Below are 142,580 nucleotides of genomic sequence, written 5' to 3'. Positions count from 1 at the left end.
TCATCACTGAGCACTGCAGCATTGTTTTTCTTTATTTTCTGATACTAGATTGTTTTCCCTTCAATGGAGGAGATTGACTGTGCAGCGATGGAAAGCACAGGTTGGTTATTGCAGTTTCATCCTGAATGCTCTAGTTCATTGTCTCTGGTCTCTGTAATTAAACTTTGATAACAGCTTTTCCCACATTGTTCCCAAATTTCAGAATTTACGTCAGAGTCCCAGCCTTTGAATTTAAATGCTGCTTTCATGGAGGAGTCTCTTTTTGAGGGAGAAAAGGGTGAGCTACCATCACAATGTGTTTTTTCCCTTTCTATTGTCCTTTTTCCCCATGTCTTCAATCCTCTCTTCTCTCTCTCTCTGGTCATTTTCCTACTGATTAGTTTACCATGCTAATTTACAGAATAAATAATGGGGTTAAAACAGGTTAAGTTATTATTTCAGCTGTAGTGGAGAGTGGGACAAGTTGAGCCACCCCATGTTGCTAGCAATCCCTAAGAAAAATTGAGCATGTGACCAAATATTTAGGAGCAAGGCATAATTAAATGATGCCTTGCTAAGTATTTGGTCACATGCTCAATTTTTTCCTAACCCCTAACCCTGTGAAAGTAAGAACCAAATGAAATTATAAGATATTTATGTCCCAAAAAACGTTTTTCACTCTGGAAAATGAATTCAGTTGATCACAAGTTTCATAAGAATTGTGTTTAGACCAAAGGAGATAATTATACATTTATTTCATACCTGAGTTGTGGTATCTATGAGCTACAACATGGGGTAGTAAACGTTGCATGAAAGTGCACCATTTTAGCTGGGGACCAATAAAGTCGAGACTTTAGTCTTTTTGGACACACTATAATTTCAAAACAGTTATGTTTACACTCATTCTGTTTGTTTGTAGGGATGCACAACATCCTGAAATATATGCAGATATATTAGTTAGAAATAAAACTGTTTTGATGTAGTGATCCTGAATATGAAATGTGACTCATCTTACCCCACTCTACCCTAATACTGTAGACCTTTCCTCAGAGTCTGAGGTTAAACCCAGTCCAGCCTCCACCGTGGATGTCCTGGATGGGCCGGCCTCACTGCCAGAGGAGAAGCAGCCTGAAGCAGATGTTGAAGCTCCGGCTCCGGTCAGATCCAGCAGCCGCAGGAAAAAGGTTTTTTGTTTTTTGTTTTTTATTCCACATTACATGGATGGGTCAGTGGTCATCTAAGATGTATTTTAAGCCACACCCTGTTCCACATAGATTTGGTTTGTTAGTGAGGAAATTAATTCTGTTGTCTACAGAAACTCATACTATGAAATTTACATTTTATGCAACAAAACTTATGTCTGTGTTAGCAGCCAGAACCAGAGTGTGAATCCATGGGTGACGCTCCGGCCCGCTCCAGCAGCCGAAAGAGAAAGGTCTGTTCTTCACACAAACTGCTCTCTGCTTGATCTCACTTGCACAATTCTCCGTGTACCTGACAAGATTGTCTTTCTCAATAATTTAGGGGTCATAACATTCTGCTATCTAATCTACTGTTTAATTCCACCGGTTCTGAACTTAATCAGATCCAACGATATCCTCTGTCTGTGAGTGAGACAGAGTGGCACAGACATCCTCAATGTAACACATCCCGGTGCCAATTCTTTGCTCCCCCAGCAACCAGAGGAGAGTGAACCTGCGAAGAGGTCGACACGCTCCGCTGCCAAGTCAGCCGCCGGGAAGATGAAGGTGAGTCGGTGGAGTCTGCTCGTTTGATTTCTCTTTACACCACTTCACCTAGGGATCTGCAGACCTGTCTTTGTGGGAGGTAGGCAGGAGCTGATGGCTGTACAATCTGACCACACTTTACTTTGCTAGAGTTGAGTATCTGTGTGGATATGTGATATGTAAGGGATAATGTATAATTCGGAGGTTGTTATGGAGAAATAAACCCCGACAGGTTGTATGGAACCCCGACGCGAAGCGGAGGGGTTTCATTCAACATGAAGGGGTTTATTTCTCCATAACAACCGACCAACTGTACATTATCCCGCTTATTACACGGTTTACGAGTGAAATAATTAATTTGAAACATAATGTTGATCAAAATACGACTTTCATCGATTTAAAATTGCATTTAGCGAATCTGCAAGACCGGTCACTTCCGCTGTTTTGCCGAGCCTCCTCCCGTTCGTGCATTTGAAGCCTTTGATAATCAATCAGTGGATCGATAGATTACCATACACGTGTTACAGTGTGTGTATTGTGTGTAGTCGTATCTGTCATAAACAAGAGATTAACTTTACTGTTTACGGGGTGCGTTTGTGTCGCGGAGCCGCGGTGCCACCGAGACGAGAGGAGAGCAGTGACACCGGGTCAGAGGCTCTGATGCAGGTCTGGTTTCCAGCAGCGGTGTGGAAGGAGCCTCCACTCTCCTTGTAGCAAGTTACCAGTCATTTATCTAACATCGCTATTAGTCCGAAGCTGTTTAATGACGGTAAAAATGAAACACAAGGTAAATATATCCTGCATAGTTTCTCTTTTCTGTGCTGCGCTGATCAGAGCGGCTTCCCTAGCAACGGTCTGTTATACATGACGACGGTCCGTTATACAGAAATAACAGACCGCAGAACGCAGCGCTGGACCAATCAGAGAGCAGCATTCAATAGAGCCGTGTAATAAGATATGATATACATCACCACAGATTTGTCATTTATCGCTCAGCACATGTTGATAAAATGAAAGGAATTTAGTCAAGTAAATCATAAAGCCAAGTGGTGCATGAGTCAGCCTACACATGTAGTCAAGTTAAAGGATATGATTGCTGTTATTTTGCGTTGTGTTGTGCGTGTTGACTTTCACCCCGAGTGGCTCTCGCTGAGAGCGCTCACTGGGATGTCGACGTTCAAACACGGGTCACAAACAAACTTGGATGGATAGACTGACGGAATTAACATTGACATTCTCCGCCACAGTCTGATGGTCCCTCTACAGCTTCAACATGAACTGGAAAATGGAAATATTTTACTGTTTCAAATGGTTAAACTTTTATTTCACTGTGAGAACTCTGTGACGCACATTAATCACATTAATAGTCTCGTTCACCAGACCTTTCTCCAGAAAAGAGAGGTCTGGCTTGTTGTAGTAGTAGCTCATGGAAGAACATCTCAGTAAATCTTGCAAAGCCACTGGGAGCTACTACTACTACTACAAGGCTAAAAACAGAGTAGACAATTGGTGAATTATTGATTTTGGGTGAAGTATCCCTTTAACTCTGTGGCACAGAAGAAGAGGATGAATCATACATGCAGTATAACCCTTGGTAGTGCGATACATTCATTCCTGGGTGTAGTGTTTTTATGGTATTCTCTGACAATAATAAAACTGGGGAGTATCACCAGACTAGTGTTTTGGAAGTCGGTTCAGACAAGATTAATCTGTGGCCGTTCATCGCTGACAGTACATTCCCCAATGCATCGAACCTGCTATTTGAAGGCAGTCTGCAGCCTGGATAACTGTTGCTATCTTGACTGTGGCTCACATTACAACAGTCAATTTACTGAGCTTGTAGTGTCTGCCTCTTCTAACAGCTTTTGTAGTTTGTTTGTTTTTTTCCCTACACACAGACTCCATCCGGGCTGTGTATCCGTCTAAATGAATTCCTATTAACCTTCCAACTTTGGTTTGGATGCAGAGCAGATGAAATTTAATTAAAAGCAATGGTGTCACTGAGGTGGGGCTTTGATTATTAAAGGGCAAATTAAAATGTAACATGCAATATTTAAGTCACCCTCACTCCTCCAGAGAAATACATCCCTTAAGGGACATAAAATTGAATCTACTATTGTTAATAATGTGATATATCATAAATATAGTTCATAATAACCTAGTCAGAATGTAAGGGAGTGTGCTTTCTCCTCAGATGCCTTCACCTGCGATGGTTAAAATCCTCCAATCAAATAATTCTCGGCTTGTGACAACAGAGCTTTTACCATAACCCACAAGAATTTACTAATATACTCTATAAATATAACACAATAACTTTGCACTTGTTGAGGATGATGAGAATCAGTCGACAGGATGCACAAGAAACCTGAGTCATCTTCCATCATATGCAAAGTGGATACTGGTAGTCGCCAGCTAATAAAACATTGTGAGTAGAGAGAGTAGGCTCCTGCTCATGATGCAGATTGTTTCCACAGGTGACCTCGGCAGCAGCACGTCGGTGGAACAGGGACGTGGACCGCTCCCTGTATGGTTTCCGGGTATACGCCTCCAAGATCCCAGTGCTGAGTCCCATCACAGAGAGGCTCTGTCTCATGAGTCAGTCTCCAGCTGTGCAGCAGAGTCCCTCCACCAGCTGCACAGGACACGAAGGCAATTAACAGTTCACTATGGATTTAACTTATTTGTGTTTTGGAGGGAAAATCATTGTGATCTACAACTATTTACAATGGTTCATAATGTAGTCATACGGTAAATATGTCTGTTTTTATTTTTCCCAACAGCCTCAAATCCAGAGACCCACTTGAACCCCGAGATGGATGAAGACACACAAGCGACGGGTGACCTCACTGTGACACATGCCTTGGAAAATCCTTTAGTCACATCTCTGAACTCCAGCACAGAGAACACCACAGGGAAAGGCAGGAGGCCTCCGCCAAAGCAGAGGGTCAGAGGGAGAAAACTGAAAAGGAAGGTCAGTGTTGCTCACTGTGACAAGTTGAGCGAGGAGTCTGAAGACCAGACCGAAGGAAAATCAGAGGAGCACTGTGAAGACCAAACCACTGAAAGCCTTGAGGCGTCAGGAGAAACCCCCGTCACCCACACCGCACCCGAACAGGGAGCTGTCATTGAACCTGATGCACCAACCTCTGCCAATAGACTCGGCACAGACTCAGAATCAGGATGTCACGCTGGGCTAAAGGCCTGCTCACCTTCAAGGGAAGAACTCGACTACACTTTGAATCGGCCAGCAGAAGTAACAGGAAGAAAAGCCAAGCAGGCCAGGAGGAGCTCCGCCAACGGCCCAGCCCTACAGCAGCAGGGGGAGCAGCAGACGGAGGAGCACCCAAAGAGCCACGAGGTGGAGGAGAGTGCACAGGGGGACGGAGCAGCCGGCCACGAAGACAACAGCAGGCTGAGCTCTGGCTGCCAGGAAGAGGAGGGAACAGCTAATTTGGATCTGGCCCCTTGGCAATCTGACTTTAATTTTGAAGATGTGTTCAAACCTGTCACCACTAGAGGGCAGCGGTCGGTTCGCCGCAGCCTGAGGAACCAGAGCGAAGCTGGCAGCAGCAGCATCAGTGCAGGACTCGCCTGGATGCCTTGGATCTCCCCCAACTCCGGTAAGGATGCCCGCAGGAAAACCCGGGGCCGACGCCTCAGTGCTGTCTCCTCCGTCCCCGAGGAGACACAGGATGATGCTTCATGAGACTTGAAATTGATCACATGGGACACTGTTCATCTGAGTGAACTGAGATTAAAGGGACATAACTGATGTGTTCATGACACCGGCATACATACCTAATCACCCTGTTTTCTTTAAGATTAAACGGAATACTTTTTCATCGATGGGCTGATTTTTTAACATTATCTAAAACCCTTATTGTTTTTGTTCTGTCTGAATTATTAGGGCTGACCAGCAATTTGTTGCCAGATTCCCACCAGTAACCAAGCCTAGTCGATACACACTGAGAGCCCAGTCATGTCCGTTGACCACCTCCTAATCAATATCCAACCACTCAGCTGGTAATCACAGTGCATCTTCAGTCTCCCTCTCCAAAGTCACTGAATCGAGCATCGCCGAATCAATATCTGCTCATTGTGGATAGATGAAGACGGCTGGGGGAGGGGAGGGAGAATGTGCCCCACACACACAAATCACATTAATAGGATTCTGTTTATTTGAGGAAGCTGGAGTGTTTTTTTTGTTTGTTTGTTTTCTTTCAGTGGTGGAGACGGTTGACACGCAGAGAAATGATACAAGTTGTTGTTGCCTCCAAGCTTTTAAAAGTAGGAATAATGGTACCGTAGTCAAATTGGAAATTGTCTTACACATTGACTCAAATTGAGATGATGTTCTTGGTGAGTTTCCTGAAATGTGAAATTGTACCTTGCTAGACTGATGAAATAAATACTTTGGTTGCCAGCCATCATACCAAAACTGTGTTCATTTAAATAGATGATTAAGACTCATTCATTAGGAGCTCATCCACATAATAAAACAGCCGCTATCTCCACAAAATGTGATGTTCCAGCTGTGTGGTCACTTCACTTCCAGTTAGAGCAGCTTTCCTCTCACATTAACCGGGACCTTTAGCCATAACCGAATGAATTGCTGCATAAATTACAATTCTGATTTTCATTTCCAGCACAGCCAAATGTCTGGGAGTAAATTGACCTCTAACCTCAGATTCCACCAGTTACAGATTCAAATCAGCTCCTCTTTACTGGCTCCATCCATCTGTCAGGGAGGAACGAAGAGAGCGGTAACAAATTGAGTTTCAGATTCAGTTCACATAGGAAAATTGGCTTCCAGAATGATGCATGGCTGTAATCTATCCATCACTGGGTAATTGACTCCCTCCTTTTACATCAAGTCAGAGTTAACTTGGCTGAAGGACACCAGAGGTTTGTGACTCCTACTGCGTGTGCGCGCCAAGGTCTCGTTTGTATTCCCATGGAAGACGGATGGACAGAATCACAAAGCCAGCAATGCAGTGTGGGGTGTTGACGCAGTGGGGCCACGCTGCCATCTGGTGGTAGCGCGTGGGAGCTGCACGTAAAAGCAGCTATTCACCCAACAACTTAATCAATTACGAGGAGAAGAACAACTGATGTTATCACACAAAGAGGGAATAATTAAGTAGATGCACATTCATTTGCGTGAAAAGGGTTTCTTGTGTGCTTTCTGAGCCCTTTAGGTTTGTGTGTGTGTGTGTGTCTTCCCCCACCCCCCAACTCCATCACTGCTCGTGTTGTGGCTGTGCTCCTTCCCTTGTCTTGATTTTAAAACTTAATTGGGAACATCTTAAGTGTGCAGCCAAACTGCTGCACCTCAATACAAGTGGGTGTGGGGTGTGTTTTCTGAGTGTGAGGGGGCGGGAGGAGGAGGGGGGAGAGAGAGAGAGTGTGTGTGTGTGTGTGTGTATTAGGGGTGTGAGGCCGAGTCCCCTGTCCCTGGCAGACGGGCATAGTGAAGACGGCTTAACACAAGAACAATGGGGTCCTTTGACCAAAACGACGCCCCCAAGACATGTGGCCTCCTATCACCGTGGCAACCCCCCATGGGATAGGGAGCGGGCTGACAGCTGGAGAGGAGGACTTTACAAAAATGGAGTCCATTTCTTTCCACTGAAGCTCCCCAGCTCTATATCTTTCCCCTCTTCTCCCTGTCGTCCTCTGCTCCAGGCCCTTATGAATGTGACTTACGTCTCATTTTACAGCTTCATGTGATTGACTTTATGGACTTGACTCACCATCGACAATTCAAACTCCTCCCAATAAAAAAAAAAAAAAACTTTAAAAAACATCCCAACAGACAGCAGCAAATCAAGTCTTTATGGGCTGTCAGTAATAAGAGAGCATTGATCTCATTGACAAATATCGGCCTGAGCCTCAAGATTTCACACTCACTGTACACTTGATTTTACGCCTAATTTTGAAACGGATGAGCACTTTCTGTACCGACACAAAGAGGCATACTAAGTTATTTGTACTTTCCAGATTTAGAGACTTTCGTCTTTCAATTAGTTAATTAGTATCTGAATGGCATTAAGTTGTCCCGCTGCCTCGGTCCTTTCTGTGCTCTGTGCTGTGAGCCCTCCATTATTGATGCTGAGAGTTGCACTCTGTAAAGCCCGGCACAGCTCTCCCATGGAGCTGAAGACAGCAGGAGGAGGGCAACCAAACAAAGGCAGGACAACAACAAGAGACCCTCTAGCTGCTCTCACTCTGGTTCACTGTGCCACTGCGTCTCTGCAGGCTTCAAATGCCACCTTTTTGTTTTTCCATGGGTGTCATATCACTGCAGCTGCCAGTTGTTTTCTCCATAGATTCATCTGCACATTGTTAGGGCACTTAACTTATTCAATCAAATATCATTGTTTTTGTCCAACCAACAGTTAAACATCATTAACAGATCATTTTAATCAGCTTTAATCATGTAGATCAGCTAAAGCAGGAATGAACCAGTTAGGTTATTCTTTAATTATCAGAGTTGTTTTCTCTCTTACACCACAACATATCAGATGTCTTTATATAGTTTTCCAGCCAGTTAAATCATTAACATTTCCATTGTAGGTGCATTTCTCTCTCAGTAAACATCTTTGTAATGATTTATCCAACTTTACAGCAGCAGAAAGCGCTTTAAATAAATGCTCTTCAACTGCTTGAAGTGCTCTTAAAAGCTGATCTTCACTAAATGTGTTAGTGTGTGACCATGAAATTGTGGTACAGTGGTTAACACTGTAAGCTTCTGTGTTTGAACCCTGGTTCAGTGTGGAGTATGTTGATAGACTGCGGTGACCTGTCCTACAGCAGGTGGTATCAGCTCCCTGCAACACTCAAAGGATGGATGGATGTTTATTTATAGAATTATTGTAAGTCTTTACCTCTGTTACTTTGGTTGATTTTAGATAGAAGATAAGAACTTACCAGACCTCTGTAGCAGCTCGTGTCTACTTCATAACACATCTCTGACCTAATGTCAGTCAGCTATTGCATCGTGGCAAACATCAGTGACAGGTTTTGATAAAGAAGAAGGATGTGTTTAATAAAAAAGAGAGAGAAAGAAAAAGAAGTCAGGATCTGTGGTTCTGATGCATCAATTTTGATCCTTTCCCCGTCTGTCAAGTCAAAGACACAACACTCTGTGAAGTCACAGAGGGGGGAAGGATCAAATCACTCAGATTAAAGGAAGAGCCAACAAGTGCTGCTCCACTCGAAGCTTCAGCACTTCTTGGCAAAGATTCTGCAAAACATCTGGAAATCTACTGAGGAGGATCCATGTATTCCTTTCCCAGGAAGAATTATTTAATTGAGCTATAAATAAAGAAGAGAAGAGAATAAGAAAATTCTGTGGAACTCCTTTGTGCTGTCACTGTCTCCTGTATCTGTAAACAGACGCATGAGGCCAGAGGAAGACAAGGAGACAACGAGCAACATCCTGTTTGTGTCAGGAAGCAACAGGATTTATGGTATATTGGATTTTTCTTTTTACACTAAGACTAACGGCACTGCTGGTGTTCTGGCTAACAATGCTACAGCTTTGAGGGGATGCTTATTAGCTTGACCACGACCCTAATTATTTATGAAAATTGTGAGCTTATTGTATCAAAGTAATATGATAATTGTATTATATAGTAATTGGATGATGGTATTAAATCTGTTGGGTTCCACTGAACAGTTTGAAAAGAGCAATTTTGACAGATCCATTTAGGCCTAGAATTTTAAAAAAAAATACTCACACCATATGTTTGAAGGTGCAGTCAGAGAGAAGGTTGTCTCTGAGGGACTGAAGGACAAAGGGCAGATGACTGTCAGTGGAACAGAGGACACACACATCTGCCCAGCATACCTGTACAAATCTCCACAAGGCCTGGGCATGTCTGAACTCGACTCACTCCTCACTGACACAATGTGAAAACCCTGGTGTTGAGATGAGGAAAGGCTTAGAGGTAAAGTCTTCTTCCCACAGGTTTACTCATCCCAGAACCAGACAGTGATCATTCACTGCAGCATGAATGTGGAATGAAAATGCATCTTTAATCAATTTTTTTGAATGAAAAGGTTCTGATGATGATGATGGTGATGATATTTCCTGTGCACATGTGGAATTCAATTCAATCTGAGACCACCATGATTTAATGCATCATCATGTTTACAGCTTTTTGTCTTGAAAATTGAATTTGTGGGCAGATGTGTTTTTTCCCCTCAATTTACCATCACAAATTCTATTATTACTTATTATCATTTATTTCCATAGACACACCAGTCCATGATAAGAAACCAGCGCATCCTCATCAGAGACGTCCTGTGGGGTTTGAATCTCGGAATTCATGTGAGTTTCCTCCACATTCCAGAAACATGCATTCCCTCTGGGCATGGATATGAGCTCTCTGTTTTTGTCTGTGTTGTGTAACTGTACTGTAGCTGTGGACTGGTGACCTGTCCAGGGTGTTCTCCCTCTTCTCTGCCTGTTGCAAGCTGGGAAATGTTCCAGGCCCACTCCCTTCAGAGGAAAAAATATACTTTTTAAAAAAAAAAAAAAAAAAAAAAAAAAAGAGAGAGCAAACCCTGCAGACCTACATCATAAATGCTCAATGGTATCAAAATCTTGTCTACCTGAGACTCCCTAGTCCTGGGCAGAGGAGTCAGTGGAGCAGACATCAACACTGTGTCCAGGGGAAACAGGCCGTCTGGAAGACTAGAGCAGTTTCTGGAGGAAGTCTCTCAAGAGAAGCTCTATCTTCAACTCTGTGTTCTGCTCTGTGAGCATCAAGCTGAAGGCCGGTGAAGGAAGTTACTACTTGTTCTGCAAAGGGCCCTCAGAGGATCGGCTTAAAACTGCTTCAGACTCTGTTCTGGTAAAGAAAAAAATCGATTGCATTCATAAATCAGGGATTTTCACAAAACATTTACTGTGTAATTTAAAGAGCCACAATACACTACTAAATATGCTGAATATCCTTTAGACACCCCAACAGCTATGCAATGAAGTTGTCAGTCTGTCAGTTTCCCCACAGCTTGCTCACATTCCTGACTGAATATCTCAACTGTTGGGTGGATTTGGAACGATCATACAGCGTCCCCAGAGGATGAAAACCACTGACTTTGGTGATCCCCTGCACCAACACTGAAAATCCACAACAGACTTTTGGATTGACTATGAAACTATGTGTGCACTTTCCTGCGCTCCCCAGGATCAACTTATTCCCCTGACTTTTACTCTATAGCCTAACCTGCAGGTTGAAATACTGACCTGCCTCAGCTGTAGCCCATACAGTGCTTTTTAGCATGTATTAGCATGCTAAACCATCTAGCAAGGTAAAATACTACACTCCAGGATAGCCATTTACCAACTTAGCACACATCTATATTTAACATAAATGTAATCCCAAAGCCAATCAATGTAAGGACAGAATTTGTGGAGAAAAAAAAGGTCAACCAAAGATTATTCTATTCATGGAAGCTAGGGACTTTTCATATTGAGGGCTCGCTGAGTTGTTTTTGAGGCAAATGCAAAGACTGAAAAACTGCCCTCAATCTGTTATTATCTCATAACGTGGTGAATGTGCAGGTCACAACTTGTCCATGAGAGCGTTTTGGAGGGGGGGGCAATCGCCATTCCGACATCCCACCAGTCCGACATAGGTTTCTAATTGTCTAAATGGCAACACTTAATTTTCTATCAAATGTCCCATCATTCTGACAATTTTTTCCTCCTATGGTCGGGATGACGTTTTCTTTTTCTTTTTTTAAACATCCTGCCCTTCCAACAATTCCTTTAATAGTGTATTTTTTCCCCAAAAGATTTTGCACTGGTTGGGCTTAGGCAATGAAGAAAGGAGTTGGTTAAGTTTAGTAAAAAGACCAGGTAGAGGCTAGACAGGCAGATTGTCTGCGCTCTGCTGCCTAATTACGAACAACCATGTGGGTATTCCTCTATCAGCATGCCATAAAGAAGGGAGTCACCTGTTGAGTAACACACCTTTCCTTAAAGCCTTGTCGGAATGGTGGGACGTTTGCATGTTGGAATAGCGGTGTGACGGAATGGTGGTATGTCTAAATGGTGGGATGTCGGAATGACAGCATGTAACCGTTTTGGAGTTGTTGGATTGTGTATTTGATGAGTTTGATGAGGGAAACCAAGAAATCCCATTAGCCTCCGTATAGTGTAGCTCTGAGCAGCTTGCGGCTCTGCTCTGCCATTTTAAGAACAGCTTGCACCGACAATTAAAGGTAACAAACCTACCTACTAAACTATAGGGATTATGGCAATGGGCAATTTGCCAAAACGTTGAACTATCCCTTTAATCAGCTGTAATTATTATATTGAATTACTAATGACATCTACTGTATGTGTTAATTGTATTGTTATATTCATACTATTCTTACTGTTCTTTAGTGTTTTTATGTGTTTGATTGTGACAGCGGTAAACCCAATTGCCACTCGGGGACAATAAAGATTTTGAATTCATTTCAATTCAATTCAATTCCATTCATATTGTATACAGTGGATTCAGTCAAGTCAATGTTAAGAGTCCACATTTTTTTTCTTGGTCAGTGAAAAGGTAATTCCTGGAACTGGTCCTCAAAGCAGGTAGAGAGCAGAATCAGTAACACCATGTTATCCCCAGTGGGAGCAGTGGAAATGAGAGCAGAACGACAATGGTCACACAGTAGCTCATGTTTTTGCTATTTTTATATAATGGAGAGGCTGTTAGTCACAGTGGGTGGAGGTCCATCATGAGCTTTCCCATAGGTGTTCATTTGAGCTGCTGGTGGCTTTGTGGACAACGCCATGAGTTCCACCGTTTTCAAACCTGTGTATCTGCTTTTATGATGTCCACTTTTATTAGTTTTAATTAGGCTTCACTTTAATTAGGAATTCACTTCCAGGGTGCTTTCTCACTTGATGACTTCTTAGCTCTGACACCAAGGCCTCCCACTGCATCAAAGCTTAGGTGATATCAAATGAGTCTGTTAAATGAGTAAATTATATTAATGATAATAGAATAAATTTAAAGTCCAGTGACTTTCCCCTGAGGCGTTTGAGCACAAAAACAGTGCTCTCATGCAGTGTGCAGACAGACTTTAACACACCCAGATGTTTACACACAGGACAGAATCCTATGTTACAATAATCAGTGCACAACTAGCCTGCCAAAATCAGAAACACTTTATCCACCATGCATGTATAAAATCCATGCAAACAGTTTCCTGGCAGAATCTGGGAGGCTGCAATAAAAAACCCAGTTATACCAGAAGCACAACTGTTTAACTATTTGCACTTAACTCTCTATGACTTCTGTGTATTAATCTACTGACTAAAGCCCTCTGTGAGCCAAAGTGACCTGATCAAGATCTGCAGCGGCTGGCTTGCTCCTCTGTGAGAAATGGGCTAGGCTGACATGTGTCAGCCATGATAAATGAGCAGGTGTTTGGGTTGGTGTTAAGTAAATGGAGTCATTATTGATGACCTCAGTGCTCCCTGTGTGTTGCCAGTATCAATGATGACTTCCAGGCCCTCGCTTTAGTAAAAGGGGATGTTGTGATTCTGTGGGTCAGAGAAGGACTCGGTGCCTCGGGGCCAGACTGGAGTGTCTGCCGTTGCAGGGTTAAGTTGAATTACTTGGACTGATGACCTCAAAGAGAGGGAAGTTCACTGGCAGTGGCAGTGGGGCTCTGTGGCAGACTCTGTATGGACTGGCTGTGACTTGCTGCTGTCATGACGATTTGAGCAGTAGGTTACATTTATATATTTTTTTTTTAATAACTGGAGAGACGTCGGTGTCACTGAGTTGTTAGCCTACACAACTTTGGTCCAGATCGATGAATCTCAACAACTATCAGATGGATTTCTGCTGCATTCAGTAGAAATCTTAATGTGGCTCAGATGATATATTATCATGAGGTCTGTGATTCCCTGACTTGATGTAGATTTTTTTTCCATTTATCTGGTATGTGCCTCAAACATGAGTGGCTGATAATTTTTCAGGAACCCTGTGGGTCATGGGATTCCCGTGAGATGGAAGTCAATTTCACTATTAATCACTGGATTGGGACATGACATGGAAAAAGAAGTCTGTAGGAGCAGGCAGGTCTGGAATCATAATTACAATAGCTCCATGTAGCTCTAACCTGAATGAATGCAGTTTTTCTTATTTCAGTGGTTAGCTCCAATGCCTCTCAGCAGCCCATAACATAACGTAACATAACATAACATAACATAACATAACGTAGCATAACGTAATGTAACATAACGTAACATAACATAAAAAACAGATATCATGATTTGATTGGCCACCTGTGCAGAGTAATTTAAATTACATTTCCTCTAGCTCTCTTTGTTAATTTGTTGTTTCATGTCCCAACCAAATTTCTTGAAAGCCCATCCCATAATTCAAAACATTCCAGAAAAGCCTGTCTGGCTGCTGTCTTCACAATGTTCATTCATTCATAAACAAATAGAGGTGGGTGGACCACCAACTGACAATCAACTGTTAGGAAAACAAAACATATCAAAATGCTGGCATGTGTATTGGTATATTGTTCTGTTACAGTGTCTGATATTTCAGCCTGTAAAATTTCAAATTGTAGGCTACACACCAGTGTTTTAAGACACACTGCACAAGACAATCAGTTTAATCAGAAATCAATTAAAATATTCCCCCCCTTAGGATTTACGTCAGACTATAAAGTGGTTTATATGTGTCCTCATTCAGAAGTGGGCAGAAAATCTGATTTGACGTGTGTTTAGCCAACACTCCGCCCCTGTAGTTGCCTGTTTCCAGGCAGGAAATGTGCATGAGAGAAACCTGGATGGATGAGACATGATATAATCATCACTCTCTTGCAGCAGTTTCTGTTGTCTCTCTCCGTATGAAAAACACAGCAAGCCCTCTGTCACTGTCACCTGGGCTAGATACTGTTATCCAAATGGAGTGAAGGTATTTATCACTTTCAGTATGATACATATAAGCATGTCACATCGTTACATGTGTCTCTGGGTAATCTGTGATTTTAATTTACATCAATATCATTACATAACGTGCTCCATCTGTTGCCTCTTTCTAGTGCAGGGGAAGACAAACATGCATATCTTTACACAGACAAGAATCTAATTATTCAATTAGGAACCGTATTGAATGAATAACTGATTCACCACAGTTTACATAATAACAACGCCGATCATTACTGCCTCTGTAATGCAATTTAGGACGGCCGTGGAGGGCTCATCACTCATGGGAATGTACACTTTTTTGCCCCCATTACGCTGCAGTAATCTGAAAATGGTATCATTAATATAAATGACTGCGACCTGAACGGCTTTTAATATGTATTGCATGGCTCATATTGATGAAATCAAAGGAATCACGCATCATTTATGTTCACCCACCCATTAACCAACATATTCTTTCTGACATCAATCGCACTCCTGACTCTTAATGGAGCTGATGTTCTGATGTGAGAAAATCTTGTTCAGTAAGTTAGTGAGCACTTGGTTAAAAAGAAAGACGGGGGAGCATGGAGGTGGGGAGGGTGTAGGAGAACTAGACAAAGCTTGCGGAGCTCCAGAGGTTAACCCCCTCCGCCCCCCACCCCAAACACCAGGCCCACAGGAATGTGTGCGTGTGTGAGAGTCCTGTAGGCTGCATTGTTGTCTGTGGTGCATCCTGCTCTGCAAACACTACAGAGCTGGCTGCTATACTCCAAAGCCTGGACTTGGGAAGGAGCCTGTAATGTGGGAGGTCTGGATACCAAACAGCTAAACAAGGCACCATGTGATATAGTTGCTTTTTGTTGTGTGAAAGCAAAAAAAAAAAAACCCTAACCCTCTGCAGTTGTTTAGACACAGATGACTTTTTCTATAAAAAAAATACTTGGATATTACTAAACCAAGAAACCTCCAGAACAAATGGTGATAGGGCATGACCATGTCTTTTAATTATCCCCCTTCCCATCTTATTATGGTAATTCCCTTTTTTTGTATCAAGCATGGTGTTCTGAGCGTACACACACACACACACACACACACATACACACTGCTTTCTTCACTGTCTGAACTTGTCTGGTTTGTTGGTGGTTTTCGACCTACAGTTACAGCTGTTACTGTGGAGTATAACCAGCAGAATGAGGTTGCCAAACAGAGCACTGAATAGAAAAGCAAAGAAATAGCTTCTGTTGAGATGTGTTCAGGACTATGAAGTAAGTAGGGATGTATTAAATCCAGGAAAAGAAGAAAGAGACTTGCCGGTAACCCAGATCCCTACGATCCAAAGTGAAAAAAGATTGTTTATTCAGCTTTGTCCTTTTGAAGGTTAATTCTAACATCTGGGAATTACACATTCACTTTCTTGCTGGGAATAACATGAGAAGATCAATATTACTCTCATGTTTGTGCATTAAAGATGAAAGCTTCAGCTAACTTAATTTGGCAGTAAAATTGGAAACAGTCGAAGGGAGAGGAAAATCCTCTTTCGGCCTCTGAAGATTACTAATTGATCATAAATAATAATAGACAACACAATCTAAAGTGCAAAAAACAGTCTGTACTTTGTTCAAGTCAAGTCAGCATTTATTTGTATAGCACATTTAAAACGACAGCAGTCGACCAAAGTGCTGCACATGGAAGGGTAGACAGTTGATACAACAATGATAATAAGAATAAGTTAGTACAGCAGCAGCAATAATAGGTTGGTAATACATCAATAGTAAGTAATAAAAGAAAAAAAAAGTCAATTTACCAACAGTAACAGGTGCCACAGGGGCCTGGGCTTGGTCCTTGTCTATTAGAAAGGTCATTTTTAGATCTATTCAATAACTTTAAAATGAAACGATATCTATAAAAAGTATCTGTTGCACATAGATGAATCTGTAGATAAAAAAAAGCCAAGTATGCAAACTGCGACAGTCATTTTTATGCAGATGATGTGCTTTTATTACAACTTTAGTAATAGTGTTCATTCTGCTTTTGCCAAACCAAACACACAAGGATTTTTCTTGACAGCAGACTGTGATTCAGTTCCCCTTCAGCATTTTACCCAAACCTTCAAATCAAAGGCACTTTCTGTATAGAATTATTTTCAGGAAATGGGTTTATTTTCCGTTTCGCCAAGGGTAAGATCAACACGTCTTGGAACCAGCAGGTGGTCACCTTGGTTTAGCATAAAGACTGGAAACAGCCTGGCTCTGTCCAACGGTAAAGGAAATCTACCTATAGTGTTCCCTTTAGATATGTCAATGTTTTTCTATTCAATGTTTTTAATGACTATTGTTGTTTTATTGCTTAGTTTCTTGTTCTCATGTCTCTCTTGAATCTCCATCTCAGTGACAGCTTCTATGGCTCCCTTTGGAGTAAATTAGGAAATATATATATGTGTATTGGGTTTTGCTGCTTCAACACTATCTATTACAGTGACTTTCTCCCCCCTCTGCTGTGCTTAACATTGTTAAAGTCAGAGCTATTTGTGCATGTTAATGGCCTTGTCAGAGGGCCCTGCTTGAAATGTACACACACACTCACAACGACTGTTAACCACAACAGGACAATTGATTTGTCAAAGAGAATAATTCTCCACGTCCCCCCCCCATCTCTCTCCACTGTAACCGGCTCACGAGTGTGCTCGGCGGCCCTCTTAAGCACTCCTCCTGGGTTCAAGTGAAGGAGCTGGTGTTTTCAGGGAGATTCCAGACGGCAGGAGTTGGAGGGAGCACGAGAGGTGTCTGGCTTGACTTTCAGCTCGGCGGCGCCCACAAGCTGCACTTCACCTTCCAGCTGCTCTCTGTCCCTTTGGATTCAAGGCAGGGGAGGGAGCTGGGGCCTACAGGGAGGGAGGGAGGGAGGAAAAGAGGGAGGGGGGTATGGGTGGTGTGGGTGTGGGTGTGGGTGAGGGTTACGGGACGGGTGGGGGCATGCTCTTGGGTGGACAGGCCCTGGAAATTTCCGTTGTATGTTTCAGCTCTTTTTCAGGATGGGAGGGGTTTAGAGTTTGAGTTTGAGTTTGGGTTGTGGTGGTGGAGGTGGGTGGGTGAGTGGGTGGGGGGGGCGGTGGTTGGGTTGGGGTTTGGGGACTTGGCAAGAAGCCAGCCACAGCAGGAAGCTTGCTAGTTTCACACGGACAAAAAAAGCAGCCTTGGACAGTGCCTGGCTATCTGAGCGGCAGCACTCCAGTTATCACCCAAAAAAAACAGGAACTCAGAAATGTGTGTGTGTGTGTGTGCGCGCGGGTGGTGGCACAGATTGACTGAAGCCTACACTCACAGCTGCACTCAAGAGTCGTATCTCCTTACTTTATGTTGACAAAAGTAAAAGGCATCAGCCAGAGAGGATGCATTTATCCTTTCAGATGAGTCACTTCCAGACTTCCTTTTGATAATGCCCAATTCTTCAAGTCTTCAGCAGTTCACCCTAAATACACCTGACTGCTCCTCCACACACGAGTAGTCACGGCTGTCACGGGTTGATAATAAATTAGTCATGTGTCAAGTGCCTATGTTTACTTGGAAATGTCGCCTCAGTTGGACTCTATATGTAAACATCCTCATTTACTGAACCTAAACAGGCAATCAATCAGATTCTATTTTAAGCACGGTCGACAATAGGGGATCTGACATGAAACCACAGAAGGATTTAGAATAAAAACAAGAGCAAGAGAAACTTTTTTTTAGAAGCTGTGTGGAAATTGGCCAAAGCACAATTAGACATCTAGTGACAAAAGGCAACTGCAACAAAACAAGCATGGTAATTGTAGCATGAAAAGTTTTTTTAGATGGAGAGGGATGCCGTGAGTTTATTTGACTTGGCTCGGGTCCAGCTTATAAACCGGAGGCAGGGGAAAAGTGGAGCAGAGCGGGAGCCAGCAGGCCCGACAGCAGGCCTGGAGAGCAGGAGGAGCTGTGCATCAGGTGGACGGGATGTGTGTGTGTGTGTGTGTGTGTGTGTGTGTGTGTGTGTGTGTGTGTGTGTGTGTGTGTGTGTGTGTGTGTTTATGTCTGTGTGTCGGAGAGGGGAGGGCAGCAGCAGCGGGGCAGGTGGACACTGGTGCAGCTTGCTGGGGGCTCTGGGCCCCTAGCAGGTGGATGCACAGAGAGCAGAAATTAAAAAAGAGGGATTAAGAGGATGAAAGGAAGCTAAGGATTACTCGTCTCCTTTTGTCCACTGATATAAGCCAAGGGTCTCATACCAAAACATCCATTTGTGGGTAGGGGTAATTTATTACATGGTGCTAATTGTTCACTTTTTTCCAATCATTCTAAAGATCAGAAACTATAAAAATAAAGAATGTCTACAAAAAAGAGGCAAAATATTGTGAGAGATTTCTTTTGTTGGAGTTTAGCCGTGGTAAGTGAAGTGTACACAACATAAATGTTAATTTTGTGTTTGCAAATACCTAGTTTCATGTTCAATTAAGTCAATCAATTGCGTAGTCTGTCAAAAAAACTAAAATAATTCTATCATAATGCAATTTTTCAGGATCTAATGGTGACTTTTCATGATTGCTTTTTTTTCATCTCACCTAGATTCTGAAGAAATCTAATTCAAGAGAAGAAAATCTCACATTTTAAAAGCTGCAGTCAGAGAAGTGTTACCACTTGAACATTTGGACATCATTTTCACTTACCCAGACAAGGTTGATACCTCTCACACTTCTCTGTGCACACAAAGAGTGGAAAAAGACAGCTAACTTGGCTCTGTCTCAACCTAATAAAATCTACTTACCACCTCTTAACCTGACTAAGTAACGTGTTTTATTGCAAATAAGGGTAATTCTCAAAATCTGTTCTCAGAATGGTTCCCCATTTCCATTCTACAATTTAACAATTAATCATTAATTGTCTGCTTTTGTAGTTTTCCTTACTCAAGAATACTTTTAGGGTGTCTTTTCCACATGGTTATTATATTGTTCAGAATTGGGTATGCTGTAATAGTTAGTCCAGAATCAGTTGTAACTTTTTGTTGAGATAACTCTAAAGATTTATGTAAATTAGATTTAGTGAATTTAACCTCCTCTGTGCCCTCACTCCTGCAATTAGTGTAGATTACTGTAGAAGCTCAAATGGAATAAGTAAAACTCTTAAACTTGACCCTCTGACTCCATTTATCTGACTGAAAATCAATATGATCTTATCAAAATTACTGTGAAATGACTCCCCAAGCGTCCACCCACACGCCCCACCCCGATTAGTTTGTTTCTATTGTTGTGTATTGGTGAACACGGCCTCTGCTGTGGATCATGGCACACGACATTATTTATTCATGGCCGGGAACGATAGATGTGGTGCAGGCTTCTCCTGAGTATTGTCCATCTGTTAGCCGGCCTACTGTACACACTAATGTAATATGTGAGTCCTCAGGAGGCGTACTAATAGCTGTTCATGTGTTAATGCTTCACACTATTTATCTGTGTAATAACACCACCATTAATTAAAATTAGTGCCTTGTCGTTGGAATGTGATTTATCTGTCCCTGAAGAAGTGCAAGATAAACAGGGAGTAAAGTGTGACCTTCCCAGTTTTATTTGATCACCACTGCGCAGCTCAACATCTCATAAGACACCTCTAACATGGGAAAACCTGAGGTCTAATTGCTCCCTATAAGACACTCTATAATCTGTCTCTGAGGACTGCTGTACACGTCATTTTACACAAAGCTGCAGATAATTTAATTTCCACCCAGGGAGCTTTCAGCATTAGCCTGTAATAGAAAAGGAAGATTGCTGCCAGATTTCCAACACAAGCGCCTCTGTATCACTATGATCATGAAATTGTAGCAACATAATCAGTTTTCCTATATTGATTGTTTTTTTTTAATGAATCATTTAAAAAAAAAAGAAAAAAAAAAGACTGTATTTAAGTTATTCAAACTTCCCATAGGCAGATTCTTTATATTGTAGATACTTTTCTTCTGAGGCATGATTGATTGACTCTCACTTTTTATGCTGTAGTTTTTAATGCTCTATAATGCATTTGGACTAAAAGCACCCATCACTTGTGCATATTCAGTGCAAATTACTTTCAAATTGAGCAAACTGCAGCTTCAAATGCAGAATGAGAGTGACACCTTTGCATTATGTTGCCTCCATCTGTCACCAGATGCTGTGATTTATGTCGCTCCGAGAGCTGTAAAAGCCCCCTCCTTCCCACAAACATAAATTATAAAGAAAAGGTGTTAGACTCAGCCGTCTTTTAATGAAATGTAACAAAGTGGGTCTGCTGCAGACAGTTTACATAATCATTTCCTATGGTGGAAAGATAATTCTCTGTTTCACAGTTGGATGAGCAGTGCATCAGTAGACTACTCTGCATAGACAGATAATAACATGCTCTATCATGTACTGTAATACTCCGGATAGCTACACACTGCAACATCTGATCATCTCCGGGGACTGGATCTATGTGGCTTGCCTCCCATCTTCAGTGAAAAAAAACAACAAAAAACACACAGCTGCTACAATAGACTGCAGTGTGGAGGGGTGTCTCACTTTGATCTTTAAATACCCTCTAACGTTAAGGCATGCTCATTGGCTTTGATTTTTTTTTCTTTTTTTTTTTTACAACTGTGGGGAAAAATGCATACGCTCCCTTGAATCTCCCTCTATTTAGCTGTAGTGCAGCAGAGAATGCGAGAGAGCACATATCCTCCCTTTTTATTTTTTCTCCTCCAACACCACCACCATCTGTCCCTTTCTTCCATTTCATGTCCTCAAGCAATATCCACACCCCTCTCATAGCAACAGCACGCCGCCGCCGCCCCCCGCGCCTTGCAGTGAATTTTTCTTCCCCTGGATCTTCGCCTCGCACCATGCAGACGGTCCCTTGGCCCTGCCTGACGGTTCAGTGTTCCCCCCTCCCCCACCAACCGTGCTCCTGTTTCACTCAAAGATGGCGTCGGCTCTAGAGCCCCTGGTCTCTGGCTGCATTTTTAAGGCTTGTTGTTGTCTCCGTTTCGCACGGTTTTGGCACCTTCTCCTCGGCGGCTCGACACGAAATTCCGGTGAGTAGCAGCGGAAGCCGGATGGGGGGATGTGAGATTTTACACACGGCCCGCTTTACCCGAGCTTCCCTTTGGAAACCAGAACCGGACCAGCTCGGGCTTTCTGGGGGAACCGCGAGAGGTAGAGGAAGAGAGGGGTACGGAGGGATGATGATCGCGGAGGTGGGTGGGGGGTACGGAGGAGGGGGGAGCCGAGGCCTAGCTACTCCGCTCTAGCGGCCTTGTCTTCCCCGTACCGCAGGCTGTAGCGTTACGTGGGAGGGCGGTTGGTCGAGGGAGGAAGTCAGCGAAGTGGGGACCGATAGTAGAGGCGCCTCCGAGCGGACACAGACTCCTCGCCCGTACCGAAGCCTGTGAGGGACGCCGCGGAGCATGTAATACTGCGGAATCCGCCGCTACCATACCTACATTTTCGCACTTGCCCGCTAGCCGAGATGGCCGTCTGCAAGTTGCATTGTGCCTTTTACAAGGCCGCGTTCTCACGTTAATATCTGAATGTCATTCAGAGTGATATTATTCACTGTGTTTGCTGCGGTGGGACGGGTTGTATGGTCTGAAATGTCGGGCGGAGGGGGGAATTGTTGTCCATTTGTGCGGGAGCGCTGGCTAACGTCTCGTTTCGTGCTGTTTACGTTTCGGGTTAGCGAGTAACGTTAGTAACATAATCGTAACGTTAGCTCGTCGGCTAGCGCCTAACGCTAGCCTGCTAAACAACAGCAGTTAGCGGGAAGGCTTGTTGTCAGACACTTAGCAGCCTCATATCATATCAGTGAGGGTAAACAACACCGCGGGAAGCAGTTTGTCAATGCGGCAATTAACTTGCCTTTGATTTTTGCTAGCGTCCAGGCTAATGTTTGCTAACAGTCTGTGTTTTGACTGCATCATGTTTACGTTAGCAACCCTACTAGCTCTGTAGTGAACTTGGTACTACAGTTTTTAGGATGGTGTTGTTTATACCCCTTTTCTCTTCCTTATTCACACGTTTAAATGATATATCTGTGCAACTTCCAGCATTTACTAGCAGTTGTAGTCATGCTTGTTTGTTGACAGTATGTGTGTCATAACTGGTTGTGGTTTTGGCAGTGGTGTGGATCTAATAAGAGAAACATTGGTTGTATAAAATTAATAGTTAACATATCCCAGTATCATGTGTGCTCCTTGGCTCAGTGTCTAATTCTGGTAATAGTGTGTGTCCAAACTTCAGGTTGCTTTCTAAGAGCAGTCATGGCTTTATTTATATCAGTGTGAGGGCACTGTGCCTGTGTTGTGAACCAGTCTGTGCGCTCTCTAAGGTTGTCTGCACCTCACTCAAACTTATCATCCTTGTAAAGTCTAAATTTAGTTGCTTTCTCCTTTGCTTCCTCATTCAAAGGAGTTGTCTTTCTAACCTCTTTCTCTGTGTGTTTTCTCTTTCTCTGCAGGGTTTGTCAGCTACTGAAGTGCAATAGGCATGAAGGTGATCAGCCCTGGCTGCTCCCTGGGGTGAGATATCTGTTCCGTCCCAGACCTGAGAAGCCCGGAAAGACGACGAGAGAGAACAAGTGAAGACAAAGGAGTGTGGATGCAGAGAAAAGCCTCATCGTGTGGAATGTTATAATCAGTCCACGTTCCACCTATTTACTGTATTTCCCTCACCTGTATGGTTGAAACACTAATTTCATGTGCTGGATCTGATTTCACATCTCACATTGCGAGCTGGATAGTTTTCCAACAGTAGGAAGCTGACTGGAAAGATTTTATTGTCCATGTGTAGGTGTTTTGCGATAACTAAAGTTGGAAACACTGTAATTTTTTTAGAAGATCTTCGCAGCCCCACTGTGTTGCACTGTGGAGTTTAAGTTGCTAGTAGACCTGTTACTTCCTCCGCTCCCCCTGCTTCTTGCCAGGGACCATCACCTGGCTGGGAGTGGGTGGTGGGTGGGTGGACCTGATTTTACTGGGTGGAGGTCTGGCGCTGGGGGTTTGTGCTATGGTTAGCTGCTCCCTTCCGTGCTGCTCATACTCAGCTTCTGAGGGACTCTCCGTGCGACCCCAGGACAAGGGATAGTAAGCAGGCAGAGGGAAAAGAGGAAGTGGAGGCGGCGGCGCTACGGCGCAGGCCAGGTATTTCCTTGGCTTACAGTCCCTATTTTTCGTGTGCGGTCACTGCGGCGAGGCCCTCGGGCCCCCGCGCTCGCCCAGGCAGTAGCCATGGTGAAACTGGCGAACCCCACGTACACGCAATGGATCCTAGAGGCCATCAAGAAGGTGAAGAAGCAGAAGCAGCGGCCATCAGAGGAGCGCATTTGCAATGCAGTTTCCATGTCTCATGGTCTGGACCGGAAAACCATTCTGGAACAGTTAGAGCTCAGTGTCAAGGATGGTACAATCCTTAAGGTCACCAACAAAGGCCTAAACTCCTACAAGGACCCTGATAACCCCGGGCGCTTGGCTCTTCCCAAACCCAAAAGTGGTGGCAGCTCTGGAGGAGGCGAAAGAGGAGGAGGCGGGGGCAGCAGCAGCAGTGGCGGCGGAAGCGGCGGCGGCGGCAGCAGCTCTCACTCTCATTCTCATTCTCATTCCGGGAAGAAATCGGGACTTGACTGGAACAAGCTGATCAAGCGGGCACTGGAGGGGCTCCACGAGCCCGGTGGCTCCAGCTTAAAGAACATTGAGCGCTTTCTCAAGTGCCAGGCCGATGTGGCGGCCTACTTGTCGGGCAGCGGCTCCATGGGGCCCGGCCTCTTCCACCAGCAGCTGAGGGTGGCCCTGAAAAGGGCAGTGGCCCATGGACGTGTGGCTAAGCAGGGTCCGCTGTTCCAGCTCATCAGCCGCAGCAGCTCCCAGGACGACGGGACCGGGACGGTGTCTCTGGAATCGCTGCCACCTGTTCGGTTGCTGCCCCACGAGAAAGACAAGGTAACGTATACAGGCATGCATCATTAACAAACAGTTACAACTGTGTGCATACACCTAAAACCTGCACACACAGACATAATACATCAAATATTAAACATCAACAAACGACATTTATCATGTGTATTACTGCTGTTTTCACGTGGATGTGACATTTACCTCTCGAATGTTCTTGATCACTGTTTGCTGGCACAGTCAGCAATGTGGTTAGCAAAGATACGGTGCACATTGAAAATGACAAATAGGATGTAAAGTACTTTTGTCTTTTGGCATCAGATGCGTCTGATAAGATCACGGATATCCTGTTGAAAAAACAAATGTGACTGACTTGTAATTGTGTCAACAAATCTGAAGTGCCCTCAAGTTAAAACATTTCAGAGCAACAGAGCGAAAGCGAGTGTGATTTGTGAAAACAGAAAAAAAAACACTTAAAGTTGTTGCAGAATTATTTAACTCTATCAATTGGAAAAACTGTCATTTTTCTGCTTGTTCACATTGGTTCTGGCTGACAGGGCTGTGATTTCCTATAATACGGCGAGGCCCTTCAGTGTGAGACTATCAGTTGTGAGGGTTCATACAGCATGCTGTAGTAGTTCAGTTATTTAAGCGGTGGCCAGCAGGACTGCGAGCATCCTTCCACAAACCGGTGTTTGTATCTTTTTGTTTAAAACACTTTTCAATATCTGTTTGGAAGGTGAAGGTTACCGGCGGGTCAGAAACATGTGAGCCAGACGTCACTGAACCCAGCCGCTCAGCGTCACACTGCTACCTGCTAAGCAGCAGAAGCCCAGGTGTGTGTTTACGTCTGCGAGGGTCCAGGCTAGGAACTCCAGAGTCCCGCTGGGTGGGCGGCTGGTGGGCCAGTTTTCAGCAGCAAGAGGAGGTCAAGGGAGAGAGTCACATGGCTCCCAGCCTCCTGCAGGGAGTGTGGACCAGCTGCAGGGCTGCTCCCTGTCAGGAGCTGTCAGGAGATGGGTGGAAGGAAGGAAGAAAGAAAGAAAGAAAGAAATAAAAAGGAGAGGGAAGGGGGAGGAGCACAGACAGGCGCGAGGGAGAGGTGGTCTGTAGTGCTGCCAGAGGAAGAGGCCGGGATGACGCAAGCTTCAGGCTTCTGTAACCAGAAAGACGGAGAGAGGCAGAAACACAGAGGGAGAAGAGAGTGAGCGAGACAGAAAGAGTTGGAGAGAGAGAGAGGGAGAGGCAGACATGCAGGCGACAGAGGAGAGCGGGAACACACCCACTTTTGTAACCTGATCAGAGAGAGCAGCCGCCTGCTAACCTCAGCTTGTAAGGGCCAGGGACATGTACACACACATACACACACATGCAAAGAAAAGACAGACAAACTCATTGCATTCAGACTCAAAACCCACTATGGTACACATGCCATAAATCTTTGATTTTACATCCCATACAGCCATGCAAACATGCACTCTAACAGCCAACAAGTAAACAAACCAGTCATATCACTGTAGTGGCCCATCATCAGCTAGTTGCATGCCATACTGGTCCTAAACACTGTTTTGACTGGCTCCTGGCTTTAGCTGGCCCCCGTGTGGGTGTGTACGTGTCAGTGTAGCCACAAAAGCCTCTGGTAAGGATGACCATACACACACACACACACACCCTCACCCTCACACACACACAGGATTAGCCTAGAGAGCAGGCTGTAGTCACATGGGGTCTGCCTAGCACAGTGACCTGCTTGGCTGCAGATGGTCCACCTCTTAAGACAAACAGAGATCAACCACTTCCTTCTCTTTGACTCAGCTGCTGATTAGCTCGCTTCTCAAAATAAATCACATGAAAACACTGAGAAATGCATGCACGCCTTGATATGAAAGCGCTGCTTCCTTTTAGGTTAATGAATGTGTTATATTATTTTACAGTGCACCAGGGAGCTCTTATCACATCTGTAAATTCAAAGTAATTACTGGAGGGAAAGTGAATTTTTAACATAAGTGATTCTCTTGAAAACGTCTCACTCACATATGAACACGATCGGCCGTCAGTCTGACATCACGTATGCAACGTGTGAAAAGGCGTAGGGGAACTTGTGCGGTTTCGTTGGTGCGTCGCCTCTCAGAGGTTAGTTATGTCATGAAGACAGTGCTGCAGCAGCGTAGAAGATGACATTTGTATGTGGCATTCACACAAGCCCCTTGTTGCCTTGATATCTCTCTCCAGAGGAATCAACCTTATTGCTGCTCGGTCGTGTGTTTTGTGTTGGACTGTTGGTGTGTTCTTGGTGTACAGCGGGGAAAATAGGTATCGAACCCGTCAACGTTTTCCTCAGCAAATATATTTCTGATCGGGCTATTGACATGAAACTTTCACCAGATGTCTGTAACAACCAAAGTAATCCACATATACAAAAAAATCAAAACACATATGTCCATAAATGTAGTAAATGTGTAATAAAGTGAAATGACACAGGGAATAAGTGTTAAACATGTGAAGAAAAGGAGGAAGTGCAAATTGGAATGGAAAGACAAGAACCCAGCTGGAATCTGTCAGTATTTAGGAAGTAATCCTTTTCCCTATCAGTGCAAATTAAAGAAGAACTATGCAAGAATTTACCTTAATTAAACAGCTTTGGCGTAATTGTGATGGTTAAATTACTTCACATGGGGAGAACTGAGGCTCTCTGCCTTCCACCTAGCGTCTCTTGACTGAAAACCAGCCTCCGACCCGCTGTCCCAGCTCTCGTCTCGGCGGCACCATGAAACAAACACTCTCCGTAATCAGTAAAGTCTTGTTTATGACAGATAAGACTACACAATATACACACTGTAAAATATCATATTATGCCATCCACAGCTCCATGGATTGCCGGCTCTGTTAAAAACAAATGCACATGGCCGGGAGGAGGGTTAGCAAAACAGTGAAAAGGCGACTGGGCTTGCATAGTTCCCCTTTAACAGTAGTTGAGTGATAATAACTAATAAAAAGGTTTCTCAATACCAAGGTGTCACACAAGCAGCATCTCATGATGCTCTCTGAAGACCGTCACAAGCTTATGTTGAAAAACAGACCGACAGCATTGGTTACAAAAGTGTTTTTAAACCGACAACGACCAGGTGCTCCTCAGTTAAAAGAAGAGTCCAGGAGCACTCAGAGAGAGCTTTAGACAGACCTGGAATCAGCAGGTACAGTTGTTGTAATGCACTCAACCTCCATGACCATGTACAACTGTTGACGCGTTCAATACCACTTTTCCCCCGTCGTACATGTTAATGTTACTCTGCTCCTGTGCGAGTGGTTTGTACCTTTAAGGAGAAACAGCACTGAGAAGGTTTGCACGATCACTCAACTGTTTCACTGCCCTACCACTGGACTGGTGCATCATCGACGTGCACAATCGCTCTGCTTGATCGTTAACGGTTACAATTTCTCAAGAAAAGGGGGAGAGAGTGTAGAGAGTGGAGGTGGAGGGTGGGGGTGGGAGGGGAGGAATCAAAACAAACGGATAAGCACAGGCTCTGACCCCGTTTGAAGGGAGATTTGTGTACTCAACGCACTGATGTTTGTGTCGGAGCACTCCATTCAGACGGGATCCCAGACCCTATTTTCGGTCTCCCTGCGTCCCCCCCCCCTCACCCTAATAGGGTGCCATTGCCAGGTCATGAAGGGGGAGGAGAATGGGGGAGCGAAGTCAACCAGGGGTCATGGATATAGATGGCAAACCTCATTGCCTCCCTGAGCACCCGTTAGCGGTATGAGGCTACAGCCATTAGGTGGGATGGGCCCGACGCTGAGCCTTTGTGTGTATATCCGTCTCGGTATATAGTTTTGTGTGTGTGTGTGTGATGTTCATCCTGTCATAATACGCAAGAGCAATCTCCCTGCCCTGCGGTTGCCCCCTCCCCAACAGCTGGAGCGGGGTGAACCAGAGTTCTCGATGTCGACGTGCAGTGTCATGGCGAGGACGTGTGAAAAGGGACTCGTGGTCAACACACACACACACACACAGAGCCACATTCCCACTCCCACATCCACTGTGTTGTGACTTTTCCCTCCAAAACATCCCACTGACCCCTTTAACCAGTTTGGCTAATGTTAGCATCCTGCACCTAATGGTTCCTTTGCTGGTAGTGGTTGTAGAGCCGCTACATTAGGCACTGCTTATTATGAGCCGTAATGGAGATATTTATCCACTGTAATTCATTCCTCTCTTCCCCGTACGGGATCGACCCCCACCTGTCTTCCTAACATCGCGCACATTACCTCTCTGTGTTTGCTCAAGGTGAAGACATCATGTATCGTCACTCGGAGCGCCATGAATACAAAATGCCCCCAGACATTGATTATATGTCTTGGGCGCAACCTGTCTCTTCATCTGTTTTTCTATCCACCTCGCTTGTCTCTCCCCCCGCCGTCTCCCCCTCGTTCTGCTCTGTGTTCTGCAGCCACGGGAGAGGGTTTTTACGTTTCCCCTACATGGATAGGAACATCGCCAGGGTTATAGCGCCGCACCACAGGAATGCTGGGAAAATGATGGCGTTTGGGTGCCATGAAATGGTCTCCTATTGTTGGCTTTTCTTGAATATCAGATTTTGGACCGATCCATTTTTTTTTCAAGGAGGTGGCGAAAGTTGTAGAAAATCCATCCTTCATTTCTGTGACAACCGTCTATTGTTTGCATTTCACCGGCACCGTGGCCTCAGGCGACCCATTATTAGAGCCTGACGTTTAAAAAAAAAGGCTGGCTCCACTCTCTGACACCAGTTTAAACTTCAAGCTGTGCTGCGACCACAGACTCAGTTCCTGTTTGACACTTAGCGGTGCACACTAGCGGAGAAATGGAAAAACTGATGCACAGTTATTCATTTAAAGCATCAGTTCAAACAAGTTGGAAAATAACTTCCACAATTAGTTGATGAGCAGAGCGGTTGATAGTCAAATAATTGTTTAGTCATCATCAGTTAATCTGCAGATTAATGGAAGTAGTCATTGATTATCATTACTCTCCCTTTAGACACAGTTTCTTACTCTCTGTTGCTTTGGTTCACAGCCATGTGGCTACATTATAGTTGTATTGCTTATCATATATCTGCTGCCGCTTAAACAAATGTATCAAAACAAAATGTGACAGGCACTGACAGCAAAGTGTTTTTGGAGAAACAGTGTCCCCGTCACTCAAGATAATCCACAGACCTCACTGTTAACCAGAGCTGCACGATATGCACAAGACATCATGTTGCCATTACATGGGCAGATATTGCCGTCGCGATGTATGTTTGTGATTTCAGTTGGAACTCATGATGTTGTTTTTTGTTGGGTCTTGTAAACATGTCCCTTCATGTCTTGAGAATATGATTTGTTGGAACAAGCGTCTTCGTAGCAAAACACAACACTCACAGCACTAACAATGCACCAGCACCACAGTAGTTATGACACATTTTATCAGAAAATAACAATTCAGCTCCTGCCTTTTAAATACTGCACTTGGCCATATTGCAATTTGATTCCATTGTGTTTAATTGTGCAGCCACGCTGTCGACCTCTCATTCTGACTACTTCCTGTCAATGTCAACAAAACTGTCTGCTCAGCAGGTAGGACTGGTTTAAGCAAATTACGATTTTGATTTTGGGTTCCATGCGATCCTAAAACTTATGTAATGAAAGAAAAGTGATTACTTTGTCATTTTCCTAGACTATTTGTGTCTTATTCTGAATGATAGACACATGCGCGATTCCGCCTCTGAAGCCTGCACTGCACTCACTCAGTCAATGCTGTGAGTCCACTTGTGTGGTGACGGCCGGTGTTTAAAAGTCAGCACAAGTGAAGATGGCAGAGAGAGAGCAGTGTTGTTTAGTCGACCACCGCTCAGGCCGAATGAACTGACAATAGAAAAAAAGAAGAAACTCACAACAACAATAGTTGCGTTTCCATCCACCTTTTTTTATTCGCATTTTCAAAAATTGCCAATAAATACAGGGTTCCTACAAGTTTCTTAAAGTTAAATTTAAGACTATTTAATACCTTTTTAAGACCATTTATACATGAAATTAAGACTTTAGTCGGCCTGTTTTACAGCCATATCGGCAAAGAAGAAAAATGAAATTCTTGAATTTCACAGTGTGCGTTTATTTGAAAAACAGTTCACAGTAACCGTGCAAATGAACAGGGGGTCTTCATAAATGAAGTCTGCAGTGACGTATCTAGCTTGTGTTCAGATTATTTATACCCTCCTGATTGCGGTGCGGTCGAAATGATTACCGTAGTTCCGCCTCTCTGTATTTACATTATTTTTTATTAAATATTCGCGATTGACAAATAAAAACTTAAAAATAGAGAGAAGTTACAAACAGCACAATTTTTAAGACCCAAATATAAAAATTCAAGACTTTTTCAAGACTTTTTAAGGTATTATTTTCAAATTTGAAATTCAATGCTTTTAAGACTTTTTAAGACCCCGCGGGAACCCTGTAAATACTTGGATGGAAACGCCAGAAATTCGAAAAAAGGCGGTAAATGCGCACAAAAGTTTTTACACTTTGGGGGGGTGGATTTGTCAGCGTATCGATTAAATGAAAATGCGACTTTTTGTTATGGAAACAGATTATGCGAATTGAGCCAGAGTTTGTGGGTGAAGTGCTGCTGGACTTCACCCAGCGACGTTCAAAGAAATGGAGAACGACGCCCCGGTCTCCCAGCTCTCGTCTCTGCACACCGCAACACAAACGCGCTCCGTAACCCATAATCTTCTGTTTATGACGGTTAAGACTACACAAACACACACGCCGTAACATCGTTATGTAATGTAACGTTATCCACCGCTTCATTTATTGATTTTTCGCCGGCTTTGTTGTAAACAGATGCACATGGTCGAGAGGAGCCTAACTAAAACAGCGGAAAAGCGAGCGGACTTGGACAGTTCCCGACTGTCTTTCTGTGTAAATATCTCGTTACAACATGAAAACCTGCGGCTTATATTCAAGTGCGGCCTATATGTACAGTATTTTCTTTTAAAATTTAGCTGGTGCGGCTTATACAGGTGCGTCTATAGTCCGGAAAGTACGTAAATTGTCCATGATGTTGAGTGTCAGCTGAGTGTCAACTGTTGGATACATTCACGGCGCACTCCTCCTAATCGCAAAACACTAATGAATGGAAACGGTCATAAATTCGCATTTGCTTTTTGCGCATTTTCACAAAATCCGCTCTTAAATTCGATACATTTGGATGGAAACCCAGCTATTGCTTTTCCTCTGTTTTGCTAACCGTCCTCCTGGACATGTGCATTTGTTTACAACGAAGCTGGCGAGAAATCAATCAATAGAGCTGTAGATGATGTTATATATCATATACAATGTTACGATGTGCATATGTGTGTAGTTTCATCTGTCATAAACAAGAGGTTACGGGTTATGGGGCAAGTTTGAGACAAGAGCTGGGACACTGGGGTGGCGGCTTTGATCTCACAAGGCTGATTTTCAGCCAAGAGACGCATGTGGAAGACAGAGAGCCTCCATTCTCCCTCGCACACTGTTACAATTTATTTAACCTTCACAATTACTCCAAAGCTGTTTAATTAAGTTAAAAATGTAGCATAGTTATAAGCTACAAATCCTGCATACCCCCCCCCCCCCCCCCCCCCTCCTCCATATACATACATTCGTGATTTCAATATTGACCAAACTAATCGTGATTATGATTTTTGCCGTAATCGCCCAGCCCTACCAGCAGGTCACATGCTAAACATGTATAGGACAATGTTTTCCAGTGTTACCTCTTTGAAGCCTTAGTGCTGAGCGGTCATCATCATGTCTATCAGCGACTTTGACCTATGAGAAGCACAGGAGCAAGCAGCAGCAGACGGAGCTGGCCACCAGTCTATAGAAACAGCATTAACAGCGGCGTCAGCGCCCAGGGGGGGAGCAGTTACCTCAAGCTCCACCACCGACTCTGATGTGAATGGCATTTGGCACGGGAAGCGCAGCGGTGTGAGGCCTCGCGTATGGCTAACCTCACCGCCCCACAAATAGAGCCAATGTGTTGAGCAGCTGTGGAAGTGACGGCTGGAGCGCGGCCAGCCCCCTTGCTCCGTTTGATGCAGTGATTTAGCTTTGTGCTCCCTGGCTAACCTCGATCTTAATGGAGGGTGATGCCTGGCTGAACGGAGGACACGCTGGCACAACGCGAGGTCCCTCCTCTGCCTCTCGTATAGATGCCACCCAATCATTTGAGAAGTTAACTCCCAAAGCGTTCGATGGGATTTCAGGTTTAAAATGTCACACACACACTCGTGTTATCTGTGATCCGACGCCAGCTGAGTGTTCTCTTCCGTGTGTGTTTGTGTGTGCTCCTCATTGAAAGTGAAACAATGGCACGTCAAGGTGCAACTTGTGAAAGGAACCCGCGCGCGCGCGTATGTGTGTTTGCGTGTTGTCGCCGCTTGCACGGCATGTCCTGTAACAGTGATCAATGAGTTTGTGTTTGGAGGTGGTGGTGGTGGTGGGGGGGTGGCCATAAGGGAAGTGCGATGGGGTTGCTGAGATCGGGCTCCCATGTTAATGAGATCCTTGACTTGAGACGAGACAAGGACAGCAGTAACGCTTTTCCCTCTTTCTGCTGCTTTCTCCCAATGCCTTTTATCCTTCCTCCCCTCCTCCTCCTCCTCCATTTCTGCTTCTCCTTTTGTCCTTCCTCCTTTGTTCTCTCCTTCCTGTCTCACTCTCCTGTCCTCTGTCTTTGGATAACAGAAGTCAGTATATAAAGGGGGAAACCAGGCTACACCAAGTTGTTTTTCTATAACCCATTATGTCTCTGTATGAGGCCTCAGACAAAGCTACATGTTGCCTCAAGTATTAATTTCAACTCTTTGGAAACTAAACGCAGGCAAACAGTGCGACGCTAGGCTACAGGATGTGTGTGTGTTTGACCGTGTCGTGCTTAAAGGGATAGTTCAACATTTTGGCAAATTGGCATTGCCATAATCCCTATAGTCATAGCAGTAGGTTTGTTACATTTAGTTGTCGGTGCAAGCTATTTTTAGAACGGCGGAGCAGAGCCGCGAGCTACTCAGAGCTATGCTACGGAGGCTAATGGGATTTCTTGGTTTCCCTCATCAAACTCATCAAATACACAATCCAACAACTCCACAACGCTCTGGTGGACAAGTTGAGACCTGCACATTCACCACGCTATGAGATAATAACGGAACGTTATGAGTTCTTTTAGAGGTAAATTCATGCAAAACAGCTGATGTGTGGTTCCTGTCGAGGGCAGTCTCTGCATTTCCCTCTAAAACAACTCCGTCTTGTAACGTTCCGTTATTATCTCATAGCGTGGTGAATGTGCAGGTCACAACTTGTCCACCAGCGTTGTGGAGTTGTTGGATTGTGTATTTGATGAGTTTGATGAGGGAAACCAAGAAATCCCATGAGCCTCCGTAGAGTAGCTCTGAGCAGCTCGCGGCTCTGCTCCGCCGTTCTAAAAATAGCTTCCAACGACAATTAAAGGTAACGAACCTACTCCTAAACTATAGGGATTATGGCAATGAGCCAATTTGCCAAAATGTTGAACTATCCCTTTAAGTGATGCATAGGTGGGTGTGTCGGCTACGTCGCACCAGGTTCCCCTCACCTGTGTTAAGGCGTGTTTTCAGGTGGCATGTCGAGTCCACCCAGTTAACACAGCCGGTTGCCAACAGTTGTCATGAGGCGTGTCTTTGCGGTTCAGTAACACAATAACACAATTGGATCTTCCTTTTATGTTGTGAAAAGAAGATCACATGCCAAAACATTAACACACATTCGAAGTCCAATGTCAGCCACGATGACGCTGAGCTCAAACAAGTCGGTCGACGACGTGAGAGATTTCTAGAGCGCTGGCGTGTGTGTGTGGTGTTAGAGCAGCCGAGGCAGCCTGCTCCGGCCGAGGCGGGAAAGACTGAAACAAGGAGGGAAACCGGCTCTCAGGAGGAATTTGAGGATTGTGTTTCACCGTTCCAATATCCCTGTCACGGAGGAGGATTAGCTTTTGGTTTTTTTAGTATCTGTTGGGGATTAATTTACAGTGGCAGCCAGTAACTGAAGCTCCACTGTAACGTGCATCTCTATACCAGGTGTCCGTGTGTGTGTGTGTGTGAGAAAGGTAATGCTCGCTCACTCGCTCACTCTGAGCTCGTGTTTACTCGAGCGCTCTCAGGGCAAGCGGGAGCTGTTGACCTCCTCCGGCGAGGAACGGGTTAAGCGTCAGGAATGATTGAGGTGTTGGTCGCACGCAGGCTGCTCTGAGGTCTGCTGCTGCAGATTTTCTCTCTTTCTTTATGCTTTCCATTTCCTTCGCTCTTTTGCCCTCCATTATTTTTGTCAGCGCTCTGCTTTTTTTTTCATATTCCTCTCGTCTTTTCTCTCTGTCTTGGCGCCGACTAACTTCATTCCTCCCTCACCGTCTTGGTGTGTTTTTTCAGTCAAATCCGGCTGTTTTAATTACGCATTCACCATTGTTAATGACTTTAACCTGTGAACCGGTCTGAGAAACAGAGAACTGGTAAAGTCTTTCTCTCTCAGTAGCCTGCATGTCTCTGCTTATCTAACTCTCTCTCTCTTTACCGCTCTTTCTCTGCAGTCCCTCCTCTCTGTTTACCTCTTTCTTCCCTCACTCTACACCTTTTGTCTCCCTCTCTCTCTCTCTGTCCCTGTACGGTGTTATGTTGGGGGCGGTGGTGGTGGTGAGGTGTAGCATGGCGCTTCTGGAATCAGCCCGAGTCAGAAGGAAATGAACCCAATAAATCAAGCTCTCCTCCCTGCCAGGACCTGGTACCTACCCACATTTCTGCAGCTATGTGCATTTACACAGCTGTCCTGCAGAAAACCTCATAACCACTCCCCCCCCCCCCCCCCCCCCCCCACACACACACACACACACACCCAACTTCAGTGAATGTCACGTTGTTGTTTTCCAGCTAAATAAAGGATTAGATGTTGTATTGTGGGTTTGGAAGAGATGTTATTATGACCTTGGCTGTAAGAAAATAAATAAATCTTTTTTTAATGGCTTCCCAAGTTACATCACTATTGAAACTCTCCAGATTAGTGTATCTCTTGATCACAGTTCCAGAGGAGGTACTTGAGAAAATACTTTTCTTCTTAAGAGTCCCATGCTTTTAATTTATTTGTCTGTCAGTTCATAGTAAGCTCTAAATTGCAAACTATTAGGGTATGTTAGAGAATTATTTCAGGCTTTGCTAAAAATATCCTTTTCTTTTATAGTGCTGGCATCTGCCCATCAAATGTCAAATTTTCTGCTAAATTAGCATGCTCACCAGTAGTTGGGTAAACTACAGCTACAGCCTCAATGAGCATTTGTATCAGTAGCTGCCTGACAGTGACAGTGGATTCATCCTTTGTAAAAATAGCATCTATTGCTGCTCTGTTATGTGACTTCATGATAGTGTAAGAACATCCTTTAAAGGGATACTTCACTCAAAATCGATAATTCACCAATTTTCTACTAACCGTCATGCCAAGCAGAGTTATCAAACCCTTTTGGAGTTCCAGGGGGGGTCCGGCTGGCAACGGATTTTCATATAATGGTGGCATATTGTGCTCACTTTTGAATCATCCAAAACACACACTATGAAACATCCAAATACCTCCATACTGCTCGTCCGTACTGACCCAAGTGTCCTGAAGCCGCCACATGAAAAAGTTGTAGTAGTAGCTCCCAGTGGCTCTGTTGATGTTTGTGCGCATGCGCGAGATTTGCTGCAAGATTTTTGTTTGTGGTTATAAACCATTGGATGTTTGATGTAAACATGGAAGAACATCTCGCAGCAAATCTCGCGCAGCCACTGGGAGCTACTACTACAACGAGGATAAAAACAGAGATCAAATAAATTTTTCCGAACAACTTTTCCATGTGGCGGCTTCAGGACACTTGGGTCAGTACAGACGAGCAGTATGGAGGTATTTAGATGTTTCATAGTGTGTGTTTTGGACGATTCAAAAGTGAGCTCTATCCACCGCCATTATATGAAAATCCGTTGCCCCCTGGAACTCCAAAAGTGTTTTGATGACTCTGAAAGTTCTCCAAACCCTTCCTTGGCATGACGGTGAGTAGACAATTGGTGAGTTATTGATTTTGGGTGAAGGACACTTAATACAAAGGGTGGTTTATTATGACGCAGTCTAAGTTTTATAGTATGAAAACATTCGGCTCATGTGCCCGAGGGTCTCAATGTTCTATTGTGTTGAATAAACAGTGGAATAATTAAACCTCTGACACTAATTAGCCATAATAACTTCCTATTTATCCACATCAGGTCAGTTTTAAGTTGAGCTGTGACAGTAGTTCTGTGAAGTCTTGCCACAGTGTGGAATCATCTCCATCACACCGTTGTTGTTTTCCAAGTTTATTCTATTTGTGTGTCGTCTCACACTCAGTCAGTCTCTTGCAGATGTTTCCACAGCTGCTGTAAGTGTCTTTGCCGCAGATTAGAGAAGCATCACCACAGCATGGTGCTAATACGCAGTGTTTGTGCCAATACGCAGTGTGTGTGTGTGTGTGGTTCGCACAAAACGGTCTAATGTGACAACCCAAAAAGCTCCAATTGGGTGTCATTAGATCACAGAAGCTCCTTTGTCCCGTCTCTCTCACACGTCTGCTGGTAAACACCAGTCCAGGTGTCATGTGAGTTACTTCAATAGTTTCTTTCTCCAGGCCACGCCGCCGCCCAGGCAACAGAGGACGCTGCCCTGAGCTCAGCGTGGAGACATCTCACTCCTCCACTGTCCATCACTTTGTGCTCTTCTTCTCACAGAGGCAGCGCCACATAGTTGTGATGAACTTGATCAGCGTCTTTTGTTCAGCAGGGCTTTGCAGTGAAGTGTTCTCCGTCCCGACGACACAGCTCTTGCTGCTGATCCGACCGACTGACAGAGCTCTGATGTATTTAACCTTAAAGTATTCGGCATCACCTTGATTGCACACAGATGTTCTCCATTCAACACAGCGTGTGGTTTGTAAAAAACAACTGGCTGTACGAGTGGTTGGCATAGAGGCAGCTGCTTTCCCTGATTATTGAGCTTTTTAAAAAATATCTGCATGAGGTTTTTAGAGATTTTTTTCATTTTTTTTTTATTTGATCGCTTCAGAAAATCCTAATTACACCCACTACAATTTTGGAGTATTGATAAAGGATACAATTTGAAAAGGTCAAAAATGTTTTGCCAGCATTTTAAATCGCAGTGCACCCAAAGTCAATCTGACATTTGTTGCTCCTAAAATTCATTAGTATATGGGACATTTATATATAAGTTGTCAGTGTTTCATCTAGCTTTTTTTGTCTTTGGGGGGTTGGGGGGTGGATGAGTTCCGTTCCGGGGGGGGGTGCAAGTGTAATTTCGATTTAGGCCCCAAACTAACTTGTATGTTAGTTGTATAAGGCTCAGCTCAGCGACTCAGCTTCGATTTTATTATTTTTTATTCTTTTTGAGGGTGGGTGCTGGTATTTAAAAATCAGATGGCAGAGGGAGAACAGTGCCGTTTGGCTCCAACTGTTTTGGACTAGTCAGACCAACAGGTCCGCTCGTGGTGACGTCAGCTGGGGAAGGAGCTCAGGAAGCGCAGTGGACGGGGCTGAACTGGGAGAGAGGCCTCACTGAGGGTGTGTGTGTGTGTGTGTGAGAGGAGCGAGGGGGAATATGCATCGTAATGAAACAATAGCAACACATTAGACGTAGAGATGTCACGATTATAGATTGTCTTGGTACGATTATTGTCAGAGAAATAATCACGGTATTACCATTATCACGATTATGATGCATTAATTAATTTCACAACATTATGAATGTGTAAAATCAAATATAGTCAAAATATGATTATATGACTAATTATATACACAAATATTTGACGTATCTGTTAAAGCTGAAGTGAGTGATATATTTGTGTTAACTCATTGAGTGCCAACCACGTAATTTCTCGTTTTTCGTTCCCATGCGTTGAGTGCCGAAAACGTAATTTTACGTTTTTTGCTTTTTTTTTAAATTATGAAAATAGACACTTTAATACACATTATATGTAAATTTGGGGACTCTACGACGAGGAGAACTGAAATAGATGACGATCAAAGTCACATGACAGCTCATGATCTGGAAGTTTTTATCATAACTCGGCTTCTGCAAACGAGTTCTGCATGCAGATGCAGCGCAGCTGCTCTGCTCTCACCCGCGCTGCTGCTCCAGCTGCTCCAGCTGCTCGGAGCAGAAACAGGAAGCTCTCAGCCGACAGTCCGCCCGGTCTTCAGCTGGAGCAACACCGTGTCCTCCCCAAAGTCCTCCCGCGGTAAAATCTGATGGTCTCTGGGCCAAAGCAGACCGGCATCACCGACCCGTACCACAGAAGGACCGCGACCACCGGCGGGACCGGTCTTCCCGAGCCGCGGTGGCCGACTGACCCTCACGCTCCGCGGGGAGAAGCTGTGACACGGCACGGTGCGTCTGTGTTATTGTTGTTTAGTGGCGCCCCCCCCCCCCCGCCCCCGATGGTGGTTTTGTGAATAGAACAACAACTGTTGTATATATTTATCTTATACGAGCCCTTTGATCCAGAAATGCGAGTGTGAGAAGAGCGACAGACACAAACAGCGCACCTTTCATAAAAGACGCTCTATCTCCTTTTCTAGAAAAAAAGGAGGGATTTTGGTGAAACCCAGCCATGTTTAGCTTGACTTTTCTCAGGAACAGAGGCACGTAGAAACAAACGGTTTGTGGCCACTTGAAGCATTAAGGTAAACCTTTCAATTGAGCCACAGTATGTGTTGGTGGCAATAATATAGAATACACTGTGGCTCTACATAAAAAGTCAAAAATGGTCTAAATTGCCGGTACACTTGACTAAAACTTTGGAAAGGAGCGCGGCACTCAATGAGTTAATATAAGTCTTAAATAGTTATATCTTCCGACAGCAATCACTTACATAGAGTGTTTGGTCTGAAACACGGGTCTGTCAGTCACTCTGCTCTGCTCTGAGCCGAAGAGAAAACATTTATCGTATCCTACAGTTTTTATCCAATGAGGAGAGAGAACGGCATGCAGGGCTGTGTGTGCAGCCAAGGAACGCCGTGAATGTGGTGACGTAGCGACGAGGACTGTTATGGTGCGTTCAAGGAAACTCGTATTTTTCCGACCGTGAAGTGGTACCAGTTCGATCTGGTACGAGTTCACCGGTCGGAATACGAGTGGCTGTTATAGTGACTTTCACCGGTAAAACAGGTCGGAAAAACACGAGTGGGTTGCCTGGAACGCTACAAAGTCGTAAGTTGTGACTTGAAGCTGTAATTTACGATTTCAAAAGCCTGCCTGGAACGCAGCATTAGCGAAAATGACCGGATCACTCACTTCTGCTTTAATATATGGCCAATTATGAATCCCCCAGGGGAAATGTTTGAAATATTCAAGTCATTAATTGACATCTAATGTTTAAGTTTATAATTATATAATTTTTTTTCTAACAAATGACATTTAAATTCCTACCAATTCAATGTTACGTTAGGTAAATTCACATCAACGTAATTTACCGAATTCACATGCAGTTGTTGTGTTTTCGGTCCGTGCGTGTTGCGCTGATCTGCCGATATGGCTCCTACATAATCGTTTTTGGAAAGTGACTGTATTTAGAAATCTTTACGATTAATTAACTGTGGCACTTAATACCACGGTTAATTGTGAAAACAAGTAATCTTGACATCCCTAATTAGACATATATATTATAGCTCCTTTCGATTAAAATAAACATGAGGCTAAATAATCGATTTTTTTAAACTGCAACTTGAATTCTGCGACAGTGTTTCCCCTACATTCCTCTACATTTCAACCAGACATGTAGGGGAAACACTGGTTGTACATATTACCAACCAAAGTATAAAGATTTTTACAGTCAGAGTGACGGCAAAAACAAATCCACCTCACTCCTTCTATCTGCTGGGTAGAGCTCGGCAGTAAACAAAATGTATTTGCTGAAATTACTTGCGGTTTATTCTGAGGTAGAAGCGAGGCAACACTTCCCTCAGGGCTCCAGGCTCCAGAAACTTTCAAGGAGAGTCACCTAGTGGCCCTTCCTCTCCTGCGTGCGTGTGTGTGTGTGTGTGTTTACCTGCAGCGCTTCAGGGGTGCGATTTCTCTGCTTTATTGTTCGCACAAGTCCCATTTGATGCATAACAACAAGTTAAGTGTTATCCAGCCTCTTGTAATCTCGGACACAAATCTGGCTGAGGGTTGTGTGTGTACATTTTCAACTGATGTGTTTGTTTTGCATCCGAGTACACACCTGCTGCCGACATAGTTTGTTTTGTGGGGGGGGGGGTGAAAAGAGTTACACGACCCCAGACACGGAACGTCTGATGGCGTGTTTTCAAAGCCGGTGTCAGATGTGGACACGCTGCAGTGGAATTAAAACTGCCAGAACAACCAAACGCACCTTTGATCAAAACAGCTCAGGAGTCATCAAGAGACCGGGGGCTCACAATGGCAGCCTCTAGCCCCCCCCCCTCGACATGTCACATAAATTATACAAGCTCACCCATCACAGGAACGCTCCCGCTCTTCATTACCCTAAACTGTGTCGTTCACAGATCGGCAGCGTCATCGGAGCGTCTGAGCTTGTTGATACACACGGCGACACTCTGCCACCGTGGCAGGACACAGAAGGGCCACTTTGTTGTGTTCATTTGTACAATGAAGCTGTTAAGTTGACTGACGGTCTCAATTTGCATCCCTCTCTCCCCCACCCCCCCTCCCTCCCCCCTTCTGCTCTGTCCCTCTGCCAGCCGGTAGCGGAGCCCATCCCCATCTGCAGCTTCTGTTTGGGCACCAAGGAGCAGAATCGTGACAAGAAGCCGGAGGAACTCATCTCCTGCGCCGACTGTGGCAACAGCGGTGAGTGTTCACTCGTGACCCATAAAAACCCAGCACCAGCCAGCACCGGTGGAGAGTTTCTGGAAGAAGAACCAATCAGCTGGCCCCACTAAACTCACATGTAGTTGGATACAATAGATGCATTATCACATTACTATCGCAGGTATTTTGACAAAAGCACATTACAAAGCACATTTAGACTGTGGGTAGAAGAATTACCCAGTGAAATATTAGGAAGCTGCACTCTGAATTATTTACTGTGCACACACTTAACACACTGAACCTCTTCATTTCAGTTTAATGGCCTTTATCTGTGTCTTTGATGGCCGTTCAGATGAATTAATCTCTCACTCTTCAAGTCTCATTTCAACTACTTTTATTCCTCAGTGTGAATATTCATCTCCTCTCAGCGGTTACATGACGGCTCACATTTCCACCGCCTTCACTACAGCTGACATTTTACAACGGCTTTTACTTCAACCTCACCCTCACTTCAGTTTACCCTTCAACCAATGCAAACACTTCAACTGAAACTCTTGTACAACTGGTATTTTACCTGTTGAAATCTTTTTAATGCCTTTTTTTGTGTTTTTTCAGTAATTCAGATTCAGAGTTGAAATCTAGGGCTCAGTTTAAAAAAAATCTATTTTCTGATTCATGTCAATCTTCATTTGAAAGATCCAATATTGATTCATAAAATCCTTTAATCAATCTTTTTTGATGTATGCCATTTCCTTTTTGTTAGTCTCCCACAGCCTGATGACAAATCTCTAACCGCCCCGATGATGTAAACATTAACATCTTTAACAGTGCTACAGATTAGAGAGTTCTAATTAGCAGTATTAATTTAATGTCTTTCACAACCAACCAAAATCGGTATTAAAGGGATAGTTCAACATTTTGGCAAATTGGCCCATTGCCATAATCACTATAGTCTCAGGAGTAGGTTCGTTGCCTTTAATTGTCGGTGCAAGCTATTTTTAGAACGGTGGAGCAGAGCTGCGAGCTGCGAAAGCTAATGGGATTTCTTGGTTTTCCTCATCAAACTCATCAAATACACAATCCAACAACTCCACAACGCTCTGGTGGACAAGTTGTGACCTGCACATTCACCACGCTATGAGATAATAACGGAACGTTACGAGACAGGGTTGTTTTAGAGGTAAATTCATGCAAAACCGCTGATGCACGTTCCTGTCGGGGACAGTTTTTCAGCAAGCAGACTCTGCATTTACCTCGAAAACAACTCTATCTCGTAACGTTCTGTTATTATCTCATAGCGTGGTGAATGTGCAGGTCACAACTTGTCCACGAGAGCGTTTGGGAGTTGTTGGATTGTGTATTTGATGAGTTTCATGAGGGAAACCAAGAAATCCCATTAGCCTCCGTAGCGTAGCTCTGAGCAGCTCACGGCTCTGCTCCGCCGTTCTAAAAATAGCTTGCACTGACAATTAAAGGTAGCGAACCTACTGCTATGAGTATAGGGATTATGGCAATGGGCCAATGTGCCCAAATGTTGAACTATCCCTTTAAAACTGAAATATATCCTATTGAATCAATATCAAATTGAATTGGAAATTGAATCAAATCTGGACCTTGTGAATCGAAATCAAATCGATTCAGTAAATCAGTAGCGATACCCAGTCCTGTTCAAATCCAAATTCTTCAGTCTTTTTATTTCATAAGCTGACCTGCTGCCAACCTGAGCAATCTGAACACAAACTGGTAGTGAGCAGCACTTCCCTCTAAATTTGAGATATGACAGACCCCCGTATAAAATCTTTTTTTCTTGCAGCAGGAGTTCTAGTGTTCTCGCCAATACTTGCTTACGCTGACATTGCTTAGTGGAAGCAGAGGACAGATTGTGTTCTGCTTCTTCCCTCAGTGGGGTTCTGTCCCAGACAAGGCCGTCTTGTTTGCTGCTCTTCAAACAGAGCAAATGCACAGCTCTGACAGATTGTCATTTATGTTTGAACACTCTCTTTGCAGCCAGGTTTGATTCAGTGAGGGCTTTAATTCCAAAAGGAGCTCTTTTTTTTTTTTCTTTTTCTCCCCCCCACCCCCCCCCCCCTCCTCTTACAATGATGCAAGTGGGTCACAGCTGTCAGTCAGCAGCAACAAAGAAAAAGAAATAAATAAGTGTGTGTCGTTGACGCACTTGTTTGTGTACGCCTGTCTGTCTACCTGCAGGCCACCCGTCCTGTCTCAAGTTCTCCCCAGAGCTCACAGCGCGTGTCAAGGCTCTGTGGTGGCAGTGCATCGAATGCAAGACTTGCAGCAGCTGTCAGGATCAAGGAAAGAATGCGGTGAGTGGATGAGCGAATATGGAGGACTGGCAGCCCGAACAGTGTCTGCGAAACGCTCTCTTCTCTGCTTAAGTGCCAGATAGAGATGCTGATAGACATATCTGCGGTCCTGGGATTGAGCTATTTTAGTAAGGCTCTCGTGCCTGTCAAGTCGGGAGTCATTGTTATTCAAATGTTTGCAGGAGATGAAGCTAAGACGTAAGACAATAAGAAACCAAGCAGGTGCAGAAATCAGTTTAGTTTTTACCTTACAGTGATAGAATATAAAGTCTTTAAATGTTTTTATGTGATGTGTGATGAGAACGAGCCCTGGAGCCGTGCATCCTTCTGGACATGGATCACACAGACTGATCTGTAATACATGTACAACTTGAGCCCAGTGTTTTGTTCTAACTCATCACTTCTTAATGAGGCCTCTGATAATCATCAACACTGCTGTGTGTGTGTGTGTGTGTGTGTCTGTGTGTGTGTGTGTGTTTTGTGCAGGACAACATGTTGTTCTGTGACTCCTGTGACCGGGGCTTTCACATGGAGTGCTGCGATCCTCCCCTCACGCGGATGCCCAAAGGTAAACAAACATCACCGGCCACCTTATTACCAGTTGACAGCACCATGAGGATTCAGATGAAACAGACACAATTATATCTTATGACTATGATATTTTCAGTACAGATTAAACCATCTGTTGTTGTTGTTGCTGCAGCCACTTCCTAATGAAACATCTGAGGCTTCACTGTTAAATAATAATGTATTATCTGTGTCCCAGAGCATGGGTAGTACCTGCACAGAGGCCTGTCTCGTCTAATCCACCTCAGTGTATGTGAATCTGTGCTTCTTTTTTTCCCGCCCTCTTTGTCTCACAGGCATGTGGATTTGTCAAATCTGCCAACCCAGGAAAAAGGGAAAGACGCTCTTACACGAAAAGGCAGCACAAATCAAACGGCGCTATAATGCACCACTGGGACGGCCCAAGAACAGGTAAAGAACTGCTTTCAGCTAATGCCGTCTTCATCAGTGTCAGCCCGGTGGAGAGCTGCAGCAAGACGCTGTGTGTCTGTCTGTCTAGAATGAGTTTTGTTTTGTTGCCATTACTCCTCTCTGCCCCGTTTATCTGTGTGTAAAAAAACAAAACAGTATGCACTCATCCCGTCACAGTCCTAACCAGCATTGATTGAAGTAACGGCGCTATAAATAAACACATAAACGCTACTTTTTTCAGTAACAAGTAATTAAAGAAGCTAGTATTTCCCCTGTTATAACACTGTTATGTTACTGACTATAAAATGCGCCGTTACTTGACTCAAGACGTCCCACCACAAAATAATACACCTGTTAAAGTGTACATTATATACACATTTGTTTCAGTCCATAAACCCGTTCATAACCAGGTTAGGGTTAGTTAATATGAAATATTTGAGCGTTTTATTTTTTATTTCACAATAATTCAGCACAAAAGACAACAAAAAAATCCTGATACAGTATCAGTGGCAAGTAGACGGTACAGTTAAAAAAAAAAAAAAAATTATGCCCACATCCCTACCCTCCCCATATTTCCCAAGTATTATTTTATTCCAAAGTTAATCTTTCTAATGGTAAAAAACAAAAGAAAATTATCCACGAAAACCTTAAAGGTTGGAGAGAAATCATCTTTCCAAAATTAAAGTATACATTTCTTACCAAATCATGTAATATCCTGCATTTTTTCCTGTCTAACTGAAGATTCAACATATGGTTTAACAAATACAAACTGGGACTGAGTGTGTGAAGGAATGAACATTTGAGCATTTTATAAAAAAGTAATGCAATAGTTACTTTTCCTGGTAATTAGTTACTTTTATAATGTAGTAACTCGGTTACTTATGAGAAAAAGTAAAGAGTAACTATAACTAACTACTTTTCAAAAGTAACGTGCCCTACACTGCTAACCGGACCCTCGTCTTCCTCCGCAGGCCGGGGCGGCCTTTCAAGAAGCTCGGCGGGCGCGGCCGGCGGAAGCGCTCGGCCTCGGCCAACTCGTCCTCCAGCTCCTCCTGCGAAGGTTACCCCGGCGACGACCGGCTCCTGTTCTCGATGCGGGAGGACGACGGCCTGTCACAGAGCAGCCTGCGCTTCAACAACAAGACCAAGGGCCTCATCGACGCCCTCACCAAGTTCTTCACGCCCTCGCCCGAGGGCCGCAAGGCGCGCCAGGAGGTGGTGGACTACTCGCAGCAGTGTCGCATCCGTAAGAAAGCCAGTCGCAAGGGAGATGGAGATGACAGGGGGGGTAAGGGTTAGCTTTGTTTTTCTGCTCATACAGACAGAGCTTCACTGCTGCGGGGGGATCAGTTTCCGTCTGTAGACAAACAGCTGAGCTTAATGCAAGATGCTAGATTCTCATCGATCCAGCAGACACTAATCAGGTTATAAGACCTGCAGCCGAGTGTGTTACACACAACCTTTTACACTACAACCACCAGACTCGGCGTCGGGGCTGTCAGGTGGGTGGTTTGATGGCAAACGGACTCAGCGCTACCAGTTATTATTGCGTCGCACAGACCGCAGAGGCTCGGGAGTTCTTTGTCCTATTTTTTAAAAAAATGATCCAACCCTGATGTAAGTTATTGGGAAATTGTTACTCAAGGGGTAAGAGCGGCGCAGAATTGATTTGTCATTTTCTGCCCGAGGAAATTGTTGCTTATGCACTAAAAGAAAACGGCTGCGTAATGTTGAAGTGGCCACCTGCAGTTTTATTTCTACTGAAGTTTCTGAAGCCGAGAGCGCGCAGGTCTCAAGTGCAGCGCAGTGGAAGGGAATGAACGTGACGAGCAGACACATCAGAAGCATCCACTCGAGCTTCCACCAGCACCCAGATCAGTGCTTGATCCCCTTTGAAGAATTTCTCATGCAGTGGATAATCAGGTTCATATATTCTTTGCCCAAAATATAAATCAAGAGCCACACCAGCCTCTCTGCTTTATCATGAGGAGGAGATGACTTAATGGATCTCTCATGTATTTCACTTGTGTATTACAAATAGTACAAATATGCCCTGCAGTTTCATAGACATTGGCTTAGCACTTTATGCAGAGTGTACTAATGACAGCAAAGTGGGCTTGATACCCATTAGGATACCCCATCTAACCTGTCTTTAAACCTTTCCCTTGTCGTAAATCAGCAAAATTCTTTTTAAGAAAGAAAATGTTGTTTATGTAGATAACACCTTTATTCATATTGACATGTCTGGTAACACTTTATAATAAATACACACTATTAAGCATCAGTTAAGCATGAATAAATACTGAATTCTTCATTTATAACACATGAATACTCATTAGTATGTGGTTTATAAATACAGTTAGTGCTTATCAATGATGAGTAAAACTTTAACTGTGTTTATAAACTACATACCAATGAGTATTCACGTGTTATAAATGCTGAACTAATGCGTAATAGTGTGTAGTTATTATAAAGTGTTACCACATGTCTAGGCACTGGGTTTTTACTTTAACGTCGCCTCTGTTTTTTCAATCCTCAGACAATCAGGAAGGCAGCGACTGGCGTGACGACGAGGACAAACTGCCCGGCCACGAGAACCTGACGGAAAAAGACATCGAACTGTTCAGACACATCCAGGAGCTGGCGCTGCAGGTATACACACACACACACACAGAGACACACACAGTATTAAGTGGTGAACAGACCTGCAGGTCCTTGACCGAGGCTGCCAGGCTGGACTAATTGGATGTGATATTATGTAAAAACTGAAATGTGCAAGAGGAGAAGCTGAAATTCATTGCCGTTGAAAATGTGTTGAGAAAAGAGCAGAGTCAACATCGGCCGAGTAGTAAAAGCCGGTCACTGGCCCAGATGAGGGCCGTAGGTTGTAGGCACGTTGGTGGGTGGAAAAGTCAATGAGCTGTGAGAGAGCGATTGTATCTCTGCACTGAAAGAAATTAATTTGCCGCAGAACAGCTGCCAGATCCGGCATGTATATTAAAATCATCCATTACCGTAGATGCTCGGAGTACAGGGCAGAGCGCAGGCTTACATTTGGTTTTGAACGACCAGCAGCGGATGCTTTGGCACCAAGTGGATGTTCCCCTACAGTATCATAGGTAGAGAGAGGGATGGTAGATGTTTAAAATACTGAGGAGATGTGATTCTGCAGGAGCGACGAGGGCGGTGTAGGTGTAGTCACCCAGCGTGCATCCTGTTCTCACACCAAGCTTGAAAAGAGGAAGAAAGCACGAGCGGTAAACAGTTACAACAACATGCTGAATGGCGCTGGAACACGTCGAGACAGGTTTATGGAGATATTTTGTATTTGATGTGGAGCAGCAGGGTTAAGGTATAGACAAACAAAAGCCAGTGTGCAAACTGAAAAGAAAAGAGGAAAGTTATGCAAGCAGCTCAAACATGGACATCTGGATCTGTGCACAGAATTCAAGTGAGTTTATATCAACATGACATGAACATGTAACATGCAGCAACAGGGATGTCTGGTAGCACTCCACACAATGTGCTCTTGTCCCACAGTTCAGTCTGTCAGAATAGAAAGTTGACTTTTTTTTAATACAGATTTATAAACCATGGCTCTGTCACATTGTCACTTCAGTTTAATTTAGATAAATTCCGCTACTGCTTGTTTACTGGCTATATGGAGGTGTGTGTGTGCATAGCCCTTTGTTTGCTGTGATATTCAGTTTGGTATGAAGAAGTGTGAGTTTCCTTTGATACGGTTGTGACTGCTCTGATGGCAGAGCCTACTTCCTGTTTGGAAGGGCAGGGCTGCTCGGTAGATTAGAGAGTGTTCAAGGCTCAAGTCTCAGTTTGACACAGAAAGTGTAGGGGTGCCAAAAATAACCGTTTCAAAGATGCATCGAGATTCTTAATGGGGCAAATCTGAATTGATGCAGATATGTCACATAATCGATTTTTAAATTCAAATAATTAATTCAAGTTTGATGAAGTTGTTCACATACAGAGACAATGTTTTTTTAGTTTTTTTTAAAGAGAGTTATTGAGAAATTAACAAGTGCACCTTTAAGTAGGCTAGACCTTTTCTTTTTCTTTGTGTGTTCAGACTCCAAGGAAGCTGCTGTATTGTGGAAATGCATTTAAATTATATTTTCTTTTTTATTTGATGTAAATAAAAAGTTATCATATTTATCTGGTTTATATGTTAAATGATGAAAAAGCCATGTGTGGCAACATGCATCGAATAGTCGAACCGAACCGAATCGTAGCCCGGTGAATCGTAGAATGGTGAGGCCAGTGAAGATGCACGCCACCAATAAAGTTACGGTTGGTGTGAGAACATCTTATGTTTCATAGAGTGGACTGTGAGAAGGGCGGCTCTAATGACAGCGTCCTGCACTCACGAGGCAGTCTGTCGTTACAGGGGAGGAGACATGAATTAGCCACATTAATGCCCCGTTTGATGGTGTGACTGCAGCACGCTGGCCAGAGAGTGGGTTTCTTTGGCCACTGTCACGTAATAAACCACTGTTCCAGATCCAGATGGGAACATCCACACCAGTGTTTAAGTGTTTGATGCATGCGAAGTAGTAAGAGGTAATGATGTGTGAAAAGGGCTGATATGATTATTGAGGCTGAGTAGCAGCGTTGTGGAGTACACGATCATCATAAACGGCAGGCAGGGATGTCCACACCGGTTTGATGAAAGCCTCCAGCGGGCAGCTTTTACAGCGTCCTTCACCACTCTGTAGTCCTGTTTGCAAATAGGCTGCTCTCTCTGAGCGGTGGCACTCTGTTGCTTCTGACCACTTCTCTGCCACGCTGATGTGTTTATGTACCTGTGTGGATCCAGTCTTCTCCTGCCTGTCACACCGGACTCCTTAAGATCCTCTGCTAGTGAAAGCCCATCTGCCTGCTCAGTCATCTGCTAATCTCTCCCGTAGTAAAAACCCACAACTGACCCTCCCGTGCCTCTCTCTCTCTCCCTCCCTCCCCCCCTCTCTCTCTCTCTCCTTTATCTCTTTCGTTCACTCCAACAGAAAGTGGGTGTGACGGGCCCGCCGGACCCTCAGATGCGGTGTCCATCGGTCATCGAGTTTGGCAAATTTGAAATCCAGACGTGGTATTCGTCGCCCTACCCCCAGGAGTACAGCAGGTACGCTACTGCACGAACGCAACGAAGCGCAACAGCATAATGTACTTAACTCCCCGTCGTCCTGTTGTAGGCGCAGAAATTACCACCAGTGTAATGGAGCTCAATTACAAGGCTGTTTACAGCACCACCTACTCTGCTTGGTGCTCAGCCAGACTCAGAGCCAGGGAGGCAACTGGGTTTGATTCTCTGAGAGTGTCATTGAGAGTCATTTGTTTTTTTTCATGTATGTGACTTGAATAACATTTGTCCAACTGTTCTCACCAGATTTGCTCTTTCTAACCCACTCAGAGCAAAAGAAAAATGGCAATATTAACCAATAAGATTTAAAGGTCCAGTGTGTAAAATGAAGGGAAAACAGTGACATCTAGCATCCGATTCTATTATTTATCTATTAAATAATTATATTGATTATTTATGAAGGTGAAACTCTTGAATCGTGCTCTCTGGTTGGCTGGATTTTCAATTCTGTACAAACATGGCGGCACAAGACGGCGATGCTCTCTCAGCAAGACCCTTGCTATATGTATATATAAAAGAAGAATTATAAGGCTATTAAAACCAAACAGATTTTATTTTATAGCGATTATACACTTCTACAAATATATGCATTGGTAGTATATTCAGATTTTGCCAATAAACCTTGACAAATATTACACACTGGACCTTTAATCCTGTTGGTATCATATACATCTCAGGCTTTGCAGAGATATTTGAAAACAAGAGCTGTGAAATAGGTTTAATTAATAAATCTGCCTTCTCAATTCATTATTCAGTGCTTGAATTGATTGATTATTCATGTGCATTTTATTCAATAAAAGTATGCTCAAAATATATTTTTCGATAAATTCAGTGTTTTCAGGTACTTATTAAACAAGACTCAGGAACTGTAAGGTTAATGTACACACTTAAATAATTGCTTATTTAGCTTAAATCAGAAGTAAGCGGAATATTTGTGTTAATATAAGTCTTAAATAGTTGTATCTTCCGACAGCAATCACTTATATAGAGTGTTTGGACCGAAACACGGGTCTGTCAGTCACTCTGCTCTGCTGTAAGCCAAGGAGAAAACTTTCCTTGTATCCTACAACCTTTATCCAATGAGGAGAGAGAACAGCATGAAGGGCTGTGTGTGCAGCCAAGGGATGCGCGTGAATGTGGTGATGTAGGGACGAGGACCAATAGATCCATGACGAGGGCGGGGGCTGCTAACTCCATCGGCTGACAAGAAGTAGCCAAAACGACCGGATCGCTTACTTCTGCTTTAAGTCATCATTGCAGTATTGATTGAACAGTGTCGTCAGGCCTATAATTAATAATAGTATAATAGTCAATAGTCAATAAAATAACCACAGGCAAGCATTCATGTCTGAGAGGCTGGAGTTAACCAAGAATGAATCAATTGGCACAATGATTGCTGCTGTTTGTTCTGATGATAAACCAATGGATCAATCAGCTGCTCATTTCAGACCACGCCGTCACTCTTTACAACCGTTCCTCATTTTTCCCTTTTCCATGTCCAGGCTACCCAAACTCTACCTGTGTGAGTTCTGCCTGCGCTACATGAAGAGCCGCAGCATCCTCTACCAGCACATGAAGAAGTGCAACTGGTTCCACCCGCCTGCCAACGAGATCTACAGGAAGGATGAGGTCTCGGTATTCGAGGTGAGGGAAGCGATCAGATCATTTACAGGGAGTGTGAGATGGTCAGTGACACTGCAGCAGAGAGAGACAGGCCTCTGTTGAACCTGTGAATGACGGCGCCGCTGCGGCCAAATCTCCTCCTAAATCCTATCAACACAAAACCGCAGCCAGCTTTCTAGTTTCTAAATGCAGAGAGCCTTTTACCAGGAGCGTCGGCGTGATCACAGGTTATTCTGTCGCCCGACACGCTGGGCCTCTGCCAACATCTTTACAACCGAACAGTGTTTTTATCAGTTAAGCTCCTAATGATGTTTAATTGACACCTCCGCCGGCTACAGTGGTATTTTAATCCTCTGTTTGAGTCGGTGTTATCGTCATTATTAGAATAACTCATAATTATAGATCAGTGGAGCTTCTCTTCTGGGTCTCGTAGCACAGCAGCAGATCTAGTGCATTCGCTGCCTGCAGGCCACGGCCGCCGCAGCTCTCCGGTTTTCCCACTCTGCAGTCCATCCTCACTCGGAGGAGAGCAGAAATAACTGGCCATCTGCCAACGTGAACCTCTCTACTCTCTGTTTCTCTCTCTCTCTACAGCTCTTTGTTTCCCTCCTCTGCCCTCTCTATCTGTCAGGGTCTCAGGAGACTCGGCTGAGATCATTGCCTGACACTAACTTCTAGTCCATTCACTTTCACTTTGCTCCCTCAGCTCCCTAACAGCGGCTTAAAGATGTACTTGTGGACTGTTTCTGTGGCCGAGCATTACCCTGACTGATGATACCGATGCGTTTCTCTCTACTTATCCGTCAACAGGTTGATGGGAATGTGAGCACAATCTACTGTCAGAACCTGTGCCTACTGGCCAAGCTGTTCCTGGACCACAAGACCCTCTACTACGATGTGGAGCCCTTCCTTTTCTACGTCCTGACCCAGAACGACAACAAAGGTTGCCACCTCGTCGGCTACTTCTCCAAGGTATGACCACAAGGCTCCCAGCATCCTTTTTAAGACTGATCTGTTTTTCTGCCGCCTCAGAGCGAGGACAGACTGAGTTAAGTATTTCCAGCGTCCACTCCACTCTGTCTCCTTCATTGACTTGACAAAGCCTGTAAAACATCCCTGTGCACAAACTCACATGACAAAAAAAAAAGAACTGAAATGCAGTGGCATCACTCATACTGACATACTCCTGTTGTGTGTGAGATGAGCAGTGAATGCTGTTTGCCCTGTTGCCTTTCTGTGGAGTTTCAGTGTTCCCACGCATCCTGGAAAACCTGGAAAATGGTTGACCAATTTTCCAGTCATGAAAAACACGTGGAAAATTAGATTTAAAAAAAAGTCAAATGTCCTGGAAAAGCTTAGGTTGTCCTGGAAAATCATTTATCACATTGTGACATCAGCTACCAGAGCTCTATTTGACCTTTTCGCAGAGGATTTCTTTTCCAAAGTGCCACTGCCTAGTGAGAAAAGTAGAGACTTTGAGTATTATCAGTATTGGACCTATTGTCTCCTCTGCTGTGGGGCAGATAGAGGAGCAGCAGCTGTTTTGGGTGTGGTTAAAAACAAAAACAACATGTTAACTGCTGCTCTGTGAAATGATTTGTCATTATTTCTAAGCATGGAAGATATTATTTCATAGATAAATTAGAGCCATAGATTGTGCATATTTTTTTTTCTTTTTAAAAAAGGATGTTTTTTGGCTTTTCGTGCCTTTTATTAGATCGTACAGTTGAGAGAGACAGGAAATGTGGAGGCAGAGAGGGGGTGCCTGCTTAACCTCCTGTGACTGCACACCTTTAAATCAGACTTCTGTGAGAGACAATGAGAGAGAGGAATAAACATAGAAACAAACTGGTTAAATGTACAAAATAAGGTACACCTGTTGAAATGAGCACTTCTCCAAAGCATGAATGGGACGGGGGATGTATTAGTGTATGTAATGACATGTCTGTAGCAGGAGATAATGTCCTGGAAAATGATTTCAAGAAAAAAAGAGCAGGAACCCTGACAGGTGCTCTCATCAACATGCCAAACCACTGCCAAAATCCAGCAGCTAGTGAGCAGACCCAGTGCCATCATCACCCTGCTGTACACTCTCACAGCTCTCTAATGTATTTCCTAACGGTGGGATGTGTCTGTGTCTTTCTGCCCTCTCCAGGAGAAACACTGTCAACAGAAATACAACGTCTCCTGCATCATGATTCTTCCACAGTACCAGCGCAAGGGCTACGGGCGCTTTCTCATCGACTTCAGTAAGAGCTGAGAAATACATCGCATCATAACCTGAATTGAGAAATTGAAAAAGGGAAAATATTTTGCTGTGTTATCTGTGATGTCTTATGTTCCTCTTTTCCTTTTCTTCCCTCCCTCCCTCCTTGCAGGCTACTTACTGTCGAAGCGCGAGGGCCAGCCGGGATCTCCAGAGAAGCCCCTGTCGGACCTGGGCCGGCTGTCCTACATGGCCTACTGGCGCAGCGTGGTCCTGGAGTGTCTCCACGAGGTCCGCGACCGGCAGATCAACATACGACAGCTCAGCAAACTGACGGGGATCTGCCCACAGGACATCACCACCACCCTGCACAGCCTCAACATGCTGGAGCAGAGAGGAGACAGGTGAGAGACACGGCCCAGAACACACTCAAAAACACCAATTATTCAGTCTCATTAAAGGGGCAGGTTTGCACTCGAGTGGCTCACACTGTATATGTTTCATTTTTTACTTAATTTGCATACTTGAAACTTCCTACAGTGCAGTCAGGGACGGAACGAGGTGCTGGTCAGCAGACAGTTGCTCAGTCGCATCTTATTACAGATTCTTGTAAAGCTTAACGACACAGATTACGACTAGTAACTTTAGACATTTCATGTTTGGTCTCCTGCCGCTGCTCAAACACATTAATTAGAAACACTGGAGACACTTTGTTCTAAATGTAATTCTTGATCACAGTGGAATTAAAATATGGTTGCATCTTAGTCTAAACGGCTCAAACATCTTGCTGAAGAGGTCCAGTGTGACTGTAACACTGTTACACAACCAAGCCGTTTGACACTTCTGACATTGTGCCCAAATTTCAGTGCGGACAGTAGGGAATTGTTACGGGCAGTTGGCTCGGTCTAATGTGAGAGGGAAATGTTCTGTCATTGACAGGATTGACCTATAGATTAAAGTTTTAGGTCTCAAGGTGATTAAAGATGCTAAGTGTTACTGTTGTAAAACATACACAGTGACCATTAGGGATGGGAACGACACAGGATTTGGATTGTCGATTGTCGAGGCCCATGTGTCGACTTTTTGTTGAATTGTCGGCCCTTTTTTTTTTTTTTAACAGCAGCAGATATGCGGGCGGGGGGGGGGCTACACGTGCTTTTGTTGTGGTTTATTAACGATGCTGTCGGCACAAGCGGACGAGGCAGCACGCATTCGGTTTCTTTTTTTTCTTCTTTTTTTCCGTGCATGTCCGCGGTCCTCTACGAAGAATGCAACCATTGCATCCACCTGTTTTGCCCATGGTTTTGCCCTTTTTGCGGACCCGGACTCGTCATCAACAGCGCACCATCACCTAGACTGCAGGGAGCCCGGACAGCTGATCTCTTGATTCTCCTGTCAGCATGCGCGCACATCCGTCACATGTGAAGCAGAATGAGGGTCAAGTAGCTATCCCATTTAGAAAAAGTGGATTTGTTTCATTTAAAATATTTTATTTCATTAGGGGAAAAGTGGCACTTTCTGCTGTTTATTTGAATAGGAAATATTGAAAGACAAAATGCAATTTACACATGGAAATCCCACAAGCCCCGCCCCCTCGACATTTCGACACTCCATTTTTTTTGTCGAGGGGAGCATGTGTCGATTTTTTGTCGATTTGTCGACAAAAAGTCCCATCCCTAGTGACCATCCTCATAATGTTGGTGCACAAGGAACATTTAGTCTGCATGTAACTACATGTGCGCATATTTACCAAACATACATATTCACATTGCAAGCACACACCCATAGAGTATAACGTCAATTCTCAAATAGACGCCTGTCTTCTATACTGGCCGGGTCTGGCTCCAGGTTTGAGCAAATAAGGGTGCTTTCACACCGCTAGTTCGATAATTTGGTCTGCTCCAGGCAGTAAAATTGTACAAAACACTGTACAATTAGCGCGATATAGCACATAAATTTACCGTTTATTAGCGGCCAAGTGCAACCTATCCATGCGCGCCCCCCCCCCCCCCCCCTCTCTCTCTCTCTCTCTCTCTCTCTCTCTCTCTGTGTGTATGTGTGTGCGAGAGAGACGGCAGGTGGAGGGGCAGACTGGCAGAGGTGATAAGTGGTGAAACGCAGTTTCTTTTTTTCCGTGAGAGACTGTGGCGGGCCCAAACACACCCCGCTTTTCAATGAAAATACAGACCTGAGTTGGTCCAGGTTCGCGTTCACAACAGAGGGACCGCACCAGATGTTGGCATTTGGTGCGGAATCAAGCGGACCGAGACCATCCCTTTTTGGAGGTCTCGGTCCGCTGGATTTAGTGCGCACCCGAGTGCGATTGATGCTTTCACACTGACGAAAACGAACCGAACTAAGAGCTTTTGGTTCGACTGGACCGTTTAGTGCGCACCAACTGCCGTTGGTGTGAAAAAAAAGCCGATCTCAATTAGAAGCCGGGTCTGTTTCTGTTTTCTGCAAGTTCTTGTGAATGTACAAAACATTTGAGCAGCAGCTGCTTGATTCGTGCTAGAGTTCTCAACAGGCATAATAATAATTCTCGGCCTGAACGCAGCCAAAAAAAAAAAAAAAAAAAAGGACCATTGTCCGGTCCATCCCGAGTTATTTATGTTTTCAACCTGAACCAGACCGTTGAAAACTCTGACTGACCAAAGGAAAGTGACGGCGCCTATATACAGTCTGTGACCGGAGCACGCATTTAGAAGAAGCTTAATCGGCACTTCTAAATAATTGCTTGCTCCAACTCCAACTCTTAAACAGTAAGAATAGAACAATTAGAGAGGATTTTCCATCTTTGCTGAGCATAAGATTTGTTCAACAAAACAAAAGCCTGTCCCATATAGAAAGCTGTCTCTAATATAAGCCAGGTCAGTTCTGTAGTTGCATTTCTATTGGAGAATTTACTCTGTATACTGACAAACACATAAATATACACATATAAACACATACAGTATATACTGTATGTATGTCATCTGATTGATCTACTCTGGGGTTTTGTCAGGCTGGTCCTGTTGCGGCGGGAGAAGCTGGTGACCACACACATGACTCGTCTGAAGGCCCGGCCACGGCAGCTGGACGTCGACCCCGAATGTCTCCGCTGGACCCCCGTCATTGTGACCAACACCGTGGTCTCAGACGCCGATGGAGATGACGATGATGAGGAGGAGGACGAAGAACCGGAGAAAGACAACCACAAGGAGGTCAGTCCGGTGGATTGATGCGTTTGAAGTGGATGTAACAGATCGATGAGGTCACTGTAGATTTCTATTGATTGTGATCGATTGATTTTATTTAAATCTTTCTGTGAACAGATCAAACCAAGTCACAAGGTCCCGCCCTTGTCTTGGCACATGCACCAGGCCAAGAAGGGCGAGGAAGAGGATGATGACGAGGATGAGGAAGAGGAGAGGAAGAGCTTTTTGGGGTTTCCCATCAGCCAAAGCTCTCCGACTTCCCCTCCCATCCGCTGCCCGCTCCCCGTCCACGAACCGCCGCGACCTCAGCGACCCCCGCCCCCGACAAACGGAGAGCGCAGGCCGCGGGGGCGCCCGCCCAAAAACTGGCCTTGGGGCAAAGTGAAGGACAACACGCGGGTGGTACGGCCGTCTAAGATCCGCCCCGTGGAGGACGAGGACGACGAAGACGAGGAGAGAACGGAGGGAGGGAAAACCATCGGCTCTTCCACCGGCCCCCCCTCTCTTTTCTCTTTGGACAGACAAGCAGAGTCCACACCCTTTCACTCACTGGACATGGCCCGGCACCCCTCCATAACCCCCAACCGGAGAGGGCGGCCCCCGAGGAAAAAGAGAGGCCCTAAGCCCAGACTGACGGAAGGGCCCGGGGAGGGGCTGCCACAGCTCCCTCTGGCCCCCAGGCTGAACGAGTCTCCACCCGTTCGGAAGAGCTGCTTCAGCGAAAGCAGCGAAGAAGAGGAAGATGACGACGATGAGGATGATGAAGAGAGGAGAGCGTGCTCCCCACCCATCCTCACCAAGCCCGCCATGGGGCTCAAGTGCAAGGTAAGAATCGGTGTGGTTTTGATGAAAGTGTTTTTAAAATAAATTAATCCTCCAGTTATGACAGAATTTATGTCCGTGTGATGAAATCCACTGTGATCTTTATATGAGCTGTGAGCGTTAACGGGTCTGGAGCTGTCGTTTTAGACCGACTTCAAAAAGCACGTCTAATTCTCCGTCCCATTTCTACCCAGAAGCCCCTGAGGAAACGGCGCTTTCGCCAGCGCAGCCACCCACACAGCAGCGTGGTGACGGAGACCATTTCCGAGACCACGGAGGTGCTGGACGAGCCCTTTGTGGACTCGGACTCGGAGAGGCCCATGCCCCGGCTGGAGGAGGAGACGCCCCTGGGCCACCACCCGCTGCGCCGCTACCCCCCAGCCCGCTCCGCTCTGAGGTTGTCAGACCCAGCGCCCAAACGTGGACGCCACTCCAACCTGTCTGATTCAGAGGAAGACGGTAAGCCAGTGTATCTCAAGCTTTTTCAGACCAGGGACCGCTTAACCCATAAAGAAAAACTCGTGGAACACCGATCTCTACATAGCCTCCAAAACAATACGCCAACTTCAACAGTTCACAAATTACAACCTACAAATTTCAGCTTTACCAATATCATATCTCTGATTTTACATACTAGTAGTTGATTAAGGGTGTTTAGCTGTGGGCCGGTGTGTTTGGTTCAGTGTGAACAGCAGTCCCATTTGGGTGCACACTGAAACGGCTACAGTCCGACTCTGGTGTGGTCTGTTTGTTATGTGAACGCAGCAGGACCTCGATCTGCTCCAACTGGCAGGTTTACACGACACGTTTGAGCTTCATCCCCTCTGCAATAACCACCTTGAACAATCACAAATGAACACTTTGCTGCTTTTAACAGCCCCCCTCCTCCTTTTTAGCATGACTGCACAATGTTTTTGTTTTGAAGTGTTTTTATACGAGCCTGTCAAAGAACAATTTCTGTCACTCGTGACAGACAATAAAGCTTATCTATCTATCTATCTATCTATCTATCTATCTATCTATCTATCTATCTATCTAGAATAAAAAGACGCACGTAGTTGCAGCCGTATGTGTGTCTCTATTGTTGAAGTTTCATTTTTAATCATGTAAACCAATAGCGCACCAATGGCACATGTGTGCGAATGCGAAACACACTACCTAAGAAATTACACAATATGTGTGTTACACTAGTATGTGTGTGTAAATATTGAAAACGACACACCTTTAGTATGTTGCAGTGTTTAAAACACTGTACATTTTGAAAGGTAATATGTTACCATGTCACCTCACGGACCACTAGGGGTCGCTCACGGACCACCAATGGTCTACAGACAACTTTTTGACAAAGGCTGCGGTAACCAGACTGAGTTTTGATGCAGGATTTATTCTGAGGTGTATGTGTGTGTGTTTATCTAACGCTGGCTCATCTTCTCACCTCTTTCCAGAGCTAACGCCTGTGCTGAAGCCTGTGGCTGCTCTTTCAGCATCACCGTCAAAGACCCTCACAGCCAACCCCGAGGTCCCCGTCAAGAAGAAGAAAGGCTGGCCCAAGGGAAAGAGCCGCAAGCCGCTGCACTGGAAGAAACGGGGACCTGGTAAACCACCCAACAGTGGAAGCGCTGCCGACAGCCAGGCCCAGGGTGGGGATCCTCCACCCCCCAAGATCAAGATGAAGCCCGGCCGCAAGCCCCGCAGCTGGTACCTGCAGCGGGCCCAGGAGGAGGCAGAGAGGCAGGAGCAGGAGAGACTACGGCTGTTGGAGCAGCAGCTGGACAAAGACCCTCAGCTGCTCCAGAAGGACGATCGGAACAGCAAGCGCGTGTGCAGGACCAACACGGACAGGGACAGCAAACAGAAAGACTCCGATGAGGAAGATGATTATCTCCCTAAGCCCGTTGAGCAGAAGGTGCCCAAGAGGCGAGGGAGGCCGCCGAAGAACCGCGCTCTCTGCCAGCCGCCGCAGCCCGCTCCCAAACCCCCTCCCACCTCCGAGCCAGAGGAGGAGGAGGAAGAGGACGAGGAGGAGGAAGCGGAGCGAGCGTGGGAGGAGGACAAACCCAGCCGTCCACCGTCCCGTCCCCTGCTCTCCCCCTCGTCCTCCTCCTGCACCTCAGGGCCCCGGGCCCCGCAGTCCCGGCCTCAGGACACAGACATGGGCGACAGGGAGGAAGACGACGACGACGACGAGAGGGAGGAGGAGGAATGCGGCAGCACGGGCAGCGCCGGCGGCAGCATCAACAGGAGGACGGCCGTCACGCCGGGGTCGGGGAGCAGGCGCAGCGAAGACCACGACGCAGACGACGAAGGCGACGGACACTTGGAGGACAAGAGCAGCAGCGGCGGCAGCAACAATGGCAGCAAGAAGAGAAAAAGCCAGGACTCAGAAGACGAGGAGGAGGAGGAGGACGAGGAGGAGGAGCCCGCCTCCCGGGCGAGCTCCCCTCCGGTCAAAGAAGAACCCCAAGGCGGAGAGGCTTTTTTAGACATGGAGAACAGCGTGGCGCGCGACTATGTCAGCAAGCAGGAGGAGGAAGAAGAGGAGGAGGAGGAGGCTGAGGAGGAGGCGCAGGAGGCCAAGTGTCGGCCCTCCCCGGCCGACGCGCAGCAGGAGGAGCGGCGGCGGCGGGAGCAGGAGGAGTCGGCCGCAGCCGCCGCGGCGGTGGAGACGGTCACGGCCATGTCTGTTCCCTCGGAGCCCATGGAGCTGCAGCCGCTGCACCCGGACGACAAGGACGTCACGCTGTTGATGGAGCCCCAGCACACGCACACGCACTCCCACCCCCACCAGCACCCGGACTTCAAGGAGGAGCTGGGCCACCACCACCCGCACCACGCCCACCACCACTCCAACGAGCTGGACCTGGAGACCATGCAGGCCGTCCAGTCCCTGACGCAGGGCGAGGCCCAGGACGAGGACACGGAGGCCCAGCCGCACCACGGCGCCTACCAGGACTGCGAGGAGACGCTGGCCGCCTGCCGGACGCTCCAGAGCTACAGCCACACGGGGGAGGCGGAGGAGGAGGCGGCGCTGGCCTTGGTGGAGGAGTGCGGGGCCTCCCAGCACAGCAGCCCCCTCCCCAACCCCCCGGTGCCGCCCCTGCCCAGCCAGTCGGTGCGCTCGGTGAACAGTCCGGGGCTGCCCTCAGGAATCATGGACGCCACGTCGGCGGGGCAGAGGGGGGGGACGCCCGGTCCCCCCGGAGCAGGGGGCGGCAACGGCGGAGGCAGCGGGGCAGGCTACACCCAGATCACGCCGGAGCACCCTAGCTCCCTGTCGGCGCCGTCCCAGCAGAACATGGAGACGTCGCCGATGATGGACGTCCCGTCGGTGTCGGACCACTCGCAGCAGGTGGTGGACAGCGGCTTCAGCGACCTGGGCAGCATCGAGAGCACGACGGAGAACTACGACAACCCCAGCAGCTACGACTCCACCATGGGCGGGGGCGGCAACGGGACGGGGAACGGTGGGAACGGAGGCGGGATGTCGGGCACCGTGGTCACCGGAGCGTCGTCGGCGTCGTCAGCGTCGTCGGCGTCTTCGTCCTCCAGCTCGGCCCCCCCGTCCTCCTCCTCCCAGTCCAACAGCTGCTCCTTCGTGCCGGCCCCCCCCCTCACCTCGTCCACAGGCAGCGCGGCGTCCCAGCTCTCCATGGGCAGCTGCAGCCTCATCCAGCAGACGGGGCCGGGGCCCAACGGCGGGCCGGGCGCCGGCAACGTGCCGCAGCCCCCGCCGCCCCCGCCGCCGTCCAACACCCCCGGCTGTGGCATCAAGTCTCCTCAGAACTGCGTGGTGATCGAGAGACCCCCCAGCACCAACCAGCAGCAGCAGCAGCAGCAGCAGCAGCAGTCACAAAAAAAGGTTCCTCAGCAGCCCCCCCAGCAGCAAGCCCCCAACCCCCAGCCCCCACCCTCGGCGCCGCCGCCGCCACCGCAGCAACAGCAGCAAGCCCTGTCGCAGTGCAGCATGGGCAACGGCTTCGCCTCCACGCCCATGATCATGGAGATCCCAGAGAGCGGGGGCGGAGGAGGGGGCCGCACCATCTACGAGCGCATGGGCCAGGACTTCGGCGGCGGGGGATACCCCCAGCCCTCGGCCACCTTCAGCCTGGCCAAACTCCAGCAGCTCACCAACACCATCATGGACCCCCACGCCATGCCCTACTCCCACTCGGCCTCCGTCACCTCCTACGCCACCAGCGTCTCTCTGTCCAACCCCGGGCTGGCCCCCTCCCCCCACACTCCTCTCTCTCAGGGCCAGCCCACCATGACCCCTCCCCCCAACCTGGGCTCCGGCTCCATGAACCTGGGCTCCCTGCAGCTGCAGTGCAACATGCCCACCGCCAACATCGGCCTCGGGCCCCCGTCGCACACGCAGCGGCTCCAGGGCCAGATGGCCACGGTCAAGGGCCACATCTCCATCCGGTCCAAAGCCACCCAGCAGCTGGCCCCGGCCCCGCACCAACAGCAGCTCTACGGCCGCAGCTCGGGGGCCGTGACCATGCAGGGCACGCCGCGCACCCTGGCCGTGCAGCGCGGCATGATGCCCAACCTCATGCCCACGCCGGCGCCGTACAACTCCATGAACATGCCCCTCAACGCCATGTCGGCCGGCTACAGGATGCCGCAGCCCATGATGAACAGCGGCTACCACGGCAACCCCCCTTACATGAACCAGCCGGCTCAGTACCCCATGCAGATGCAGATGGGCATGATGGGAGGGCAGGGTTACCCACAGCAGCCTATGCAGCCCAATCACCACGGCAACATGATGTACACCGGCCCCTCCCACCACAGCTACGCCGGCGTGCCCAAACAGTCGCCGTACATGAGCAGATGAGCCGAGAACTGAGAAAGGGAGACATGAGGCTAGAGCTGATACTCGCTGTACTCTAAATGTCCATTGCCCCTGTTCGTCCTCTCCGGTGCCTCGTCAGGCACAGCGGAGCGCGGGGCGACGGAGACAGAGAGGGTCTTTGGGGGTGTTCCCGTTTTTCTACGTTGTCATTTTGTCCCTTATTATTTGGGCTCGATTCCCCTCCCCTCCCAGCCGGCTGCGTATGGGAGCAAGTCGCTAGGGCGAGGGGTGTGTATATGGACCACGACCGTGCCATGCTGCTTCAGGCCAGACCCACACAGTCCTCCCAAGTGTGGCGTCTCCTCCTCCTCCTCACGCGCAGGAGGAGAGCAGGGTAGGACGAGAACAACGAGGAAGAGAAAGACGATACAGGAGTACCTTGTTTTGTCAGACTGCGAATAAAAAAACTGAATATATTCAACCATGCACACAATCTTTTAATTGATATAGGAAGCCTTACATTGAAAAAAGAGACAGTGAAACATAGTAGGCGGACTCTCGTTTTGTTAAACATAATGTTGAATCTTATTTTTGTTGTTGTTGTTTTCGTTGACTGTTTTTTGAAATACTTGTGTGCAGTCCGACCTCTTATATGCTTTGGTCTTTATATGTGTGGCATTCTGAAAAAGTGATACACCCTCTTGCTGTCTCAGAAATACCCAAACATCTCTGTGGTCACTTGGTCAGACAGCTTTTCACCTGGTTCCAGAAGAGAAAGGAAAAAAAAAGAAAAAAAAGCATAGGAGCGGGGCCTCCGGCAGTCTGAGGTGTCGAGCTGTATCCAGTCTCTGTCTTCCCCCGGATGGACGGTGTCGTACCAAAAACACAGCAACAGACACAGAAGAGACGAGCGCATTACTGTCTATTATATGTCCATAAATGAAACGAGTAGCGTTATTTTCCAGTTTGCCGCCTCTCTGAAAACGTTTAGATGTAAATATTCTGGTACTTCCCAATATCCAGCACACGTACACACAAACACAGACAGACAGACACACACACACACTGGCTAGCCGTTGCCAATCGGCGGCTGGCTCAGGAAAACATTCAGCTGTTCCACACTCCACTGACAGACGACGGTGTACAATGTCAGCCTTTTTTTTTTTAGCAGTTTAGGGGGACGCAGAACAAAAGGTGGGATTTCCATTTAACTGCTTTAAACAAAAGTCGGTTAACTTCGCCGACTTCCCCTCCCTAAGTGTTAGCGACCCCAAAGAGGTCGAGGAGTCTGCTTTTGAATGGTGTATTCTGTTAAAACTGCTTTTTCTTTCTGCAAAACTCTGCACTCCCATTGGCTAGAGACACGGCAGTAGACAGTCCTCCTTTGTAAAAGGTGTGCCTGAATGCCTCATCTAGCGCATGGTCCGGCCCTCACACAGAGGCACACTCATAGAAAAAAGCAGGGTCAGAAGCGAGTTAGTGTTTGAGGTCCTGTTGAGGCCGTGGCGTTCAACTGGCAGGGGTGAATGGGTTGACCTTGTCGCTCCATGTACCAGTATTCAAAGTCAAAAGAGGAGTTTTCATTTTCTTACAGACCTGACATTGCATACTTGGTGTGTATTGTTCTGTTCTGTACTTATGTTTTGTTTTGTTTCTTTCTGAATTTTATCAGACTGGGCAGCTTTCTTTTATGACACAAGCTGACTCTTTTTGACTTTAGAAAACCTATTGTAGAGAAAATGTTTTTTCTATAATATAAAAGGAAATTCTGACATTGATATTGGTACTGTCATTTTTTTCACTTCTGTTTCAGGAAAAAAAACAATACATATTTTTTAGCTCGCCTCTTGGGTAATAATTACTAAGAAATTCAAAATTTAAAAAAATTACCACTCACTTTTAGTGACTTTAAGATGCCTTTAACCTCTCCATTCCATTTCATCTCTAGAGTTTTTCTATCTTTGTGTAGTATATTAATGCTATTTTAAACAAAAGGACTACAAATATCTAAAGGTCACTTGGCATTCTTTTCTTTTTTTTTTACTTCTTGTGTGTGTATAGGATGACTTCCTTACATTTAAGAGGCATGTAAAAATGAGCTCAGTATATTTCTGTCTGTTTATATCGCTTCCCTTTTTGTATCCTTTGTAATTGTACATGTTGCGTTGTATGCTAAGAGATGGCGCAAAATAAAGAGGAGTGACAGCTGGGCACACAGTGAAGGTTGATTTGCGCCCAGCAGCCTCGACTCTCTACTCTGTCCCTGTATGTATTTCCATTTATTCCTTTTTTTTTCTTTCTTAGCAAGTACTTTCAAAGAACTCTGTACATTTTAACATAAAATGAAAATAAATTATGTTGAGCCATTCATGTTTCCCTTGAACTTTCTATAGTTTCATCTGATCCGGTACAAATTAATGTTTGAAATTGTTGTTCCGCTACTTTTAACTGCCCGTATTTTACATTTTAAGTGTTTAATTTGAAGTTTTGATATCTATATAAAGCTACAGTATATTTGATTTGAAGAACCAATAGTTTAGCGTAGTTTCTCTCTGGAGCTCTGGTAACAACAGGTCAGTCAGCCAATCACAAGCAAGATACCTCTGAGCCTCTCTTTTGATCGGCTAATAGTTTTCTGAGCGATCCAATAAAAAATGGAAACTTTCATGGCATCACCTGGCATCACCTGACATCACCATGTCAGCGCTGGAGCATGAGAGGATCCAATGGTTCATAATGGTGTAAAGAGGAACAGGACAGCACTTGGTTACATACTACGGTATGTTAAATACTTGGGTTAGGGGCTGTGTGATTTTACATTCTGAATACAGGCTATCGGTGGACTGGTCACTTGATACTTTCACTGTATTTATATATACTCGCTTTATAATCAAACTACACATGGAAATCTCACTTTATGATATATGTGATGGTTAGCACCTAAGTTAATTATGACAATTTACATACACCGGTATTACAATGGTGGTAAATATCATGCAAAAATAACCAAAGCTGCTTTAATTTTGACATGAATTTAAACAACGTGTATGTGTCAGCTCTCATAGCAAGAAGCTGACTGGGAAATGGTTTTTCAGGGTCTTTAAAACTATAACTTCTTGCTCCAATTTGAAATTGTAGTAGAGGAACTCTTCACCATCATTGGTAACATTAGTCATGACTACTACTATCTACTATCTGACTTGTGGTTATGATAGGATTTAAGGCATAATTTATTAAGATTAACAGCAAACAGATCAGAGAAATACCAGGTTTTATTCTGACTCAATTTTACCTTACAGTTGGCCAACACTGATAACAGATCACTGGCATCAGCTCAGTTGCTTATTTGCTTTGACCAGTTTTGGCCACTAGATGTCCCTGTGAAATATGTATGTCACATCAAAAAGCCTGAAAACATCTATGGTTTCCATAGCAAAGATTAGAAATCGTATTAGTATCCTACAGTTTCATAGTTCAGTTTGAGTTTATAATAATTTTAGTCCTAATGAATAAAGTAGATCACCTGGAGTTTGTTCGTTCAGTTTGCGACAGTGTCCCAGTCCCACAAAGAAGACTAGGATGCTCAACAATAGTACGACAATCACCATCATAGACCACTCTGTTAGAAAACAGTAACTGATCACTGTTTGTCACTGTAGGTTACTGGTGTTTATCCGTGTGTGTCAACACAGTCTGAGGATTTGGAAAAGTTAATGAGTTCACGTGAAAATAGCATTTTGGTTTAGTCTTATATCCATAATCACTATCAGTGATCGTAGCATCAGCTTTTTTTATGATCACAACAGAGAGATGAGGCCATGAGCATGTGAATGATCTCTTGCTGTCTTTAATTCAATATAGCACAGTTACAGTAGAGTCTGAACAGAGATAATCAGACCACTTTTCATAGAGCATACTGTATTCTTCATCATCATCATAACAAGTTGAACATATTTCACCACATTTGTAAAGAAGCTTCCACACAAGTAATGCAATTCACAACACAGAATTGACATGTGCCTAGTGCTTTGCATGATAAATACACACATACAATGAAACATATTAAAATGTTGATGTAATAGATTCAATATCAGTTAAAACAACTAGATGAGACAGAAATAATATAGTTAGAAATGGAGAACAAAGAATGTATAGAAACAAGTCAGAAACTCTCTTTATTGTTTACACTCCTCTACCGAATGGTGTTCAGGCTCCAGAGAATGTCTTTATAGTATTTCAGTTTGGCATTTAATGTCTGTGTTCTTAACATTTACTGTGAGGCTTTAACTGACTGATATTTTGAGTTTCCTCAGGTGATCATTGTTTGCTTGTGGGTTGAACCTTTGTCTTCAGGGTGTTGGCTGAAAGCAGAGACTGGCGGCGACTGTGTGAACTCTCAGACATCATTGTGCACCCTGACCCTGTTCTCATTCTCCTGTGTCCTCTGGGAACATCGACTACTGGTCAGTTCTCTGGCTGCTTTTACCACATGACGCATGGTGAAAGGTTAAGACACAACAGGATAATTGTCATTTTTGCCATTTGTAAGTTGTTCCCATAATAGTCAGTATATCACACTATTCACGTAAAGAAAATAACTGTGAACTGTGTGTGCATATTACTGTATGTTTAAATATTACAAGATGGCAACGCATGCAGACTCAGTTTTTTGTCGTCTTCCATGTTATTTTTGTACTTTCATTCATGAGAGAAGCCATACACAGTTTAATTGCAACTTATATAATAACAATAAGGCTGATTCTGATCATGTTTGTTTCAACAGGGAAACATTTCAGAAAGTTAGTAAACCTTCTATATGTCATGTGTTCACTGTGTATTTATTGTCATCTTAAATGACATGAATTGATCATTACACAGGGTCAGCAATAAATAATTTACATAAAATACATAATTTTGTTATGCATAATTAACTATGACCACGCCAGCAGAAGCCTCTTTATAGACCTAGTGTTATGTTTTATTCTGTTCAATTTTCATCTCTTCCTTTGTTTTCTGGGAAAATTTTATTTTCTGTTTCCATTACAAACTAACATGCATAATAAAGTGTTGTATTCTGTCTAAAACATATTATCTAATCTAAGATAGGCCTATATTCTTTCTGAACTGTTGTATTCTGTCTAAAACATATTATCTAATCTAAGATAGGCCTATATTCTTTCTGAACTCTGCAGTGCTCCCTCATACACCTGTCTGATAAATCTGAATGGAGAAAAGCTCCACAAGATGAAATCTGATACTGAAACAAAATGTCAGACTATCTCCATTTTAGAACCAATCCGCGGACAGCTTTACTGGTGTTTACTGTAGCTTTCCCCCCACGGTCCAATCACAGCCGAGTCACAATTCCATCAGCTTCCGTATTATTGACCAATGGCACGATTGAGAAGGCGGGGCTTAACTGTCTCCTCGCTTTCTGATTGGTCCGGTGCAGTCCGCTACGTTCCTTGCATCGAGAGCTGCTTTACTGAACGGGGAAGCAACGTCGGTCGCTAAATCTTTCATTGGGAAGAAAAAAAAGGTGTAAGGCGAGACGAAAACGCTACAACATTGTCTTCGGTAAGTCGGTTGCAATTAATGAATGACGCGAGTGGAAAATGTGAGATTTTCAGCCAGAACAGCTCGGTTATTTCAATGTATTTCCATCCTCCGTACCTACCGGTGACGGGGCTTTTCCTCTGTCATGAGACTGAGGCGGGAGGAGGGACCGGAGCATCCTGTGTGGAGAGATGGAGGCCTACTGCCTCTGTGGAAAGGTGGCGAGTCACTCGGTTATTATGTTATCATGCTATAAAATGTGTGTAGCAGAGCTTTGTTCAGGTTTTTGTAGCGCTGTGTTGTATCCGGTCTGAACTCGATACCTTTGTCGCATATTTAATGAATATTCCGGTGTCATATTCCCTCAGCCAGCAGCGATACACTGAGCAGGAGTCAGACTCTACACTGTTGTATCAAGTGAAACCCCGTTAGTTTGGCTGTTATCCTCTTTGCTAGAAGGGAGCAGTGCACACAAGTCTTAATGCAAAATTACAGACATAATGTTGTCATTTGTCACGGATTTATTCTTGCTTTGCTTTGGAAAGGTTTATGTAGCCTAGGCTATATATTGTATTGTAATAGTTGTGGGTTGAACCAGAAGGACGCGTATGGATTCTGCAAAGAACATGCTTTGCTCTTGAATCCATTAAAACAAGAGTGTACAGTTTGTAGTGTTATATTACAGATACAGACAGACCTCCAGTATTCTTTGATGCTGAACTCAACACAACACAACACAACACACTGTATGACCAATGTCTGTGCGTTGTACAGAGCGTAACACTTGGTGAAATGTGTCATGTGAGAGGAGGAAGGGCTGACTTTCTGTAGTCAACATGAATGACTGGTTCTTACTTCTCTATTCAAACTCTTTGTCAGGCTTCATGTGATATTAGCTCCCCAACAACTCCATAATGGCTTAAAAATAATGTCCATACATAGCCTATGTGAAATACCTAAATTTGTTTTACCCAAGTAAATGTATTATTATTATTATTATTATTATTATTATTATTATTATTATTATTATTATTATTATTATTATTATTATTACATGTATTGTACAATGATTTTGTAGGTGGTATTGTAATGCTTTCAACATACTTTTTTCAAGAGGGGCAATAGGCTAATGAAAAGATAGATCTCTAGCACTTACTCAAAAAGAGCTGTTCTAGACCAGACCATATTCTTTATAATGTTGGAGGTCCAACAGTCCACGCCATTAACCAGCACTTGACAAGTGACAAGGATAAACCTTTAAGAGACAGAAACCTCTAGCAGAACCAGAGTCAGGGTGGGTGAGAGAGACAGAGAGGAGTTCACTATACAATGATAGCCAAGCTGATAATAATGACAGCAACAAGAATAATAGTAATGATGATGATCATAATGGTAACTATTATTATGCTAAGTGTAGCAGCAGGTCATATAGTGCGCTCTTTGTCATATCTGAGCAATAAAAGCTCAGATATAAGTGATAATGACGGCTGAGTGCCGTATATCTGCTTCCATATGAAAGTAAATGTAAATCTTTATTACTTATATTCGGCATTTGCGGTCAAACACTCAATTTTTTGTGCACTAAATAGTATAGCATCATTCCTCCAAGACCAGTGACCTTTTCATCCTGCTCTTAATGTGAAATGCTTTGGTTTTCTCTTCTATTTGGATGGTCTCTCAGCCTCCAGCCAAGATGATCCACAGCCTGTTCCTGGTCAACGCCTCAGGGGACATTTTCCTGGAGAAGCACTGGAAGAGCGTGGTCAGCCGCTCGGTATGCGACTACTTCTTCGAGGCGCAGGAGCGTGCCACCGAGCCGGAGAACGTCCCGCCGGTGATCCCCACGCCGCACCACTACCTTATCAGTGTGCTCAGGCATCGCATCTACTTCGTGGCGGTCATCCAGAGCGAGGTGCCGCCGCTCTTCGTCATCGAGTTCCTGCACAGAGTGGTCGACACGTTCCAGGTTCTTGCTCACTTCTCTGCTCAGTCCCCTTTCAGTTGAAGTTAGTGACTCACATCCGTCTATAAATACTCACATCCTGCCTGTTTTCTGTGATCCCAGGACTATTTTGGAGTGTGTACGGAGGCTGCCATTAAGGACAATGTGGTAGTGGTCTATGAACTACTGGAGGAGATGCTGGACAACGGCTTCCCACTGGCCACAGAGTCCAACATCCTCAAAGAACTCATTAAGCCTCCCACCATCCTCCGCACAATGGTCAACACCATCACAGGTAGGCTATACTATTTATTATGCTATTTACATCAAAATGCAGGTGTGAGACACATGTTGGTGTGATATTGTGATATTCTCTCCTTAAAGCCTCAGGGATCCACTAGCACTATTCACCTATAGTGAATATAGTGTATATATAGAATATAGTGTTATAGATAATTAGTAAATCAAGTTCTAAATGTTTAATCTCCCGTCTACCTTACAGATAGGTCTGAGCAACTGATGTGCTTTTAATTATGCACAACGTAAAGGGATAGTTCAACATTTTGGCAAATTGGCCCATTGCCATAATCCCTATAGTCATAGCAGTAGGTTTGTTACCTTTATTTGTCGGTGCAAGCTATTTTTAGAACGGCGGAGCAGAGCCGCAAGCTGCTCAGAGCTACGCTACGGAGGCTCATGGGATTTCTTGGTTTCCCTCATCAAACTCATCAAATACACAATCCAACAACTCCACAACGCTCTGGTGGACAAGTTGTGACCTGCACATTCACCACGCTATGAGATAATAATGGAACGTTAAGAGACAGAGTTGTTTTAGAGGCAAATGCAGAGACCGCTTGCTGAAAAACTGCCCCCGACGGGAACGTGCATCAGCGGTCTTGCATGAATTTGCCTCAAAAACAACTCTCTCGTCTCCTAACGTTTCGTTATTATCTCATAGTGTGGCAACAACTACTGTTGAACTATCCCATTAAGCCTTAATGAAATTTAAATAGAAGGGTACTGTTACAGAATACAGCTGAAGGGGGAAACGAGTCATTGTAAAACAGTGAATGAGAAATACTGCTTTTCTTTTATACCAGACTGTAAAGATGTTTATTTCTGCTGTGGAGACTGATGGGGACTGAGGCCAGACTCTGTGTAACTCTTAACCCTGCACTGCACAGAAGGCTTCTGCCCCCTACTGTCTGCTACATCATCAGAATTAACACTGTTTATGTTACAGCTCTTTAACATGTGTACATGTTTTCCAGGTAGCACCAACGTGGGTGAACAGCTCCCTACAGGCCAGCTGTCTGTGGTGCCATGGCGACGCACCGGGGTCAAGTACACCAACAATGAGGCTTATTTTGATGTGGTGGAGGAGATCGATGCCATCATTGATAAATCAGGTATTTTTCTGTACTAATCACATAGACATGTATAGATTACTGTGAAATATTTTGAACATCAGCATAAATTAAAAGCTACTAGAATCTGAACAGTGTTTGTCTATAGAGTAAGTTTTGGTCACATCCTTGTTGATAAAGCAGTGTTACATGTTGTTTCCTCCTCAGGCTCCACTATTACAGCAGAAATCCAGGGAGTTATCGATGCCTGTGTAAAGCTGACAGGCATGCCTGACCTCACCCTATCATTTATGGTGAGTTGATTACTCTTAAAAACCTTTTCCAGCCTCTTGTGGATTTTCAACAAGCTAGCTCTTAGTGCATTTACACCATCAGACTAATATTGACCATTAGAAAGAAGTGCCTACATGATTACATGACCAAGACACAGAGACCAGCTGGTGCTCTGCCTCAGCTTCCTCTGTCTGTGAATTATTAAAGACAGTGCCTCCATTTTATTGGAACTTGGATGGGATACAAAACATTGAGTTCATCCCAGGTGTGTGGTGTGTGTGACTATATGTCACTTGCTGTATTTGAAAACAACATTTCAAGTTGTTGAAACTCAGATTTGCTTCGGTCAAATGTCTCAGAAATACTTAGAGCCCAAAAAATGAAAATGAAAATACCTAAACAGATAAATTATGTTTTACCTGCCACCCAACTATCTCTTTCTCCTTCTCCCAGAATCCTCGGCTGCTGGATGACGTCAGTTTCCACCCGTGTGTCCGGTTCAAGCGCTGGGAGGCCGAGCGGATCCTCTCCTTCATCCCCCCTGATGGAAACTTCCGGCTGCTCTCCTACCACGTCAGCTCTCAGAAGTCAGTGTTGTCCTCTGTTTACGTCACATGATGGAAAATGTCAAAAATGTTTTTCCACCAGCCCGTTTGACTCCTGTATGTCGGCCTGCTTCTCCCTCAGCCTGGTGGCCATCCCAGTGTACGTCAAACACAACATCACCTTCAGAGAGGGAAGCTCACAGGGACGTTTCGACTTGACTCTGGGTCCAAAACAGACCATGGGCAAGGCTGTGGAATCGGTCCTAGTCAGCAGCCAGCTGCCCCGGGGAGTCCTCAACGCCAACCTCAACCCCTCCCAGGGAACATACACCTTTGATCCAGTCACAAAGGTACTCAGAAACTGTCACCAAGGCTGTTTGTAGGATATAAGATAGAAAATGTGTGTAGGATGTAGGATTGAAATCATGTGGCTTGAGGTCAGATGCATTAAGCTGCAGCCTCTATGTGCATTCATTCTGTGCTGCGGAGTCTTTAAGTGGCAGTGATCTCATACTTGCATCTTGATATTTTATGTTTTGTCCAGTTGTTGACATGGGATGTCGGTAAGATCAACCCACAGAAGCTCCCAAGTCTAAAAGGCACCATGAGCCTGCAGGCTGGGGCCTCCAAACCTGACGAGAACCCCACCATCAACATCCAGTTGAAGATCCAACAGATGGCCATCTCAGGTACACACACACACAAATGCAAATATCTAAACAGCTTGTCCTAATGCAGTCACTGTCATGTCTCTGGATGAATTCTTCTTTTTTTTTGTTGAATTTTCAGTTTTTCCTTCTTGAGATCTTCTGTCAAACACCCTGATGCTAACTCCTACATATTTTATCAGTACCTAATGAGAGTTTATATATTCAAAGTTACTCTTAGAAACACTGGGAATTATTGTACTCCAGTCCCTACTACTAACAGAGGAGGTTTTCATCACATAGCCTGCTCAGCTGATAACCACCTGACCGCCCCATTGTCTGAGCATAGTGAACAACGGCCACTAGATGGTGCCAAATGCAACAAATACAACTCGTTCTTTCAGACTCGTATCGGAGTACTCTGTATTATATGGGCACATCTGTAGATATTTAGTTTTACCCTTACCTCGAGTTCCAGATGTGTTTCCTGATCCAGCTAGCATGACATGATGTATACGTTCTTGTAAAAGCTTAAAGGCTGATTGGTTCTCTTTACTAAATTAGGCACAGACATACAGTATGTCATCTTTGTCAGGAATGAATATTTCACTTAAGAGACAAAGAGACTGTTTCTGTCTTGTGTGTCTGGGTATTTTAGGGGACAATAAAGATTTACAAACAATACAATTCAATACAAACAATAATGGGTGAAATTTAGAAACTTTTGTTTATCCGGGTAACTGAAAGAGTCCATAAGAACTCACAACTTTACCTTTTGAAATAATAATAATAATAATTATAACTTTATTTATATAGCACCTTAAAAAACACAAGTTTATAAAGTGCTTCACAAAACAACATAAAAGACAAGTCACAAATGCCATAAAAACATAAGAGATGGACAAGCGATACAGCAACACAGGCAATACAGGAACCCAACAACAAATTGAGACCAAGAGGACGCAAATTAGAATGCAGGATGCAGTTAAATGAATAAAAAAATAAATAAAAGGGGGTGGGGGTATACATGATCAAAAAAAACACATAAGATGAGATACAATAAGAAAAGATGGGATAAAAAAGTTTAAACCGAAGAAGGTGTAACGTAAAACAAAGAGCATCTGAGTAAAACTGTGAGATAAAATTGATGATGATGATGATGATGATGATGATGATGATGATGATGATGATGATGATGATGATGATGATGAAAGAAGAGGGTGATGCTATGGATCAACTGGGATGTAACTGTAACACATGTGAGGAAGCACTAAAGTGTATCAGAGCAGATATTGTGTAGATGCCTAACGTTGACCTCTAATGTTGTTGTATGTGGATCAAATCTCTGTAAAGATCTATACATCTGTCAGCAGACTCACCCTTGCCCCAAACACATAGTTAGGATGGTGTTTTTATAGAATAATGATATGATTAATGAATGTGAACTGTGTCCTTTCACAGGGCTGAAGGTGAATCGACTGGACATGTACGGTGAGAAGTATAAACCTTTCAAAGGCATCAAATACATGACAAAGGCTGGCAAGTTCCAGGTCCGGACATAAAGACTACTGCTCTGTGGCTACTGGACCAAACCGCAATGAGACGGTGGGGTGATGTGATGGAGGAAGGGGGAGTTGGTACATTCCCTGTGTATATGCATTTCAAGATTTACCTACACAAACTGGAGACGCCTGGTAGCAGTTGAAAAATGGACAATTTCTCTGTTGAGTCAAAAGCATCAACTGTCTGGTGGACAGGTTAGAGCTTTGACTGAATCTGCAGTTAGAACCAAATGTAATTAAACATTTCTGTCACCGTCCAAGCTGAACCCAGGCCAAATTCAGCTGGTCTCAATATATATTACTCATTAACTATAACAGACACAGCATCTTTTTAATCATTTTAATCCTTAAACCCAATCAGACCCATGCAGTTTGCAAGTTTATGTTAATCTAGGCTTCATCAAATGCAGATGTAAATTTCAAGCTCTAACAAATAATCAACAGGCCTCAATCTGATGCTGTACTGTAACAGCTGTAGGTATCAGGCTGCATACACAATGTTACGGTTTAAAACACATCTCTTGTGCTACGTTTACACTTCCACATCCACACTACTCCAGAGTTTTTCAGGCACTTTGAAAACTCCAGGGTTGCACTGTGGAAAAGAAGTAGATACCCATATTCTTATTGGCCAAGACCGCCTGTGGTGAATGCAACATGGATATGAAAACCCCAGTTTTAAAATGAAAACGTAGAAGTGTGGATGTAGGCTGAGCTTTTGAAAGTGATCCATCCTCCACTTTTCACACTTGTCTTTCATGACTGTCTCAATGAATGTGTCAAGGTGACTATTATTTGCCCTATAAAACAAGAAACATTCAACACTGGTCCAATAATAAATCAAAACAGAGTTTTCCAAGTATAAATTGAGATATTATGAATTGAAATGTATATGACAGAAATTCGGCATTCTCCCATGTTAAAGGACGTCTGTACAGAAATACATCAACCTAAGAGTCCAAAAAACTGGTGGCTGTTGATTGGATGGATGTACTGTACAGTTTATACCTGGAGGTTTGTTATGTGGATCAGCAGTAGCAAGGGAGCTTCTGCTGTCCTAGAAAAACCTAAATTATAATTTAAATGGGCCCATTTCTTCTCCTAAATCTTTTAGGACAGAACTGCTGTAATGATAAACTGTTCCAAAGATGAACTCCTAGTGAAAATGATGAACGTGTCATCTATCTATATTTGTCCCATCTAACTCCTTCCCTAGAATTCATCTGTCCATTGTTTGTTCTGATCTTGTGCTCCTCTTTGATTTTTTTTCTTTGTATGATTTTGCCTGCAGCACTGGAGTCAACACACTGATGTATGAGAGTATGATACTGAAGCCGTCCTCAATCATGCACTTTCACAACTGCTGGTACTAACGTTTCCTTTTTAATGCAAGTGAGATGAACATGACTGGAAAACTGTTAAAACTCAACTACCATGACGGTTTCAGGTACATGTTTGTCTGTTTTATTCAACTTAAATTATTATTTATTAAACAAAGCAGAAGTCATCTTAGTAAGAAGCCTGTCGATGAACCGCAATACGGCAAAACTGTCAGTATATCGAACGTATCGAAATATGAAAAAGATCTTTCCCCCTGTCGGTTTGATGCTGTGATCCAAAAATTTTCCTCAGTGCATCCCAACGGTTCCAGTCTTAATATCTATTCATATACATTATGTCAAAATAATTATGAACATCACCATGCCAACTGTGCTGATCTAGATAAACCAGTACGAGGGAGAAGGTGTGATTCATACATTCCTCTGGGACTCCACATCATATTCACACCTCTGATCTCTCTGGCATAGAGGTGCGTGGTTGCGAACAGAGCGCGGTGTCAACAGCTCGAAATAAAAAGAATTATATGAAACTATGTACCAGGTAACTCAGACGTTATATTGAAGGTTTGCATTTTGTGTTTATGGACTTTTTTGTTTGTGTGTTTGTTTAACAGCCTCCAATGGAGTGTTATACCGGTGTACGAATAAAGATTTGATGTGTTATAACTGAGTGATAGAACAGATTCATCTGTTTAGTTCCATATCGTGCTGCCTCTTTTAAGGTTCTTCAAAAATGCTCACTTATTTTTTTATTTTTTTATGATTAATACTTAATCAGGATTTTTGAATATCACACATACAAGTATATATGGCAAGCCATTTTAACATTTAAAAGCCAGACTGGATATGTGTTGTAGATATCTGTAATTCAGTTTTGCCGAGTCAAAAAGAACATTTCAGATATCCACAAATGACGTCACTTTTGCCATTCATGTGTATAGGGTTTGTCATTACAGATATCTACAATTCAGTTGCAGACATCCGCAATGTGAATTACAGATATCTGTAACTGAATTACGACTAGTACTAATTCCAGTTTGAGATATCTACAATTTGATTCTGACTAGTCATAATTCCAGTTCTAGATATCTTTAATTCACCTCAATTAAAGATATCTACATGTCCCTTTTCGGATATCTTAAATTAAGTTTTGACTGGGCGAAATGACGTTGTAGATATCTGTAACTGGAATTATGACTAGTCAAAATGACATTGTAAATATCTCAAACTGGAATTCATACTAGTCGTAATTCAGTTACAGATATCCGCAACTGAATTGTAGATATCTGTAATGACAAACCCCATAAACATGAATGGCAAAAGTGACGTAATTTGTCCTAGGAAGAACGTAGTTGCGGATATCTGAAATGTTCTTTTTGACTAGAGGCAAAACTGAATTACAGATATCTTGAATAAAAAATCCAACTATTCAAAATGTAATCACGACTAGTCAGAAAGACGTTGTTGATATCTACAATGTTAATTCTGGATAGTCAAACTTAGCTTTTAAATGTTAAATCCGCTTGCCATAAGTATACATGTGGCAAATGTTTGGTTGCACAACAATTAATATGGAGACTTGCACACAGAAAGTTAACAGATATCTATAGTATAAATCTCTTGCAAGACGAAAACAAGCTAACTAAAATAAAACAGGATAGCAAAATAAATACTCACCTAGTTCAATGCAGTCCTCACTGCTTAAATAGATCTTGAACTCTATTTTTTATTGGCACTATTACATTTAAATGTGCGTATCCTAGACACAGATAAAGGTATTCAAGTTATGAGTCTCTTCATATGTAAATATTAGTCCATCATTACACAGTCATTTTGAGATGAACACAAGCAGATGGTTTCCAAGTTAGGTGACAGTGAAGTCTACACCGTCTGGGAAATTTGTCTTTATTCAGCATTATGAGACAGTCTGTGTTGATAAGTCACTGTCATGGCGCAATTGAAACCAGAGACATTGTTTCAATTTGAGTCTGATTCTTTTTATTTCATGCACAGCAGACTGCAGTCGGTGCACTTCTCAGCGGAAGCACCAGCAAATATTATGCAAAGACCCCTGGGAGTTCCTGCATCCAATTATATTTGCCACCATAACTCCAGGAGTTGCAAATATCTAGTAATTTGGGAACAAAGTGGACAGAGGGCTGATGATTGACAAGATACTGTAAAGCACCGACATAAGGAGGACTTCTTATGAGTATCCTGATTTTAAGACTATTTTATCCACTTCAGATTTTCCCAGACACTCAAACTCCATTCTATGAATTAAACATATCTCTGTTGTAAGTGAGCGGAGCTATTATTAAATGTGCACAGCACTCCCAGCCTTTTGTTAGATAGAGTAATTCTTGCGCCTTACACTAGTAAATCTTACATCAGCACCGGCTGAGGATGGTCTGGGTCATGAGACTTGTGGTAAAATGCAGCTGAGACGCCTCAACTCTGTCAGCTGCTGCTGCTGCTGCTGCTGCTGCTGCTGCTGCTGCTGCTGCTCATGTGAACAGAGACAGGGCCAAATATGTCCAGGAGGGTGATGGATGGCTTCAATATAAACCTAAAAAGTCCCTCAGTCTCCCGCATGACGTCACAACATCTGGTTAAAAACCCCCTCTCGTGACATCAGACAATTTAAACCTCACTTGCTATGAGAGTTGCTGATAAAAAGCCATTATGGAGTCACCCCATGAGCTCAGAGGTACCACGCAAACTTTAAGTGGGTGGGTGGGTGGGTGTGTGTGTGTGTTGGGGTGGGGGGGGGGGGGGGGCTTAACCCTCTCATCCTCAGTGTGACGTCATCCTCCCCCTTTGCTCCAGCTGGCAGGAGTCCACTCCATAATTTACTGATCACTTTAACCCCCTCAGCAAAGTTTCTCTCTCTCTTGTTTTCACCTCCAGCACCACTGACCAGACAGGCCAGCTCTAAGTCAGAGTTATGTCATTAAGTCATTAGGCTCTAACTTTTTCCTCCTTCTCCTGCACATTTTTTTTTTTTTTTTTTTTAGTTGAAACGTTTTCGTCGTCGCATTTTACGTACAGTTAATATTGTTAATTATTTTTGCTTTCTAAGGACTTTTGTTATTTTTTATTTATTTTTTGCAAACATTTAAATGAAGTAAGGAGGAATCTATGAGAACATTTAAAGAGCCATTCAGGTAAGTTGCCTCACTATTATTATTATTTTAATCGTTAATATTAGCCTTTCATTGCTTGCGCTAGTTGCGCACATGTGGCTGCAGCGGTGGTGATCTCCTGCACATCTGTGAGTAACAAGATCCTATGCCTCCTTATTTAGTTATCCTACAGGCTACACCGTGAAAGTTGTGTGAAATATGGGATTAGTTGATTCCATTGATGCATTTACTAAAAAAAATTATTTTTAAATAATTGTGACTTGGGGGTCCTGATCACTGAGGCCATGTATTGGAACAACAAAGTTTTAGACCCTCGTGGATGTAAATCAAACTCGCACCAAGTGAGTGCTGTTTTTTGTCACCCAAAGCAATTAGCAATTAGTGCTCCAATCCACACCCCTAATGTGTTTTGTTTGCCTTACTGTTGATAACAAGCATTATCTCAATGTAAATCTACTATGGCTGGTAGGCTCTATCTGATAGCTTTCACTGGTGTGGCCCTGGTCGGACTCCCCACAGTGATGTTAAGTAGTTTCCTGTCGGGGCCCACGTGGACACACACGTACAGTAACAACAGTAGCAGAGAGGAGCTGGCGCGCGCTCTGACAGTACTGACCGGGCGCGTGCTGATGCCTCCCGACTGACATACGTGCTGATTTTAACACGTGCTAGATGAGGTGGCAGAGCGCATGCTGCAGCTGGGGCTACTGCTCGTAGTTAAACACCTGTGTATCATTAATTACGCCTTCGCACAGCTGCAGTTAATTCAAAATATCACCATGGAAATTATTATTATTGCCTCGTGCACTATCATAGGTTTGAGGTTAGTCAAATTGAGAGGAACAGCAGCATTAGTGTCGTTATATCTGCTTTATGTCTATTGAGAAGGTCTTTACCTGCACCATAGTGTTTTTGCGCGTACTGTCGCAAGGGGTTAGCAACCGTTTGCTTTGCACTACACCATGGACCTCCATTTGGTAAGGTTTTTACCCTCAACTCTCTCAGAAGTTTGGTTTGCCTAATTTATAATGTACAAAAGTTAGTGTTTAGGTAATGGTCCTGCCCTGTTTATGCTAGAATCCCTGGTGTGCTTTAACGTTAGCTAGCTAGCTAGAAAAGAAACAAGCTATGAAATGTTCTTTTACTAAAAAAAAAAAAATTTTTAAATGACATACATTTTTGTTCTGTTCTAACCTAAAAAGTTTATTTTTTATTTTTTACAAAGTTGCATTTGGTGTTATGGGAAAAGCACAACCTTGGAAAAACAGCTAGCTACAAGTTGTAGCCTAGCCTACAAACCATATTAAATCCACTGCAAACCACTAGTCCACTGGTTTACATTAAGGTTTTCCTACATTAAAGGAGCCAATGCTACACTGAATTTATATTGATTCAAACCCCACTGCATTCCTGTAAATATCTGTAAACAGTATGGCTGTGAGAGAAGGCTGCAAGCGAAGAAACTTTGGGTTGTCTTTGCGCAATTCACTTCATTGACGGGTTGACTGGAGCATGCTTCCACAAGACAAAGAGGACTGTCCCTGGCATCAACTTATCACCCCCTTCTTTTATTCAAAATGACACAAGCACCCAAGACCCCCACACCTCGTTCACTACAGGCTTGGCATTAAACAGTCTCAGTCTCAAACTGCTCATGTGAGCCTGTATGGCTATGAGCCAGCTGGATGCACAGCACTGACAGCTGTGTTTGGAAACCAGACAGTATCCAGACAGCAATCAGGAGTGTCAGACTGAACACTAATGTAGGACACACCATCTAATATCGGTTTATGACAAAAGTCAGTTTAACCTAACCCTATATAATGACACTGATTCAAGCCAGTGTCTGATTCCCGACAAGATCATGTTTGGTCTAGTTTGACCTACAGTATGTTAACTAATACTTTGCTACAGTGTTTTCTTGAGTTTTGTTTCTTAACTTACCTCATTTGGCTCACAGTATTACTGACACCTACATCTAACCAAGAGATATAGACATAAATGTCTTGACAAAAAGTTGGAATAAAAATGTTTTCTCCTTAGCATTTTGGGTTTTGTTAAAATGTTTATTCTTATCCCTCTTTATCTTTGTTTTCTGTGTCCCTTCCCAGGCTTTGTGTATTCTGGGCAGGCACTGCCATGATTCCCCTGGCTCCAGCTATGCTGCTCAGATTGTGGTGGACTGCCAGCCATCCCTCAGGGTAGTTGGGAAAGATGGACTCAATATTGGAAGTTCCTATCCGGATTCTCCAGGGCCACCCGGGTAACCAAGAGCATAGAGTAACAGAGTAGTTTGTCCCTGTAGGACAAGATGAGCATAATGCTAACACCCCAAAGAGTCACGGCTTTCTCCAGCAGGCTCGATATCTAGTTCGACAAAGTCAATGGCAGAGACTGATCCAAGAAAAGTACAAACTAGTCAAATATTCATTTGGATGGGATCTGATGTTGATTTTAAACTTTGTTAAATTTCTCTAATTAAAAGACAGATATAGGTACAAGACAGGACAGGCATCATGCCCAAGCCAAAGGCAGGGCCTGGTCCACCACCTGAGGAATTCTCTTTAGATGCAGATGATGCCCAGTCTCTCCACCTGTACAGAAAATCCTTAGAGAAGACATCTCCACTGAGCAAATATATTGAGAGTGAGCACCAACAAGCCGGGCTCTTCACTCTCTCTCCCTCTGATGCTGATGCCTCCCTGGATGCTGCTGTTGACCTCCAGAAGAAAAGGAGGAAGAAGTGTGGCACCTGTACCCCATGTCTCCGCAAAGAGAACTGCGGCAGCTGCGGCAACTGCCTGAATCGCAAGACTGGCAAGCAGATCTGCAAACTGCGCAAATGTGAGCAGCTGAAGAGAAGAAACATCGAGTGGGAGGTGAGTGAGGTACTTTCTGTTCACCTGAAACACATTCATGTCATTAGGTGATAGGGTTTTTTGCTGAAGGAGCAGTCTGCTTCTAGTTCTTTAAGAGTACCACTCTTGAGACAGAGTTGTTTTCGAGGTAAATTCATGCAAAACCGCTGATGCGCATTCCCGTCAGGGGCAGTTTTTCGGCAAGCAGTCTCTGCATTTACCTTGAAAACAACTCTGTCTCGTAACGTTCCGTTACTGTATTATCTCATAGCGTGGTGAATGTGCAGCAACTTGTCCACAAGAGCGTTTTGGAGTTGTTGGATTGTGTATTTGATGAGTTTGATGAGGGAAACCAAGAAATCCCATTAGCCTCTGTGGCGTAGCTATGAGCAGCTCGTGGCTCTGCTCCGCCGTTCTAGAAATAGCTTGCACCGACAATTAAAGTTAATGAACCTACTCGTAAGACTATAGGGATTATGGCAATTGGCCAATTTGCCAAAATGTTGAACTATCCCTTCAAGTTACCTGAGCAGAATACTCCATCCATCCATCCGTCCACCTGTTCACTTGCTCCAGTATTTTCATTATGAACATTATAAACATCTCTTTAGGGGTGTCAACCCAGGCAAAAACCTTTGCAGGCCCAGTCCTCCTGATGTCCTTGATGCTCGTTACCTGTCAAATCTAGACCTACATGTGGATAGCCATCCACATGGAGGATAGCCATCTACATGTAGGATAGCCATCCACATGTGCCATATTAGCGTACTTACCCAACTAGCTAATGCCAGACACTTTAATGTGGTCACTTGTGGCACTTAAATTCCCAAACTGTAATTAATTCATTGATTCAGAGCCACAGTTATAATTTTTCATTGTTCTCATGACAACTCCTCTTCTGTCTTAGTTTCTGCTTGCCAACATTAACCAGTGTGAAACAGAGCCGGAACTGATGGGAGTCGTTTCCCTGCCAACTCAAATGTATTTCTAGATAGCACCTCACACAATGAGACAGTCTTTACACACATAGTTAAAAACAACTACTATACCTATTAAAACAAATTTAAAAAATCTAAATTATAAAGCCCCTATACCTTCACCCACCTATAAGTGTACCTTAAATCTAGTTGCTGTAGTTGTATTTGTCTCACATTCTATTTCGATATTACAAACCTGTGAAAAACCTGTTTTAACTGAGAATGTGTGTGTGTGTGTGTGTTTGCAAAGCTCAGAGACTGTGACAGCTACCGAACTGCAGCAGTGGAGAATTCCTTCAGTTGCTTGTGCTTTGTCCTCTGACCTCTGAGGCTTCGAATTGGAGTGGGGGTTAACCTCAGGCCATTTTGTATTTGTGTGTGTGTCTGTGGGTGTGAGAGAGAGAGAGCATGTCTTTAAAGTGTGCACTTGTGTGTTAATGGAAGTGTGTGTGTGTGTGTGCATCAGAGTCTTCAACAGGGGATTGGGGGATGGGCTGTAAAAGCCAAGGAGGAGGAGGATAGTTGGTCAGCACTATTAGAGGTAGAGAAGCCGGAAAAACTGGAAAGTGCTACGAAAGCATGACTTCATAACTACCGTGGAGACACTGTTTGCACAACTGCAACAACAGACAAACCTCAGTGCCACCCATTATGTCTACAGTGGTAGATCAGAGGTGTAGATGCCACGCAGACAGGGACCTGCGAGTCACAAAGTTGCAGTCTAGGAAAAGGGCCCATGGTTGTTGAGACACAAACAGGAAATACGGTTTTCCTTCAGTACACTCCAGGCCTGCCCTGTCTTGTTTGGTAGGACATTTCTGAATCAGCAGCAACACACTGCAGGCGCACATCCAGTCATAACAAAACAAGAATTTGTTTTCCAAAAATGCGGTGGCCCAGAGTTTAAATACATATTTACATACCTGTTAGACTTGTGTGACAGAGACACATATTATCAGAGTAAAGATCACCAAGCATATCCACTTGCTGTTGCTACCAGTGGGTATCACTGCTCAGAATTTCCAGATCGTGTGCGTTCAGCAGCTGAGAGGGAAACAGCCGGCTTAAGGGGTTTCCTAATTGTACTCATTGTCGTTTTCAAAGCTCTTCCGTGGCCGAGGGGTAATAGAAATTTACTGCCTCTATATTTCAAAACCCCTGACCTCTGAGAGAACTCTTACTCTATTCAGCCAAACCTTTTCCCACTTTCCCTTTAGTTCTTTGTCCAGAATGTACACACACAGTTCTTAATGGTACACCATCAGCTTGTTCAGGTTTAGCTTCATCATCACATCATAGTAACCTGCAGTCTGATCATTTCATTCATTAGTTCTGCTCTGAGTATTTCTGATACATATAGGAAAACATAAATTTGACCTAAGAAAACAAGGACCTTATTATTTAAACAACTAGGGCCATGCAATCACATATTTAGGAGGTAGGGGTGTAACGGTACACAAAAGTCACGGTTCGGTACGTACCTCGGTTTGGGGGTCACGGTTCGGTACTGTTTCGGTACAACAGACACTAATTGAATATAAAACTAAAATCTGTCTTGTGTTATAAAAGCTAAAAAAAAAAAGAATATAAAAGAAAACAAGTGCATTAGGAGTGTTATAATGCCATTCATTAATTCTAGAGGGAAACTTGCACTTGACAACTGTCAACTATTATTCGAATTATTAAATTATTATTATTAAATAAAGATAAAAAATATATTATTATTAAAAAACAAACAAACAAGGAACTAACATCAATGTTGGTTTACACAGTTAAATTAGACTAGATGCCAGTTACTTTGGTGATGTTTCTGGTCCTGTCTGTGTTCATAAGACAGAGGCAGCTACACGCACATCCCAAGAAAAGTGAAGACTCGGTGCTGGACCACCAAGAAAGACACAGGTAAGGAAAAAAGGAGACCGCACACTAAGCTCCCGTGACAGTTTAATGTCACTCACACGTTTCGGGCGTCAGCCCTTCATCAGACAATGTGTCTGATAGTGTGCGGTCTCCTTTTTTCCTTACCTGTCTGTGTTCATGTCAAGAGACTTAAAAGCTGCGGGATAAGTTGTTGCACACAAGTTGTCTTGTTCCTTGCACCAGTGATTGACATATCAGGTTGAACATGCGCTACGTGTTTTATGCGTTTCTAGCGACGCAGCACACATCTGTGAAATAGTGCCGACAGACTTTTTGTCAGGTCGACCAGCTGCTTTAACATCAATTATGGTCGCGAGCCGTCGCCGTCGCCGTCGTTTTCACTGAGAAGCCACACGGTGACATGAATGAAGCAGCTGCTCCTCTAACTTCACTCTGTGAACTCTGTTCACTCTGTGAACTCTCATCACTTCTCTTCTTCGTCTGCGGTTGCTGGCAGCTTCGAGGCTCATAACCGCCACCTGGGTTGGAGTGAGGACTCGACTTTTTTTTTTATTTTTATATTCACTCAGACGTATTTGTCGTGTGACTGTGTGTACCGAACCGTGACCCCCTTACCGTGACGGCACGGGACGAATACATATACCGTTACACCCCTAGGAGGCCAGTAATAATCATTTGGAATGTAATGTGGTGTGTCCATCCATCCATCCATCCATCTATTCTTCCATCCATCCATCCATCCATCCATCCATCCATCCATCCATCCATCCATCCATCCATCCATCCATCCATCCATCCATCCATCCATCCATCCATCCATCCATCCATCCATCCATCCATCTATCTGACAGAGGCCTTTGACCTCTGTATGGATGCAGCAGCTCAGTCTCTTATTGCCTGGCAACCACATACTCCATTCTGACCACTACCCTGTTACAGTTTTTAACCTTTGACTGGACAGAACACATTCATTTCTAATGTCAAACAATCTGCTGAAAGTGCAGTTCAACTAAAGGTTCCCATGACATGTGTGTTTTTTACCCATGACCCTTTGCATTCCTAAACCCTTTTCTGAACTAACAGACAGGCTGAGACCCAACACTGTACTATGTTGATCAATCAATCATTCAATGAAAAAAAATCCAAAACTGACTATTCCAACTGAAGAAACAGTTGCATATTGAGCAGCTCTAGTGTGTGCACTGCTTTGTCAGTAGAAAGAGAAAAGACAGACAAGCTTGATTAATACCATTAATTACATCATTTAGTCTAATTGCAGGCACACTAACCCAGCACCCTGGTCTTCCTCTGTCCATCCGCCTGCAGCCAATTGGGAATTTTTTACGACGTGCAATCAGAATGGCTGAAACAAGCCGCACCTCTCCCGTGTCTGTGTGTGGCGTGTGGTTTTCACTGTGACGGTGAGCAGGAGGAAGAGTTTGCTTCAAGTGTGCAGGTCGAGGAGAGCGCTAATCTCTTGTTAAGCGTGAGTGGGTAACAACAACAGATGGGCCGTGTGAATGAGGTGAAATTAAATGAAGGGGCATGCAGGTTTATGATGCTAACGGCGAGTGATCTGCAATATTTGCATGTGTGTGATAGTCTGTAACTGTCAGGTGTGTTGAAGGCTGGGGACGTCGGGAGGAAGGTTTGATCTGATGAGAGATGTGCTGGATAACGTTTGTTCCTCTTAGCGGTGTAGATATTTGTCACTCCTCCCTTTATAGACGCTCTTTGGTAATTATATCAGCGTGAGATAAACATTTAGCAGAGGAAGTACTATTTCCTCTTCTGTCACGTCATTATTTATAGTCCTACTACAACCACTGCCTTTGCTCTCGTTAGAGCTTTTACACCCAGTTATAGTATCACAACCGCAGCGGCTGTCATCATGACGACCGTCCCCACTGAAGACGTTTGCCCCGTGACGACAGTAGTAGCCACCGAACCAACCACATCCACATCCACATCCACCTATAACGAAGCAACGGTGAAGCCAAGCAAGCGGACCGGCTCACACTGTCCGGCTTACTGCAAACACGCCTCCGCTCACACACACAAACACACACATTCGTACACACACGTGGTCCGTGTGACGTCAGAGGAGGGGATTTCCCATGCCACACGAGCGCGTCAGACAGACACTAGAAATGCTGTGTCACCGTGCGGGTGCTTCACCTCCCCACGCCACACTCCCTCTCCTCCCTTGGTTTCCCTCTCTGTGTCTCTGCCTGCCTCTCGCTTTCTGGCTTTCTTTTTTTGCCTCGACCCGCCGGGTCTTCGGCGGGCTGCCTGAACTTTCGCTGACTTTGTTTTGTCTCTTCAGAGGTTTCTAATTCAGCACCGGCTTTTTAATGTTGCCCCTTTTTTTTGCTTTCTTTCACATGCTTCGCTTCACTATTTGTTTTTTTTGTTCAACTTCCCATGTGAGAGAAGCTGATCTGTATCAAGACAGATTTTCTTTTTTCAAGGTTTCATGAAAAAAGATCAAATGCATTTTCGCAGTGGTATGATTTGGACAGTAACATTTCCCCTCTGGCTCTTGCAGTTATGTTCAGCAGTCTGGCAAGAACGTGCACTCATGTCTGGGTCAAAAAAAAAAAAAAAGGTACAAGCTGGAGATGATCTTTCACTCTCAGAATGTAAACACTAAGTGCAGGAGCTTCCAAAACACGCCCGGTATGTTCATTCTCACAGAGTAAAAAGGAAACTTGAGCCCCCACTAGCTTCTCTCCTTTAAGTGAAAGGTTGATCACTGATTTACACACAATCACAGCAGATGATTATTTGATCTTGTGACAACATGACAACTTGTGAGACTTTAATGTGTGTCTGTGATACAGTGCATTTCCACTTGCTTTGAGTCAGCATGTACAATGTAATTGTGCATTTTGTATGTCAGAAGGGGGGTTGTGGCTGTTTTAGAGGGTCTGTGTGTGTGTGTGTGTGTGTGTGTGTGTGTGTGTGTGTGTGTGTGTGTGTGTGTGTGTGTGTGTGTGTGTGTGTGTGTGTGTGTGTGTGTGTGTGTGTGTGTGTGTGTGCGCGGTGCAGTCCAGTCCAGTCCAGTCCACTTTGTGCAGGCAGCCCTCCCTGACACAGATGGTGCTCAGCAATACCACATACCAGAGGCATTGTTTAGGGAAGGCGAGTTCGAGGAGATAATTGACAGGCATAGAGAAGACCCATCCCCCCCTAATGCACACACACACACACACACATGCACACCTCCTGTCCACCTTCACTTTGTCTCCTTATGTCTCAGCTTCTTTCTCTCTTTTTATGGTCCTACACACACGCTCACAAACAAACTCACCGTCTCTCCCTTTTTGTATTTAACCTCCTCTTTTAACTCTCTCTCTCTCTCTCTCTCTCTCTCTCTCTCTCTCTCTCTCTCTCTCACCGCCCTCACTTGCTCTCCTTCAATTTCACCCTAGCAGCAGAGCCCAGCCCGGCCTCTGATTGGTGGACGGGGCTGCCTTTGTGTGCTATCTCTAGCGTGACGTCTCTCCGTGTGTGTTTTTGTGTGCATGTGTGTACATTTGTTCATGAGTGTATATGTTTGAAGAGACAGAAAAAGGGGGAGGGGGGGTAGGTTGAAGGGGCATTACATACATACATGTATGCTGAGGGAAAAGAGAGAAAAAAACTGAACTGAGTGGGAGGAAGCAGTGATAGTGATCACAGAGAAAAAAATCCCTTGTGTGTGTGTGTGCACGCGCGTGTGCGGTAGACCTATTGGCATACTAGCACGAGAGAGAGAGAGAGAGAGAGAGAGGGAGGGGGGTAGAGCAAGGGAGTAAGCGACAGAGAGAGAGAGAACGTGCGTACGAGGGCTCATGTAAAACCAGATTAAAAACACAAGATGGCTTCCTGAATGGGCTGCTGGAACACAGACGAGAGAGAGAGAGAGAGAGATCGAGCAAGAAGAGTGGAGAGATAGAGAGAGAGAAAGAGAGAGAGAGAGAAGAAAGGAATAGAGGGACAGAGGTGAAGACGAGAGGGAGCCGGACTCTTCTGATGGGGATTCGGCCAGCGGACGGAGGAGTACAAACCAAGGCAGCTCAGAGGCTTGGAGGGTAAATATTCATCACTCCAGACTATTTTAAGATTGATAGGTGGGTGGTAGGGGGGTGGAGGGGGAGTGGGAGATGAGATTGGCGGGACCGGGGAACAGCTCGAAGACAAAACACATCATTTAACATTGAGACAGCCAGGGCCATGTAGACAAGGGGTACATGCTGTGCCAAATAGGAAAAATGCTATTGCTTTACAATGATCAGACCTGCTTTGATGAACCACTTCAATCTATCACATCTCACTCTCAGCTCACATAGTCACAGACACTTGTGCATGTTTTGTCAAGTTGCCCTTTAAAAAAGATGGGTTGTCTAATGCATATATTATGGAGGCTGCGCCAGGTCGGGATACAGACATTACATAATTCTATAATTGAAATTGAATCCTTGCTTAGCCGTCTCTCATTCTCTGTCCCGGCAGTAGAGGGAAGTGCCGGCTCACTGTTTGAGCACAAATCAAAGAAAAGAGATTTGCGTGCACAGCTGCTTTTTTTTTGTTGTGTTGGTTGCTGGGGGGATGACAGGAATGATAAGAAAATTACATGTAGACCGGCTTTTACCTGCTCGCCCCACCGTCCTTAATGACGAGTCTTTCTGAACAGGCCCTTGTCGCATTATTCTATTGATTGTTATTCTCTCCCCCCCTCCCATCTCTCTCTGTCTCCCTCTCACTCCCCCCTCTCTCGTTCTGTTGAATGGCTGTAAAGGTGGAATATTTTTGAAGACAACATTTGAGGCTGTTTGGGAAACCCTAAACTGGCAGCTGAGGTAAGAGAGGGCACTGGGTCTGTGTCTGCGCGCGGTTTGTGTGTTTGTCATCTGTGCGTGATTTCTGTCCATGTTGGTCTGACTCTCAGCTGTTGGTTCATCAGTGCAGTGAGAGAGGTGAAAAGGTGGTTGTTGGTCAACACGTTAAGCAGGTCCTCTACTACTGTCTGTGTGTTTATTCACGTGTGCATTCGTTCTATTGTCACTATTATTATAATGTATGTATGTTCGTGGATGGGTTTAACCATAGATACCGGTCACTTCGGCGTAGACTGTACACTCAGACTCTCTAGAACCAAGATATGAGCTTGTTATATCAGCCCTGAAAAGATCGCAGGATGGAATAAATGTGGTTTAGTCACCTTTATGCATCAATCTTGCGCATCCGCGCTGTCCTCCATCGGAAGCTGTCTACATTAAAATGAGCTTTTTTCGGCTTCATCTCCAAGCCGCGGTAAGCTGTGTGCCTCAGTGATGAAGTGGCGGCGTCCTCGGTTTAAAGCGTCCCACGCTGCCCACTGATTGGTGCCAGAGCCAGGCATGTGTAGATGCAAGAGACCAAGGAGAGGAGGAGGAGGAGGGAGGAGGAGGAACCCTACGCGCTGGCTCAGGAGCCAGGGGGGCCGTCCTTCTTCTCCTAGGTTCTGGAGTCAAATGAGGTAAAGGGAGTAAAAGTTAGTGGGTCACGCATGCGTACGTGCTTGATTGTCGGGCGTAGTAACCTGTGGCGTGTGGCCGCTGAGAGCTGCTGTTCTACAGCTTGCCGAGCCGGGGCACGCTCGTGTGTTTATGTGGAAAGGAAGTCTGAGGTGGCGAGGGTTTCATAGAGAAAGCTGTGTATGAATTGTAACGTTATAAGAATCTTGTGATGTCCTCTGCGAGTGGATAAAAAAGCTTTGATGTGATTTACCGTCAGACGTTTCAATATTGTACACCATGTGGAAGCGGCAAGTCATGACGAGCACATTTATGACACACATGATACAAGATGTGTTGGCTTGCGTCACTACAGTGATAGGAAATATGGGTTAGTCAATCAGTTTCAAATGTCATGAATGGGTTTAGCTCAGACATACACAAGCTAACCTCTAAGCCCCGCTCTAATCCCCAGCCATGTGTAGACAGCCTCTTTATCCACAAGGTATATATGACCATCTGGGTCACAGAGAAACAAAATGATTCAACTGTCCGTTTGTGAGGGAAGCTGTTGGCTGTCTTTAACGAGTCTGTTTTCCTTTGTGGCTCTCCAAAGCTCCTGTTTGTAGAGGGTCCTGGTTGCTATGCGTGTCCTTGGTGGAGATCTGTTTCCTTGTCAGTCATTCGCCTGGATACACAAAGACAAACATGGTGTACACCCAACAAGCTGAGGGTTTTATTTTGACATTTTAAATAAGCAGTTATACACTCTGTTGAAGTATTTCCAGGACCCACGCAACAGCACCAAACTTGTTTGAACACATAAGCATTATGTGACAATAAACATGGTTAAAGCGAGTCCAGCAGCATTTTTTTTTTTGAATGATTGATTTCAGTTCTAACAGCAGCAGAGTTTTGAGCGCTACTTTTCTCTGCCGTTCAGGAAACCAAACTGAATTAAGAGGTTACCGCAGCAGGTTACAAGACACAGACTGCAACTCGCGTGATTTTTTTTTTTTTTCCACACTCATACACAGGATTTCCTCTTTATGCGTGAGGTGCGCTTCACACAGCACGCTGGTGGGAAAGAGTCAAAAGTGGAGTAGAGACACTCGAACCACTGAGTGCGTGACAGCAGATGGAACGTTTGTTAATCATGTGTTCAGCCTCGCGTGGAATCCCCAGCCTCACTCGCAAAGGGTTAACACTGACCTAGTTTCCGTGGCAACACTGAATGTCTGATGACATCACTGCTTTAATTTTAGCTCAAGTCCGGCATCCAAGGTTGGTCACATGACCAGTCAGTCGGCAACACATACACATACACATACACATACACATGCGTGTGTGTGTAGTTGGGTAGTGAGTGGTGTGTGTGATATATAGTAGAGACTCAGGAAGTGGAGGGTTTGACATCACCTCTTCCATTCAGTGTTGGCTGTCGATGCATTTACTGTGAGGTTTCCACTCAGTCAGAGGAGAACTGCAGCGCTGCTAACCATGTGTCGGGACACTGTGATATACAGTCAACAATGCAACAAGTCAGGCTTTTGGTTCTTAAAATCATCTTGAAGCAATTTGATCTAAGTCTCTCGGTTTTCCTTTGGTCTCCACCTCAGTTGGTTTGTGGAAACGAGTAAGGGACGGATCTCGGTCTCCTGTTTCTTCGTAAGGATACTGGATTATATTTAATGATATTACGAGATCTCTATGAAACTCGCATACTGTATAATTAATCAATCAATGAACCAATCAAACAAAACGTTGTTTGTTTGGAACTTTTCAAACATGCTGGAGTTGTATTCCAGTTCTTCAGCAATGAAGCCAAGAAGAAATCAAACAGCTGACAATAAAATAGCTTAATATAGATTTTAAATGATTTTAAAAAGGAAAAAAAAACATTAATAAAGAATAAAAAGATAAAAATAGAATCAAATACTATTACGAGCTAGTTGTGCTAGCTGGTTCTGGTTTCTGTGCCAGAAATGTGAACAAAGGTGAATTATGTGTTCTGAAAAGCCTTCCTTTTGTTGTTTGTTCTTAACTTGCTGTCACTATAGAGGCCTTCAGCCTGAAGATACTTTTATATTATATGAAGCAGGTTTAAGCTGAATCATTGTCTACAAGTACAAGGTGACTAACTACATTTCCCCATTAACTGTCCCTTTTCGCCCTGCATGCAGACCGAACGAAGAGTCAGCTGCTTGCAGGCGCTGAGCAACTGTTGTAACAACAGTGAGTCATGTGTGCAAGTGCAAGTGATTGCCACTCAGACTTCCGCTTAAAGTTGTAAAAGAACCGTTTTATTAAAGACACTGCGGACTTCAAAATCAACACACAGAAATCCTCATGAGGTTCCATGTGAATCACCAACAACTGCTTGCATGCATTCATTTTTGTATAGGGATTGGGATGAGCTATGCAGAGTTGTCATGCTTAATTTCTAATGTATGACAATTAGCAGATGTTAATCTCAGCACCGTCTGCCTGGCTACGCTGTCACAGTCGTACATGAACCACTGAACATCGCTGATGCTTCCATGGATCCTCGGCCTGGATCGATAACCTGCATGGGCACAATGAGCTGTGGTTGGTGGCTTGTTGGCATCGTTGGTGGTATCTGTGTTTGATGTCGGAGGGAGGTTGTCAGCCGCCTGGTGCCGCAGTTAATAAAAAATGAATGGAAAGAGAAGGGGGAGGAGCCCTCAGCTGTTGCTGGAGCGCTTTAACTCTCACCTCTCTGGTGGCTCCTCTGCTGCTTCCACCGGGCACACGGTTTATTCAGTCCTGAATCCCACTGCTGCCAGACGCTGCCAGGTTTTACGTAACACAGCACCACAGCTGTTGGAGTTTTCACCACACACTATTGAAGCGCGCACATGAAAATATTGATTTCTGAAGCATATTTATATGCATACGAGGCAGGCAGGAGTGGACTGCACTGAGTATAATGTGAGACAATGCAAAAATACAATATGTGGCATGTACTCACTTTTCACCTTTTAATGAGAAAATGAAACCATTTTGATGTTTTTTTTCATTTAAAAAGGTTTGACCTTGACTGTAAACACAGATGATTCAGTGTATATTAAGCACTATAAGGTTTCACAGTGCACAATAGAGGCTCTCTGTTTTGCCACATGGAGTACTGGCCCTTTAAGCCCGGCTACGCCTGACTTGAACATATGGGAAGCTAATCTTAGCCCAAGCCCTGAGAGAGACAAGGCTGGCAACCAGCCACTGTGCAGGGCTGGGGAAGGTTTCTCTTGCTTTCTCTCTTTCTGCTTTTCTCTCTCTCAAGTTTGGGCAATTTATGATCTATTCCAAAAAAATATTATCAACAGAAACACACCACAGAATAATTCAGGCTGTGATGTGCTTCACCTACACTAAAATAGTCACAGCAACAACTACAAAAATGAAACAACTACGGAATGTTTTGTAAATGATTACATCATTGTCCAATCAGATTTGACTGCTCAGCTCTTTTCAATGACTTGGCCCCCGGTACCCTGGCAGATACGAGTACACAGTGTTCCCTTATTGTTTTTTAAATCGCCTATTTCCCATCCATTTCCCTTGTGTCTGTTGCCCACTGTCTTTGTCTCAGACCTAGCATTTTCCAACATATTGTCTAGATTGATTACATTCCTCTCCTTCTTTTCATGTCCCAAACCTCAAGCACAAAGAGTCGCCTCTCAAAAAAACAGCGCCACCCCCACCTCTTCCTCCCCCCTCCTTATTATTTTTTAGCAGCTCCACCCTGCCCAACAGCCCCCCCACCCATTGCTACCTTTCCATTTTTTTCCCTCTTCTCCCTCTCAAACCACTCCTCCTTTTCTCTTTGTGAGGAGCAGTGAGGAAGGAGGGGGGGTCGTGGTGGTAGAGAGGGATAGGCCTTCCCCAGCTGGGCTGTTCGTGCTGACTTGCACGTGCCGAATGTCAGGAGGTATGACTCAGACTGGATACCCTACACTCATTACTACTATCCACACCCAAACACACCCTGAATCTAACACCGTCCTGCCTGTGGAGTGAGTGTGTGTGTGTGTTTGTGTGTGTGTAGGGGGGGGGGGCAATGAAAGACAAAAACAAGCAAGGTGACAATTAAATAAGAATATGCTAACAGTCTGTTACTCATTATCGAGACAGATGGAAAGATACAGTACACACAGATCATGTTTTGCACAAAAAAGGCACTGTCAGTTATTCCACAGAGAAATGAATGATATAAAAATAAAGCTCATCTGTGCCTGGTTTGTTCCAGAAGGTTAAAAATGATAAACTAGTCATAACACTGAGAGGTTTCAGAGAGTTATTTGCCTAATCTGTTCATCGAGGCTCAAACACTTTGTGTTGCTTCTACTCTGTTAAATCCAATGTGCTCGGTGCAGCCCTGCAGCCTCTTGTCCCGCCCACCATTAAACCCGTTGACCCTCAGTGAACAATCCAATACTGTATGCATGCTAGCATGTATGTGTGCGGAGGGGGAAATAAATCATTAGTTTGTCTCTGCGTTTGCAGGACTCTTTGGTGTTTTTGCCTGCGTGTGCATATGATGAGAAACAGACACGTGTGTTAGAGTGGTGTTGGGGGCAGGAAGAGAGAAAGAAAGTGAAAGATAAAGAAACAGAGCGCAGGGAGACGGAGAGGGGGAAGGAGAGCGTGAGCGTGTCAGATCAGATGACCTTGATGCCATTAGACTGCAGGGTAAAATGAGGGGGAGAGGAGGGGGGTGTATAGGAGCTGTGGTGGAGAGAGGTGGAGTCAGCTGACAGGAAGAGATGGGAGGAGGGGAAAAGACCCTCATGTCATGACCATGATGCTCATGTGAGTTGTTAAATGGCTGCTGGAGAAACTGGTTTTGGGGTTGTTGTTGTTGTTGTAGCAAAAAATCTTCCCACTGAATCAGAGGTGATGAACAGGGAGAGTGAGTGATAATCACTTCACTTCACCCACTGAGGACTTGAAACTGCACAGTTTGTTCTTCGCCAGCGTTTATGTGTGTTTCACACACACACACACAAAACATAGACCTCCCACTACTGATGTACTGTAAAAAAAAAAAAAAAAATTAAATGTTGAAAGCTTGTTTCAGTGTGTGAGGGTTTTATGTCAGGACTTTGTTGAGAAGAAAAGAGAAAGATGACTCAGGCTTAGTCATATGCAAGCCAACCCAATACACACTGCTGAGGATGGACTTTTGTTGTCAGTCATCCCTCCTACAACCAAGACGTTTCCTCTGTGCTGCTGAGAAACAGTGAGACAGAGAAGTGAGAGAGATGGAGAGAGAGAGAGAAATGGAGAGAGATAGAAAGAGAAGAGGGCGTGAAACAACTCATTTGGACGATAATTTGACGACGTTGTGAGATTAAGCGATCGATGTGAGAACTGGAGTCTCTGTTGTGCCGTCTACTACTACTCTCTCTCAATGCCCGGTTACAGCAGGTTCACCGTAAGTCATGTTTTCCATTTCATTTTCACTGAAAGGTTAACAAACTCATATTGTTGTATTTTCTTGGGGGGTTCCAGGAATTAGAAGTCAACTAGGACACGGCTATAGACTCTGTGCCAGTGCTTCCAGTTATAATGTAACCTATCACGTTGTGTTATCTGGTTGTGAAGTAACTCATTGTGTTCAGACGGTGACGTAAGGGCAGCTCTCTTGGGTAAACTTCAGTGGCAGCATCGTGCTGTTGCCTCTTTAATCACAGAAACATCTTAAAGCCAAGAACACACTTGATGTCTGCTTTAGTTATTGTCACTTTTTGAAGTTCACCATTCATGAGTGTGTATTTCAAGGAAGAGTAGTCTTTATCTGTCAGTTACATTTACATAACATACAGTCAATGTGTCCCATACTATATTTGCAGTGTGTTGTTTAGCACCGTAAACGGCATAAATCATTACTGTAGTGGTTCCCTTATCTGTAACAATGTTTTGGTCCAGTTGTACTTCTTTATTTCACTCAGCTCTGAGTGAGTATGGACTCACTCTAAAATCACGTTTTCACGTGCTCTTCTCTATGTCACAAGTTCTGCTTTTTCTGTTCTGTTTTCTTGATGTTCTGTGAAAGCATTCTCGCCATGTTGTGTCACTAATTCCCCACACTGTTTATGTTAGATCTAGCTGTGAAGACTGGCGGTCTGCAAAGATTTAGCCCTATGACCATGTTAGCTCTGAAAGTTTATTTTGGCAAGTGTCATGTCACTTGTGTCACTCCGACAAGGCCTTAAAATGAAAAGGTGTTACGTTTCTGATAACAAATGTCAGACAAAAGAATGTGGTGTTGAATCTTTGAAAAGAGGAACTGATCCACAGTGAGCATGAGCATGTGATTCAGGGGTTAAGTGGAGGCTCGGGCTAGAAATGCAGTGTCACTGTAGCGAGTCGGTCGAATGAATGAAACAGCATGTTTCTGAGCGTCCGTTGGTCTGTGGTGTTGGTGATAGTAGAAAGTGGGCATGTGTTAGATGATACATGCGCCCACCCAGCAGTGGAGGCGAGCGCCCTGGTGGGAGCCACCGAGGACGATGACGACGCGGCTACGTCATCGCGACATGTGTTTCCTACCTCTCTTGCTCACTGCTCTCACTCTTCGCTCATTGGCACTCCCCAGTCATGTGACCTAATGCTCTACTTCTCCTCTCCTTCCCTTTAGACAGCTTAGGCTGCGCCGTGTTTCTCTTTGGAATTGACACTCATCTGTGTGTATATATGAATATGTGTGGCAACAGAGAGACAGACAGTGTACAACTCGCAGGGCCGGAGAAGCGGGGTGCGTCAGAAAGTGTTGGAAACGGCAATGCAATGAGCTGTGTTGGAGGAGAAAAGGGCTCAGGAAACAAAACAGAGAGGCACATCGAGAGAGAGAGAGAGAGAGAGAGGGAGGCAGAGGCAGATTGAGAAAGCCAGAGAAAATGAGACATCAAGAGAAGAGACTAAGAGAAACAGGGAAGAGGAGAGGAGAGGAGGGAAAGGTTACTGAAGTTAATCCAGCCATAGCGCGCTGTAGCCGGTAACATGCTCAGTAATACAACAGAAAAAAAATACTACGCAGGAGCTGACAGCGATCTGCATGGGGGAGACAGCCATGTTCCCCAACTCCCCCTCCTTCGTCCTGCTCTTCCTGGTTAAATCTGCTCCAAAACTCCAGCAATGTTGGAGAGAAGAGAGGAAACACAACCACAAGGCCGGGTCAGCCAGCAAGTGGGCGAAAAGGAAACATCCAGCGATCAAGACGACGTTGGTGATGATAACGGCGGGCAGAGCCAACGGTGAGGTGGGGAACAACAAGAGGACGTTATCAAAGGATGCTGAACAGGGGGAGGACAGAGGTCTTAAGCGAACTGGAGTGGCTTGATCACTTGTGGTTGCTGTCTTCATTCGGCAACAAGCTGCCTCCTCTCTTTCTGTGTTTGTGCCCTCTTCCTCCTTCATCATCTTCCCTTCTGTTATAGAATCAGTCAAATGAATAACTCGGCGACTCTGCCTCGCTTTAAACTGTTATCTTACACGGACTTCTCTCTCATCGCCGTCCCTCCTTCCCAGCATCCTCCTCATCCCCCTTCTCTTCATCCTGCTACTCTTGCTTGCGGAATTTTTTTTAATGTCCTTTGCTGTTCTCAATCCATTGCTGAATTGTCTTGCTCTTGTACTTATCTCGCCATCATTTTTCCCCGTTTGCTTTCCCCCTTGTTGGTGAGAGAGTTGACATTCATTTCAGCGGATGAATGTACATCAAGTGACCCTCAGCTTCCTCCAGTCAGAAACCTTCCACCTCGCCTGCATCCGTTGGATCTCGGAAGAAGGGCCAGGAAGAGCGCTAGCAAGCCATCTACCAATCTTCCTCTTCCCTGTGCACGCAGCCCTGCTTAGTGGAGCTATTATCAGCCCCAGGTGTGAGATTGAAGCTTCTTGTATTCATTCGATGAATGAGCAACCGATGTGAACGTGGATGAGGAGGAAAATGGACATTGAGGAGCTGCTATTGGTGGCTTCTTCTCCTTCGGCCCAGGGCTGCGCCGGTTTTCTAGACGTTCAAACACAGAACAAAATCTCCATTAGGAAAAAGCAGACGCCGTTTTTCAGAAGGAATAAATAAGCAACCCAACATTGCCTGTCCTTTCCTCTTTTTTCCCGTCGACGCCGTTGTGAGTTGAGATTGTGTGTTCGCTTGGCAGCCGCTGGTTCGCCCCCTGCACTCGAAAGGCAGACAATCTCTGTCATAGCTGAAATTGCTAACACTTGACTTTTTGGCTTTTGTGGATAAACAAGTCAGGGACACGGCGGCTCTAGATGATGTTATACCCAACAACATCTAATGTAATAGAGCAAATAGTGTTGAAGAGTGTAGATAGAGACAGAGAGGTTTTCCCTTTCCCATTCCCATTCAGCTTGCTGCACTGTGCTGTTTCCTAGGCTGCTGCTACCAGAGACTATCCCTCACAGCCCTCTCTGTTTCTGCTCACTGCACACTCCTCCATTCCATCGTACGTGCCCGCTGTGGCTCAGATAATGGCCTCTCGCTCTGCACACACTGAAGAGAGAGAGAGGAGAGGAGATGGAGGGAGAGGCTGCGTAAGAGGGAGGGGAATGGAAGGAGGGAGGGAGGGAGGGAGGGAGAGAGAGAGGGGAAGGTGGGGGCTGCGAGAAGCCCGACTGCATGTGTAGCCGAGAGAAAGAAAGAGGATATTGAAAAAGGGAAGGGAGGAGCAGACAGAGATAATGAGAAAGGAAAAAGGAGAGAACAGAAAGCATCGGCCATAAGAAGAGGCAAGAGAATGAGAAACGTGTGTGCTGCGCCGGGGGGGAGGTGTGTTACGTGCGTGCGGCTGGCAGTGTGTGCGTGAGTGAATGCATGCATGCGTCTTTCGGCACTCGCTGTGTCCGTGCGCCGCACAGGCTGGAAGGAATAAAAAAGGAACAACCCGGACAGGGCTGAAGCGCTCGTAGGCTGGTGTGCCGGCAAAGCGAGTCTCATGCGCCTCTCTGTCTCCTCTTCTGCTTTCTGCTCTGCGACCGGCAGCTCTGTCTGGACGTCTAGGATCACGTAAGTATGCGTCGCCGATGAGCCCCCCCTTCAGCCGGCTTCATATTGTCAGTGTCTCTGCTTCATGTTCCTGCTCAGCACGGCAGCAAAAGGAAGGGGTGGGGGGGGAGGTAGAGGGAGGAGGACAAGAGGGAGGACGGGGAGTGTTGTGTGTTTAGGATTTAGGTTCAGCTGTCTATTCGTGAGCCGAACTTAACCCCCTCACCACCACCAGTAGTATCTTTACTCACTTTATCTCCTCTAGTTGTTTTTTTGCAGTGTCAGTGTTAAAGAGCTCTTGCTTTGCGCCCACACAGAGCTGTAAAGGCTTATCTTGTTTAAAGGGGCTCATGGACTCGAGCGCCTGGTCCAGCAGGTTCTGCAAGATCTGATCCAGTTAGTTTTGTTGATGTTTTTTTTTTTTTTTTAAACACTTGTGTCAATCTTGTACAAAGTGTGTGTGCGTGTGTATTCATGCGTGAAATGGAGTGACACAGTTAGAGAGAGGTCAGGGATAGAGTCCAATAGAGTAGGCTCTGTCACGGTGTAAATATTTGTCAAAGCACGTGGTGTGTACAGTCCTAGGTGTTGTGCGCTGCAGGTTCGACTTTGAGTGTAGCATTTCCAGTTTAGAAAGGTATGCAGACACAGGAACAAAGCAATGAAGCCTAACCAAAGGCTTAGATTAAATCTAATATTATTTTGTGTGCGGTTAAGTATTCGTCACATGCCAAAAGAATCCATTTGTTCCAAAATGAAGTGCTTTAAACCCACGTGACTTGAGTCTGTGGTTGTGTTTTGTATAAGTAACTGTGAGAAAAAAAAGAGGAAAAGAGAGTGCCTGTGTGACTGACAGTGCATGATTGTGGGATGTTTGGTTGTGCAGTGTTGCAGTCACTGTTTCAACACTGCAGTTCTCATAACTGCCGTGCACAGCGAGCTACCCCCTCCACCCCCCCTTCCTCTTTCCCGTCTGATGCCACTGATAGTGCAGACATGGGGCCTCTCACGTATTGCATGCCGGCTGTTCGCCACCCCCACCCCCACCTCACCACCTCTCATCAATACTACCGCCACCCCCTGGGACTCCCATCAGACACCCGGCGCAGAAGGTGGATTCAAAAGCCTCCTAGCACCACTGCCTGTCCAGTAATTAGCCACTTCAAAGGCTCATTTCAATGATATTCAAATGGTGGGGAAGCTGGACGTCAGGCTCACTTCTACTGTCACACACTGATGGATCTACAAACAAGAACCATCTTTTTTTTCTTTTTCCTGACTAGAAATGATGGAATAAAGGGTGGTAGACATCTACAGTGTCTATCTCACCCATCCTTATCTATCAGGAACTAGTGCATATTTATTCTCAAGTGTTAGACTGTCTGGTGACTTGGCTTTAGTGCCTGTAGAAATTATTTAGTGCACTATGTATTACAGTATAAGGCAGTCGTTTCATCCATCCTTCACTGCTCTGGCAGTTTCTGTATCTTTGATGATGCATTTACACAGAAACATGACAAACTCAGTTGGACCTACTTAGAATTAGTGCTGCTTTGGTTTTGTAATGAGCCACAACTTTACTCTCACAAACAAACAGCACTACACCCTGAAAAAGGGTTGTTATTATTATTGTTGTTGAGAGCGATAACATAGTGACAATGATGTCACCAACAAGTCTAAAAGCAACTTGTGTGTTTGAACTTTGAATTGAAACCATGATCTTAATTTAAATGTGTAAAACTGGATTTAATCATTACATGTTTATGCAAGATGTGCAAGAAGAAGCTGTATAGATATATATATAGATATTGTAAGTGAAATATCTCTGAATCAAACCCTGTAGCAAGACCCAGCACTAATGTATTATATCCTCTGTCAGGGAATAATAATACTTGATGCAGGGCAGTTTGCTTTAACAGGTAACACTATCTGTGTGTGAAGGTGCTTGTTCAGGGTATCTTTTCTGTTTATAGTTAAGACAGGGGAAGAAGACTTTGACACCAAATCGGTTATTAATGGAGCGTTGGCCACTACACACAGTATTTATGTAGTGTGTCTGCCATTGTTTTCCTCTCACAAGAGCAATTATGCATGTTGAAATATACTATTCAGCCACAACATGAACTCTGTCAATGATTTCTCAGCCTGCCCTTGGGTTATCTTTGTTTGCTGTTCTTCTCTCAGACTCATTTAATTATAATCTATGAGGGGCAGACCTGGACTGAATACTGTCTACCAGTAATATCTCAGAAATCATGCATGGCTGCCTTTAACACATCAGATTAGTTTTCATTTCGGAAACACACCTTTGTCACTGTCCACACCTTTTTCAAAGTAAAGCCGTTATTGTCACCAAACCGGTGCTTCAAGGAAGCCTTACGTACACACAACTCTGAAAATGTAATTTGACACAAGGTCAGGTGATGTGTTTCAGTGTAGCTATGAATGTGTCGGCTGTCCCAGTTTTACTGAGAGAGGAAGTGAGATACATGTATGTTACTGCACTGATCAGCTACTGATTAGTGTCACCACATATCTGAGAGGGTCTGAAAACCTATTCCAATGGCCGATAATAAAATGCACAAGACACATTAAGCAATTTCTCACTCATTTGTAACCCCTAACATCTAAACAGTGTGTGTAGAATACGTCGCATTTATATCTTCTGGTGTTGTGTGCTTCAATGACTTCAGAAAATACTGCAGTTAAAAAATATATATATGTCTATTTATAACAGGTGCAGTTGTTTGTCCTATTGCAGAGCATTGTACATTGAAGTATTGGGTGGGAAAGGTGAGCAATTATCAGGAGCAAGAGATTGTTTCTTTAAATATAATGTTTGAGAGAAAAGACAAATATTTGTTTGGAATCATCGTTCGAAAAATATGAAATGTTTGTCACACCACAACACTTTATTCAACACAGTATAACGTAAACGAGCATATCACTCCAGTCCTTGCAGTCCTTCACTGGCGACCTCTGAGTTTTAGGATAGATTTTAAGGTTTTATTGTTTGTTTTTAAAGCCCTAAATGGTCAGGCTCCAGCATACATACTGTATCTGAACTTTATCTCCCTACGAGCCTGATCGCTGCCTGAGATCCTCCAGCAAGGGCCCACTTTCGGTCCCAAAATCCCGTCTTATCTCAAAGGGTAAGCGGGCCTTTGCAGTCCGTGCTCCCCAACTTTGGAACTCTCTCCCCTTGGATCTCAGGCAGGCAACCTCAGTATATTCTTTAAAATCCCTTATTAAAACTCACTTTTATCGATTGGCCTTCCCTTTTCCTTCTGTAAATTAATTGTATTGTATTTGCTGCTGATTTTAGTGTACTATTTTTTAAATTGTCATTTATTTGTTATTGTTTTAAATGTGAAGCACTTTATTAATTTTTGTTTTGATAAGTGCTATAGAAATAAAGTTATTATTATATTATTCTCGCCCAAAGTCAGCTGAGATAGGCTCCAGCTCACCCGTGACCCTAGTGCAGGATAAGCGGTATAGAAAATGAATGAATGATTATTATTATTATATTGGCCATACTCTTCAAGGAACTGCTTTTTTAATCACTGAGAACAATGAAATGTTTTGTTACATTGTGTCTCTCAAGTTCACAAAGCGGTCAGAAAAACTCACAGGGTGTCTTATGATATTGAGGTGTGTTTCTTCTTCCTGAAATATTTCCAAATAAGTTCAGTCAGGTTCAGATCTTGTGCTGCATGTCAAGTCAGACCTGAATACTTCACCAGTTTTTCAACATAATGTGTCCTTCATTAGTCGCTAATAGATCACATAGGAAAATATATATATAATAGAATATAGAATTTTTTCACAGCTTTAATTTACCCTCAAGTCATATATGAGCACAATATTTCTAATATTTGATGTTTTAATACTCCCCAGGCTCCTCTCTTATATGAGCATGTGGTTGTTACTTTTTATTCATTTATGTTTATGTTCATAAAATGTTGTGTATCTCAGGCCCTACTGGTGGATGTTCTCACACATTGTAGAGCATCACAAAAGGAGAGTCACTACACCAAACTTCATTCTGCTTTAATTAATGGTTAAACCCTCTATGTGACCAAATAACTAATGTTCAAACTCCTGCTGCAGTTCAAACAGGACTTTCTTTCAGTCTTCTGATGAAGACAGTGTTCCTTGCTCTACACTTGCTCAACAGCTCTTCAATAGATCTCATGTTGCTCTACTTTTACCAACCAGGGCTCGTTCAGTTTTTGTTTAGTTGAGTTAGATGAGGTGCTGTCTGCTTGGCTACAGATTATATTAGGATTGCACACTGGTCTTCAAATATTCAAGTTTGCCATTTAAGGTCTTGTCTTGGATGAAAACTTCTGAGGTTTATAATAATCACTCCAGTGAATGAGAGTTGCACTACACACTTTCAGTTTGCAGTTAAACAGATTATCACCAACAGGCCAATTATAAATCATTTTTAATTTATTTTTATCAAGGTTCAATCAGGGCACATATTGTTCTTTACATATGGTTTCCACAGAACCATGCATTTTTCTGTAGCACAGGCTACTAAACAGTTAAGAATAAACATAACAAAGCAAGTAACAGCTTACAAACATACATACATAAACACATAAATACACCACCAGAGTCATCCATGTTAATGTCACTTAGTGAGGGATATTAAAGCTCAGTCCAGAGGGAATAAATCATATTTTAAGTAGAAGTTCTTTCAAAGTTTTAACAGACGCAATTGCAAAACAACAATAACATATTGCCTAGGTTTTAGTATTTTTTCTGGTTTTAACAGTTAATCAAATGGTAAAAAAAAAATCAGTTTAAAGTGGGCTTGATTTTTGACTTTGGAGTTATTTAGTGTATTATATTTTGTATTTCTCACCTCTCAGTGTGTATTTAATACTCCAACACAGTCTCCCTGTTATATGGGTCACATGGTTCAACTCCAACCGCCTGCTTTGCATAACCCAACTGGAGTAGTGTCCATTTATGGATAACAGTCAAACTCTCATATGACCTGTGACTTACTCGACAAAACATGTCTGTTGTGAAACCCCTCTATTGAAGCCATAGTTAATTCAGTTTTCCTTAGCCCTACTGACCCTGCAGCACTGTATGTTCTGTATGTGTGAGAGGTGGGAGAGAAACTGTGGAAAACAGCTGGGAGGACGGGAATGGAGTCTGACTTTGATGGTTGACACTCTTGTCGAATTCTTCAAGTAGTACATATGAATTATAGTAATTGATCTATTTAATACTTCATTATTGAATACACATTGCAAACTTATTTTTTTGTATTTTTCGCTTTGTCCTGGATTTATTGACTTCTTGTAGCCTAACTGACCTTTCTCCATATGTCTCTTTCAGACTGTTCGCGAAGTCACTTCAGTGGATGGCCCCAGAAGTGGAGGCCAGATGGAAATTGGGTCACATGACCGCCTCCAGGAAGGCGTGCTGAGCCTGGAACTGGCCAATGGGGTGAGTCGCTACCGTAATGAAGATGAGGCATCTATGGAAACGGAGCAGCAAAGGGCAGGAAGCGTGCCTCCAAGACAGTGCTGGGTGGCAGGACATGGCAAGGTCAGTGACACCCAACAACAGCAGCCATGTTGGAACAGCAGCAGCGGTGTAACCCCTGGCGAACCTGTCCACCATGCAAATGTGGAAGACGCCCACAATCTGGTGGCTTTTTCTGCTATCGCTGGCTCCTTGCCTCCTTCTTCCTCCTCTTCCTGCCTTCTCGTGCAGCCCAACACAGCCCAGCTATATGAGAGGTTCACCCAGGAGGTGGGTGCTGACGGGGCTCAGGCCAGACTCGCTGCGGGGGCTCCAGAGGGAAGTCGCCAACCTCCAGAAGACCTGAACACCCTACAGACAGCACTGAGCCAAGCCAAACATGGACACAAGCCCCCTAACTGCAACTGTGATGGGCCTGACTGTCCAGACTACCTTGAGTGGCTGGAGAAGAAGATTAAGTTGGCAACCAGTGAGGACCAAGGTGCCAGTAAGATGGCTGAAGCTCCCCCACATTTAAAGGCTCACGTACAGCAGCCTCCTTTGCAGCATCACTCTCAGTCATACCCCCAGCTAAATGGTGGCCATCGTCTGTCTACGTCATATTCCCAGCAACAACAGGGATCTCAAGGCCCTCGCCCAGACCAAGTGCCCTGCTCCAAACCCCCAATTCCTTGCTCCCCCCAGGTGCTTTCCATAGCCAAGGAAAAGAACATCAGTCTTCAGACAGCCATCGCCATTGAAGCCCTGACCCAGCTATCTGGTACCAATCCACAAGCTGCTTGCCCTCCAGGTCAAAACCCCTACAACAGTAACCTCCATCACCACCAAAACCCCCAGAACCTCCCACCCCAGCCCCCCAATAGCTCTAGTTTGATTCCACCGTCTCCAGGCAGCCATTCATCTTCCTCACGCTCTCAGTCCGTCCCCCCAGGACTACACACCAGCCAGCAGGCCCCAGTGTCCTGTGAGCACCACAGGCCCCAGTCCCAGGGCCTGCCGCCCCATTTTACGCCACTCCCTTCCGCTACCTCTCCCTTCCCAGGTCAGGGAAAACCTCAAGGTTTCAGCCCCAATCCCCAGCAATGGCAACAGAGCTCAGACAGAGGGCCTGAACAGAGAAACCAATGGATATCTGTGAAGTCTGAGCCCAAGTCTCACTTTGCTACTGCACCTCACAGTAGCTCAGACCCAATGTCAGAACTCAAACAGCTGCTTGGTGACACCAGTGGCACATACATCAATTCTGCTTTCAAGCTTCCAGTGGCACAGCAGCTCAGCTTGAACCAGAACGGAGGTATCCAGGATCACCCAGCACTGTCCAGAATAAAGCAAGAGCCCGACTCTGGTGAGCACTACCATCACACTGCCTCCATGGGACATTATGGCATGGCTAATGGTCAACAGCAGGGTCAGCACTACCCTGGCACTCCTCTGTCACCTGGCCAAGCAGCAGCCATCAGCCACTCCACTCAGGCAGCTCTGCAACAGCACCTTCACTACAAGAGGAACCTCTTCTCTAACCACTCCCCTGGCTTTGGAGCACCGGGCCCACGTCCACCGCTGGCTTGCCAAAACTTGAAAAAATGGTGGCCACAGGAGGCAGAAGGTTTGCCACACCTGGCCATCAAACAGGAACCTAAGGAACCCAAGAAGAAAAAAAGCAGCTCGGGATCTCCTGTCATTAAAGCTATGAGTGGGATGCTTACGGGGCCTCCCATGCCCAAACCCAAACAGATAATCATTAAGAAGACCAAGCAGAAAGCCTCCATGCCAACCTTCCTGCCTCAGACTCAGATCACCATACAAAAACAACCAGTCCACTTGATGGAAAGAGCCCCGGCCCTGAACAGTCTGCAAGCAGGCTTCCCCTTTCTACCCCTCCACAGTAACTCCACTCAGGCTGCTGCTGCAGGCCTCCCTGCCCCAGCCCAATCTCAGGTATCCATTTTCAACTCCTCAATGACTCCCTCTTCCACTGTTTCTGCTATGCCAGAAAACACTCCAGCCCACACGGGCCCTCTGCCCCCACCTGCAGCCCATGCTAAGTCAGAAGGAGTGGGCGGCCTAGCCACCAATAACACCAGCACCACCATACCTCCGACCTCCACATTTCCATCGAACACCTCACAGTTACCGAGTCTTACCAACATAGACCCGAAGTACGAAGACCTGATCCGCCAGTTTGAGGCTGAATTCGGGGACTCAGCCCAAGATACATCTGCCAGTCAGTCCATGGAGGCGACTGCTACAGCCCCTCAGCTAGGGAATCAATCCCAGACCAGTCCTCAGGACCTCAGTCCCTCATCGTCATCATCCACCTCCCAATCGGTTCCTTTAAGTGTCACCACTCAAGCCAGCTCCACACCTCATCCAAATGATCAGGAGATGGAGGTTAACAAGGACGAGTCAGGGACCCAAAGTGAAGCAACCTTGAAACAGGCTTCCACAGACAGCCCCATGGAGGAGCAGCATGGAGAGCCCCTCCATGGCTCTCTGCGTCAGGAGGCTGTTGTGGATAAGCAGCAGCAGCCCAGTGTGTTAGAGGATAACTTCAGCATGCCATGTTCCCCAATGCCTAAACGCATGAAGCTTGAAGCCACGGGTGATATAGCAGTACTATCCACCACATGCTACTCTGAGGAGGACACACCCACCAAGGACAGTCTGCCCTGTTCTCCATCTCTCAGAGGCTTCCTAGAGTCTCCGCTGCGCTACCTGGACACCCCCACCAAGAGCTTGCTGGATACTCCTCCCAAGGACCCACAGTCTGAGTTCCCAACCTGCACCTGTGTGGGTAAGTCAGCGTGTTAGTGTCTGTGTGTGCGCAGTGCGATCAGGTGGCTGTCAGTCCACACACCGTATTAGCGCCTCGCAGATACATTTTCAGAAATGTTCAAACAAATATCACAACTCCAAACAAAACCTATTCATCTATGACTGGAGATAAACTGAAGTCTGTGAGACTGTAGGGGCAACAAATCTGACCAGTGTTACATAGTAAAGCCTTCTGGAGCAGCAGGGTTGTGTGACTGTGAGGCAATGAAGGCAGCAGCAGGAACAATAGCAGCCGTGGCACACACAGTGGACACAAAAGTGGGTTTGGGTCTGGCAGAGAAGCAGAACAGAGTCTTTGTTTGACAGAAAGTGTTCAGTGCCATGGCTTGTCTAGAGCCCTTCTAGAGCTTGTTTATTTACAACAGATTAGGTCTTATACTGTGAAAGTATATGGAAATGTGTTTAACAAATTCTGTACTACATATTTGTATATGGACATAAATCCACCTGTCAGCTTCAACAGGTACATAAGGTCAGTCTAGGTGTATCTACCCTTCCATATGCCCCATGATTAAGACAGAATAGAATAGAATAGAATAGAATAGAATAGAATAGAATAGAATAGAATAGGTGTGAAATAATAAAATGTCTTTACTATTTTAACAGACCCAGCCTGTCTCTGTCCATTACTGTAAGACATTAATAAATAACTCAGTAAATCAGAGTATTACTGCTGTGGTCAGTCTTGGTAACAGCTTGTTAACTCTATTTTGTTTTGAGAGAAGCAGTTGATAAACTAGCATAATTTCTCTGCTGTCACTGGGTGTTAACTGTGGCATATGAAGGGTTAAGGCCTGGTAAATAGACCCTAGTTGTCCCTAAACACTGAGGCGAGTACACAGCAGGGGGAGAGCAGCTGCAGCGACACACTTGCTAGCTGTGTGCTGTTTAAGCACACAACAGTCTTCATGGTAAAGCTTGGTTACACACTGCCCTGTCAACTCCTTGTTGTCACAACACCACATTGGAATGAGACTGCCTCCAATACAATACCCACACAGCTCTAAATGCAAAGCTAAGTCTTAACCCCTAAACAGCACTCTGCCCGTGGAGACCTCAGTTTGTGTCCCCATGGAAACACAAAGCCTTTGGTGTGCACTAAGGATAGAAAAACAATTCCCACGCAAGAATTTATTATGACTCCTCCACTTCCTGCCCAGAGCCACGCCCTGGTGCCTCCCTGCACCAACGAGGGAATGCGACCTCATATTGCCTTTGAACCAGACACACACTCAGCACTGAGTGCATGTCCACATTTGAGATAATCAGCTGATAGAGTAGACGACATTTAGCTCATGTTGTTATCCACTACAGATGATACAGAGGTGCCATGTAAAGAAAGCAAGAGCAGCACAGTTTCAGCTGTCAAACAACCCTTTTTAAAAACACATAGCAAGATGTTACAGAGCCAAACAACACAGTCTATTATAGTCTAACAAACTGCAGCTGCACAGTATTACACACCAAAGATGCATCTAGGACAATAGTTGAATCCTCTCACACACTGATTTCCAACATAAACACAGATGCACACAGGGTGCACTCAGGACACACCCGTGGTCCCTCTTAATACTCACATACACTGAGTCATTCATGCCTACCTCAAAAATCTTCTGCTTTGCAAAGTATCACCACTCAGGCACCACACCCTGCAGTCACAGCCCACTGTGCGCAGGGAGGTTAGTGCGCTCATTTGTTTGTGAGAACTGGATGGTGCAATCAGCTGCACTTTCTCACGCTTTCCATATGTCTTTTTTTGGTCCAAAAATACACATCAAAACACATTAGCCGTACTTTTGACCTTGTACAAAAATATGCAGAGCAACATAGAAAGACACAGCTCTGGTCTTTATTGAGGTAAACAAACTGTTTCCAGCATGACTGGGACCTTACTTAGTTTAATGAGGCAAACACCCATTAGCTTCAAGCAGGACTTAATCGACGCACTGGTAAAAGGCAGAGAAATGATTCATTTGATCAATGTAATAAAGTAGACTCCACCAAGAGGAGTTTTGTGTACTGCTGATTATTTTGACACAAGAATGTTGTATTCAAGATATTTAAAATGAAAGAGGTTCCAAAAAACCTCTTTGGGCTTTTGCAAATTGACAAGAGATATTACTGCTCTCTGATCTGTGAGCAACAAAGCTCATGCTAGTAAAGCCAGTCAAATTTGGCCTGACTTCCTCTATGAGTGCAAGATAAGGAAGCTGAAAATGAATCATAAAGTGTAGTATTAACTCCTATATTAACTCAGAATAATAATAAAGCAACCAGGTTGAATAACAACTTTATTTGGGTAGACTCAGTCTGAGTATAATACACACCATTAGTAACAGAATGAGTAAGTCATTGATGTCAAATTGACTGTGTCGTTTATTTGTGTTGAGAATCGTTGTTTAGATTTCAATGTGCAATTTGCCACAGGGCATTTCAGTTGCACACTGTATTATGTCCTCACTTTGTTCTCTTTTTCTAGAACAAATTCTGGAGAAGGATGAAGGTCCCTACTATAATCACCTGGGATCTGGACCTACTGTCGCCTCCATACGAGATCTGATGGAGACAAGGTGAGCTCTTCTCTTCTGTTCTCTTCTCTTCTCCTCTCTTCCTCCCACATGTTCTTGCTTTCCCTTTCCCATGCTTCTCCCTCCTCCCCCTCCTTCTCTCTCTCCACCTTCCCTCCTCCTCACATTTTGTCCTTAGGGAATATGTGACCCAGAATCCAGTAGGAGGAACAGGAAATATCAGCATTATCAGCATATCAGAGTCAGAGCACAGGAGTAGCAGCAGATTATAGTGGAGAAACAGAGGAATAAGGAGGAAGGAAAATGATAGAAATCCAATCAGAGAGTCAAGAACTGAGAAAGAAGGCAGGAGAGGAAGTAAAAAAACAAGGAAGGGAAATGAGAGAAAGTAGAATTTTAGTAGAAAGCATTTTGTGCATAATCAAGTGCAGTTACAGTATTTGTATCCTACAAAATCCCCTACCATCAATCGAGGCTGGACTTTGGTGTTTAATATCTTTGAATGTGCAATCAATGCACATTCAAAACTTACTGTAAAAATCAACAATCTTACAGTGGAAAAGTAAGAAACAGAAACTGATGGCATGCCGCATTTCCCTTCAACTACCAGGTACTAACAGGACAGCTTCCCCAAACTAATCTAAACTGTTGTTGCTTTTGTCTGCAGTGCATCAGCAGACATTGTTATGAAAAACAGATTGCACTCAGCAGTTTGATCTGTAGAGGATTAGCATCCAGTTCAGGCAGGAGCATCAGGAAGCTCCCCTGGTGTGGATTTTAATAACCAAAGTGCAGCTACAGCCTCTATAATGGAGTTGCTGTGGTTATCTCGCAAACACATATCACTGATTGAATGTGACAATGGTACATGAGTAACTGCCGTAGCTGTTGTCGCTTGGTTAACACGTTTTGATGATGTTATAGTAACTGAATGTAGCAACTGTGTATAACTGGGTGCCTGGTGGTGTTAGATATTTGGCTGTTGTTCACTCAAAGCTTGTTTTCAATAAGACCAGTGAGTCATTAGTCCCTGGAGAGGACAGGATGAGGGGGATGTTAGCCCAGAGACCACCTTTTGTTGTTTGAGAGATGATGTAAGATGTGAAGACCCCATAGTCCCTAGCTGACCTCTGACCCACCTCTGACCCCGGCAGGCCACCCCTGTGGTGCGAGAGCCTACTCTCCTCCCACTCTCTCAACCCCCCTCAGGATGATTCCCATTCAGCAGGAGCTCCTTGTGTTCACTGTCATGCCAGATCTGCTCAGGGCTGACGTTTTCACAATGGCAGGTATCAAAGCAGCCAGGCGACCTGATATGGCATCTGACAAGTTCTGATGGCCCATCCCCACCCCAACACAACCTCTGACCCCCTCCCCTCTCCTATGCACCTCCGCACTACACCAAGGGACGGGAAGTCTCCCACTCCCAGCGCTCTATTATTCGCTCAAGCAGGTGTTCACACCAACACACACAGAACAAATCCAAAGTTGTGAACAGGAAATAAATCCATAAATGTCCATGGGGACTCCACAGAAATATTTCCAAGTGAAGTCCTGTGGCTGGCATTGTGTTCAAGCTAGTGGGTTCTGGTTTACACTGGCATCCTTGTGTGAATCTCAGCAGAGCCTTGTGAACACTCCTCTCCGGCCAGAACTGCTGAGTTTGGCCCATCTTTGTTAGAGTTGACAGATATAAACTCTACATAGACTTCTGTGTGCAAACACACAGGCAAAAGCTATAGCTGACCAAAACTCAAAACTCAAACTCAAATAAATAATTGATTGATCACTGCAAAAGAAGGTTCTGTCTCCCATTACAACACTGATGCACTAAGTCATCAGTCAGCAGCTGCTAAGGCTCTGCTGGGCTGCTCACTGTCGCCATGTGTTGCCCATAGTTTTTGCAATGTGGTGCTGTAGTCTGTAGTTAATATCAGCTAATGGTTTAAATTGGATTGTGAACACACACACACATCCAGACTGGTGGTCAGCTGGCTCTTACAGTCTTTGTGATGTATTTTAGTGCAACTTTCAACAGAGCAATTGAGGCCATAAGAAATTATGGGAAGCATTTGATCAGTCAGCTTCTTTCAGCATCACTTTCTTTGAAGTCGACTTGTGGGCCCCTTATGGCCCTGAAGACAAAGGGATGTGTTTCAAATGTAGAGACACATGAATGTCAGCTTGGTTTATCAGAGCTCTGAAGTCAAGCTCCAGGGTCGGGGTCAACTCTGGCTCCAAACACCAAGTGCTAAAGTGGATTAACATTAACATTTTTTGTCTCTCCATTTGTGTAGGTATGGAGAGAAAGGGGATGCCGTCCGGATTGAGAAGGTGGTGTACACAGGCAGAGAAGGAAAGAGCTCACGAGGATGTCCTATCGCAAAGTGGGTAAGTAGCACATCACAAATGCCACACAAATGTGTGTGAGGTGTTTGCGGACCCCTCCTCACATGGCAGAGGTTATGAAGGCTTTTTCAATACTTAAAGGGATAGTTCAACATTGTGGCAAATTGGTCCATTGCCATAATCCCTATAGTTTTAGGAGTAGGTCCGTTACCTTTAATTGTCGGTGCAAGCTATTTTTAGAACGGTGGAGCAGAGCCACGAGCTGCTCAGAGCTACGTTACGGAGGCTAATGGGATTCAACAAACTCAACAAACTCATCAAATACAACTTGTCCACGAGAGCGTTTTGGAGTTGCTGGATTGTGTATTTGATGAGTTTGATGAGGGAAACTAAGAAATCCCATTAGCCTCCGTAGCGTAGCTCTGAGCAGCTCACGGCTCTTCTCCACTGTTCTAAAAATAGCTTGCACCGACAATTAAAGGTAACGAACCTACTCCTAAAACTATAGGGACTATGGCAATGGGCCAATGTGCCAAAATGTTGAACTATCCCTTTAACTTGTGGGAAACTGCATTGAGAAAAGCCTGTCTATTTTGTGGTTTTTGTCCCACTATAATGGCAGCAAATGAACAGCAGACTCATGCTGTGTACATGTGTGTGTGTGTGTGTGTGTGTGTGTGCGCGTGTAAGGAGTTTGTTACCCACAGTAAGTAAATCAGTAGGAGGTCTCACTCTGTAACAACTGTCTGCTCTTCCCTCCTGTGTCACCCTGACACATCCTGCTAATGACTTTATGGATTCTACTGAAGGTGGGTTGGCGCGGAGTGTCTGTGTCTGTTAGAGACAGAGACACAGAGGGAGAGAGAGATAGACAGACCATAGTGATAACATGCAAATATCAACAGACATTTATATTTTTTGGTACCTGTATGTGTTACAGTTTGCACAATATCACTTGATTCCCCTTCAAATTTAAAGGGACAACGAGGAGTTTTGGAAAAGCGAAGCGTAAAATTCTTTGACCGGCGCAAGACAGACTCATGTTTTCATTCATCAAGAATTAAAGTTAGAGGTTCAAAGAGGTTCAGATACCGTCGTAGTTCCGACCATAAACGGCGTTTCGGCGGCGTTATTCTCATGACTCGTCAGGCAGCGTCCGTGAAACTGAAAGTAAAGAAACGCTGGTCGGCTCGACCAGCATTTCCGCCACCACTAATAATAACAAAATAACGATAGAGACAAAACGATATATTTATCGAAAATGGGCCCATTAACAAGTGTGGGTAGCGTAGATTCATCCACATGAGTATGAGACTTTTTTATTGTCGCAGAATTTTTCGTTCTGCCACTGGAGAAACTCCTCGTTGTCCCTTTAACATAATGTATAGGATCAGAAGGAGAATTGGGACTTTTACTTTTCATCAGAGTAGATCAGATTTCAACACAGGTATCAAATATAATTCCAAAATGCAGAGTAAGCTGGGTTGGTTTTTGCACAGTAATTGTAAAGCGTGTGTGTGTGTGTGTGTGAAGGTGACGGTGCTGTAAGCACAAATGTTGTAGACCCACCAATTCAGCAACTGCAATGTTCAAAATATAATTTGACTGTTATGATTATGCAAATCAGAGATGTAACTTTGGTCTGTGTTCGAACAAGACACCGGATGTTTCCCTGTTTCCCTGTGTGTGAAATGAAAGTTGAAATAACGATGAGCACTGTTTCCTCTCAGGTGATCCGACGTGGCAGTGAGACAGAGAAGCTGCTTTGTCTGGTGCGCCACCGTGCGGGCCACCACTGCGCCAACGCACACATCATCATCCTCATCATGGCCTGGGAAGGTGTCCCAAAGATGCTGGCTGACAAGCTGTACCGCGAGCTCAGCGACACCCTCACCAAATTCGGCAACCCCACCAGCCGGCGCTGTGGTCTCAATGACGAGTGAGTGGCCGATCGGTGCTCTGTGACACTGTTTTTCTGGCATACAGGTTTTTTTTTGTAAATCTGCAGAGGTGATCACTGCATGTAGCCCTAGAGGTTTGGTCATGGAGAAGGAGTTATTTTTAAGTGTTTCAAGTGCTGAACTATTTTATCTCAAGTGAACTTTATCAGGGGTTTGACAAAGGATATTCTGGTAGACGACATGACTGGGTTTATTTTAAAGTCCCATGAGATTACCTTCCATCATCTTGTCTGTTCTCATGTGGAAAAGGAAAAAAAAGAAGAAAAACAAAAAAACAAAACCAACAAATTATTTGTGGATACTTTCTCATCCGACATGTGCTGATATGTTGAAACATTAACGCTTCAATGAAATGTGCACCAACTCCCCACCCTGTGCAGTTGACACGGTGATGTTGCGATGCAAAGCATGCATGAGGTACACATCACTTATACATGTGGCTGACAGCACGCTCACTGTCTCCCCCTGTAGTCGTACCTGTGCGTGTCAAGGCAAAGATCCCGAAAAATGTGGTGCTTCCTTCTCCTTTGGCTGCTCCTGGAGTATGTACTTCAATGGTTGTAAGTACGCCCGAAGCAAACTGCCACGCAAGTTCAGGCTACAAGGAGATCGCCCTGAAGAGGTATTCGTTTTGTCAAATTGAACTATGAAAATGACCAAGACTTCCCAAATCTCTTGAGTAGGCTTTGAGGTGATGCTCACGTGTCTCTGTTTTGTTCTGAACTGTGACCCATGTTTTCATTCTGCAGGAGGACAAACTCAGGGATAACTTTCAGCATCTTGCAACTGAGGTGGCTCCTTTGTACCAACGGCTGGCCCCACAGGCATACAGTAACCAGGTTCGTTGTACAGGCAAAGCCTCAGCACAGTAACAACTCACGCCAACACCAACTACACCTCAGTTTCTTCACTTATTATCCAGTTAAAAATCGATTCCCACGTCTATAGATAAACAGCCTTTGAGAATGCAAGAGTATCAAAGTATCTAAGTAAGGAAATAAAAGCATCACCCTCCTGTTGCTGTCTTCTCCCTCAGTGCCAGTGGGAGACCAAAGCTCCCGAGTGCAGGCTGGGCTTAACGGAGGGCCGGCCGTTCTCTGGAGTGACTGCGTGCATGGACTTCTGCGCCCATGCTCATAAGGACCAGCACAACCTCCATAACGGTTGCACAGTGGTAAGATCACTCACTATGAATATGAGGGATGTATATCGTTAGGATTTTATCAATACCCATACCGATACTCCTGATACTTATCAATAATACAACATGTAATTTAGTGTTAAAAATTAAGATGTTAAAAGATTCAACAGTTTTTTTTATTTTTTTTAAATTAGGGGGGTAACACCAGCAACATAATAATAAAAAACTCACAGCAGAGAAGTCATCTCAATACCTGCCTTTAAACCCATAGCAGTCAACAGTTAACCTGAAGTGAGAGGGATTAGATCATCTGTCATCATGATAAAATAGGATCTCCATCTATGGTTCTTGATGAATATTTAGCTTTTTTACTCTTAAAGGGACAACGAGGAGTTTCTATTCGGTTATAAAAAAGTCTCACGTTAATGTGGATGAATCTCCGCTACCCACACTTGTTAATGGGCCCATTTTCGATATATATATCGTTTTGTCTCTATCGTTATTTTGTTATTATTAGTGGTGGTGGAAACGCTGGTCGAGCCGACCAGCGTTTCCTTCGTGGCGAGTCATGAGAATAACGCAGCCGAATCGCCGTTTATGGTCGGAACTACGACGGTATGTGAACCTCTTTGAACCTCTGACTTTAATTCTTGATGAATGAAAACATGAGTCTGTCTTGCGCCGGTCAAAGAATTTTACGGTGCGCGGAGGCTCATAAATGTAGTGTGAAAACGCTTCGCTTTTCCAAAACTCCTCGTTGTCCCTTTAAAGTTGTATTGCTCTGACTCACAGCTCACGTCAGCTCAGGTGATCTGCAGGTTGTTGTTTCACTTCACTGCTCCGACACTGTGCCCCATGTGTGCGTGTCTGTGTACAGCGCTGACACACACACACACACACTGTAACGCTGCATCTACAGCAGCCTTGGCTTGTCCATGTTCTTCACGCCGTAGACCAGTCAACATATGAGACGTGTTACCGCAGAAACAACGACACGAGCAGCTCTGTGTTTCCACAGTCTGAGTTTTCTCCTCCACTTTCTTACCGGAGTATCATCACGTTGCTCTGACTGCACTCTGCTCCTCAGCAGCTACATGAAGCTGCTGGAGCCTCCTCTGTCTCCTCACTGACCTGCTGCTCTACTGGACACTCAACCCTCCGCCTCCGACACTAATCAAAGTACTTTGCTGGGTGTCCGGTGCGACGCTTCAAACACATGACGACCCGACACAATCGAACGGACCGGGCTGGACTCTTCTCATGAACCACATGTTCACCGTCACTTCAGCTGCCACTTCTAGTTGCTCCACTTCTACTATTTCCTCCCTCTTCTCCAACTTTCACTCTTCCCTCTTCCCTTTAGCTTTAGCTGCTGCAGCTCAGCCTACACACTCACGACAGGAGGCCGTGTCGGATTTGATAGCGCTGCGGCGCGGAGAGACACTGCTGAGACTTGTGAATCTTTGTGTGTGTGTGTGTGTGTGTGTGTGTGAGACGCTGAATGAGCTAAATGAATGTGGTGATGTGTTGACGTTCTGTATTTTGGTACAGTCTACATTTCCTCTCTCTCTGTCTCTCTTAGGTGTGCACTTTAACTAAGGAGGACAACCGGTTGGTGGGAGAGATCCCTGAGGACGAGCAGCTTCATGTGTTGCCTCTGTACAAGGTCGCCCCGACTGATGAGTTTGGTAGTGAGGAGGCCCAGCGCATGAAGATGAAGACCGGAGCCATCCAGGTGCTACAGGCTTTCCGCCGTGAAGTACGCAAATTGCCTGAGCCCGCCAAATCCTGCCGACAGCGCCGACTGGAGGCCAAGAAGGCAGCGTCAGAGAAGAAGAAAACTAAACTCATGCAGCAGACAGGGGAGACGCCGGAGAAAGCAGTGGTCAAGGCTGGGCTGTGCATCAGTGGGTCCCCTAATCCCCAAGGCAATAAAGGTTAGTAATTGTTGTGCGCTTATTTTTGTGTTACTCCTCAAAAACTTTGATTGTGTTCAGCAGGTGTTCACACTGTAAGGCAGAATATTTTCAGTTGGGGCCTTTCCTGGTGCTCTATCAGAGTGCAATAGAACGAATCGCCTTGTTTACAACTACTTCAAGGTAGAAAAACAGCATCGGAACAATAGTGACAGACGAGAGTTTCGCTTATATCTCATTTTCACATCACTATATCACCATTTAGACTAATCTGATTGGACAAACATTACTATTTCTGTGTGCACGTTTTTGTAATTAGTCATGGTTATCGTAAATTGGCAGGGCTAACCGTTACCTGTTTAACTTTAATAACTCAGTGACTCAATAAACCAGCTCAATTTTTTCCAGCGGATATCTTAGTTACAACATGACTGAGCTAACTGGAGTAGTTTCATGTCGTGTCCAACAACTGAAGGGTTTTAACAGTTGTCCTGATGTTAGCTTAGCTACTGCCGTTGTCACTGTCAGTTGAGCCACTGATGATTTCTAGACACCGTGATTCCCCAAAACTGAATAAATACCACACATAGCAACACAAAACACACACACACAGAAATAGTAATGTTTCTTCAATCATTTCAGATTTGTCTAAACAGTGATAGGGCATGAAAAACATGATATATATAGCTAAACTCTCGTTCGTTACTACTGTTCTCATTCAAATGCTGGTTTTCTACCAGGAAGTAGTTATAAACAACAAGGTGTTTCTTTCTATAGAACCTCAAAATAAAGGTCCACAGAATGGTTAGATTACTAACTAAAATGTTTTGACTTGTGAAGTTCAGCCTGTAATTTGACTTTCATTTGTTTCGAACACTCAGATATCGTAAAACAAGAGATGAAGCCCAACATCAAGAAGGAGCCCTTCAACGGGTCAATGGATGGATACCCTGTGCAGGCAGCAGACCCTTTCAACAACATTTATCCACACCATGCCTACTATGCAAGGGGAGGCCTCCCCCCACCTGGCCAGTCCTCTGCACCAGACCCAGTTAACGGCTACCATCCACCACCCAATATGCCCGCAGCGCACTATGGCTACTACAACTACCCCCCCAATGCACTTTTCCGCCCTAAGCTGAGGACCTACGAGGGTCGAAACAGCTCTTTGCCCAAAGCAGGTGACAAGGTTCTCCAGGTGGACAAGAAGCCTAGTATCCAGAGCCTTCAGGCCAGACTGGCCCAGTCCTACCCTGGCCAACCAGAGCAAAGCAACCAACCAAATCATAGCGCTTACTCCCAGCCTGCAGACTACAGTCAGTCCCGTCCTTCCTCCGTCTCCTCTGAGTCCTCCAACAGAGGAACTCCAGTAATCAAACAAGAGCCTATGGATGTGCCAGTCTACGAGGGCACAGCGCCGAACCAGGCGAGGGCCAACACACCGAGCAACGCCACCCAGCCTGCTGCCTGGCCTGGGCACAAGCTTAATGGAAATATTGTTCCCACAAACTGGGACAGCCATCAAAACCATAAACCAAGTCTTGAAGCCTCATCATTGAACCTGGAAAAGCAGCAGTTTCACCAGCACCCCCAGCAGCAGCACGCTCCTTACCCCCAGCAGTGGACAGCCTACCCCGGCTCCAATGCCTTGATGGCTTCACCTGCCCCATCACCATTGCCCCAGGTACCTCCCTCTCCAACTCCGTCCCCTCACCCGGGCGCAGTGCTCCCAGGTAATTTATACCAGGGCTCCCCGCGCCCTGCCACCCCACGCCCAAGTACCCCTCACCCAGGAACACCACAACCTGGCATCTCTCACTCAGGCTCGATTACACCACAGCCAAGTACTCCAGGCCCAAGCACCCCCAGGCACTGGGCCAGCCCTGCTCCTAGCCCCCAGCCAAACGCCTGGGCCATGGGGCCCGCTGCATACAGCCCTGGTTTGAAGCACAGTAATCCTGCAGGAGCCTACCCCGACAAAATGTGGACCGGGGAAAGTCGGTGTTCCACTCCACTCGGGCTCCAAGAGAAGGCCTGGAAGTCTTTTGGAGGTTCAGTGGCAGGTACCCCATCCCCTGCCCCCGAGGGCAGGCTCTTCCCAGATGCCCTGCAGCAGTCGGACCAGGCGTGTTGGGGCCCCAGGCAAGCTGACAGCGACGCAGAGAGCATGAAGAGTCGGGATGACGACGACGACGAGGTGTTCTCTGACAGTGAGCACAACTTCCTGGATCCCAACATCGGCGGTGTAGCTGTAGCACCGGCCCACGGCTCCATCCTGATTGAATGTGCCCGTCGAGAACTACATGCCACCACCCCACTCAAAAAGCCTGATCGCTCCCACCCCACCCGCATCTCCCTGGTCTTCTACCAGCACAAGAACCTTAACCAGCCCATGCATGGCCTGGCTCTGTGGGAGGCCAAAATGAAGATCCTGGCAGAGCGAGCGCTGCAGAGGCAACAGGAAGCAGCTCTCCTCGGCCTCTCCCAGGAGGACATCAAGGCCCTAGGGAAGAAACGCAAGTGGGGATCTACGGTGGCAGGTGCCAGTCCAGGACCTGGACAATCTAAAGACAAGAGGGAGGGGCTGGTGACGCGGTTAGCGCCCACGTTCCACACCACCTCTATGGTTACTGTGTCTCCCTATGCCTTCACCCGCCTCACTGGGCCCTACAGCCACTTTGTCTGAGGTCAGACAGACACAAACAGACTGATAGCTACAGAGTGGTGCAGTGAAGGGCTGGAGAGAGCGATGAACAGGATGAATGTCTCTCAGCCGTCTCGCAGTCTGGCATCTCTCCATCCTGCCCCCTCCACAGTCCACTTGGAGGAGGGGACATTTTTATTGTTTTTTACCTCATGTCAGGCAGTGGTTTGGGCTTCAGACACACTGCCTGTGGTGCTCTTCCTCTCTCTTCCCTTGAGAGGAACTCCATTGCTTTTTCTTGTTTATAGAATTTTAATGATTCTAATTATTGCTATTATTATCAATATTATTATGATTGCTATTGTTACTGTCAATGTTGTTATTACAGGTATTATTATAATGAAGACTTGTTTTTTTTTATTATTGCTGTTTTCATTAATGTTATTAATGATGTGATTGTTTTTGGTTATATATTTTTTTAAATCAATCAGTCTGAGTCAGTCAGACTCAAATAATTGCTTTTTCCATGTTTGGAAAACGTCTACCCTACTTTCTGTTTGATTTTTTATTTGGTTTTGTTTTTTTGGTTCTCGTCAATTTTCCAGCTGTGCTTAGAGGAGGAGCCGTCATCTGTTTGGCAAGAGAGCAAAACAATATTTCAGTCATCACGTGGCTGCATGTGTAAAAGCCTTTGCAACAGGCTTTCCATAGGTATATTGGCAAAACACAGATATGCTTCTGTAAGTTTAGGCCTCCATAAAGGGTCAGTCAGTTTACCAGTACACAAGTCTACTCTTCTACTATTATAAATAATGTCTACTCTAATGGTAGAACAAGAGGAGGGAAGCAAGGAAAATGGAAAATCCACAAGGTCAGCTGTCAAAACATGTCCAAATGATCAGTTGTATTTGCTAATACAATCCAACATGTGTTTTTGATATGGCTAGAGTAACAATTAGAAAAGAAAACTCTGCATTCTGCTCTTTTCATGTCCCACATACACAGCAGCAGAGCAGTGGTGGGTTTCAGCATGTATGTGAGAGCAGAGGCTAAAGATGACTTGACTTGTCAAAGTTATTAGCTGATTCAAATTATTCCAATTCAAAAACTCATTCAAAGAATAAAAATAATTTAAAAAATCACCATCAGCCTCTGCCATCCCCCTTTGAACCGCACTGAGAGAAACATTGCTGCTGCTCTTGTCGTCAGATGATGTGCTACTCCTCGTCTACACCCCTCCAGCTTTCGACTGGTGCTCAACTTCCAGCTCTGATCGATTTTCATTCCACTACTTTTCATGGCACTTGATGCTGTACTTCGGTGCTCGTACTTAGGTGCTCAAATATGGCTCAAATTGCATTTGCAAGTAAGTATTTTTGTTTTTGTTTTGACTGAGGTGATGTACCAGACGGATGACACCAGAATTATTGCTTCAAAACAAGCAAGTGCAGGAAATGTATCGCGTAAACAGTATAAGTATAATGAATTCTCTTAAATGTTTTGTGATCCCGTGTGGAGCATTGTCTGGTATTCTTCAAAAGCTAAACTGAGTGATACTATTTCCAAATGCAATTTGACCAATGTCAGCTATTACCACAGAGACGTAACAGGTGGCACTCTTATCTTCCTATCACGTTCAAATAGGGGTTAGCACTTCCCAGTGTAAACTCTAGATGGCAGCAGCGACTGCCGTTTGGAAGTGGTGTGTACAAACAAACCCCACAAGCACTTGAGGTCCACAGCAGAAGCCAGCAGATCCTCGGCTGCCTGCTTTAGCCATCGATGGCCAGTAGAGGGGGGTCTCACACCCTGTTTGCAGTGCACGCATGGGCCTCACCAAAGAAGCTCCTAGGCAAAGTTGGCATTTGACCCACTGTGGCTCAAATGTGAATGAAGCCTTGGAGATGCCTTTGGGAAGGCCATCCTGGTTTTGAGCAGAAGGTAACAGTGTTGGGATATCAGTGCTTTTGGTGCTCCTAGACACACTCTGGTGCTCTCCTATTACACTTGATTTACTGTGAAGGGCCCACTCCTCCCTCTGCATGGTGCTGCCATCTTCGAGCAGAGCGGGGGTGTGTCCTTCCGCAGGCACCTTGGTCACCACAGAGCCAGCCCGTCAAAGCGATCGTCTCAGTGGTTGCAGCTCTGTCACTGGGCTTGAGAACCGGTTCCTTTTTTTGAGGTGTTTTTTTTTTGTTTGCAGTTAATTGTGGCAAAGCTGTTTTGTCTCAAACAAAGTACACTGTACAGGGCAGAGAAAGCACAGTCATTCAATGCATTCTTGGCAACACACTCGCAGAGAAAACAATAGTACTAAGAGTTAAAGGGAGATGTTCGAAAATTACTGTAGCCTCTGGGAGTTGGCACCAAATGCAAATGCATTGAGTCAATGAATCTCTCACTTTGTGTGTGTGTGTTTGCGTGTGTGTGTGTGTCTGAAAATGACACAAATGCATGTGTGCGTGAAAGGGAAGAGCCAAAGAGAGAGACTATTTGAACGCCTGGATAGAGTCCAGTGAATCACTCATTTTTATTTTCTCTCCATGAACCATGTGACCACATGACCAGTTCACTTGTTTAACTTGTAACATGCGATGAAAATGAAAATGAGAGACGAGCAGATCTGAAATCAGGCTGACTCCTGGCTACTGGGTGGTTGTTTGGGTCAAGGCCCTGGTCATCTGTGAAAGACCCTGTTACCTCTCCCAAGGGTCTCCAGCTCTCTACCTCACGTTGTAGAGACACTGGTCACAATCACAATTTGCTACTGATGGCAGATAATCATACATATGTCCCTTTGTGTGCTCTAGACCTCCACACTCATTTTAACCTGCTTTTTTTTTTTTTTTTTTTTTTTTTTTACTCTAATTTATTACTACATGGTGATGATGATAATGATTGTCTTTGATGTTTTTTTCATCTTTTTTTATATAGCTAATACAAATTGTACATACAGAAGAAAAGATTTATAAAAGCACTTTTAATCTTGATTTTAATGACAAAAAGAAAGAGCCGATTATTGACAACTTGAAGCTTAGGTTTTTGTTTTGTTTTGTTTTTTTTAATTATTTTCTCAAGAGAGAGATGAAAAAATGTAAATATTAAAATATTTAGGTAAGATTATTTAACTGGTGAGGATAGTAACTAAACCATGAATGACAAGGGGGTATTTTAAGACTCTGACAGCCCTTAACAACAGTAAACAACACATGGACCCCATGTGTTGTGTGTAAATGTGTGCTCAGTAACACTGCTGTTTTGTTTTTAAGTACTGTACCCCATGTCAGTATGTAACTGACAAGAGACCTGTCACCTTCTAAAAACAAATCAATTAGCCCTATGATACAACACAACGCCACACTTTATTTAGCCACTTACGACACTCAAAACAAAGAGAAGATCTCCTGTGTTTTCCAACCGAAACTTCTACATAGGGTATGTAGTGTAGAGTTTTAGACAAGATTGTCTGTTTGACAACAATGGATTGGTTTTTACATTTTTAAAGCAGCAGGTGTTGGCATTGCAGGAGAAACATTTCAATTGAAGCCTGACAAATATCAAAACTGCAATTGTATGGTGCTCAGAGATGGTCTAGTGTCAGTAAGCTGAGGACAAATCTAAAGAGGTAGCCATGAACCTGGGATGTGCTGTGTGTTGTTGAAAGGAATAGTACAATATTTTGGGAAATGTCTTACTTGCTGACTTGAAAGCCTTAAAGGAGAAGATTGATATTTCTCTCACGTCTGTATACTAAATATAGAAGCTTGGGCCAGCAGCTGGTTAGCATAAAGTCTGGAAACAGAGGACAACAGCCAGCCTGCCAGTGCCTTGAAACCTTGTTGACTAACACGTCGCTTTCTGCTTCTGAGCAGGAAATAATAACCCCAGAGAAACCATAAGAGTTCTGGGATCAAATCAATGAAATATAGTGTGTTTTAGTGAACTTTGGAGGTGCTTAATACATTTGGACTGAGGAAAGCTAGCTGTTTCCACCTTTTTACTGTCATTTTTATGCAAATACAAGTGCTCTCAATCTTCAAATAAGCATGTTTCCCAAAATCTTGAAGTATTCCTGTTATATCAGTAGAGCTGCTCTGGATAGCTGAAGATAGCATCCAGAGCCGTCTCTACTGGATGTTTTAGAGCTATCTGGTTGTAGAGCCAGTTTTAAGGTGAATCAGCGGGTGATGTTTTAGTGTGTATTAAAACAACCGCTGTCTTCGTCAGTTGTGTTAGACTATCGGGTAAGAGGTTGCTTCCCTGCTTGTTTAGATGTATCCGTCATAACTATCTAATCTAGTTCTCATGATAGTACGTTTGCACTTGGCATAAAAGTCAACGACGTCCCTGTGGAAGACACCAGGTGTTTAGTTTGTAACGGTAATTCTATGGCACACACATCATGGCTAACAGTAGTTTGATTGGTGCAGGGGCTGAGATAGGGCCCATCTTATTTTTTAACCATTACACATAGCTGACATGACACACACATACACATTTGTCTGAGAAAGGGTGCTGAGGATACGGTCTATATGATCTCTCGATAACTTAATAACTGTAAATTTCTCAATGTCTCACGAGTTTGGTGCATTGCTCTCTTGTGAGGCGCCACCTCCCAATCACCAAGACACAGGGGTTGGTAAGCTGGTGCTATGACGATGCTCACACCTTAAATTCACTGTGTATAGAAAAGAAAACGTGAGGGATAAATGATTACCACAAATATTTTTCTGAGCTCTTCGAATGTCAAGAGAACTATACTTTTGATTAAAGCAGTTTCCCAGGATGGGAGGCTGCCCTGGTGCTGACTTTACGAAAAGTCCTTTGTTACAACGCTACAGATTTACATCTCTTTTTGAGGGCAGGGGGGCACTCAAAGCAGTTGATCACATCCTCTATCAATATTCATTCCATATTGTACTTGAAGTCATTTAAACTAGAACGAGATATAGAATCATATATTATGAAGACTGTTATCCGGGGTTCACATTTGGTACAGCGCAGGTACCAAAGGCTATTGAAATTATCTTTTGAGTATGTTGTATATGTTCATGTTAAATGAATGCTAAGATATTTGATCAGTTCAAGAATAGCAATTGCGTACTGCCTCCCCCCTCCTCTCCCTACCCATGCACTTCCTTTACTTACCCCCTCTTTCTCTTAACACCTTGTAGATTTTTGTCTCTCTCACACACACAAACATATGCATCTCACTGTGTATGGCCCACTTTTAGATGTCTACGAACACCTAATTTAACGAACACTCTACAAATTTGGGATAGAGACTTGGACCCTGGCCCATACAAAAAAAAAGAAAGAAAGAAAAGAAAACAAACCTACACAACTGGCAGCTACATTCCTTTTTGAGTTTGGGGATTGTTCTTGGTTCTTTATTTTTCATGTCAATGATGCAGTATGTAAAAAAAAAAGTGTTTTTGTTCAGTCTCTCTCTCTTTGTAGCTGTATGGTGTATTATGTGAATACATAGTGTATGTGGTAAAAAGCCCACAATATTGTTTTATGTTGCGCGATAAATAAAAACATTGAAGTGAAAATGCATTTGGTATTTATTTATATCCTGATCCAGCTGACTGAGAGCCACAGGCTTAGTTTCAGACTGTTGCAGAGACAGTGGAGCTAGTAGAGCAGCAACATACTGTGAATACTCAGTCATGGCTTTCATGACAATACCAGGCACTTGCTGAGCAGATAAAATACATCAAGGACAAGATGAGGCTGCTTTCTACTCTAGAGAGGCAGAGGACAAGAGGTCTTTCTTCTCTACATTAGGCACAAAGATGAGTTGTGTGGGGGGGGAGAAATTCATTATTATATATTATGAATCCATTTTGTGTGACATATTCTGGCAGGAACAGGAAAAAAAACTAATCAATACCAGCTGTCATCGCCAACAATGAAGAATAATTGAAATGTCGCTGTCCTGATTTTTTAATAATGATTATGGCATCATTGACAATAACAGCAACACCACAATAGTTATATGCACAATGATAGAAAGAGACAAGGAGGAGGAGAAAAAACACAAAAACAGACGGATTATGAATAGACAACTGTGGTGTATGAACGAGAGGGAGGCCGACATGCTGTTCATTGCTTGTTTACTGAGCCATGTTACTTCACTGAACAATGCGCATGCGCGCAGCACCTTGACCTGGTCTGGTTACACATAGATCTAGCCAACATAGATCATGAACATAGTTACCATACAATCACTAGCTGGTAAATAGAATATGTGGTAATTCAATACACCACAACAACCTTGCAACATAATCATATGAGTGAAAAGCAAAGAAACAGACTCTGTTTACCCGGGAGCTACTGTATGTCTGTTTGCTTGTTCTTCAAGATGGCCTGGCACTGAACTCTGCAGTAATGTTTGTGTAGCTGTATCCAGATCTGTGTTCACAGATGACGACTGTCACTTTAACTGCTGGACTTTAGATACTAAGTTTTTAGTTTTTTACTAAGATACATTTTACTCTCAAAGTAAAACTGCTTGTGTAAAAAATGCAGCACAAGTAGAAAGCACTGTGAATAAACATTAGAGAGGAATAAAAACAATCCAAGAGTAGGCTACAACCATGTGATGATGTGGTGTGCGATGCCTTTTATAATTCGCCTTCTACAATGGGAAAAAGTAGGAGAAACACACGGACATCTTGGCAGGGGCTCCATTAACACACATGTACAATTGCTAAGGCTTCTTGAAATAAAAACAGCAGAAAAAAGCGGAGATGTAGGCTATATTCAACATAAACTCCACAGGCTGCAGATGACAGAGACATGCAACATGCTGTGTTGCTAGGCAATGTATTGATGTGGCGGCACAGTGATGCACACACCTTTCTAATCCCATCTTCTCTGCTAGCTCTCAATGTAATATTTAAACAGTCCTATTAGCATTTAGCTTAGCTACACCCAGCATGCTCCTGCTGGTCATTGGCGCCTCCATCAGCAGCTTCCTTTCTGCTGCTGATCTTTTACTTGTTATTTATTGTACATAAGCCCATAGTGCATTTCATTTTGGGAACCCATACTGTCACTTTTGAATGATAAAACTGATTGGGGGAGGTTGTGTAGCTGGGGGCAGGGACGTTTGAACTATTTTCTGAGAGGGTGCTGTTCTGTACCCCCACCTTAGAGGTCAGACATTTAGGATTTTTCACTGACTAGTAAGAATAGAAGAGTTTAATAACATTTTAACACTGGAACCACCAGAAAACATCTCCTCTCCCAATGGCCTAGATTCAGTAGTTCATTTCACTCACACACTGGCAAAGGAAATGAATGCATATGCAGACAAAAGACTGACACATAGCCTACTGCTTTGTTACTAGTGGACATTAGAAATAAACCACATGTCCAACTTAACACATAAACGACATAAACTCCTATACAGGCACGTGCACACATAGGGGGGGCTGCCCCGCGGTGCGCACTCCCTCACATGCACGTCCAGCACGTCCAGAGAGAGAGAGAGAAGCTGCTGCCTCATCGATAACCCGCACATATAGGCTATGAGACGTGACAGTGGAGAGACTTGTGTCGAATCTTGTGAGTTATAAATCCACCAACATAACTTCCTTGTCGGTTCTGACAAGTCGCCGTCCACTTATTCAATGAGCTTAATATGAGTCATATTTAAGAAAAGCGCCCATTTGTGTTTGTTTAGCTGACTGCTTGTTAAGAGTTAAGCCCCACCCCGTCCTCTGTCTAACATCACCTGAATGTAGTGTACAACAACAGCAACAGGAGGAATCACTCACTCAGCTTGATTTCACTGACTATTTGAATTTGTTTCCAGATATTGAGTTACTGGTAATTGTGACTTTGCTGTGGTAAATATTGCTGCTGTTGGTAAATATGCACAGTAGCAGTCACAGTAGTCATTTCTTGGTTTTGTGTGTGTAGCCTGTAGGCTTAGCCTACTTTTTTTTTTTCTGCAAGCCATGTTAAAGGTGTACAGAAAAGAAAATTGAATTTGAGCCCACTTTGGGTCATAAAATTAATGTGATAACTCATCTTTCAGACGTTGTAGGCCAAACTTTGTGCAAAATTCTATTTTTGAGTAAATCCGGGATGAAAGTGTGTATTTTTTTTTTCGCATTGGATAATGCAGGCGCACGGATTATACGTCAGCCTGTACACGATTCACCAGCCACTGATATTGGATCCGTCATCCGTCATTCAACGTCTGAGACACGCACACACACACGGAGCTCGGGCTCGCCCCAAGCTTTGAATATCCCGCCCGCTCGATAACGACCAATCAAATTCGTTTTCCTCACTCGGGTAAACTCGTGTTGCAGCTCGTGACAACTCGGCGCGACAAACAGGACAAACGGCCATTTCTGTACACCTTTAATGTGCACCCAATACCATATTAGCCTTAGCCACCAGTTCAGAAGTCATGACTCTGTTTCGGGAAGTTGGGAAATTGGTCCAGCGTGTTGACTGCAGTCCTGAAGGTGTGCAGGCTTTCTCTGCCGACTAAATAGTAACTGTAATTTATTTTAATTTATTTATTTTGATATTAAAGCAGAAGTGAGTGATCCGGTCGTTTTCGCTAATGCTGCGTTCCAGGCAGGCTTTTGAAATCGTAAATTACAGCTTCAAGTCACAACTTACGACTTTGTAGCGTTTCAGGCAACCCACTCGTGTTTTTCCGACCTGTTTTACCGGTGAAAGTCACTATAACGGCCACTCGTAACTTCCGACCGGTGAACTCGTACCAGATCGAACTGGTACCACTTCACGGTCGGAAAAATACGAGTTTCCTTGAACGCACCATAACAGTCCTCGTCGCTACGTCACCACATTCACGGCGTTCCTTGGCTGCACACACAGCCCTGCATGCCGTTCTCTCTCCTCATTGGATAAAAACTGTAGGATACGATAAATGTTTTCTCTTCGGCTCAGAGCAGAGCAGAGTGACTGACAGACCCGTGTTTCAGTCCAAACACTCTATGTAAGTGATTGCTGTCGGAAGATATAACTATTTAAGACTTATATTAACACAAATATATCACTCACTTCTGCTTTAAGGCCTGAAAAAATTGTACACTGCCCTTTTCTGATGTTGAGCCCCTGCCCCTCTATAGTCATGTGCACGTCCCTGCTCCTATAGCTATTGAAATCAATGTTAAAGGGACAACAAGGAGTTTTGGAAAAGCGAAGCGTTTTCACACTAAATTTATGAGCCTCCGCACACACCGTGAAATTCTTTGACCGGTGCAAGACAGACTCATGTTTTCATTCATCAAGAATTAAAGTCAGAGGTTCAAAGAGGTTCACATACCGTCGTAGTTCCAAACATAAACGGCGATTCGGCGGCGTTATTCTCATGACTCGCCACAAAACCAAAAGTAAAGAAACGCTGGTCGGCTCGACCAGCATTTCCGCCACCACTAATAATAACAAAATAACGATAGAGACAAAACGATATATTTAGTGTGGGTAGCGTAGATTCATCCACATTAACGTGAGACTTTTTTATAACCAAATAGAAACTCCTCGTTGTCCCTTTAACAGCTGAATTCATTTTCCTCTGCAGGCTTCTATAGTGGCCATATTGTCAGAGCTAAACTGTGTAGAGACCATGAACAAGGCTTTAGTAGGAACATGTGAGATCTGAAGCATATTATTCATCTCCCATTTAACAGTTCATCTGTGAAAACAAACAATTAAAGGTAGATACAGTCATAATGCACAATGAAATGTAGCCTATAAATCCAGGTCGCGGACAAAGTTTACAACAACTAGTCTGATAGTCACTGTTTCATCCCGTCTGGACTACTCCAATTCACTGTTCTCCTGCCTCAGCAAATCGTCCACTGACTGTCTTCAATTAGAAGAATGCTGCTGCCTGGCTCCTTACCAGGGGCCTCATTTATCATTGTGGATACACCTTTTTTTACGCCATTTTCCCCTCGTTTTGTGCGTACGCACTTTTCTCCGCCAAATTTGGGATCTATCAAGCCAAAACCTGACGGGGAAAAGTGCGGACATTTACACCCATTTTGACCCTGGCGTACGCCTTTTTTGAGGAACAGGAGGAATTGGCGACACCGTTGCTGAGTCAGAGAACTGCAGTGTGAGAGGGAGAGAGGAGCGGAGTACATTTAGAAGAGCACAATAGGATTTTTTTGAAGTAATTGTGGTAGTGGTGGGCCGTTGATGCTGGCAATCCAACCCGCTCTATAATAACACTAGGCTTTATGTTAATTGATAAACAGAGCGCATTGTGGATTTTGCTTTTTTGATTAGGCTATGTGTGACGTCCGACAAGGATCAAACCATCCAAGTTTAAAAACACACCGGCAGCAGCGCACACTGATCTGCAGCTACTGAGACTGTTATTATTCTGTCACCTGAGTTAACGAGGTGCACGTGTGTTTGGAGCTGACGAGAGGAGAGAATAAAGAGTGAGACAACGCGGCCCTGAGGAGGAACTGTGAAGGACTCAGCTGTAATGGAAAATGACCCAAACCGAGTCCAGTAGAGCTGTAACTGTGTAGTGGGAAGGCCTGCAAAGTAATGGTAACTATCGTCCTGCTTCCTACATTGTTTTAACATCTAGGTAAAAAGAAAAAAAAAGAAAAAAAAGATTTTCTGGGATAAAGGGGCAGATTACATAAGATTCTTCTTCTTTCTGCTCCCTTTTGTTGAGATTTGGGAGGTTTTTGTTTTTATTGTAGCTTATTAAAATGCAAGATCATTTTTCTGACTGATGTATTGCCCGTGTATCTGCTTTCAGAGAAGCGGAGAAGTTCCGCTTCTTTCCCCCGTCCTCCGCCCGTTGTCTCTACGTTGTCACTTTGTTGTCACAAAAGTTGCTGCGCCACAGAGAGCACATGGCTAATTAAATATGCACGTGCTGACCATATATAGTTGTATATAGGCGTTCCGGGGGCGGAGTAAGAGGTGTGTTCACGTGTGCACCATTCTTGAGTCCTGTGTGATTTATTGCGGAGAGTTGTGCGTACGCACAGTTTGATTGATCTGAAAAAGGTGTAAATATTTAGGGTGCACGCCATTTTCGTCTTTTCGCCGTACGCAAATATTTAGTAGCAGTTTTACACCCTCTTTGATAAATGAGGCCCCAGGTCTCATAAATCACACCACATCCCCCCCATTCTGTTCTCTCTTCACTGGCTTCCGGTACATTTCAGGATTCACTTCAAAATATTGGTTATTACTGTTGCGTTAAAAAAGAGGAAACCAACAAATGCGTGTTCGTTGATTTGAGAGAGGACAGACAACGACGTTCTAGTTGACCATTTATTAAAGTTGGATCATCAAAAGACTTGTAGGCCTACAAGGATCTTCACTGTTAAGGAAATCGCAGTCTGCATGCAGTTAGCTGCAACCACCCGCCCAGAGAAGAATGACGAAAAAACGTTACAAGCTCTTAATATACTTCGCACTATGTGTGTGTTAATTAATTTCTATTGGTTAAAACTGATGGGGAGGAACTTTTGGTTTAGACTTAGTCCTCCCTTGTTGGTGCACAGGCTGGTCCCAGCCTCTTGGCACACGAACCATCCAATCCTTTGAAGACAGCGCCCTGAAAGAGAAGAGCCCTCCCTACTCTGCTTCGGGCCTCTCGTGGGTATGAGCATCCTGCTTTCTTATCTCCCCCAAGGACACCTGCCTACGTCTTGCTCCCTGTTTGTATCATCTCCTCGTGTTGGATGATCATAAATCTGTTACAATAGGGAGAGCAGAATGAATGGGTCTACTGATGAACAACATTCTGAAGTTACCCTTTAACCTTCGAGAGTGCCCAAACTGAAAGTTTCTCACGAAAATAACTTGCTAAAGTGATGGCTTTAACAAGCAGAACTGACAAGAGTTGTAAGACTTAGCTTGAACAACTCTAGTGTTCTGCCTGACAGATGATCAACTTAGAAAATACATATCCCTTTAACATACTTGATAGAGAGATTATTTAAAAAAGAAACATATGATGATCTAATATATTTAATATAATTAGTACTTGATAGAGAGATTAATTAAAGAAGAAACATATGATGATCTAATATATTTAATAGAATGAGTATATGTGTGCACTTTTAACCTCCTGGCCTTCTGACCTCCACTTGCTCCTTCCTTGCTATGCCTTCCAGGATGCTGCAGCTCGATGAATACATTCATTTAAGTTTCACAGTCAATAAGGGGTTAGTCTAAAAGAGGAATGCATGTGATGTACATTAAAGAGGGAGACACGTGGTGTACAATCACTTCTGTGTTCACATTGGTAAGGATTTTGTAGTACACTAACTATGATCTGCAGTGTGCATCTATTCTACAGCAGGTGTGTGTGTGTGCTTCTAATCACTGAGGTAATATGTGGTTGATAAAACAGCAGATAGATTGGAGGTAATAATCAGTGTCTAACTAGAGGATAGATCAGAGGTAGTAATCAATGTCTGAAATATACATGTATATCAGTGGTGAGCATCAGGCTCTTATCCTAACATTACCTATCAGGCCATTCATGGACAAGCTCCCATCTACATCTCCCAACTCCTGAAACCCTACACCACTCCCAGACCGTTACGTTCCACATATCAAGGCCTGCTCCATGTCCCCTGCACTGGGATCATTACGAAAGGTGGCAGGGCTTTTGAATCTGTTGCACCAAGGCTTGGAATGCCCTGCCTCCAGAGTTGATGCTGCTTCTTCAGTCATATCATTTAAAAAGCAGCTAAAAACCCACTTATTTACTCTTGCTTTTTATTAACTCCTTTGCACTGATAGTTGCTCTGCGTTGTTGTTGTTGTTGTTCTTGCTGTTTGTCTCCCTGTCGATCAAATGTTGACTGCTCGTGTAGGTGCTATATAAATACATTTTCCTTCCTTCCTTCCTTCCACTGTCAGATTGTCCCACTCTCGTCTGTTGAAAAAAAAAAAAAACACCAGTGAAGTTGTTTCAAGTTTATCTGATCAAGGGCAGAGTGCAGCTGCTCTTCACAGAATGCAAGTGGGATGATGCTGCATTCAACACAACTGGGAATCGTCCCACTGGTTCAAAACAGGATGCACTATTTAATCCTCAAATAGCTACGGGGCGACGTGACGGGCATAGGTGCGCCAGCATCTATTGCATCTATTATTGACACACTGACATGTTTCATTGTGGTATACCCACCATAATTGTTAGCTGTTTCAATACATTGTTTGAGTTGAGGACATTGCCATTCCATACTTATAATGTATAATATCACTGTGACATGAACGTTTTACATTTTACATTAATTTCACCAGTAAGTCGAATATCTATAACTTTTTGAGTAGTGTATGTCCACATGTGGAACTAATGACATGATGCAAAAGACTGCATGCAGCAGCAGTTAATGTGATTATTCACACCCGTGTTGCTCAGCACAGATGAAACTTCTGGATGAAGATGCAGCCTCAGCTCTCAAAGGTTCAGAGTGCAGGCGAATCTGATTCAAATCAGATTTTTAGGCCTGACTGTCCACACTGTTTTTAGCAAGTGCCCAAATTGGATTTGGCTCTGTTCAGACTAGGCCACATTGACCGATCTGACATTTGGACAGATGCATCTCAGTCTGAACAGCTCCAAACACTCAGATCAGTTTTTTTGACTGTCCGTGACGTCACTCTACGCCGCACCAGACCGCCCTCTGACCGCCCGCCTATTTCGAGTTGTGGAGCTCTCAGAATCTCAGAATCCGATTTTGGTTTTGAACAACCCATTTTCAAGATTTGATCCAATCCATTATCCAAAATCTGATCAGATTACTTTTGAACAACTGGGCCCTGGTTTTAGTTAAATGAACTCTTAGAAATACGGGTTCCAAAATGCTTTGCTTCTTAAAAACCCTTTTTTTGAAGAAAGGGTTTTTCAAGGGTTCTTGGTAGATTTCTTGGTTCTTGGAAGCTGTGTCCCAATTCAGCGGCCGCAGCCTTCGAGGACGCAGCCTACGCGGCCTACGGAGGAAACGACGAATAAAGAGTTCTTCAAGGATTGTTGAAAGCGTGGGTATAAGATCCTGTGCCACGGGCACGTGCATACATAGGGCCCAAAGCGTGATTGAGCCCCTGCCCTTTTTGCCTCGTATTAAAAAGTGCCCTTTTTATGTGTTTTTGTAATAAATGTTGTGCATGGGGATGTACAAAACGGGTATAAAAATATATATAAACGCCCACACAAGAGGTTAAATAGTGAGTCTCCACACCAGATAGTTGGACCAGTCCCAGCCTGGTCAGCTGCGTACATGAACTGATGAAGCCTCTTGGATGAGAGGTGAAACGTCTTCCTAGACAAATAACTAAGTCCAGTTGCTTTCGATTTAACCTCCTTTGAAATACTATGACCTGGACAAATGAGAATATGCACCGGCCTATATAAAAAAACATACTTCCTGATAACACTTACTAATAATGCTGCAAAAAACAGTTCCTTGTGATTACAGATACAAATACTTTTCATATATTTGTTATTTAAAAACAAACAAAACAAACCAACTCTTCTTCAGATCTTGTTGATCAAATAGTAACACGTTTGCTCAAAGTTGGATTTGAACCACAGCCTCCCAGGTCACTAGCATTTCTCACTGGGCTATCCAGCTGCTTGTGTTTCATCATCAGGTCCAGTGGCAATCATTTACAATAACAGGACACTCAAATATCAAGCACGTATTGAGTATGTGTATTTAAGTCCTTCTCATATTGTGGACAGAAAACTTAAAATGTAATTAGATGCAAATGGAGTGTGTTGTGCATGTCCCATTATTTGTTCCCTCAAAATGAACATTATTAGCTCCAGCCTACAAGGTCAGAGCTTCACTGAGACGTGTTGTGTTATATAATGACGCCCATGTCTCTTGCATGAGGCTTTACAGAGAAACTTCTTTCTCACGACCTCCTTTGTTTTCCAATTTGTCTCAAACTATTTCACTTTGTAAAACGTGTGCAGTTACTGTTGAAAATGTGCATACAGTACATGTATATAGTTCATTTTTCTATTTTTGTTGTATGAAAAAAAAACAGGCTTAAGTAAAGTGCAGTATATATACACAGCGAGGAACAGGCTGTGTTTAGGTTGCTCATCACAGTCAGCAAGCACGATAACATTAACTGCAGCAGATCTCAGGAAACAACTATGGAAATCCATAAATAGATTTAGAAACCGTGACAACTTACAGTATGGATTCAAGGAACAGACACAAGATGAACGGAATATGCACATTCCTTCATTACATTTCATTTTGAAGTTCATAACATTCGTTGATGGTGTTGTTGTGAGATCTACACCCAGTCACCTTCAGGTTACCTATGCAGTGATGATGATCAGTGCTGTGCTGATATCCATTAGATTTATAAATAGATAAAGTAATAAGATAAATTAATGACAATTTGTGCTCACCTGAAACATACGCCGTTTATCTGAGAAGGGCTCATGTGCTTTTCACACTGTGAAAACTAATTAACCCTCTCACATGAAGCTCTAGTTAGTAAATGTCAACCCACTCAGACACTCTTGGGACTGGGCAGACTTTTGAAGCTTGGAGAAAAAAAAATCATTCAAGCTCCTCCCACCTTCTGAGGTGCAGCCAGAGTTACATACAGTACTGAATGCTTCATTCATTTCCAGTCTCAATGTGTCAGTGAAGACAAATGGTTCTCTCTGGTACTCATGTTTTCGTGAATTTGATGATTTTCTCTCTTATCTCAGTGATTCATATTAGTATTTTTCAAAGTGAAATAATGTCAATAATGTTTCTGATACAAATTTACCTTGAAATAGATCAAATAACATTGCAATTCAGTAACTGTTTTTTAAAGCCCCATGTTACCCTTCTTTGTATTCTGCTTTTTGATTGTATTTCACGCGTAACTATGAAGCAGCGTGTGCACGTCCGTCTGTCACTGTTTAACAAATGTTGTTAAGCGTTCACACACACGTGCGGTCGCATTTTCTGATACTACGCAACAAACACACACACGCACAAACACACACACAGAGGAATCCGCCCACATGAAGTGGTATAGCCTAATTACTGTAAGTTCATCTCCATAGCTCAAGATCTCTTGATTTGATCTGGCTCCACATCCACGCAGGAACCTACCATCTTGAAACCGGGCAAGGAGTGGCAGATGCTGGCCGACCTCAGAAGGCAGTTAGTCTTCCCGAGAGAGATCATGACAACTACGCTCAGACCGGACATTGTCATGTGGTCGCCTGTGGAGAGGTCAGTCCTAATGATTGAGCTCACCGTCCCCTGGGAAGAGGGCATGACAGCAGCCCACGAGAGGAAATACCTCAAGTACTCCGAGCTGGCAGCGGAGTGCCAAGAGGCTGGCTGGAAACCCAGGGTATGTCCGGTGGAGGTCGGAAGCAGGGGTTTTGTTAGCAAGGCGGCAGTGCAGTTGCTCCGCAGTGCTGGGATGACTGGGGCAAGGCTGCGGAAAGCTGTGAAGGAGCTGGGAGATGAGGCTGAGAAGGCGAGCTACTGGTTGTGGCTCCGGAGGAAGGACAGCAGATGGGGGCAAACACCCGTCTAAGGGCAGCTGCAGGGGGTGGCGGGGAGACGTCCCCATTAGCCACTGCCCCCCCGCCCGGAGATGTTCTGGTGTAGGGGGCGAAACATCAGTGAACGGCGGTCTCCAGCTGACGACCCTGCAGCTGCCCACACTGGCACCGGAGGAGGTGCGACAGGCCAGAAGGCCGAAGCAGGAACCAACACCTGACCTGTGCAATGAGCTCTTGAACAGATGCAGCATACTGACTGTTAGGCAATATAAACTTACATTTGTATAACTATATTATTCAGAATTGCAGTGCTTTGACAAATTATTATTCAGAGACAAGCAGAGAACCTGAGCTCTATTCAGAGTCATTATCATTTCTATCCACTTTGTTCAACCTATTGTTGTTTGTATCATTTAACCTTCACCTCACCGAGGAACATCAGACCATTGTTCTTGACTAAGAAGCCATGTGGAGCTGTAGATCTGGATGCACTGAAAGTGCAGTAAATTTTGTGTGTGGTGTATGCCATCAAAGTAGTGCTAATACCGGAGACCAGAGCAGCACAGTGGGAGCGTCTCTGTAGCCTAAGTCAGTTGTATTCCCTAAAATGAATGATTACCTCTTTAGCTGGGAACTCCCACGAATCCCACCAGCGACTCTGAGAACCAAAATGACAAGAAGAGGAGGAAGGATGGGGATTAAGTCATTTAGAGAGAGAGAGAGAGAGTGAGAGGAAAGTCACGAGAGACAGGATGATATGCAACTAAGGGCTGACGTAAAATTTAGTTACAAAGTCTCTGTGCTAAGTAATGTCAATGTTCATACAGTAAAGTGAAAAGTTGAGGGGAGAGGCTAGTCTTAATTTGATCATTATGGTTAAGTAGGCTGGTCATTTTTTAGCTGACAATTAATTGGTTGGATAAGTTTGCTCCCCCCTGATCAAAGGAGGAGAAAGTGAAGCCCCATTTTCCTCTGACCAAAACAAATACTTATTTATTCATTTATTAACATTTTTTAGTAATCAGTAGTCAATTTAAGTAGGGTGACCATATTTTGATTTCCAAAAAAGAGGACAGTTGACATGTTTACAGCAAATGCATTGGCTATTGGTTTATTTTGTTACTTTTAGTTGGCCCATATGACATTTAGTACTAGGCCTGTATCACTTCGAATATTAAGTGTAAGTGCACTTTTGGCTGAATTTGATATCATTTCAGATTAAAGGTGTTCAGAAATGGCTGTTTGTCCTGTTTGTCGCGCCGAGTTTCCACGAGTTCCCGCACGAGTTTACCCGAGTAAGGAAAACCAATTTGATTGATTGTTATCGAGCGGGCGGGATATTCAATGCTTGGGGCGAGACCGAGCTCCGTGTGTGTGTGTGTGTGACGTTTGATTGACGGATGACAGATCCAATATCAGTGGCTGATGAATCCTGAGCAACGTGACGCATAATTTGTGCGCCTGCATTGTCCAATGCGGAAAAAAAAAAACCACACTTTCATCCCGGATTTACTCGAAAATATAATTTTGCACAAAGTTTGGGCTACATCGTCTGATAGATGAGTTATTACACTAATATTAGGACCCACAGTGGGCTCAAATGTTTTCAATTTTCTTTTCTGTACAGCTTTAAAAACCATAGATGGCTAAAAACCTTCCAGACTAGGATGATGATCCGTAACAATAGATTAGAAAAATTTTAATTAGTTTGTAGCTAGGTGTTTAAATGATCAATAATCAGTATTACTGGCAATAATAGAGGGCCCCTTAGGGCCCCATGGAGGCTTGGGCCGGCCCTGATCACAGATAAAACACAGCTGTCGGGTATTTAGAAAAAAAAAAAGGAAAACAGTGACTACGTGTCAGCCGCCGGCCGTCCTGGAACACACAGATGCCCAGTCCGCCCCTGGTGAAGCTACACTTGCGCTTTGGCATTTTGTGAGCAGAGGCAACGCTGCTCGATGTCTGCTCCCTCTGTATGAGCGTATGAACATTGTACTTACATCGTGTTTTAATAACACGACAAAAAGAGTGATCTGTAGCTCTGAAATGTTAAAAACATGCGATCACCAACAGAAGCACCCCACACAGAGCTTATGACATGTTCACAGGAACACAAACTCAGATATGAGATTTGCATGGTCGCTAGTAGCTCACTCTCTCTACTGCTATGTGTGTGCATGAGATGATCGACGCTGCTCTGCAAGGTTTCCATCACTGCAGCTTTGGACAACAGTGTCAATTGATCAAATCTCCATCCCTGACCATATGGTCATTAATTGCTTTGCATGCAGTTGCCATGGATGTGGCATTGAATTTTGTCACTCATATGATGATTACAATTCATATGCTGGGGTGAAATATGGTGTTCTAGATGACAGTAAACATAATTTATAATGCATTGCTGTATTCTTCATTCAGCTGCAGGGCTCATTATAAAGAATAGAGAGAGAGAGAGAGAGTCTTTATTGTCACTACTAGATAATGACATTTTTGTTGGACCCACGGCTTAAAAACATACAGTACAATAATAAATAGATAGAAAAGAATATAATAGAAATACAATTTATTTATTTAAAAAGGACAGTGTGCAGTGACATTAATTATTGAGACAATAAAAAGATGGCTGCACCAGATTTAGCGGAGCCGCTAATTTCCGCTAATTTCCAATTTAATAAATAAAAAGTATTGCATGTAAGGCACACATTGAATACAAATACAAATGTGACAGATATGTTTATGTAACAGAGTTAAGAAGTAGTGTGATTCCACTTTCCATAAAAACTCATCACACAACACTGAAACTTGTTTGTCCTATGGTAATTAAATGCAGCACCCCTGTGGATTAGGCAAGGCAAGGCAAGGCAATTTTATTTGTATAGCCCGTTTTTACAAACAGTTTGTCTCAAAGGGCTTTACATGGCATCGTAACAACATCCTCTGTCCTTAGACCCTCACATCCACTGAGGAAAAACTCAGGGTCGTGCACCCCGGGGGGTAGCAGCAGTCGGACCTCGCTGTCTCCCTGGTAGGTGCACAAGCTACGAGCTCTGCCATTGTTTCATATTATATTATTAAGGGGTGGTTTAAGTTGTATTTTTTAATAGCTCCCCAATGGTCGAGCACGTCCTTTTTCATAAAAAGTTGACAGTCTTTTTCTATTACTTTTGTTTAAAAAATTGCTAGTGCTACACTTTGTTAGCATAACCTGCACTTTCTTTTCATTTTACATTTTTCAGATGTGTATGTGTGTGTGCTGTGGCAGCTGGTACTAAAAAAAAATGGGGGGGGGGGGATAAATAAGATAAATAAAGAGCATTGCTAACTTCACATCCAGCTAGCCAACTGTGTTGTTGCATTAAAAAAAAAGAAAGAAAAAAAAGCAATAATGTAATTTTTAGAGCATTTATTGTCTCAAAACACAGAGTGTGTTTCATGGTGAGCGAGATGTGAGATTGTTTTGGAGTCTACGGAACGAGAGATACAGAAAAACATGAAAACAGGGCCCAGGTTGAAAAAGGTCTGCACACATCAAACTTGATGTCGTACCAAAGATTATTAGATCTATGTCCCATAGTGTGTCATGCAATAGTCTTATAAGATCGTACAGTGTATAGAGGCCATAGGGTAGCCACATGTCTTCAGTGCTTGATGTGTGACAGTTCACTCTATTTTCAGACCAGAGTGGACACGCACATCACACCAGCGAGGGCAGGTGCAGAGTACAAAAAAGTAGAAAAAACACAGGTACTCGCAACTCTGCAGGACTCAGCGTATTTATTGTAGTGACGTACGTTTCGAGCAGTAAAGGTGTGCTCTTCGTCAGACAGTAGGATAGATAACAGAAGCCATCTTAAAGCAGAAGTGAGTGATATATTTGTGTTAATATAAGTCTTAAATAGTTATATCTTCCGACAGCAATCACTTACATAGAGTGTTTGGACTGAAACACGGGTCTCTCAGTCCCTCTGCTCTGCTCTGAGCCGAAGAGAAAACATTTATCGTATCCTACAGTTTTTATCCAATGAGGAGAGAGAACGGCATGCAGGGCTGTGTGTGCAGCCAAGGAACGCCGTGAATGTGGTGACGTAGCGACGAGGACTGTTATGGTGCGTTCAAGGAAACTCGTATTTTTCCGACCGTGAAGTGGTACCAGTTCGATCTGGTACGAGTTCACCGGTCGGAAGTTACGAGTGGCCGTTATAGTGACTTTCACCGGTAAAACAGGTCGGAAAAACACGAGTGGGTTGCCTGAAACGCTACAAAGTCGTAAGTTGTGACTTGAAGCTGTAATTTACGATTTCAAAAGCCTGCCTGGAACGCAGCATTAGCGAAAACGACCGGACCACTCACTTCTGCTTTAAATACTACTAGTCACATGACTTGATCAGGAGAGGATAGCATGCAGCTGTCAACTCACAGGTGACAGAATTAACAGAAATAGCAAAAAACAGCACAGCAGCCTCAATACCATGACCTTAACAATTTCAGTGTATATAAATCAATGTACATTATGTCACACAAGCAAAACACTATAAAAACATTACACATTATACCAGGACTCAGGCCAAAAAAAGGGGCCGTCATGTAATAGAATTACAAGAATTATAATATATACAGTATATATATATACACGATCTCTTCATTGAGACCTTTGGGAGAGACTGTGTTAAGAGTGTACATCCAAAAAAGTTATTACACACATACATATTCGATGCCTGTGTATCAGATGCCCCTGTATGTTTGAAGAGATTGAAATGTCTGGCAACAGGGCTTTTTTGATCATTGGTCCTAATGTTGCTCCTGTGTTCAGCAATTCTGTTTTTCAAAGGTCGTGAAGTTTTGCCAACATAACCAAGTCCACAAGGGCATTTAAGAAGGTAGGTGACATTTGAAGTTTTGTTCTTTCTATTTTCCCTCCACCTTATGGCCTCTATACACTGCGATTTTAGCAGTTTTATAAGAGTATTGCATGACATGACAGACTGTGCGAAATGGACCCCCCCCCTCCCCCCTCTTTCACACACAGACACACACAGACCTGTCTGTCACCGCACCAGAGGAGCAGTACCGCCAGTTGTTGTTTATCGCCATCGGTTACTTAAAAATGAAATCACGGCCTGTATTGGTACCAGAGAACATCACAGTGGTACCGTCACGTAATGAGAGCACTTCTAACGAGGACAAAGTCACCTCTCCTGGCGTAAACACGTCAATATTCTCCGGTAGGGGACCACTTCTCATCACAGTCCGCACCTTGAGTTTCTTTTTCTTTCACACACAACTTTTCTGATGGCTGTATGAGTCTGTCTATGTTCCTTCTTCTTGTACGATAGTAAAAAGAAATATCTAGCTACACCTTTCCAGACAAGACAACATTCGTTTTTTTTTTTTAATTGAATGACTATTTACTCGAAAATCAGTGCTCTATCATCTGCGCCACCACAGTAAAACTGATAGATGTCCATCAGATGATTAGTAGACGTAGGTCATAGCAGTTTTCTGACACCGTCAGAATTTAATCCCAGGTTGTCTTTGGTCGCAAGATGCTGACAACAGCCGTCCTGTCTTACAGTGCAACTTAAAGATGGCTGAGCCACGACCAAAGATTTCGCCACGATTCTCCTACGATGGTCGTCTTTCGTCTGCGTCGGCGCAAAATCGCACGAATACCATCCACTGCCATACGAGAGTTAAGTGTGACTGAACAAGAGGTAATGTTTAATTGTTATCTAGCCTAATGCCACTGTCACAATCATTCACTCCAAAGCGTTGAAAGTCCAAGACAAAGTTTTATCATCTCAAATATGCTGGGCCAAAATTAAAATTATTTCCGCTCTTTTGATACCCCTCCGCCTGGCCATGCGGATTTGTTTACAACGAAGCCAGTGAAAAATCAATACAGGGAGCGGTGAATAACGTTACGATGTTACGACGTGTCCGTCATAAAAGAATGCGGGTTACGGAGCGCGTTTGTGTCACAGTGCACAGACAAGAGAGCTGGGACATCGGTGTGGCGGC

At 44.3% G+C, this 142,580-nt stretch overlaps 4 protein-coding genes across 10 annotated transcripts in view; all 4 read left to right on the top strand.

The window, feature by feature from the left end:
• The window catches only part of cdca2 (cell division cycle associated 2), a gene marked incomplete at its 5' end in the record, with an annotated part of 16,162 nt that extends 10,474 nt beyond the window's left edge, over positions 1-5,688 (top strand). Inside the window, 7 exons of the mRNA XM_083978649.1 lie at positions 49-100; positions 203-277; positions 1,018-1,163; positions 1,349-1,414; positions 1,656-1,727; positions 4,181-4,355; positions 4,487-5,688. Of these exons, the coding sequence (XP_083834775.1) occupies positions 49-100; positions 203-277; positions 1,018-1,163; positions 1,349-1,414; positions 1,656-1,727; positions 4,181-4,355; positions 4,487-5,412 (1,512 nt within the window). The 3' untranslated portion in view covers positions 5,413-5,688. The remainder of the gene's footprint in view (positions 1-48; positions 101-202; positions 278-1,017; positions 1,164-1,348; positions 1,415-1,655; positions 1,728-4,180; positions 4,356-4,486) is intronic.
• Positions 5,689-21,573: 15,885 nt separating this feature from the next.
• kat6a (K(lysine) acetyltransferase 6A) lies at positions 21,574-63,431 on the top strand. 5 transcript variants are annotated; one of them, XM_083979208.1, is made up of 17 exons: positions 21,574-21,699; positions 23,121-24,597; positions 41,373-41,481; positions 43,651-43,766; positions 44,253-44,334; positions 44,630-44,744; positions 45,716-45,990; positions 47,284-47,396; positions 49,766-49,881; positions 51,402-51,543; positions 52,333-52,494; positions 53,678-53,771; positions 53,901-54,132; positions 56,733-56,931; positions 57,043-57,750; positions 57,942-58,206; positions 59,193-63,431. In XM_083979208.1, exons 2-17 carry the CDS (start codon positions 23,890-23,892, stop codon positions 62,582-62,584), a joined length of 6,828 nt encoding a protein of 2,275 aa, XP_083835334.1. In that variant the 5' UTR covers positions 21,574-21,699; positions 23,121-23,889; the 3' UTR covers positions 62,585-63,431. The 5 variants fall into 5 exon arrangements, with proteins under 5 accessions (XP_083835334.1, XP_083835333.1, XP_083835330.1 ...); XM_083979207.1 differs by having other exon boundaries at positions 45,716-46,032; positions 57,945-58,206; XM_083979204.1 differs by having other exon boundaries at positions 45,716-46,032.
• Positions 63,432-68,015: 4,584 nt separating this feature from the next.
• Positions 68,016-76,427, top strand: ap3m2 (adaptor related protein complex 3 subunit mu 2). Its single transcript, XM_083978252.1, has 9 exons — positions 68,016-68,119; positions 69,780-70,064; positions 70,164-70,335; positions 71,315-71,452; positions 71,618-71,703; positions 72,137-72,270; positions 72,371-72,578; positions 72,773-72,917; positions 74,337-76,427. Exons 2-9 carry the CDS (start codon positions 69,792-69,794, stop codon positions 74,435-74,437), a joined length of 1,257 nt encoding a protein of 418 aa, XP_083834378.1. The 5' UTR covers positions 68,016-68,119; positions 69,780-69,791; the 3' UTR covers positions 74,438-76,427.
• A 12,255-nt stretch (positions 76,428-88,682) lies between these two features.
• tet3 (tet methylcytosine dioxygenase 3) lies at positions 88,683-122,864 on the top strand. Of its 3 annotated transcripts, none has more exons than XM_083979486.1 (10): positions 88,683-88,715; positions 104,512-107,455; positions 109,976-110,066; positions 112,322-112,415; positions 114,104-114,312; positions 114,806-114,956; positions 115,084-115,173; positions 115,371-115,508; positions 117,058-117,412; positions 118,273-122,864. In XM_083979486.1, exons 2-10 carry the CDS (start codon positions 104,560-104,562, stop codon positions 120,075-120,077), a joined length of 5,829 nt encoding a protein of 1,942 aa, XP_083835612.1. In that variant the 5' UTR covers positions 88,683-88,715; positions 104,512-104,559; the 3' UTR covers positions 120,078-122,864. The 3 variants fall into 3 exon arrangements, with proteins under 3 accessions (XP_083835612.1, XP_083835610.1, XP_083835611.1); XM_083979484.1 differs by lacking the exon at positions 88,683-88,715 and adding an exon at positions 95,251-95,574; XM_083979485.1 differs by lacking the exon at positions 88,683-88,715 and adding an exon at positions 98,854-99,171.
• The last annotated feature ends 19,716 nt before the right edge of the window (positions 122,865-142,580 follow it).

This window comes from Trachurus trachurus, assembly GCF_905171665.1.
Source record: "Trachurus trachurus genome assembly, chromosome: 9".
Classification (NCBI taxonomy): Eukaryota; Metazoa; Chordata; class Actinopteri; order Carangiformes; family Carangidae; genus Trachurus; species Trachurus trachurus.
This window is presented reverse-complemented; position numbering and strand designations above follow the sequence as displayed.

Bases quoted from the DNA above. Each gene is read 5' to 3' on its own strand.
- tet3 (XM_083979484.1), top strand. From the start codon at position 95,551: ATGCCCGGTTACAGCAGGTTCACC. The intron at 95,575-104,511 runs GTAAGTCATGTT...TGTCTCTTTCAG, and splicing joins CCGGTTACAGCAGGTTCACC to ACTGTTCGCGAAGTCACTTC. The intron at 115,174-115,370 runs GTTCGTTGTACA...CTTCTCCCTCAG, and splicing joins CACAGGCATACAGTAACCAG to TGCCAGTGGGAGACCAAAGC.
- kat6a (XM_083979204.1), top strand. From the start codon at position 23,890: ATGGTGAAACTGGCGAACCCCACGTACACGCAATGGATCCTAGAGGCC. The intron at 54,133-56,732 runs GTGAGAGACACG...GGGTTTTGTCAG, and splicing joins CTGGAGCAGAGAGGAGACAG to GCTGGTCCTGTTGCGGCGGG. The intron at 57,751-57,941 runs GTAAGAATCGGT...ATTTCTACCCAG, and splicing joins CCATGGGGCTCAAGTGCAAG to AAGCCCCTGAGGAAACGGCG.
- ap3m2 (XM_083978252.1), top strand. From the start codon at position 69,792: ATGATCCACAGCCTGTTCCTGGTCAACGCCTCAGGGGACATTTTCCTG. The intron at 72,579-72,772 runs GTACTCAGAAAC...TGTTTTGTCCAG, and splicing joins CCTTTGATCCAGTCACAAAG to TTGTTGACATGGGATGTCGG. The intron at 72,918-74,336 runs GTACACACACAC...GTCCTTTCACAG, and splicing joins CCAACAGATGGCCATCTCAG to GGCTGAAGGTGAATCGACTG.